At 44.7% G+C, this 144,179-nt stretch overlaps 1 protein-coding gene across 4 annotated transcripts; it reads left to right on the top strand.

Moving 5' to 3' along the window:
• Window positions 1-29,061: 29,061 nt before the first annotated feature.
• On the top strand, window positions 29,062-140,183 carry AGPAT5 (1-acylglycerol-3-phosphate O-acyltransferase 5). 4 transcript variants are annotated; one of them, XM_074988904.1, is made up of 8 exons: window positions 29,064-29,743; window positions 54,772-54,841; window positions 57,107-57,222; window positions 76,568-76,639; window positions 94,318-94,408; window positions 112,924-113,085; window positions 135,221-135,344; window positions 137,597-140,183. In XM_074988904.1, exons 1-8 carry the CDS (start codon window positions 29,525-29,527, stop codon window positions 137,820-137,822), a joined length of 1,080 nt encoding a protein of 359 aa, XP_074845005.1. In that variant the 5' UTR covers window positions 29,064-29,524; the 3' UTR covers window positions 137,823-140,183. The 4 variants fall into 4 exon arrangements, with proteins under 4 accessions (XP_074845007.1, XP_074845005.1, XP_074845006.1 ...); XM_074988903.1 differs by having other exon boundaries at window positions 29,068-29,743; window positions 76,568-76,657; XM_074988906.1 differs by lacking the exon at window positions 112,924-113,085 and having other exon boundaries at window positions 29,062-29,743; window positions 76,568-76,657.
• The last annotated feature ends 3,996 nt before the right edge of the window (window positions 140,184-144,179 follow it).

The following is a 144,179-nucleotide window of genomic DNA, read 5'->3' as shown; positions in this document are numbered from 1 at the left end:
AATATTTTTTCTCAAAATGTGACAGCACACCAAATGCCATTTCACTGCACACCAGTTGCAGAGCACTGCTTAGAACACAGGACTATTTAACCCCATTCAAGCCTGTTTTGAATTTCTTTTGTTGTGAAGTTGTTGGGAGACATGCAGATAAGTTAAGAAAATTATTCTATACACTGAGATATCTTGATAGAGAGAAAAATATGTTTGCAATATATGTTTTTTTCTCTCAAAGATATTTGTAAAAAGAGATATTTATAGATGAACTAATTCTTGTCCTTTTTAAATGTAGAGGAGACTGAAGTTGGAACCATTTACTTACCCTCACTTCTGGGGCAATAAGGAGTGAGACAAGAGATAGATGCAATGGGACATGGACCTGAACCATGCTGACTTTGCAGAACAAAAAACCTGAGTAATGAGGTTTTGCCAAAGCCTAACCCACAACAAGCAGTGGCCACGTTGCTTTGAAATAGAGATCAACCAAACCATCTTTTACTGAATCTATTTCTTAGTTTGGATAAAAAGGAACCAGTATCCAAGCAAGCACAGGTTGGGCTTTGATTATGCAACACTAAAATTAATTTATACTTCAGTATTATTAGTGTGACGATTGAGGGTGATTTAATAGCACCCTTCAACTTCCAGAAGAGGAGTTCTAAAGAGGATGGAGAGCAACTGTTCTCGGTGATGATAGATGGCAGAACAAAGAGCAATGGTCTGAAGTTACAGAAGGAGAGGTGCAGGTTGGATATTAGGAAAAACTACTTCACCAGGAGGGTGGTGAAGCACTGGAATACATTGCCTAGAGAGATGGTAGAACCTCCATCACTAGAGGTAAAAACCTCTAGTGAGAGGGTGTACCACCGGCAGCAGGACCCTGAGAGTTCAAGGGAGGTCTACCCTAGTGGTTCCTCCTTGTCCTCCCCCGACAAGGCTATGGCCTCCAGGGATGTTGCCCCCCCCGGACGACCTCAAACAGTTTCAGGAGCTGTTTAAAAGGGTGGCTTTCACGCAAGGCATCCAAACAGCAGAGGTGCAGGAGAAGCACCACAAGCTCCTCAAAAACCTGAGGCCTCCGGCCTCGTCCAAAATCGCTATCCCGCTCGACGAAGCAATCATGCAGTCTGCTACTACCATATGGCAGACCCTGGCTTCCGCTCCACCTATAAACAAGAGGGCGGATAAGAAATACTTCGTCCCGGCGAAGGGCATGGAGTTTCTGTTTAGTCACCCACAACCAAATTCTCTGGTGGTAGAATCGTCTCAGCAGAGATCGAAGACTTCACAGTACAAAGCGGGGGGAACGGACAGAGATGCCAAGAAGCTAGACCTATTTGGCAGAAAGGTATACTCCTCCTCCACCCTGCTGCTGAGAATGGCTAATTATGCAGCACATCTAGCGAACCACAATTTCGACAATTACTCCAGGCTTACTTCTCTCATGGATTCGCTTCCAGAAGATAAGAAGCCGGTGCTGAAGGCCATCGTGCAAGAGGGCTATGCAGCTTCAAGGACGGGAGTCCAGATCGCCCTGGATGTAGCGGACACGGCAGCACACTCAACGGCTACGGCAGTGGTCATGCACAGGGAATCCTGGCTCCAGACATCGGGTATCCCGAGGGATCTGCAGCCAAAAATTGTCGATCTCCCTTTCGACACGCAGAAGTTGTTTGCAGAGTCAACTGATTCGGTCCTTCATTCCAGTAAAGACTCAAGAGCCACACTCAGAACACTGGGTATTTATACCCCTCCATACAGAAAGAAAAAGTATTACCCTCAACAACGGCAATACCCGTACCAACCTCAGCGTGCTCAGTACCAACGGGGCTACGACCAAGGGCGGCATCAATAGCAACAACAGTATAGAACTCCCAGGCGATGTTCCCAACAAGGCCGTGCATCCTCGGGGCAGGCCCAAAGGCAACAAGTTTGACGGACAGGTCGAGGGCTGCACTATTACTACCATCACGCAATGTCATCCACAATTAATGTTCCATCATCGCCTCCGACCGTTCCACTCACAATGGCAAAAGATCACCACAGACAAGTGGGTACTTGAGATCATAGCCACGGGTTACGTGATCCCCTTTCAGTCGCTCCCACTGCCAAGACCTCCGCCCAGGCCTCATCTCAGGGATGCCTCCCACGAGGCGAAACTCAAGCACGAGGTGGACCACCTGATGCTTATAGGGGCGGTCGAAAGAGTGCCGGAGTGACTTCAAGGGAAAGGGTTTTATTCACGATACTTCCTCACAGAGAAGAAAACAGGAGGCTGGAGGCCCATCTTAGATCTTCGAGGCCTCAACCGGTACTTGCGCAAACAACGCTTTCCGATGATCACAGTCGCCTCTATACTCACGGCACTGGACGATGGAGATTGGTTTGCAGCCCTCGACTTAGAAGATGCGTATTTTCATATAACGATCCACCCGGCTCACAGACATTTTCTCTGGTTTATGGTCGGCAAAGAACATTTCCAATACAAGGTTCTGCCGTTCGGCCTCTCCTCGGCCCCCAGAGTCTTTACCAAGACCCTGGCAGTGGTGTCAGCCTACCTGCACAGACAGGGGGTATTTATATTCCTATATCTGGACGACTGCCTACTGAAAGGGGCCTCGAAAGCGGAGGTACTACGCATGATACGCGTAACAGCAAACACGTTTTCTTCGCTGGGCCTGGTCATCAACCTTGCGAAGTCAAAGATCAACCCCACACAGGACATAGAGTTCATAGGGGCGCGCATAAATTCTATCACAGCAAGGGTTTATCTACCCGACGCTTGCTTTCGCGCCATCGGTTCCCTGGTACAAGTCATTACATACAGCCCCACAGTGCCGGTTTTAACGTGCTTGCAGCTGCTCGGCCACATGGCAGCAGCAACGTTCGTGGTACAGAACGCCAGATTGCATATGCACAACCTACAACATTGGCTGGCGAGCATTTACAAGCCGGCATCCCATACTGTCCGCAGGGTGGTGTCACCCACAACAGAGGTGCGCAGATCCCTGCAATGGTGGGTAAACCCCAAGAACATGCTAACAGGGGTACCCTTTCACCAACCACAAATCTCTATTTTTCTCACCACCGACGCCTCCCACATAGGGTGGGGAGCACATATTGGCGAAAAGGTGACGCAAGGACTGTGGTCCCCTACGGAACAGTCACTGCATATAAATATTCTGGAGCTCAGAGCGGTGTTCAACGCCTGCAAACACTTTCAAGACCACATACAAGGCAAGGTAGTCGGGATCAATACAGACAATATCTCCACCATGTTTTATATAAACCGACAAGGCGGAGCTCGATCCCGTGCCTTATGTGTGGAAGCAGTCCGGCTGCGGAACTGGTGCATTGCCAACAATATAACGTTGAAAGCCTCGTACTTACCAGGTGCTCACAACGTGAAGGCAGACCAGCTGAGCAGACACTTCGCACTCACACACGAGTGGCAGATTTGCTCCGATCTGCTACGACTGATTTTTCAGGCATGGGGGTTTCCCCAGATAGACCTGTTTGCCACTCAGCACAACAAGAAATGCCCCCAATACTGCTCAAGGGCAGGACTGGGGCAGGGGTCCCTGGGGGACGCGTTCGCGATTTCATGGAAGGGCCCACTGCTTTACGTGTTCTCCCCCCACGATGCTCATCCACAAGGTCCTGCAGAAAGCCAGGAGGGAGAGAGCCCGCATGATCCTAGTGGTCCCCACATGGGATCGACAGCAATGGTTCCCCTTGCTTCTCCACATCGGATCGTCCACCGCTTCCCCTTCCGGTAGCGCCGGACCTGCTCACGCAGGCCCAGGGGTCCATAGTGCATCCTCACCCCCGAGGCCTGCTCCTACAAGCATGGTTAATCCATGGCTCAGCTCCCTAGAAATTACATGTACGGAGGGAGTGCAACAAGTCCTGGAAAGTAGCCGAAGGATCTCCACCAGGAAGACCTACAAACAGAAATGGACTCGATTCAGTGCATGGTGTTCCACCAAGCAGTTAGCTCCCCTTGAAGGGCCTATACCTGTCATACTAGAATACTTACTGGACCTCAAGAGAGGCGGGCTCTCCCTCTCCTCGTTAAAGGTCCATCTCGCCGCTATATCGGCTTTTCGGCATGAAGACGAAGGGCCCACGGTGTTGGCCCATCCTATTGTTACCAGGTTCCTGAAGGGGCTGGTAAAGCTGTACCCCCCTCGGAAACTGCTTCCACCATCGTGGAGCTTGGACCTGGTGCTCAGCGCGCTAACGGGACCACCCTTTGAACCCTTAGCCACGGTTTCCCTCCGTCTCCTTATGATAAAGACAACCTTCCTTCTTGCAATCATGTCAGCTCGCAGGGTCAGTGAGCTCGCAGCAGTTATGGCAACGCCGCCCTGCACGGTACTCTCAAAGGAGGCGGTAACCTTACGGCTGCACCCAGCCTTTGTTCTGATAGTTTCTTCAGAGTTCCATCTTAACGAACCTATAGTTTTACCCTCGTTTTACCCGAAGCCTCATAGCTCCAACAAGGAGACACGCCTGCACCTCCTGGACGTGAGGAGGGCATTGGCCTTCTACATAGACAGAACTAAGTCCTTCCGGAAAACGGACAGACTCTTAGTCTCTCTCGCTCCCAGGTCAAAAGGAGAGGGTCTCTCTTCACAGAGAATCTCGAAGCACATTGTGTCCTGCATAAAGATGTGCTACGAACTTCGAAAGACTCCTTTACTGGCCCCACCTAAGGCTCATTCCACCCAGGCGGTGGCGGCATCAACAGCCTTTTTCAAGGGCATCGCGCTAAAAGACATCTGCAGAGCGGCAACCTGGTCATCCTATGACACCTTTGCCAAGCATTATGCCCTACACCGGGTATTCCAAGAGGATACCCGCCTCTCGACAGCGGTCCTTTCTGGGGCAAGCTGCACATAACCCGATTACCCACCTCCTTTCTTGGGTTACTGCTGGGTAGTCACCTATCGTGGAGCACCCATGGGGACACTCGAGGAAGAAAGAGAAGTTACTCACCGTAGTAGCGATGGTTCTTCGAGATGTGTCCCCGTGGGTGCTCCACCACCCGCCCATCCTCCCCGCTTCGGATCTCTGTTTGGTGTTTTTCAGGAGCATCCGAGGCGGTTGGTCAAGGAACTGGCGGGGACCGGATCGCGCACGTGGCCGGGAGCACGCAGGGGAGTGGTGCGCGCCGGTGCATGCACGGTCCGGCAGAAACTGCTGGAAAGATCCAATCTGCGGCACCGGGGCGAGCCCGACGCCTATCGTGGAGCACCCACGGGGACACATCTCGAAGAACTATCGTTACTACGGTGAGTAACTTCTCTTTTTTGTCCATGCACACTGAAATATTTTATAAAAGCCTTTTTTGACACAACCCTTAAAAACAGAAAATAACACAAAAGGAAAATGTCGTGTTTTATGTAGAGGTGAGTTCAAATTTGATCCAATCCACCTCACCCAAACTTTGGAACAGTACGGATCTCCACGAAACTTTGCATCTCACACTTAGCTCTAAAATAGGCCAAACTGAACGCCTCATTCTAATGTTATCCCCAAACATGGGGACAGTTTGTCTTCATATCCAAATATCACTGATTGCAAAATCTCTAGTTTTAAATTTGAGATATTTGAAATCTACCTCCCAAGAATGAAAGATCCTGATTTAAGACTCCTACTTGCTGACCGTTTTATTTCCCATGTTGGGTATGTATTAGAGGTAAACATTATTGCAATACTTTGCCTACAAATGGGCTCTAATTGCAAGCTCAACTGTAAAAAAAAATGTTTTTAAAATGTCACAGTGACCTATAATAACAAATTTTGATGGGAAAGGGAGAAATGGACTGACTTGTTCTTTTAAAAAAATGGCCTACTGCTTGTGGTATAGGTCAAGGATTGTTGAAAGCATGCTCCAGAAAAAAAAGATGTGGAAGTGGACATTAATGAATCAAATGGATGTGTTTTAGGACTAGCTGTGGATAAAATTAAAGAATATAATGATAGGGAAGAGAGGGAAGAACAGATTGAGGTCACTGCAATGAGCTTCGCTGTCATGGCTGCCAATGCGACCATCCGCTTGGAACCCTTCTTCATGATAATACTGCGGGATGTCCTGACCAGACTGGGCCAAAGAGAGAGACCCAGATGGCATTGCCACCCCACCAACTCCAGCTGAACCCCACTGGAGATAAAATGGGGTCTGACTTTAACAACAGCAGTTCCAGCTTATCTCAACTAACTTGTTCTCTTTTTCTCAGAAGGAAAGTTACTACCATCTTTAAAACCATTGTGCAGGATCACAGCCTGCAGAATACTATAGTGACCTTAGGGAGGGCAAGTATGTGAGCAGTTGGGTCAGTGCCTTTATGTGTCCCCGGGAATGAGACTTGTCAAGGATCAGGCTGCAGCAGCAGGCTAATCCAGCACCTGGGGCTAATCCAGCACCTGCAGCCAATTAAGGCCTGTAGAACCTTTTTACCAGACTTCCCCTAAGGTAAGGAGGTGGGAGAAGAAAGGGGACAGACCAGGAAGGAGGAAAGAATGGCAGAGGAGAGCCTGCAAGAGGGAAGGGTAGCAGCCAGTAGCAGGTACTGGGGAAGTGGCCCATGTAGGAAGCTGGTGCACTTTGGGCTGTGGGAGACAGCTCCTCCAGCAACAGCTACTTAGGGTCCCTGGGCCAGAACCTGGATTGAGTGGGAGAGGACCAGGTTTCCCCCCACAGACCACCCCACGCCCTCTGGGGAAGCTCGGAAGGGGCAGGAGGAGACCCAACATCCATGAGGGACCTCCCCCCCCCCATTTATGATTGTGCCAATGATGAGAGGGGCCCAATAGGCTGTGCCCTGCCCTGCCCCTGGGAAAACTGGTAGGTAGAGCAAAAGGGAGACAGTGAGGCTCTGAGGCACCTCTTCAACTGCCACAAAGCACAGGACCCACAAAGTGTAGCTCAGGACTTTGTCACACTGGTGTCAGGGGTGGGATTTGTTTGGTTAGTGCAGCAGTGAGAGGCACAAAAAAAAACCCACCACATGAGAGGAAAAATAAACCCTGGGTGTAAGTGGTTTGGGTGGGTTAGTATGTACTGTCTTCCACCCCCCGGCCTTAGGTAAGGAGTTAAAAGGGCACCCAGGAGCACCAAGATGGAAGATGTGGTAAATGCATTGGTACAGGCCACGGCCGCCCAACAGGAAGCCATGTAGCACAGAGGGTAGCCTTACAAGAGGTGACCCGGCTCCAGCAGGAGACAAATGAATCATTAATAAGGCAGGCCACCTCAGAATGGACTCTCCTCCAGGACATCGTCGAACAGGTGAAGGTACTTGTGGCTCAGGCCCCTGTAGCTGGAGCACCTCCCACATTAAGGGTCATGGGCTGCCTCCCTAAAATGATGCCAGCCGATGATGATGATGCCTACCTCCTGGTCTTTGAGTGAGAAGCTTAGCCTGTAGGGCAATGGGCCAGCATCCTTGCCCCATTTTTATGTGTGGAGGCCCAGAAGGCCTACTATGACCTGTCCCTTGAGGAGGCCTCAAACTACCCCGACTCAAGGAGGAAATCCTGGCCTGGTCAGGACTGACCACAGCCATCCGGGCCCATAGGTATCACTGGTAGAGATAGCAAAAGCGGAAGTCCCCATGGGCCCAGATGGCCAAGTTGGCCCACCCAGCCCAGAGATGGCTGCGATGAGAAGCTCGCAACCCTTAGGAAATTCTGGAGGTTCTGGTCATTGACCAATTCACAAGGAAACTGCCACTGGACTCCAAGCCTGGGTGAGCCAGCAAGAACCCACCACCTATGATGAAGCCATGGCACTGGCTGAAAGGCGCAGACTTACAAGGGAATATGTGTAAGGGGAGGGGGCCCATTGGGAGCAGACCACCTACATTGCCCCCAAGGGGTTCAGCACCCAAAGGCCTGCAGAGCCCTGGAAGATGGGAGAAGCATGTGGGAAACCTCCAAAGGGCATGGAAGGAGGATAGGGACCCATGCATGGATAACCCCAATGCCATGCCTTTGTTGCCTCCCCAGAGTCAGAGAAAGGACTATCAGTGCTACGGGTGTGGAGAGCTGGGGCACATCACAGCCCAGTGCCCCAATAGCAAGAAGCCCATGCAATGTGACCTTGGGAGTTAGGGCAACTCGTGCACCCTGCTCAGCCTAGTAGGGGTGGCAGTCACCCCACACAACTTTACTAGACCAGTCCGAGTAGCAGGGAAAGGGACCACAGCGTTGGTAGACTCTGGAAGTGCAGTGACGTCTCAAGGAAACTGGTGAAACTGAACCAGTTTAACAACAGCGGCCCATGTTGGGGTCACCTATGTTCATGGAATGGTGATTTGCTACCCTAGAGCATGGGTGGAGGTGCTACGTTCAGGGGACTCAAACTAGGGTACGAGCCAGAGTGGTCCCCCGCCTACCCTATCTCATCCTCCTGGAAAGAGCTTGCTCAGGTTTGCAGGACTTGCTTCCCTCTACACAGCAGGATGAAGGGGAACATCCCAATCCGAAGAGCAATGATGCCAGGGACCCTCCTACCCCTATGTTTGCCAAGAAGGCCCAAGAACTGTTCTCCAACCCCGGGAGGTAGAGGAAATCAAAGAAACAGAGGAGGTAGGCCAAGGCCCTCCACACCCAGAGCCTGTGGTGGGCGTGGCAGGCTGCAGGTGTCAATAAAAGCCCTCCAGCTTCCCAAGGGCAGGGCTCAGAATCAGGAGGGGAAAACACTAAGGCCGAGGGAAAGCCAGAAACGAGTACCCACTACAACCCAGAAGAGTCAATGCAGGGAGTGGAAGATGACTGCACAGGATTTGGATTAGCTAACCCGGGGAGGGCAACTTTTGGCTGGGGCCAGGACAAGGATCCTCAATATGAGAATGCCTGCAGGGAGGTGACAATGACAGACGGGGTGCTCGTAGATGGGCAGGCCTGAGGTTGAGGACCCTATTTTTATCCTTAAGAGTGACCTCCTGTACTGGATTGTACAGATAGAGGTACAAGAGGTGCGTCAGCTCTTGGCCCCACGGAAGCACCAATGGGCCATATTAGAACCAGCCCACAGTCATTTGTTTGGGTTGCATCTCGGGGCAGAGAAAACCTTGGCGCAAATCCTTCGCCAGTTGTATTAGCCAGGGGTACACAAAGGTGTATGCCTCGTACTACGCATCTTGCCCAGCATGCCAGATGCACTGTCTCACGTCCCAAGTTGTCCAACCCCCGCCCAGTGTTGAGCAGGGGGGAGGATGTGTGGGGGATCAGCGCCTGCAGCATACTATAGTGACCTTAAGGAGGGCAAGTATGTGGGCAGTTGGGTCAGTGCTTTTATGCTTCCCCGGGGACTGAGGGTTGTCAAGGATCAGCCTGCAGCAGCAGGCTAGTCCAGCACCTGGGGCTAATCAAGGCCAGTTAAGGGAGGAAGCTGGTGCACTTTGGGCTGAAGGAGACAGCCCCTCCAGCAGCAGCTACATGGTGTCACTGGGCCAGAACCTGGATTGAGTGCAAGAGGACCAGGTTCCCCCCAGACTGCCCCACACCCTCTGGAAAGGACAGGTGGAGACCCAACATCCACGAGGGACCTCCCCATATTTATGATTGTGCCAATGATGAGAGGGGCTCAATAGGTTGTGCGCCGCCACTGGGAAAGCTGGGAGTTAGAGCAAAAAGGGAAACAGCGACACTCTTTAACTGCCACAAAGCACCAGGCCCAGAAAGAGTAGCTCAGGACTTTGTCACACCATCCAAGACTTTAAAACAAGGGTGTGGGGAGGTTCCTTCTGAAAACGCAACAGAAAGCAAACAAGGAATACTGCTAAAATGAAAGCTTTACTTAATGCTTACATTTAAATGTTTTAACTATTTTTCCTCCATCTTTAATACAAGGTTTACATTTTGTTAATTCTATGCTTGTCATGGTGGTTTCAAGCAAGCTCAGGTCTCAGTCTACCAAACTCCGACTTTTTGCTGAAACACTGTTTAATGATAGTGATAGGGTTATGTTTACCCTTTTACCCAATTATTACATTTAAACTAATATGAAACTAATAGACGGATGTTGTGAAGGAGCATGGTAAAGCGTTGGCTGAAGAAAGGAGAAGGAGGCTATATTTTTGAGCATTATACCTCAGCAGTAGGGAATTAACGAAAGGCACACATTTTTCATAGTATGATGTAGGTGGCTTTTTAGATGTAACTGATTTGAAACTATAATGCAATCATACACAGGTTTGCTTAGAATGCTTGCAGGCATCTATTATTAAGTGTTACAATATTATGCATGGTTAATGTAGAAGAAATTTGCATAAATATCTGAATAATACAATGTTGCTATACAGTAGACCCCCGAGATTCGTGCACTCGAGTGGTGTGTGGCTCGGGTTAACGCCACTCAGAGGAACAGGGAAACTGACCGGTGCTGCAAAATTTTGAGGAGTAAAGGCACTTAGAAGTATTGTGGGCCCTTCAAAGTGCCCGTGGCTATGCAACATACCAGCACTTCAAATTTGACATTTCAAAGTTGCCACGGGGGAGAATTAGCCTAATGAAGTTCCACATATACATCGCAGCACTCCATTAGTAATCTCCCCTCAGCCTGATTACCACGCCCCCTTCAAAGTTCGGGGCAAGTGTACACAAAGCCTATGTGGATTTTCTGTAACATTCAGGATCAGAAATCATTAAGCAAAAAGCCCCCCATCAATTAAAATATCTAATTTGCAGTTACTATGAAGAACTGAAAACACATAGGCCCTGGTCCTTCAAGTTGCTAATCAGCCTCAGCTCTTAGTGAAATCCACAGGATGACCAGCTCTTGAGAGGACAGGGCCCTCCAGAAATATGGAAAAAAATACTACTTTCCAAATGTAAAGTGTATATTTGCTCTGCTAAACACCACGTGCTGTATTTTTCTTGGTTTTTGTGTTTTTATTAGCACTGTTGCAAATGGCTCTCTTCCCCTTTCCCTCCCTCCTCCTTTCCTCCTAACTTCTCCCCACCCCCAAACTTATTTGTTTAACTTTTGGATAAAAGCATACATAAATTTTTTCAATAAAATTTCTGGGCTTTACCCTCTTAACCCAAAGAATCTCTATAAATAGAAGATAATGTCTGGGATTTCCACAGCCTAAGTGCTACTATAAATAGTTCTAAACATTTTCCCACTTCATGCTTTTGAAAAGAACATTCTTTACTTCCTTTCTTGGAGAACCCCTGGGAATAATGCTAGATCACAGGTCAGAAAATATGTATATTAGGAGAGATTAAAAAAACAGAGCTAACAAACTTGCTAACAGCAGCTCTCAAATTAATTTCACACAGACGAAGGGGTCAGATATATTCCATACCAAGTTCACATTCATAGTTCACACCAAAATGTCCAAGCTAATCATTTGAAACGTAAGCTGTACTAGTGTATATACTATCAAAACAAAAAAGCAGTCAACTAGCACTTTAAAGACGTGTCTATTCAATTAGTCCACAGCTAGCTTTTCTGTTTTGTTTTGTTTTACTAAAGCATTAGTTTTTTTTCTATCCTCACAATAGTAGAATTTGCATTTACTTGATATGTGTGTGTGTATTTGACATTCTGTAGATCTAATTCTAAAGCAAAACACATCCTTTCATATTTTTAAATGTAAACTGGGTAGCCTTCTAGAGACATCTGTTTGACTTCAACATTAAAATCAAAATCTGTTCAAACTTTATGTAAAGTTTCTATGCCAAATCTCCATTTTCTTAAGCTTTTCCCATGAGAGAAGAATCCCTAGCTTCAGTCTAAGTGCTTTGTGAAACTGCCTAAATCTCTAGAGAAAGGTGCAAACTGCCTAAGCTGCAGCACCCCCTGCAGGAAGCTGAGCCATGTAGAAAAAGAAAGCTTTGAGTGTAGAAGAAAATGGTCGCAGCTGCCCTTCTGAAGTGTGACAGGCAATGTCAGGACAGAACAGTATCAAAATTTTTTTGTAACTACTTATAATCATGAAAAACAGAGACTCTTCTTAATATAACACTAGTGTCACAAAAAGAACAGGGGCACTCGCTACTTGTGCAAATTAAGATAGTTTTAAAAAGAGCTTGAAAATCTGAAGCCCCAGCGGAAATAAAATTCTAAAGGAAAAACTGTATAGCTGTTGTGTGGTAAATGTGACAAATAAAGCTCCCTGCCACTCTGCCCTTTGCTCTTTTAGAATGTCCCCTTATCTGATAACTGCTACAGTCCTTCGAATTAGACACGCTCCAAGTATATGTGCCAATCTTGACTTGCAATTGTTTGAAGCAACTACAGTTGATGATCTGACAAGAAACTTACTGCTGGGCTACATCTACATGAGAAGCATGTGTTGACAGAAGTGACTGTCGGGATTTCCTGGCAAAACTTCTGTCAGCAGACTGAATCCAGGCATAAAAGTGGATTGAAAGAGCAAGATGCTCTGTTGACAGAGACCAGTCGGGCTGCCCAGCCCTCTCTCAAGACAGAATGGCAGACTGGAAGCTCTGCAGAGAGGGCTGCCGGGTGAACCAGAAGCCTTGTCTGTTGACAAAAGAGGCCCCAGAGCGTCTACACAACTGTTTTCTCAACAACACTGTCGAGAGAGGTGTTATACCTGAACAGGGAGAGGTATAACACTGCTGGTGGATGTGTGGTTTTTCAAAGCCTCTTGTGTACATGTAGCCTCACAGAATAAGAAATTATTTGTCTAAGAAAAGAAATCAGATAGTCTCGCCCAATGGACAGTCCCTTATAGCATTCAACTATACAGAACAGCTTCCAGCTGAAAAATGTAGCAAATGCAGCCTGATAGAGCAGAGCACTTCAATCCTAGTGACCCTGAATGCTCAAAAATGCAGATATGAAAACAAAAACTTCCAAATGCTTTTGAACCACTGCAAAATTTAGAGCTATTTACTGGAACTGTTTCATGCAACGGCTTCCATGTACGCGGCTTCCATGTATGCAACGATGAAGATGAACATTTTAAAAAAAGCTCAGATTCAAAACACATTTTAAACCAGAACCTAAAAATCTGCAGCAATATGAAGTTTCTAATTTTGACTGGCAGTAACTTCTGTAGTCAAGGAGCATGAAAGCTAGCCCAACAGGATCTCCATTAGGACGGCCTCTGCTCTGTAAAGTTCAAAAAGTCCCATCCCAAAGATTAACCAGACAAAATTATATACAGGATGCACACCCACTTTGAAATGCCTTGCAAGTCACGGACAAGTCAACAAGGGATGCCTCATGAATCTGGGTTTGCTTTGTTTTGTTCTGTGAGCTATTAAGAATACTGAATTACACTCAAGTAATGTTCCAGAAGGTTATATATGTCACTTAATATAATGGCCACAGCTTGAGAGAAATAGCAAAAAATCAATTTCTTAAAGAAAGGCATGGTTATCTTTATATCTTTCATATATCAAGAACCACGGTTCTTTTTTTCAGGTTCTTAATAACAAAGATTTGACTTTGTGTGAGCAGAGGGAGAGCTCTGATTCTTTAGACTGGTGACCTCTCAGAACTGTGCTCTAAAGTGCTCATACTATGGTAAGAGGAAGGAAAACTTCTAGATGTGATTGCAGACACCGGGACACAAACACTGTATATTATAGCTGATAGACTTCAGAACAATGCAACAGCTAACTGCACTCTAGTTCCCTTCCAAAATACTTCATCTGTCACAAGTTAACTATACACTAAGGTGCTGTGAGGAGGGTATAAAAGAATAACCTCTAAGAACTACAGTACTGATGGACAATGACAGCTGATGGTCACGATGTCTTACCACCTCATTGAGAGTGACCCAAAGGCTGAACATTATTCTTGCTCAGTATTCTGCAACAAGATTGGGTCTACTGGTTTACACTGGCAGACCAATACTATAGGTCTGCCATTTTGATGGTAACAAGATAATCCAAAAAACAGAATTGGTGATGTAATCAAGGCGGTGCTAACAATCATTGCTTCCTTTAATGTCCATGCCTACCCTGAAAATAGAATACAGAATACCCAGGTGATGTGTTGTACCAGAAACTACCGGGGATCGTGTTATGGTTGCCCTAGAAACTGAATAGGGTCAAATAAAAAATACAGTAGCACCTCAATTATAAACTGACCAGTCAAACACACACACGTCATTTGGAACTGGAAAAACACAATCAGGCAACAGCAGACACCCAAAAAAAAACACCCAACAACAAAAAAACAAATACAGAAGTGTTGTGTTACATGTAACTGACAAAAACATGGAAAGCAGCATTCTTCTGCACAGTAAAGTTTCAAACCTAACTCTATGGTCAGTTATGGATTTTCTTTCAAAAATTTATAACATTTTATTCAGATACAACCATTTCAGAATTATGATTAATCTCTATTCCCAACGTGTTAGCAACTCAGAGGCTCTACTACTGTGTGCCACAACTTAATTTTAATCATCTCCAAATAATTTATAGTAAGGCTCTCATACCACCCTTTTGCCTCTCTCCAAATCTGATTTTTCGGTTAGAATCTTTTACCATCAATCACTGTTTTCACATTCACAGTATTAATTTATAGCCATATCTTTTCCATGACATAGCAATCTCGGGCTGCATCTATACTATGAGCTAAAATCACTTTTATTAAAACTAATTTATTAATGCTGTGTTTTTTCAATTTGATTTTGAGCATCCTCATATTCCCACATGCTCCCCACAAAATCCATTTATTGCTGCCACACACAAGTAGCTTAAATCGACTGCTGCAGCAGTGTATTGTGGAAACCTATCCCACAGTTCCCTGAGCCCCATAGCATTCTGGCTATTTTCACTGGTGCAGCATGGGGAAAAAAATGCCCTGCAAGTGGATGTGGGTATCTGATGATATATTCAAACATTTCATTTCCTACATTTCATTTCCCTCATTCCCCTGCTTCATTTCCCTCATTCCCTCATCCCTTTTCCCAGGCGAGATCTGGCTTGCCTGTAGATGAGACGTGCTTTTGATAACTGAGGGGATGGAAGGGGTAATAAAGAGCTTAGGAATGGTTTGAAAAAAGATTTTGGGTTTCCCAACTGACAGGTTTTCAAAACAGGATGCAAAAGTACTGGATCTTTGCAGGCTTGGATCTCGATTCAGACCTCCTGGCAAAGAAGATTCTCGGATCAATCATTTTGTCTCAAAGGCCCAAGAGTCAGCCTCGGGCATCAAGAAACGGGTCCCTCCTGGACTAGGCAAAAGGTGCAGACCCTCCTGGGCTCCAAGATGAAGCGCCATAATGCCCAAGCCTACGCCAGATGTCCACCACCCTCGTGGAACAAGGCAACTCCCCCTGCTGCAACATGGAGGAAGTCCTGGTGAAGGTGAAGGATGCCCAGCAGTGCTACATCCATGCCCAGCATGCTGGCCAACACTCTGGGGCAGGAATCACCAACTACATTTGGATTAAGACCTCCTGGCAAAGAAGACCCATTTGTTTAAGTAGACACGAGTGCTACAGTTAAACTACAATGAATCATTGAAACAGTTACAGCTCGGGGCGACCAAAAAATCACCAATTATAGCCAGCCCTGAAAATCGTGCCTGCCAAGGGAGACTTCCCCCTGGCAGCTGAAAGACCCCCCCGGTTATAGCAGTGTGTTGGATAAAGTCCATATAAAAATTTATCCTGAGAGGACAGCCGTGTTAGCGACAAAGTATTTTCTTCTGTTGCCCAAAAATGGTGACTGACCAGGGAGACTTCCCCTGGCCAGCCACAAGACCCTCACTACACACAAACTGCCTGGCACCTTGCACAGCACATCCTTTTATTGGTTTGGGATCAAGCCACATGATGCAGCTGGGTGCAGGAAAGTTCTAGACTGCGTGACGCCTCCAGCAGGAGGGAAGGTAGGGTGTGTGGGGGTCCAGACAAAATGTAAGCAGTTGAAAAGAAGTTTCTCATTCAAGCACAACCCCCACCCACAGACTAGCTCCCACATGATACAGGTGAGGGAAAGTTCCAGAATACGTAGCGCCTCTCGGGGAGGGTAGGGAGGGGATGTGGGGGGGCAGAACAACATGTAAATGGCTGACAAAATGCTTCTCATCCTATCATGCAAGCACGACCTCCACCCACAGCACATGATGCTGGGGGGCAGTGGCTGGTGCCAGGAAGCACAGGAAAAAAAGGCACCTAGCAGAGGTATACACAGAACCACAGACCCCACAGCCAAGCTACTAGCAAACAAAAAGAGAGAAGATTTTTCAGCTTCTCATGACCCTACAGCCACAGGTTTCCAGGTGCCAAACTGAAATGGTCTTCCTGTTGCCCAATTCCTCCACACCTAAAAGCAGTAGAGATGGAAGAGGCTAGAGCAGAGAACTGTTGAGCATTATGGAGCACATAGTGGCCATTTCTGGAGGCTAATAAATTCAAATTAAGATATGTGCTTCTTCACTAGCCTTCATTTGGAATTTTAAATTCTAAACGTTACATCTGTTGGATTACTACAATATTATGATATCTATATTATGTCGATTTTAGTGCACCATAAATCAAGCTAATGGAATTTATAGTGAAGACAGGCCTTGGTAAAACTGAGCTAAATGCCTTAAAAATTGATATTATCTTGTAGTGTAGACATAGCCTCATTCTTTTTTTTCATCCATGCCATATTTGTCTATAGAGCCCTTATTACTGTAGTATCTGATGGCTTTAAACACTTTAACATTTTTAGCCTCAAAAAGCTACTTTAATACCACATGTAGCAAGGACATTTGAACTACTGAGACAAACTCATGATTTCAAAACAAAAGTATGGTGCTAAGATGGCTTAGACCCACAAGAAGTTATGTTGCTGAACCCTAAGTAAACTATAGCAGACAGTTGGACTTAGTAGGAAGGCAGCAAACAAGGAGCTACAATGATCAAGTGAAATTATTAAAAATCATGAATTAAAAGATCCAGACTGGCTATTGAGAAGAAACAGGCATAGTTTGGCAGTCTTTCGAAGATGGTAAATGGCATATTTAGAGAGACAGAAACCTATATCTAAATAGGACACAAAAATCAGAGACATGAAGCAAGGAAAATAATTTTGGTTTATGACAAACTACAGAAAAACAGCTAAAAATAATTTCCCCAAATACAAGAAGACTCAATAAATCTTAGTGTGACTGCTGTCACTGAGCTTACTTCATAAAACAGTAGGGGTGAAAAAAGAGTTACTGGCCACTCAAAGGGGTATATTTTTAAAATGTCTGTTTTAACTTGAAATCTGCATCTTACTATCCTCCATATTCCATACATACAGGAACAGCACATCACCCATTAGTAGGTGTCCATAAATCTCCAATGAGTAGAGACTGATGAGCACAGGAGCCCCATGTGCCTCTTCCAAAGAAAACTACCAGCCTGAGAATAAACACCTCCAGTGGTCTCAATGTTAGGGCTGAAAGCAAAAAAAAAGCCTAGGGAGAACAATGAAAGGGTCATTGGCACAAGTCATCAAACTGGCATATTCAGTGCCGAGTTTCCCCACTCCCCCTTTGCACAGATATCTATTTGTCCTCTGCCCTTACCTTGAGTAGGTGGAGAAAGGTAATTCCTTTTTGCAGAGGATTTTGGTATGTTGTAATCTGATTTCATTCCAGTTAGGAATGGTAACCAAAAATGTAGACATTCTCCACAAAAGTAAATAAAGTCTGGCTCCAGAGGAGTTTGCATGATGGACTGCCTCAGAACTGCACAGCGTGCAAGTGAAAGCTATCCTGTAGCACTCCTGTAAGGCACCTACAGCAAGTTTCCAGCAGAATTTTGGTGAAACTGAAGCCATCTCTGAGAAAAGTTTAGATTTCACCAAATTAGCAAATTCTAACAAAACAGTGTGTTTCTGACCAGCTCTACTACCACTTCTAAACTGTCTCCTTTGATGTGACTGTCAGGAGGGAAGCAATCACTGGACATTAATAAATTTCTCCTACTCCTCTCTTCCATAGCCCAGCTCCTCTCACATCTAATACAGGGAAGCTAGCATGGTTCTGTAGCATCAGGAATGTTCCAATTCACTGAAAACCAAAAAAGTTATGTTAAGGAATTCCTATTTACCTTAAAAACAAGCTATAAGAACAAATCCCAGAAAAATTTAGTGATCCATTTAGCTCAGTAAAATGCCGCTAACAGTGACCAGTGCTACATACTTCAGAGAAAAGCACAAAACTCCACAACATATAAAACTGAGCAAACCAAGATCAAGTCTAAACTACCTAATTCAGTTTATAGGCCCAGTAATTTTATCTTAGATAATGTAATTTCACAGGCTATTTAACAATTTCCTGTGGGAAGAAAAATGGCACGAGTTTTCAGAACACACAAATTACACAGGCTAAAGAACTCTTCCCAAGAAGTTTTACCGTTAAGTTAAAAAATAAAAGTAACAAATTAATAGGATACTACTGAAAATTTATTCACCGAGTAAAATATGGGGATAGTAAAATCTACAGTTATTTAATATTTCGACTTACATTGTAGTTTTGTAGTTTTAGGAGGAAAAATTAACTTTGTGTGTGTGACGTAAATCAGGTGGGGTATCATCAGTGAGAGAAGGAGGATGATATGGCAATGGTTGTTTATTAACTGTTCGTATCCAGATTTTCTAGTTTTGGATTTTTAAACAGATGTTTAGTTTTTACTAAAGAAGAGTAACACTGTGGGGGTTTTAGGCTGCATGGGAAATGTCTTACTTTTAATGAGTTGCCAACGTAATGACCTGTGGGATTTCAAATTTCCTTTTGGATTTAAAGGAAATGATTAATGTATGTGTCTTTAAATATGATGCCATTATTGTGAAATAGGAATTCCATTCATTCTTTTTGTTTCTAATTCAAATGGGCTACATCAGTGGAACTTAGACTATATTCTCTTAAAAACCTTGCCTTTACAAGTGATGCACAGGACTTTTCAAACTGTATAACATTGAAAATTATTATACAGTTCTTTATTTACTCAGAGTATTTGCCAATATTGAAAACCATATAGTTTCTATATTTTGTTAGTAATTAGGAAAGTAATTTGGTCTTCTTGATCATCTGACAGTTTATGTAAATGGAACTGACTAAAAGTCCTATTGGAACTTTATTTTGAGTCTGGGTGACCAAAATGCATCACCTGTTTATGCTGCATCAGTTGGACCAGAAAAGTTCCTTTCATAACAGTTGTACAACAGCCTCATTTTCGTGTTGGGTCTCAGGCAAGGTGCAACCAGGAATTTTGCCCATCCCACTGCTATAAAACAAATATCTTTCATGCATTTCATGGTTTTATAGAAATAAACAACTTGATTAACCAGTTCTTTCATCCTGATGCCCAGACTCTGATCCTGCAAAAGAGTTTCATGTGGAAGCAGGCCTAAACCTTCACAGGTCCCCAATGACTTCAGTGGAGTGTTGTGCAGGCGCCAGCGTCTACCTACACCAAGTTTGTTGAAGGATCACGGCTCAAAATTGAAATTCCAAAATAAACACATTTTTTTCAGTTACAGTGAACTGAGAGATTTTGCCTCACCTGTTTTGAAATACCTTACAGCACTTTAAATGGAGTCTTACAGAAAAGTCTTGGAAGGGGTACAATCAGAAAAATTCTCTTAATTGGATATAAAAAGGGTGGTGATAGTATCAGGACTCTTTGGAATGCACAAAACAGTCAATAGTTTTAAGATTAAAGCTTTAACTAAATAGAAATAAAGAGTAGTTGAGATTTAGAAGACCCAACATAGCTGATAAAAATGGCAGATAATGGAAGATCTGACCTGAAATCTTAATTCAGTCACCTTGCGTGTATGCATTATGATAAAAACCTTTAATAACATGATGGTGGGTTTTTTCAGCTGACCTTTAGATGATACTTTCTGTCTAGAAGTCCCACTGATTTTTGTAGGCTACAAAGTATTCCTCGGGGATTTTGCTGAATCATTCTCCCAGGAAGCGATGCAATCCCATTTCATTTCTATGGCTCCCATGCATTCCTGTGGGATTTCCCACTGTATTACATGATCTTATAGTCACTACTTCTGACTATTCTATTTTAAATTATGCTTAATTTGTATTTAGACTGTTAACCTTAGAATTGACTATGTTCTTAGCATGTCAAAGTCATGCCATTATCGCCACTCCTTCTCATTCAATTAAGCAAGTTACAGTTTTGACAAAATTTAAACTGAGGTTTTTACTGAAAACTTCCAATTCACAATTTAGTTGGCTATTTTGGGCAACTGATTAAACAAATCTCTCATTACATACCAGTATTTCCCTCTCATCACAGAAAGGGTGGGTGTCAGAGGAATTCATGAACTGTAATGGATATATAGCCATGCTTACAGCTTCCTGGAGGAGCCAACAATTACTGCTTGGGGCCACACATGGTGGGGTGTACTCTTCCTCCCCCTCACACTGACCAGGAGAAGGATGAGACCACCCTTGTATTCACCAGAAATGAAGGTGGGGGGTGGGACAGAGGAAAGGCAGCACAAGGGCAGGGAGGAAAGAGTCTTGGGGTGAAGGAAGGATGTAGGAGGTACATAGCCAATGTCTCCCCTGGTGCCCCCGCTTTCACCAGTTGCCACTAATACCACAGGTGGGCCACTAGAAGGTGTCTGCCCATTGTGATTCTGGGAAAACAGCAGGCCTACAACCAACCATAACTGGAAGTCCTCCACTTAGCCAAGTTTGGAGGGGGTGGGAAATGGTGGAACTGGGACATAACTGAATGTTGGAGATAACAAGTGAAAAAACAGGGACAAAAGGGAAGTTCATATGGAAAAAAATCTAGAACCCAGACGGAGATACTGAGCAGAGACTCCCAAAAGCATCTATTTCTCCTTAAAGGCATCCAACCAGTCAACGGGCAACACCCTGAAGAACTCTGCCCAGAGACATGATCACACAATGGATTAGAAGTTGGTCTCCTAGGCTACATTTACAGGGCAGCTATATTCTGAAAAAAGATATTCTGAAATGGCTATTTAAAAATAAGATATTTCAAAATAACACAGCCACACACAAAATGCATTTCAAAATAGCACCTAGCTATTTTCAAACAGCATATCTGGGTCCGTAGCACTATTTCAAAATAGGGCCATTGGAGACCATTATGGCTTATTGCAAAATAGCACTATTCTGTGTCTTAATAGCACATATTTTGAAATAGCGATTTCATGCCTCGTGGAATGAGGTTTACCAGAATTGGAATAAGACAGCTGCTATTTAAACTTTATTTCGAAAGAGCGTGTGCTTCATTTGGATGCTGCCAAAGTTATTTCAAAATAACTGCTATTATTTTGAGATAACTTGGCCATGTGGTCACGCCCAAAGTGGCAGAACATCAACCTATTTAGCTTCCTCCTCTTCTTGTAATGGATGGCCACCTTCACCATCCCCACAAGAAGGGTGACAAGGAGCTCTCACAACTTAATAGGAACACAGAAAGGACGTATGTAAATCACATGCAGGGGGAAATGCCACTAGAACCACAGTAAAAGATTCCCAAGCTGCTGAAAGAGGGCTTATAGCCTAACAGATCCTTTGTACATCTGTGTGGGCTGTCCCTCCTCCCTGCCACAAAAAGGACAGATGTGAGAGTTGAAGAACCATGTCAGGTATATGCCAGTGATTGTAGCTGCATACAGGAGCTGGTAACTAACATCCTGAGTGGGCTGCTGGAAGGTGTGTGGTGACTCAGGCAGATAAATGAACAGAAAGGATAGACTCATGGTTAAGGAAATTGAAATGCTCCCATGAATACTTGGATTCTAGCCCGGTCTCTGCCACAGAGTTCCCACATGATGCTGAACAAGTCACTTAAACCAAAAGTTCTCCAGATGGGTACTAGACAGATGTTCCTCATTCCTGGGAGCTGGTTAATGTGCTATCACCACAGGAGCACTGACCCATGTCACAGTTTGGCACTGCAAGGACTCTCTTTCTAGCATCCCTCTAAGTTCTGGTTCCACAACGCTTCTGTGGTAAGGTGACCATATTTCCCTAGGCCAAGTACAGGACACAGGGGGTGGGTGGGGCTCCCCGAATGCGGCAGCCAAGCAGGTGCAGCTCCCTGGCTGCCTCATGCCATGGGGTATCAGAATGGGGCTCCTGCCCCATGGGGGAGCGCCCCAGTTGCATGGGCGGTTGCCTTGCAAAAAGGTGGGTGGCATTTTGCCAGATGACCCATGCTGTTAGGAACATGGCTATAGCCCTGCTGAGGCTCCTGGCTTCTCCCCACGCCAAGGATAGCCAAAACAGGGCTGCAGCCCCACCAGTGAGGCTCTCGGCTTCTGCCCAATCTGCAGGGAGCCAGTACAGAGCTGCAGCCCCACCAGTGAGGCTCACAGCTTCTCCCCAAGCTGCGGGGAGCCAGAACTGGGCTGCAGCCCTGCCCTAGTACAGCTGGGCGGGGTGGAGAGGTCTTCCTGTCTGGAGGGGCGGCTGCCTGGGGCACCAGGTCCCATTAAAATCTTTAAAAGGACTGGGGCACACATACTACTCCCCCACCTCCAATATACCATGCCTTACGAACCTATGGCATGGCCCTTGGTGGCTCTGTCTCCTGCTGCTGCCTATACACGTGGCCACTGAGTATGTGCTCCACTTGCTCTCCAGCCAGCAGCTGCGGGTGAGCTGAGCTGACCTGGAGGAAGGGCAGCTCAGCAGGGAGCATAAATACAGGACAATTAGCCCCTTTGTTAAAATTAGTCAGGATGCCTTACTGGTGCCTGAAATATGGGACTGTCCTGACCAAAATGGGACAAATGGTCACTTTATTCTGTGGTCAAGCTGCTGGCCAGCACCTTCTGTAGTTAACAGAAAAAAAATTATTAACTCAAATTAAACATGATGTAAATACTAGTTTTTCATAGAGCTCATAGGCCAATGCAGTCCAGACTAAGCCCCTGGCTAGACCAGGTTACATGGGTCAAGGCAGGAATAGCCTTCCTTCCCCATCATTGCTTCACCTCGTATGAACTCCTAAAAACAGCCTGCCCTTTTTATCTATCCTGCTAGGCACTGTTTATCCTCAGCCTACTTCTACTCCCTGTAAATTCTGAATAGCCGGTACTTGTTGGTTCTGCTGCAGTTCATTGGAGGATTCTCTAGGCAACTCCTATAGATCTAACTTTGCTGCTCTTTCCTACCACCAGGTCATCTTAGTGCTGTTAGTGTCTAAGTGGTGGGGTCACTGAACAGATGTAGAAAATACCTGGTACATCCTGCCACAGTGGTCAGCTTGATACCCTGAAGTCTGACACAGGGCAGTGATGAGCTATGGAAGCTGTGATTTAAATGTAAAATGTTCTATCTAATGGTAAGTACACTGAAAAAACAAGTCCCCATAATTTCCAAATACTTCCAACCTTGTTCTCTCTGTATTTCAAATCCTTATGTGTAAAACAGGAACACTCATTTTCACAAAACAAAAATAAAGCAGTCCTGTAGCACTTTAAAGACTAACTATTATTTATTTGCTTTCCTGGGACAGACCCACTTCTTTAGATCCGGTCTGTCCCAAGAAAGCTCATCACCTAATAAATAATATTGTTAGTCTTTAAGGTGCTACAGGACTGCTTTTTTTTGTTTTGTGAGGAAACAGACTAACACAGCGACCACTCCGAGAATGTTCATTTTCACAAGACAGGTAGTAAAGCATTATTACACAAAAGTGACACACACCACAGAAACGCCATGAGAAAATATATAAATCTGTCTTGAGAACAGGGTTCAAATATGATGCCATAAATTACATATGGAGGGACACACTGAACAATGAGGACAAAACACAAAATTTAAAATCTGCCAGGTGGAAGTCTTGTAAATCATGTTATGTGATCATGTAAGTAGAGACTTTATCACAATGCATATGCATACAGGGGCCAACATAAATTTGCAAACTTAAGTTTGCTTCAGAATTCCATCTTTCCACATGCAGAAATAATTTCTAGCTCTGACAGAGCACAAGGTATCAAACCAAAAGATCATACTGTTCCAATTACCATTTTGCTTTTTTCCCCATCTCCATTTGAGTTCTGACATGATCTCATTGGCTTCTACCTCAAACGTATATCTACACATGTATGGAATACCAGTTTTGAACTACTATAAAATATTAATTTCCTCCTCTAGCAATTCAGAAGATGTTGGCTGCAAAAATCATATCAAAACTGAAGGGGAGAAATAAGATGGTAATCAGAATAACATTATTTTATAGACTGTTATGTGAATTGTAGAGGATTCTTGGCAGGGCAAACTATTTCCAAATATTGATCCTAGACCAGTGTTGAGAAACAAAATAACATGATCTCAGAAGAAGTAAATTGAAATACTGTCATCTGTGCAATATGATCATGTTAATATTGCTGTGAGAACTTTGACTTTCCAATCTTGGGAGTTTAAATGTTCATACTCAAGGTGGTACTCACATAGGCCATGGCTACACTAGCACCCCACTTTCAAAAAGGGGATGCCAATGAGCCACTTTGGCAGATGCTAATAAGGTGCTGCCATGCACATGCAGTGCCTCATTAGCATAATGGCTGCTGCGTGCGTTTTGAAAGTGCTGCTTTCGAAACGTACACCGCGGGTGTAGACAGGGGCCTTTCGAAAGCCCCTTCTTCCCAAAACCAAATGGTAAGAAGGGGCTTTTGAAGTCCAGGGGTCCTTTCGAAAGGCCCCCAGCTACACCTGCGGTGTGCGTTTTGAAAGCAGCACTTTTGAAACGCATGCGGCTGCTATTATGTTAATGAGGAGTTGCACATGCATGGCGGCGCCTCATTAGCATCTGCTGAAGAGGCTCATTATCATCCCTCTCTCAAAAGGGGGGAGCCACGGCCCTAGTCTTTCACATTTATGTATTTGATTTTATGATCTGGCTTCATCCATTCTAATTAATATTTATTGGTTGTAGGTTATGAAATTCGCCAAAACTTTCATATAATTAATGTTATAAGGAATACAGTTTTTAAGGTGTTGCCTCTAGGGTTCCTTCAGGAGGAAAAGAATGGACTGGGCAAAATGGCATTGGGGTATGAAGTCTTTAGTTTGATTTGGTGGGGTGATGGGAATTTACAGGTGGAAGCCCTAAACAGACAAATGAATATGCACACATCTGTGAACCAAACAAATCTCATTAGCAAGCCTGGAAGGTCTAACCAAGTTTCTTGCACCAACAGCCAAAGTACAAGAACTTTAGGCATATCATATTGTTACCTCACCTTAAAACAAAACAAAACACTATTTGTCAAACATGGTGTTTCATCTAAGCTAAAATACTTCACTTTCAACAAAATTTTCAGCATTAAGGGGGAAGAGAGAGGGAGTGTATGGCTGTAGCCTGGTAGACACACACACAAACTTCCTGAATTGAAAAATTCAATCAAAAATAAATTGTTGCAATTTTATTTTCACAAAAATGTTAAAAAGGTTTGGATTTAATTCCAGGTTTTCAAAAGCTGTCACAAAAAAAGAACTATCTTCTGGCCATCACTAATACTTAGCATCTGAAGGCTTATCCACATGGGGAAATTTACCCACATAATTAAATTCCCATATGGACATTTCCACTCCAGATTAAGCACTTCTGCAAGTGGAAGTAAACCTGTATGGCTGTAGTGGTATAATTTTATTGGTAAGTTTTCCCTCCTATAGACAAGAGACAAGCCCTAAACTTCAGTACAAGAGTTGTACCCTTTACAGGACCCTGAAGACTATGGCCATGTCTACACTAGCCCAAATCTTCGAAATTGCCATGCAAATGGCCATTTTGAAGATTACTAATGAGGCGCTGAATTGCATATTCAGCGCCTCATTAGCATGCCACTGGCCACGGCTCTTCAAAATTGCCGCTTTTTGCTGCCGCGTGGCTCATCCAGACGGAGGCCCTTTTCAAAAGGACCCTGGGAACTTTAAAATCCCCTTATTCCTATATGTTGATAGGAATAAGGAGATTTCAAAGTTGGTGGGGTCCTTTTGAAAAGGACCTCTGTCTGGACGAGCCGTGCGGAAGCAAAAAGTGGCAATTTTGAAGAGCCGTGGCTGGTGGCATGCTAATGAGGTGCTGAATATGCATTTCAGTGCCTTATTAGTAATAATTGAAATGGCCATTTGCATGGCAATTTCGAAGATTTGGGCTTGTGTAGACATAGCCTATACGGAAAAAACTAAACCATTTTGTTTGAAATAAACCAATCAACTCCAAAGCAACTAGAACGTAAAATTTCAGGCTGAACATTTATGCTATGATAAAGTCATAAACAAATGAAAACATTTTTGGAATTAGATGTGTTAAGCACCTTAACAATAGGTAGTATAGCCATCCTGTCCATTAAAATGAGCAGCCTAGATTTCCAGAAAAGAATTTTTATAGGTATAAACAATTCACTGACATGGCTTAGTTTGCCAGTCATAACGTTAAGTATTCTCAATATGGTGCCTTGCACCTTTCTCTGAAACAGTTGGTCATTATTAATTACAGCATGTTTTTATTTATTTGTTTTGCAGCAATGATTTTGACCCCTACAGTTCCAGACCAGCGGTTCTCAAACTCTTTGGCCCATGGTTCACTCCACTCAATGCAAACCTATTCGCAGAGCCCACCAGCCAACTACCCATGATGACAAAATGCATTTTTTTATCTCTAAATACTAAATTATTCATATTAGTCTAGTGGAGGACAAAACATAGATATGTAGCTGTAGCATGGGGCAGAGGAAGGATTGGAGAGCCAGCATGCGCTCCCTGGTGTGTGTGTGGCTGTCTCAGTCCATGGCCCATCTGTGAGATGGTTGCAGACCACATGTTGAGAACCACTGTTCTAGATACAGTACAAATGTGGGTCCAATAGTTAGTCCCTGTCCCCAGGAGTCTGCAGTCTACTGTCCAGCATAACAACTACAAGGCAACAGTGACAGAGAAGGATCACCAGCACCCACTGAAAAATGCCCCACCAACATTTTGGTAAAACAACCGCTCAGCAAATCTAAGCTGGAAGAACCCTCACCAAGTCTGCTCCCTGGGAACTGAAAAGTGTAAATGACCCTGTGCACTATCTGGCTTGAAGGGTTCTCAGCTGGTGCTGGTGGGCACTCAGAACAAGGGGCTGTGAGACCTGCAACAGGAAAGGGGTGATGGGTGCCTGGCCTGGGGGGCTGTGAGAACTGGAGGGTGGAGGATAGATGCAGCAAATAGGGGCTAAGGTTCAAGGAGGGCAGGAGGAGCAAGGTGACCATAATAATGAGACAAACTTTACAACAGGAGGTAGGTGTCTGAAATAGGGCTGTGGGGGGAGGGCCAATGGGTTCCTGGATTGGGCTAGAGGAGGGGAGAAAGGAGGCAGGTAACAGGACAGATTGGGGCTTAGGGGCTGGGTGCTTGGGATGGGGCTGTGTGAGGGTGGGCGCCTAGGACAGGGGTGAGGGATAGCAGATGCCCAGCAAGAAGAGGTAGCTGAGCCGTTAGCTCTCATTTTTGGAAAGTCATGGGACACAGGAGAGATTCCAGAAGACTGGAAGAGGGCAAATATAGTGCCCATCTACAAAAAGGGGAATAAGAACAACCCAGGAAATTACAGGCCAGTAAGCTTAACTTCTGTGCCAGGAAAGATAATGGAGCAGGTAGTTAAGGAAGTCATCTGCAAGCACTTGGAAGGTAGTAAAGTGATAGGGAACAGCCAGCATGGTTTGGTAAAAAACAAATCATGTCAAACCAACCTGATAGCTTTTTTTGACACGATAACGAGACTCGTAGATAAGGGAGAAGCAGTGGATGTGGTATACCTAGACTTTAGTAAAGCATTTGATATGGTCTCGCATAATATTCTTATCGACAAACTAGGCAAGTCCAACTTAAATCGCGCTGCAATAAGGTGGGTACATAACTGGCTGGCTAATCGCACCCAGAGAGTAGTTGTTAATGGTGCTCAATCCAGCTAGAAAAGCATAACAAGTGGGGTTCCGCAGGGGTCTGTTTTGGGACCAGTTCTGTTCAATATCTTCATTAATGATTTGGATATTGGCATAGAAAGTACGCTTATTAAGTTTGCAGATGATACCAAGCTGGGAGGGGTTGCAACTATCTTGGAGGATAGGGTCATAATTCAGAATGATCTAGATAAATTAGAGAAATGGTCTGAAGTAAACAGGATGAAGTTTAATAAAGATAAATGTAAGGTGCTGCACTTAGGAAGGAATAATCTGTTTCACACATACAGAATGGGAAAAGACTATCTAGGAAGGAGTACAGCAGAAAGGGACCTGGGGTTCTAGTAGATCACAAGTTATATATGAGTCAACAGTGTGATGCTGTTGCAAAAAAAGCAAACATGATTCTGGGATGCATTAGCAGGTGTGTTGTCAACAAGACACGAGAAATCATTCTACCGGTCTACTCTGCGCTGGTTAGACCTCAGCTGGAATATTGTGTCCAGTTCTGGGCACCCCAATTCAAGAAAGATGTAGAGAAATTAGAGAAGGTCCAGAGAAGAGCAACTAGAATGATAAAAGGTCTGGAGAACATGACTTATGAAGAAAGGCTGAAAGAATTGGGCTTGTTTAACTTGGAAAAAAGAAGATTGAGGGGGGACATGATAGCGGTTTTCAGATATCTTAAAGGGTGTCATAAGGAGGAGGGAGAAAACTTGTTCTTCTTGGCCTCTGAGGAGAGAACAAGAGGCAATGGACTTAAACTGCAGCAAGGGAACTTTAGGTTGGACATTAGGAAAAAGTTCCTAACTGTCAGGGTGGTCACGTACTGGAATAAGTTGCCAAGGGAGGTTGTGGAATCTCCCTCGCTGGAGATATTTAAGAACAGATTAGATAGATGTCTATCAGGGATGGTGTAGATAGTGGTCGGTCCTGCCCTCGGGGCAGGGGACTGGACTCTATGGCCTCTCGAGGCCCCTTCCGGTCCTAGTGTTCTATGATTCTACGAGGGGTGTGGCTAGGTGCACGTGTCCAGAAAAGGGGTTGAAGGAGGAAGGTGCTCTGGTTGGGGCTGGGGGGGTAGCGGCTGACTAGGACACGGCTGCGGGGGGAGGGGGAAGTAAGGCCCAACACGGAGGCGAAGACCAGCGAGTGCCGGGGACAGCGGCGGCGGTGAACGGGGGGTACAGGCAGAGGCCAAAGACTCGGGGGACTGGCAGGGCCGGGGACAGCGGGAGCTGCCCGGCCCTGTCCCAAGAAGACACCTCAGGCCGCGCAGCCTTCCGTTCGCGGGGCGGGCGGAGGGGGACGGCGGCCTCCAGTCCCTGCCCGCCCCCGGAAGTCTCCCCGCAGCCACTGAGGAGCCACCTTGTTGCGGGCCGCGCTGCAGCTGCTGCCGGGCGAGCTCCTGGTGGCTGAGGGGAGTGCGGAGCCCGGAGCCCGGCCCAGCCCCCAACTCCCGCCGCGCTCGCCCTCCGCCGGGCTCCGCCCCTGCCCGTGCCCGCCGCGCGGGCCATGCGGCTGCGGGCCGCAGGCGGCTGGAGGCAGGCCGGGCGCGCTCTCAGCCCAGCCGGGCGCGGCGCACGTGGGCGCTGAGGGGTGGCGAGGCCGGGCCGGACTGGACCGGGAAGGGAAGATGCTGTTGTCCCTGGTGCTCCACACCTACTCCATGCGCTATGTCCTGCCCGCCGCCGTGATGATGGGCACGGCGCCCACCTACGTGCTGGCCTGGGGCGCCTGGCGCTTGCTCTCCGCCCTGCTGCCCGCCCGCGTCTACCGGGAGCTGGATGACCGATTCTACAGCATCTACCAGAGCATGGTGCTCTTCTTCTTCGAGCACTACACCGGCGTGCAGGTGAACCCCCGCGCCTGGCCCCGGGAGTGGGCAGCGAGCAGAGCCGGGGCCGAGGGGCACCCGGGGGCAGCATTCGGGGTCCCGGCCAGCCAGCTCCGAGGCGGAGGGCCCGGGATCCGTGCTGCGAGCAGCGCCTCCACCCACTGCCGTGCCGTTTGGGTGCGAACAGTGGTACTGCACCTAAACTGCCGGCCTCTTCACTGGGCGTGAGCGAGGCGCGTGTTAGCTTTGCTCGCCTGAGCGGTCTCCCTGAGAACAGAGTGGCATAAGGGCAAAGAAAATAGGTGACCGCCCGCCTCACCCTCTGTTTGCACCACCTCTCCCTTCCGCCTCTTAGTCACTCCTTTCTGGTCTTGTCTGGGGTTTGTAGCCAAGCAAACGGCCTTTGATTGCTGCCACTGACCTTGAAGCCCTTGAGCTGCACCCTTGGAAATCAGTCGAGAAACTCCTCCTGACTTGTGTGTGGGCTTTGGCCTTTCCATTTTAAGCTCTTGGGTGGTTTTGACCCTCTTATTTTGTAAAGAATCATCACAGTAAATTTTCATCTGGCACTTTTTGTTCACAGCTCTAAAAGTGCTTTACAAGGGAAGCTGAGTATTGTTACGCTCATTTTACAGTTTGGAAACTGAGGGGGAAGAGACGTGCACATGATAACACTAGGGATTCCAGCCCCTACTTAATGCTTTTACCAACTGAACCATGCTATCTTTTTTGCATAGTCATGTTACTAGCTAATAAAATAGTATGTGAGAAAGGCAAGTAGGATTAATGAAACTACTACATGTTGCTGTTGCTACCCAAAGAAAAATTTGAGTGGCCTTCCTTCAGTTCTTTGCAAATAATGGATCCAAATATATTTGTAGTGCAGTACATTATGAATATATCTTGGATTATAGCAGTTCATGTCTGACTCGGGTTTCAGGTTAGCCTTTTTTAGTATCCACTAATTTAAAGTAGAGGGAGTGTAAAAGGGATACATTTGAATTAGAACAGTTGGAAAATGAAATTATTAATATAGAGTAAACCTGCAAAATGCGTGATTTCAAGTTGCACTTAACTCAGAATCCTTCTCCCTCTAGCCCTGGCTCAAACCCCTTCCCCCTCAGCCCTGCAGCCCCAGTTCAAACCCCCCCGTAGCCCAGCTCGCCCCCCATCCCCTGCGCATGGCTCCAGTTCAACTCCACCCCACAGCCCCCTGCAGCCCAAACTCACCTCCAGGCTCACCAACCGCCCCCACACAACCGCAGGACTTACCTTTCAAATGGAGCTTCAGGTACTCCTGCTGCTTCCCCGGCTGCAGAATGTGAGTTCAGCGGGGGAAAAAGTCGCCCCCATATGAGAATGCAACCCTCACATAACTTGAGGGACTATGGCATTGCTAATAACAGTTTAAATTATTACAACTAGTTAAAGTGAACATAACTTCTCACTGTTTGTTCATTTGCCTATGTTTTGGGCCCACTGAAGTTAATAGGAGCTGTGATTGCTCAGTAACTCTGAATTCAGTTTCAAGATCTTAGATTGAGAACCCAGAATTGGATGCCTCTTGTAAGTTTCATCCCACCCTTGCCTCTGTCAATATGCTTCTGTGTGCAAATGATTATACTTCATATTTATAGAGCACCTTGTCTTAAAGAATCTCAAAACACTTCACAGTAGCATTAAGAGACTTTTCATCAATATCTGTAAAGGGGTTACTGCTCCATTTAGATTAGGCAAAACTGAAGTATAGAGATGTTAAGGCTTACATTTTCAAGCATGTCTTAGTTATGGATCCTCATTATGAGTCATCTATTCTCTGATTTTTCAGAGTAACTGAGCATGCTTTGTTGGTCCAGTTGTAGTCCATAGGTGCTGCGGGTGCTCAACATCTACAAGTGTGAACTGTAAGTGTCTGAAGATGGATAACCAAAAAATTGATGCTTTTCAAAATGGAGGACTTAACCGTTTGGCCAGGTTCACACAGGAAGTTTGTTACAGAACTGGAAAAGGAGATCAGGTCTTTTGACTCCAGTCCTGTGACAAGGAATCCTGTTGAAGTGGGTCTTACCCACAAAAGCTCATGACCTAATTTGTTAGTCTCTAAGGTGCTACAGGACTGCTTGTTTGTGAAGCTACAGACTAACACGCCTATCCATCTGAGATTATCCTTTACCAAGATTATTTGACCTAGCATGAGCATTCTTGAAGACTTCAGGAGCCATATTTTTGTTTACAGACTTGTTTTTGCATTTCAACACTGAACTTAGATTTCTCCTCTGTGGAGCTTAAATGCATTAAGAGCACCCATTTGCTTGATCTGTGGTATAAACGAGAACAGGGAGGAAGGCTGGTGCTGTTTTTAAGGCACAGGACTGGGATCTGGGAGTTCTGTTCCCTGCTGTGCCCCAAAGCGTGTAACTGTGGCCAGCAAGTAACTGTTTCCACATTTGAATAGGAACAGAGAGAAAGCCATGTAATCTATAAACTATCAAAACAAAAAAGCAGTCCAGTAGCACTTTAAAGACTAACAAACTAATTTATTAGGGGATGAGCTTTCGTGACCTGAAGAAGTGGGTCTGTCCCACGAAAGCTCATCCCCTAATAAATTAGTTTGTTAGTCTTTAAAGTGCTACTGGACTGCTTTTTTGTTTTGTTTCCACATTTGTACAGTCAGAAAAATGATACTTCCCTATCTCACAGGGTGGTGGTAATGCCTTACTCTTTGTACACAGCTTTATATTCATACACCAGCTTCCATCCAAAAGATCTCAGTAGATTATTACTAAACAGAAGTGATCTGCCAAAAGCCAAAGGCTGGCTGGATAATCTTAAGGATAAAACTCAAAATCAAGAATATGTACGATATTAACCATTACAGACTCACGGGGTAGCCTTGTTAGTGTGTAGCTTCACAAATAATGAGCAGTCCTGTAGCATCTTAAAGACTGATATCTATTTATTAGATCCTGAGCTTTCATGAGTAAGATATAGTTCCTTTGGTTTGGAGTAGACCATACAGAGTGGTTTGAGCTTTGGCCTGCTAAACCCAGGGTTGTGAGTTCAATCGTTGAGGGGGCCATTTAGGAATCTGGGGCAAATAGATTTTTTGGGGAAAAAAAAAGGGATGGTGCGTGGTCTTGCCAAGAGGGCAGGGGACTGGACTCAATGACCTCTTGAGGTCCCTTCCAGTTCCAGGAGATGTGTATCTCCATATGTTAACAAGTATGTAATTAAATTTCCTGTTACGAAGGTACATGGGTAAATATTAAGAACAAGAAACTTACAGTTGAAAAGTGGCTGCTGTATTGAACTTCTGACCCTAAGGCTACGTCTACGTTAGCCCCAAACTTCGAAATGGCCACGCAAATGGCCATTTCGAAGTTTACTAGTGAAGTGCTGAAATGCACATTCAGCGCTTCATTAGCATGCGGGCGGCCGCGGCACTTCGAAATTGACACGGCTCGCCGCTGCGCAGATCGTCCCGACAGGGCTCCTTTTCGAAAGGATCCTGCCTACTTCGAAGTCTCCTTATTCCCCACCTGATGGGAATAAGGGGACTTTGAAGTAGGCGGGGTCCTTTCGAAAAGGAGCCCCATCGGGACGATCTGCGCAGCGGCGAGCCGTGTCAATTTCGAAGTGCCGCGGCCGCCCGCATGCTAATGAAGCGCTGAATGTGCATTTCAGCACTTCACTAGTAAACTTCGAAATGGCCATTTGCGTGGCCATTTCGAAGTTTGGGGCTAGTGTAGACATGGCCAAAGACAGAATTGAAAATATCAAGGTAATCACTGGCTATGCCTATGCTGTCCTTTTTTTCTTGATTTCCCAGCATTACTTTAATGCAAGTCCATCAGTAAGGCAATAAGACCATCAGCTGCTATTTTTATCATAGGATCAAGTAACTCTGCTAAGAGTTGCAACAGTGGATATGATCTTGGGGAAAAGTGCAGTACACACAAGACTAAAAAGAGCAAATAGAAAGGAAACAAAAGCTAACAAACAGGAGAGTACCCAAAAGTGATGCTTAATATCAGGAGATAACAAAATAATGGGAGGGAAAATGGAAGCAGAGTAAAAATTAGTCAAAGAAATGCCAAGTACTTGGAATCTCACCATTTACAGGTATAGGAAAGAAAATCCCTGCAATTAAGTTTATGTATATATTTTACTGCTCTTTGTTGCATTTTGCTATAAAATATTTCCCAGCTGTGCTGCCCACCATTCCTCTTCCCATGCCTTCAGGGCACTGGAGACCTGGGTTGCTCCAGCCCAGCTGGAGCTTTCCTCCCTGTGGGGCTGCCATGGGCAAGGGGATCACTCCAGTGCGGCCCTGGCAGCCGTGACCGCCAGGGTCATTGCAGCCCAACTGGAGCAGCCCCTGGGCTGGGGTAGCCTGTCCAGCTGCCTTTCTGCCCAGTCCCTTGGCCTACTGGTTAACCAGGTAACCATTCACATTCCTACAGGGGACACACATGCCCTCCCTGAGAGCATGCTGCCAGGTAAGCTTCCTTCCCACTTGCACTTGGACCCTCCCCCCGCCCCGCACGCTCCTGGCCAGGCAAAATCTTTAATCCATCATACCCTGTTTCCAAGGGTTGCAGATTAAATAGGTTCAAGTGTTTATCAGTTTCCATTTAAAAATGGATAGGTAAGGTTATCTGAATAACTGATAACCTATAGGACTTGGTACTAGAATTTAAATTTAAATATATAATTTTTATCAGAGTGGTCTAACACTGTAAGAACCACTGCTTCAGCATTTTTGTTTTAGTATGTGGTTCTGGTCATTGAAGTGCATATGTAGAAACAGTATCTTGTTACTCAACTGTCTGTTCTCCCCTCATCTCAAAAAAGATATATTGGCATTAGAAGAGGGCAGCTGAAATGATTAGGGGATTGGAACAGGTCCCATATGAAGAGAGATTAAAGAGATTAGGACTTTTCAGATTAGAAAAGAGGAAACTAACGGAGGATTTGATAGAGGTATGTAAAATCATGAGTGGTGTGGAGAAAGTGAACAAGGAAAAGTTATTTATTTTGTTCTCATCAGAACTAGAGGACACTCACTGAAATTAATGGGCAGCAGGTTTAAAGTAAATAAAAAGATGTTCTTCACACAGCACACAGTCAACCTGTGGAACTCCTCGCCAGAGGAGGCTGTGAAGACTAGGACTATAAGAGGGTTTAAAAAAGAGCAAGATAAAATTCATGGAAGTTAGGTCCATTAATGGCTATTAGCCAGGATGGGTAAGGAATAGTGTCCCTAGCCTCTGCTTGTCAGAGGCTGGAGATGGATGGCAGGAGAGAGATTTTTTGATCGATACCTGTTCAGCCTGTTCCTTCTAGGCATCTGGCAATGGCCACTGTCAGCAGACCGGATACTGGGCTGGATGGACCTTTGATCTGACCCACTATGGCCGTTCTTATGTATTTTCTGAGTCATACCTGCCTGCCAAAAATATGTTTTGTACTCATTAGCTTTGCAAATCTCATACAGCAATGAAAAAGACAACAAGATTATGTTGTGGCTTTCACATAGTCAACAAAACTGTTAATGAATTTTCAATACATTCTTATTATTGGTGGTAATGTGTGGCTTGTCTTTCAGAACCCAAAGTGAATTTACAGAGCTTTTTTGAGGGGGGAAGCTTTTTAACCTGCAAATTATGTCAGTTTAGACAGACATATTGTGGCTGTAAATGTGGAATCCCATGACACCACTTAACATTTTTGAGTGTATAACTGTATTTTAACTCATTCATGCATTTTATTGTGAATCACATGGTATAAATACATACGAAAATAAATCGGTGTGGCTACATTATGACTATGCCCAGGAACACTAGCTTGGGTTACAGACATATAATAAGGAAATATTAAATGCAATCCACTGAAAATTGGGACATGCTCATTTTCGTCTCACGCTTCTATCTTGTTGCAAGATCATTGTGTTCTTAAGATACATTTCTATTTTTCTTTGACTTGGCTTTTGACTCCCCTTTGCTCCTCTATGAGCTATAGTAGAATTACAGTATATTTTTCTAACTAGAGCATATACAAGGTATTTAAACCCTTTTTAAATTTAGTAAAGCGAGTGGAAGTTCAACAGCAGAAGATGTTAATTTAATGATTTGATGGGTCACAACTGCACTGACACAAACAGATGCAACTCTGAGTCATTGGACTAGCATTTAGTATGCAAATTGTGGATTTGTCTCCAAGTTTCTAAATCGTCAAACAATATGTGGGCTGTTCGCAGTTGTTGGCTTAGTTTATCAACTGTAGTGTGTTTGTTGTTGTAGTTTTATTCACCTTTATGTTCTGATGGGGTTTTGTACCCCTTCCTACACTTCAGGATGCCCTCAGTTTGTACGTTCTTATTTCAAGTCAAGACTGCGAAAAAAACAGTTATTAAAAATATTTCTCTGATTGGAGTGCTTGAGTGGCCAAAAGGGTTGGGAATTCGATATGATAAAGCCTTTCACCTCTCATTAATCATGAAGGCTATGGCCACACAGCAAAGCTTTTTTCAAGATAACAGCCCTTCTTTCAAAATATCTTTGCTAGCGTCTATACTGCGCACAAAATAATGGATGTGTTATTTAAAATTTCATAAGTCTCATTGCAAGAGGAATAATGCCTGTTTTGAAATAGCTATTTGAAGTAGGTGCTGTTGAAACATGGAATAGCGCTATTTCAAAATAAGCCATCATGGGCACCCAGTGATGCTATTTTGAAAGAGGAACTATGTGTCCAGTTGTGCTGTTTTGAAATTACTGGGGGCTGTTTCAAAATGCATTCCCTTGTGTGGCTGTTATTTCAAAATAAGCTCTTTTGGAATAGCTAGTGCAGAATAGATTATTTGGAAATAATGCTGCTGTGTGGATGTTGCCTTAGATTCCTATAACAATTAGGCTGTGGCCACACTTGGCCAAAACTTTGAAATGGCCATGCAAATGGCCATTTTGAAGATTACTAATGAGGTGCTGAATTGAATATTCAGTGCCTCATTAGCATTAGGACGCTCCTGGCCATGGCGCTTCAGCGCCTCATTAGTAATCTTCGAAATGGCCATTTGCATGGCCATTTCAAAGTTTTGGCCAAGTGTGGCCACAGCCTTACTACTGGGGAGACTAAATTAATTCCTGTTGTGTTTGTGCATGTTTCAGTATTGATGAGGGATAAGTACCCTTGATTTTAGTATTTTTTAATGGATTTGATATTTGTGTTGACTGGCAACATAGAAATATTAAAGAAGACACCTGAGTGATTTCTTTAAGATAATTATGTTCAAGTTTCAGGAGTTTGGCAATGATGTAAAATCCATGCCTGATTTATTTTGGATGTTTGTTTTTTTCCCTTGTTCAGGATGCACACCTTTCTAAATCCATCTCTTTGGAGCAAGAAATGTTAGAGGAGATGCTTTCAGCAAAAAGCATTTTGAAATTCTAATTTTAATTGCCTGTGTAGCGCTCAGTTTACTAGGAGATTTAGATATGTTTAATTGGTTATTCTTTCATGATTATAGTCAGCAAACTTAGTTGTTCCTAACATCCATTACAGAGTATGTGCTACATGTAAATCAGGCATGTATTCAGTTGACAAATAGTTTTTAACACTTTGGGCTTGTCTGTCCTGGGAAAATAGCTTGGTGTTAGAAAATGTGCTAACATGTTAAAACCAACTTGGCACATAGCTACACAAGGACATCTGTGTTAGCTGCTGATGGCCAATAATGCCTTGTCTGTCCTAGAGGATTCACTGATACTGTAACTGGTGAAATTTTAGTTGCAGTCCTGAGACATGTTAGGGGGGCAAAAGTCCAGTATGGTCATAGCCTAGTATTTCTGTCTCATGCCAGAAACTCTCATTGAGGACCACCTGGCCCATAGTTTTAAAATTATAACCCATTTGTTTGGGTCTGACTTTAGAAAAGATCCCTCTTTTTCACAGTTGCCATTTGCCAGCAGTACTCTCCGACACAAAAGTGATATCTTTTACTAGACCAGTTTAGGAATAGTTAGGAAGAGAATTCTGATAAGGAATATATGCTTTATATAGAACAATATTTTTCTGTATATTATTGTACAGGCATTAAACTACGCTGCTTATTCACAATGAATAAAGATTCCAAATGTAGATACCTAACTTTAGACAACTAAATCTACAAGTAGGTCTAGGTAACTAAACCTGGGGACTTGAGTGAAACTTTGGCCATACTCTATGCCTGCGTCTACTCTAGCAGGTTCTTTCAAAAGATTTTTTGAAAGAAGGTGCTCTTTCGAAAGATACCACAGAGTGTCTACACAGAAAAATTGTTCTTTTGAAAGGAAACTGAAAGAATTCAGTGCTCCTTTTGAAATCACTCTCCCTTTCCTGTTTCAGGAAGAGCACCTCTTTTCAAAAGCTTCTTTTGAAAGAAAACATGTAGATGCTCTGCAGGGCCCTTCTTTTGAAAGAGCTGTCCTCATAGGGCCTGATTTTTTGATCCATGGCCCATTATTTCGAAAGAGTTGGGGCTGTCTCAGCACTGTCTTTCGAAAGAGCAGGTCACTCTTTTGATCAGCTTTTTTGAGCATGGATGCACTCTTTAGAAAGAAGGTCTTCTGGAAGGGCTTCTTTCAAAAGATCTCTGTAGTGTAGACGCAGCCTATATATCTCAAACATATTTTTGAAAATTCAGAAAATCACACAAAGTGGGTGCATGTGTGCATGCAAGAGAGATGAAAAGTATCTGTGCTTAATTCCATTCTTACTGGCTCTGACTATCACGCTGAGTGTGAAAGTGATGTCTCGTTTAAACAGACAGATGGTGTTCACTCTTCAGTGGGATGCCAAGTGGAAGTTTGGTATGTTGCACCTGTGACTGTATGGTAGAGGTCAGCACTGTCAGATTCAGCTAAACTGTCTAGGGCTTGACTTTCAGAGGTGTTGTGTACTTGTTGCTCCCACTGCGTTTGAATAAAGTTTAAAATAAGGTTTCTAGTGTTCAAACCAAAAGTAACCTAAGATTTCAGGCAGTTGGCAAACTAGTAAACACTTGGGCTATGTCTACACTACAAAATAACTTTGAAGTACAACTTCAAAGTTGAGCCTCTATACATACTGTACTTTGAAGTTAAACTTCAAAGTAGGGCACTACTCCATTCCTGGGAATGGAGTGAGGACTTCAAAGAAAGGGAAAACGTGCGTAGAGACTCTGGTGGCCACTTCAAAGTAGTGCGTAACTTTAAAGTTAATTTTGAAATTAGTTTCTAGTGTAGACGCACCCTTGCTTGGATAAACATGTAAATGGCACTCTTTTTAACCTCCAAGTTATAAGCCTGTATATGAATCTTTCAGTGATCTCAGTTATCTAGGTTGTATCCGTGTCTAGTATCAACATATGGAATTGTCAGTAAATATAAAGTTATGCATCTAGCGAAATCCTAGGAAGTCAAAAATATACTGGTTAGCACTACAGAGAAAAGAACTCCTGTGAGAGATCAAAATAAAAATGTGTTTCTTCTTGAAAGCAGGCTTAGCTACAAGAACAGGAGGATGAACTAAAAGGATTTGCTTTACTAAACAATCATTTAAACAATCCTGTTTGTCGAGAAAGATCCTATTTGTGTTTGAGAGTCAGGAGATTTGACTTAATAATCCTGTTTGTGATTAAGTCAAATCTCATGGCTTCCAATCGAGTGCTCTGTCTTCTCAGTCTCCATATAAGGGTAGCTTTTTCCCTCAGTTGCATTTTACCCTAGGGGTGGTAGAGCAACTATCCCCTTCTCAGAGGGTGACCAATGTGTAGGTACTGCCTTTTTTAGTATAGGGAAACACCTGTACCCCTGCCCCCAATTAAGTATGGTTTGTAGGTTTTCTTGCCTTGATTGACCTCATAACTCTTCAGGAATTGGGTGAACTACATTTCCTCTTTTTGGAATCAGTTACTGACTGCTGGCAAATGGATTTTGGAAATATCCACAACTTTATGTTTAATATAACCAAATAATTCATGTGAATTTGACTGTTAATAGAAAGTTGAGTCCTTTATATTTGATACAGTGCCCCTCCTAACTCTCCTATTGCAACTCTAACATTCTTAAAAAAAAAAAAAGGGAAGAAGAAGTTAATCTGGATTGACCATAAATTACTTCAGACTCAAAGTAATGTAGCAGACAGAGTAGGTTTTATCCGAAGGGTCCCTTTATAGTGTTGGATTTGAAAGTAGACTTGGCTGAAAGATCTTGATACTGCAGATATAAATTAGTGTTCTGTTGGCAGAGGAAGGTCACCTTTTTGGCTTCCCCTATCCATTTTGGATTATTTTCTAAAGAATTTTATATAGCTTTAAAAAAAATAAATAAAGACAAAAACTTCTTTCCCTTCCTTTGCTTCTGTCACTCAATGGCTACGTCTACACTAGCCCCAAACTTCGAAATGGCCACGCAAATGGCCATTTCGAAGTTTACTAATGAAGCGCTGAAATGCATATTCAGCGCTTCATTAGCATGCGGGCAGCCGCGGCACTTCAGAATTCCCATCAGCTGATGGGAATAAGGGGACTTCAAAGTAGGCGGGGTCCTTTCAAAAAGGAGCCCCGTTGGGACGAGCTGTGCGGCGGCGAGGCGCGTCAATTTTGAAGTGCCGTGGCCGCCCGCATGCTAATGAAGCGCTGAATATGCATTTCAGCGCTTCATTAGTAAACTTCGAAATGGCCATTTGCATGGCCATTTCGAAGTTTGGGGCTAGTGTAGACACGGCCAATATGTGCAACGCAATCCCAGTATAACAGGGAGCTGGTTGTTCACACGTATAATTTGTTTTGAGTTATTTTGATTTACATTTAAAATTAGTCATTCATACACTGGCAAATTCTGTTTATTTGAACATCTACCAATATACTAAAAAATTAGTTCCCTTAGAAATTTCAGACAGCTTTATGTTTGTAAAATGAATATCCTTTACAAATTCACATATTTTGCTAAGCCACAAAAGTTTTGGAGAAGCAAGGTATTTTTGAAAAATTTTAAGTCACATTTTCAGAAATAAATCTGGAACCTAAATTCCACTGAAAGTCAATATTATTTAGATGTCAGAACCACTTTTGAAAACAGAACGTGGTGCTGTGGATATTCTCACCCTGAGTCACAAATGAAGAAACTATAGTACTTTAATTATTTTCCTTTACCATCTCTCATGAATCATTGATAGATACACCCCAGTGTAAGAGTTTAGGGCATACTGTTGTACAAATATTTGTACACAGTATTACAGATAACATTTAACCAGTGCCCTGCTCAGGTCCTTTACAAGAGGTAAACTGTAAAGTCCTGTGCAAGAATGTTTCCCTAGCTAGAACCCCTAAAGGTAATGTCTCTCAAAATGTCCCTCATTTTTCCTGTACAGGACAAAATAAGGATAACATTTGCAAAAAGTAAGTAATTTAGGCTCATAGGTGCCATGTTGCTTTTGAGTCTCAAACGCGTCCTGGGTCGTGGCATAGCTTCCTTCATTGTTCATGCCAGTGGCCTGTGACTTACACCTCTTGGAGATATCGTTTGTGTGCGGCCAGTGTCATGTTCATGCAGTTCTTTGTAAAAGTGGCAGGTCTGTGGATTGACTGTTGGCTTTCCTGGCGTTTTGGTATGTCTGACACAGTCCTTTCACTTTCATCTGGCTCTGCTCATGATCTCTTCTGTATGCCTTCTCCTACATCTCCCATACAATCTGCTTGAAGTCTTTCCCCTTTTCTATGGCTGGTCAGATGGTGTGTTTGTATGCACTCTTCTCCCCACACAGGCCCAGGAAATCTAAAATCTCTTGTCTATTCCAGTCCCAAGTACATTTGGAGCATGAAACTAGCATGATCAGCTGGGCAGTTGTGCTTGCCAAGCTGGTCTATGAAGCTAGCATGATCGGTTGGGCGGTTGTGCTTGCCAAGCTAGACAATCAGGAAAAAGCATTTCAAAAATTCAGTGTTTTAAAAGGCTTCTGGACTTGGTTACCCCTAGGGAGTGAAGCTCACTATTGTAACCAGAGCAGTCAGTGTTAGGCTTTGTGGGACAGCTGCTAGAGATCTGTCAGGGTTTACATGGGTAACACAGCATCTACATTTGCATTGTGTCAACCTCAGTAAACTCTTTTATATCCAGCATTCTCTCATCTGGAACTCTCATATAACTGTCCTTTTATCCACAAGGAAATTTTTGTTCCCTTTTCCATGAGTACAGAATAGTGAAAGTAAATACAAATAAATACAGCAAATACAGTATAAGTTTACAGTGTACAAAACTACTGTTGTTGATAAAGTACTCTGCATACATTAGTGTTTTTTTCTTAATAGCTAATCTTGTTTTTCTTTAGTGTTATGCATTGCTAGGTATACCTCTCTATCCTCCACAATATTTGAATATCTAGCAACCTCCCAGTCCTGGGTCTGCCAGATATGAAAGAGTTTACTATATATTGATCATAGCACAGCACTGTAGTGACCAGAAGTCCCAGTTACGTGAACAGCCTCAAAATCTGGGCCTTTCTGTCACATAGTGGTCTCTTATATGCTACTTCCATCCTGATTTTTTACAAATGCTGTTTGGTCAGCCTATTCAGCAGTGCTGGGAAGTAGTGTCAGGAGGTGTAGGCATAATGGAATGCTTATATCAGTGAGAGACAGACATAAGTGTATACATGTACAGCTTCATCAGTGCTAGGCATCTTACATTGAACTAACTTTTTACTACAATATACCCTCGAGTTATGCTGGGGTTGCCTTCCAACTCAATAACTCAAGTTTTAATGCAAGTCCAGGGGAGACAGGAAGCAGGCTACCACCTGGTTTCCGAGTCCCCTGGGCTTGCAGGAGCTGGGAAACTGACCAGGCCGCTAGGGCTGGTCAGTTTCGGGCTGGTCAGTTTCCTGAGTCTTCCAGTGGCGGGGAGCTGGAACCAGGGAGCATCTTGGTTCCAGTTTCCCTGTGGCTTTCAGGACTAGGAAATGGACCAGCTCATGGCTGGTCAATTTTCTGGGCCCTGCAATCAGAAGAGACGGAAACCATGTGGCAGCATCATCTGGGGCTGCTGCTGGGGACTGGGCTAGGAGTCCAGCTGCTTCCTGACTGTGGGTCTCCCTGCCCCAGACCAGGGACTCCTCAGCTGGCTCTGTGGGTGGCCAGGTGAGCTGGATCCGGGCAATGGGAGGGTGTTGAACCAGAGCTGTGCACAGGATTTGAACTGGAGCCACAGTTGGTGGGGTGGAAGCAGAGCCACGTGTGAGGGGGGTTGAACCAAGGTAGAGGTTTGAGCCAGAGCTGGGCCACAGGGCGGGGCGGGGTGTTGAACCAGGGTGGAGGTTTGAGCTGAATCCACACATGCGAATGGTGAGCCAGGTGGGGGCAGGGGTTTGATCAAGGGCCACAGGGGAGCGGGATTTTGAGTAGAAATTGCACATTTTTGAGGGTTTATTGTATAGTATCAGGGGGTAACCATGTTAGTTTGTATCCACAGAAACCAGAAGTCCTGTGGCACCTTACGGGCTCACAGATATTTTGGAGCATAAGCTTGCATGGGCAAAAACCCACTTCGTCACTACATGCATCTGACGAAGTGGGTCTTTGCCCATGAGAGCTTATACTCCAAAAAATCTGTTAGTCTATAAGGTGCCACAGGATGGAGTCCTCATTGTTTTGTAATATAGATTAAGGCTCATTTTCTGTTGGACTGTATTCTCAACTCTGTCACAGACTTTCTGAATGATGTGGGATAGAACACTTGCTTTTATTTGTCAAAGTGTTTACTAATTGAAAGTACTGAAGATATTTGGCGTGTTGTTTGGTTGGTCAATATCTTCAAAAAAAATTCCCTCAATCCAGTACCCAAAATTAGTGGCTATCTCTAAAATTTGATTAGTTTTACCATCTCTAAAGTTCCATCAGTAAAGCACTTTCAGACTATTTGGGGAAAAAATTTTAATAAAAGAAACTCGGGGCTACAATTTATATTGTTCTTCAGCTGCTGTAGCTAGGCACAGTGAGTAAACGCTTCTGTTGTAGCTTTCCTCCATTGAACTTAGATAACTGAAATTAGTGAATTAATATTTGTAAAATAAGTCTTTGCTGTTGTTATCACCTGTCTCGTTTATTCAGTTAGTTGACAATAGTGACCTTTTTATTTTACTTTAATTTTTCGTTTCCAGTGGGTTATCTGCTATGTATATATCTTTTAAACTATTTTAATAGAGGCTTTATTATTCTAGATGGGTAGACTATTACAGTTGTTAGAGCCTGGATACTTCAAAGTTCCCATTTTTAGGGTAAAATACTAAAAATATGTGTAGGCAGAGAAATATGAGCCGAAGGAAGGACTCCAAAATGACATTTTTCCTGCCATTTATGATTAAAAAAATGGTATGTTTTCTTTGGCTGACAAAGTAAACCCATTTCCTTTTAAAATGTCAGTTGTTCCTTTTAGTCGAGGTGGGGTATAGCTCAGTGGTATGAGCATTGACCTGCTAAACTAAGGGTTGTGCGTTTAATCCTTGTGGAGGCTATTTAGGAATTGGGGCAAGTAGATGTCAGGGATGGTGCTTGTCCTGCCAAGAGGGCAGGGGCCTGGACTAGATGACCTCCCAAGGTCCCTTCCAGTTCTAGGAGATGTGTATCTCCACTTATTATTATTATTATTTTTTAGTTCAGAATAGCAGCTGCTGGCAAAGCTAGGTCAGATCCTTTGCAGTTCAAACTCAAAACTCATTCAAGACTTTGTGAGATATTCCTGTTTAATTCAGGGCGGAGGGAGCTAGAATAGTGAGGGGGAATTGGGGAGCATTTCTTAATTTTTAAGTACCAAAATCCATGATCCTAAAAAGTAGTTTCACTTTCAGAGTGAATACTCAGGTGTGTAAGTGTTTTCTGAATTAATATGTAAGAATAAAAGTCACAGCAAACAGTTAAGGTCCAGGTTAGTACTATACATCAAGGGTGTGTCTACACTTGCATTCCTCTTTTGAAAGTGGCATGCAAATGAGGTAAATTGAAAATGCAATTGCGGTATAAATTTGCATATTCAACACCTCATTTGCATATTCTAATTTCAAAAGAGCTGCTTTCAAAAGAAGAAAGCCAGTGTAGACGCTGCTTTTTTGAAAGTAACCCCATCTTTGAAAGAATCCTTCTTCCCATTAAATAAAGGGAAGAAGGATTCTTTTGAACATGGGTTTACTTTCGAAAAAGCAGCGTCTACACTGGCTTTCTTCTTTCTAAGAAGAAGCTTTCTAGCTCTAAAGCTTTCTAGCTCTAAGTATCATGTCTAGACAGAGGAAATAAAATAAATCAAAATATCTTCATTAAATCCTCTGCCTCCCAGTACAGCACAAGCAAAGGATTTTTCAAACATAAATTATGCATAGAACTCCCTACAAGGTAACTGTGATGTTCAGTCTCTGGGGTTTGGCTACAGTTTCCTTTTCTGAATGCTAACAGAACACACGAGTTGTAATATACTTCTGAGTGAACTACCTGATCTAATAATCTGGTTTGGATGAGGTTTTCAAGTCAGGAAATTGCACAGTGTGACTATGAAGTCTATTCTCTTACTGTACTTCATTAAGCAGTTGTATAATGCATATGAATGTAAAATATAAAAGATTTTTAAGGAAAAGTATGATTTAAAGCCAAGAAGTTTGAAGATGCTCTTTACTCAAATTACTTCACTAAAAAAACTGAAAGACTCTTTCCTTCCCTCTCCTTTCCTCTCTCCTGTCGGATGGTAAGTGTGAGCAGTCTGAATGGGGATTAACAGTGCTTTACCAAAAAAAAAACAAAAAAAAAACAACCAGAAATGTAGAGAGAGCATTTTGTTGCCCTTGAAGCACTGTTTCAGGTAAAGGTATTAGCCAGGAGACTGGGAGACCTAAATTAAAATCCCTGTTCTGCCCCAGATGTCCTTTGTAGCAAGTTGTTCAGTCTCTCTGTGCCTCAGTTACTTGTGTGTTTGGTGGGAGGGGGGAGTAATGCTTCCCTGTCTCACGGGAATGTTGTGAGGATAACTACAAGGAAAAGATTGTGAGGTATTCCAGTATTATGGTATGGGAGGCTCTGCAAGTACCTGAGATCGAGAGAGTTCAGTGTTCCAATGAATTTGAGAGCATTCTCTCTCATGCCCCATTTCTGTCAAGTGAAGGCACAGGCCCAGTGGTTTGAACGACTTCTCCTGAAAAGCCTGGTATGAGCTGTTCTTCTCATCAACTAAGAAAGAAAGCAGGGAGGTAAAAATTTGAACAACCTCAACCATTATGGTCCTGATTTAATAGTAAATAAAACAGACATCAGAATAGTTATAAATAGCAATTTGTTTGCCAGTAAATACTTTTATAAGAAAAGAAACATCACAGGCTTTCAGTATACACTGTGTATGTTGGTTTTTGAATGCAAAATTTACAGCATTTTTGTGGGTGAGACCCCACTGCATACTCCTGCAAAAATATCTCCGTACTAACCTGCTGCCGTTTAAACCAAAGGAAGAAACAAATGAGGTAATGCCCTACAAACTCACTGTATAGGGGTCCTGCATTGGTAGGTGCTATATTAAACTGAAGCTCGCAGCCAAAAAATACAGTATCATGAAAAGCTATAGTTACTTGGACTATTACTGTACAGTACTAATGTACTTTTTGAGATTGAAGCTAGGGCTAATAATTATTTTAAAATCACAATAATGGAGTTAAAAAAGTTGTAATTAATCTAATTGAAAATACTTATTATTTTTACAATATAAATCTTTGTAATCAGAAATATCAAGTGAGCACCATATACTTCATGTTTTGCATCACAATTCAAATCAATATATTTTAAATTGTAGAAAAACACCCAAAATAATTGTAAATTGGTATTTAATTATTGTTTAACAATGCAACTAGAAATGCAATAATCAAGACTATTTTTAAGCTAGTTAATTTGTTTTGCATTTACTTTGTGCATTAACTGTGATTAGTTGACAATTGTAGTTGAATCCTTACCCTTAAATAGATCTGTTTAGTTTAAAAGGACCTGATCCAACTTCCATGGAAGTAAATGGGAACATTTCCAGTGATTTCAGTGAAAAGTGAATTGGTACAAGACTCTACAGAAACATCACAATCACTATTTATAAACAAATGGGAGATCAGGCAGCACTTGAAACCCACTACATATACCGTGCAGGAAGAGAAAATGATGTGTGCATTGCATGGGCAGATGGCTTTCTCTCTTTGGTTTGTTCTCTTTCTTTAGCTCACTACTCTAACATTGTTTTCTTATTCTCTTTAACCTTCTCCACATAATTATGTTTCAGTGTCGCTTTGTTAGCCAGATAACAAAGTAGTGCTGGTGCCTGAGAACTTACAATCTTAAGTTAGTAACACAGGAAAAGGAGATGACAACACAGGCCTGTGAGCTGAGAGGAGTGGAAAATGAAAAACAATAGGATCCTGTGATGTGAAGGAGAAATGCTGATAGCTCTAGTGTGTATTTCTATGAACTCTTTTTAACACTTTACTGTTTCTATTTTTTTTCCAGCTGTGGAGAGGAGGGAGAGTAATCCTGCAGATATTTTTATACTTCATTTTCCCTTCCTTTCTGACTGCAATTCCCCATGTGTGCGAAACCTCCTCTAACTTTCTGATTAAACTGACCACTCTTTTCTTCTGTAAAAGGAGTGTGATGCAAAACACCTAGCTTGGTGCTGGAATAGCAGCATAGAGGAGAAAACTGTTACTTTGTGTGGATTTCAGAATGCAGCTTCTGAGCTAACAGTAGTAGAAACCATTAGTAGGAGATTAATACAACAAAAAGATCATAATGATGTTACATACATTTATGGTGTACCCATAGTTTGAATACTGCTTGTGGTTCTTGTCACCCCAAAAAGGTATATTTGACTTGTAAAAAAAATACAGAGGACTACAAAAGTGATAATAGGTATGGAACAGTTTCTATATGAGTAGAGATTTAAAAGCCTGGGACTGTACCACTTAGAAAAGAGGTGACTGGTGTGAGGAAAGTGAATATGGAAGTGTTATTTACCAGGTCATATAACCCAAACACCAGGAATCACTTAATTAACAATCACTTAAATTAACAAGCAGCAGGTTTAAAACTAACAAAAGGAAGTACTTCACAAACCACAGTCAACCTGTGGAACTCACTGCCGGGGGAATTTTGAGAAGGCCAGCAGTATAACAGGGTTCAAAAATGAATTAGATAAATTCATGAAGAATAGGTGCATCAGTGGCTATTATCCAAGGTAAACAGGGATGCAGCCCCCTAGTTTGGGTGTATCTGAAGGTCTGGCTTCTAGAAGCTGGGACTGGGTGAACATGCATGGATCACTTGATAAATTGCCTTGTTCTGTTCATTTCCTCTGCATTCGACATTGTCATAAAACACAATACTAGGCTGACCCAGTATGTTTTTACTTTCGTCTTTATGATTTTTAGGCGTCAGTGGGGAGATGAACTCTACTAATTAGTAGCAGACCTTTGGAGAGGACTGGGTTAAACGCAGCAGTCAGTGGCATTTTACATTCTGTAAGCAGTACACCCGTAAGCTGAATTTGATGAGGCTAGATTAAAAATCCATAAGGAAAAATTTGAAAATGCCAAGACAAATGCCAGCTGTGCATGAGACTCACCTTCTGCTATGTCCTGTGAGGTGGATTTTGAGAAGAATGCTTGCTTATTCTGCAATAAGCTGGAAGCCTAAAGGTATGCATTAACAGTTTTAGCATGCGAGACAGGTGAAGAACTGTATGAAGATGATGTTCATAACAAGAACATTTCTTGGGAAATAGATAGTGACAGATGATGCAGGAAAAGCTGAAGTACTCAATGCTTTTTTTGCCTTAGTCTTCACAGACAAAGTCAACTTCCCAATGATGGTCCTAGATGATGCAGTACAGGAAGGTGGAGGGCAGCCATCTGTGGGGAAGGAACAAGTTCTGAGCTATCTAGAAAAACTAGATGTGCACAAGTCCATGGGTCTGGATTTAATGCACCCCAGGGTACTGAGGGAATTGGCAGAGGTCATTGCTGAACCTTTGGCCATTATCCTTGAAGACTCCTGGAAATCGGGGGAGATACCGGATGACTGGAAGAAGGCAGACATAGTGCCCATCTTTAAAAAAGGAAAGAAGGATGATCCAGGGAACTATAGACCCGTCAGCCTTACCTCAATCCCTGGGAAAATAATGGAGGGAATCCTCAAGGAATCCATTTTGAAGCACTTGGAAGAGGGGAAGGTGATCAAAAGTAGCCAACATGGATTCACCAGGGGCAAGTCCTGCCTGACCAATCTGATCAGCTTCTATGACAACGTAACAAGCTCTGTGGACATGAGGAAGTCAGTGATGTGATATACCTTGACTTCAGCAAGGCTTTTGATATGGTCTCCCATAACATTCTTGTCCATAAGTTAAGGAAATATGGATTGGATCCTTGGACTATAAGATAGATAGAAAGCTGGCTTGATGGTCGGGCCCAAAGGGTAGTGGTCAGTGGCTCAATATCTGGATGGCAGTCTGTTTCAAGCGGAGTGCCGCAAGGCTCGGTTCTGTGGCAGGTGTTATTCAACATCTTTATTAATGACCTGGATGAGGGACTGGGTTGCACCCTCAGCAAGTTTGCAGATGACACAAAACTAGGGGGAGAGGTAGATACATTGGAGGGTAGAGAGGGAATCCAGAGGGACCTGGATAAATTGGAGGACTGGGCCAAAATAAATCTGATGCTGTTCAATAAGGAGAAGTGTAGAGTCCTGCACCTGGGGTGGAAGAATCCCAAACATTGTTACAGGCTGGGGACCGACTGGCTCAGCAGCAGCAGCAGCAGCAGTACGATGGAAAGGGACCTAGGGGTTATGGTGGATGAAAGGCTGGATATGAGTAAACAGTGTGCCCTTGTAGCCAAGAAAGCTAACGGCATACTGGGGTGCATTAGGAGGAGCATTTCGAGCAGATCTAGGGAAGTAGTTATTCCTCTTTATTTGGCACTGGTGAGGCCACATCTGGAATATTGTGTCCAGTTTTGGGCCCCCCAGTATAAAAATGATGTGGATTTGCTGAAGCAGGTTCAGCGAAGGGCAACAAAAATGATTAAGGGTCTGGAGCACAAGACCTATGAGGATAGGCTGAGGGATTTGGGCTTGTTTAGTTTACAGAAGAGAAGACTTAGAGGTGATTTAATAGCAGCCTTCAACTTCCTGAAGGGGAGCTCTAAAGAGGAGGGTGAGAAATTGTTCTCAGTGGTGTCAGATGGCAGAACAAGGAGTAATGGTCAGAAGTTGAAGAGGGAAAGGTGTAGGTTAGATATTAGGAAAAACTTCTTCACCAGGCGGGTGGTGAAGCATTGGAATGCGTTGCCTAGAGAGGTGGTGGATTTTCCATCCCTGGAGGTTTTTAAATCCCGGCTGGGCAAGGTCCTGGCTGGGATGACTTAGTAGGGGTTGATCCTGCTTGAAGTAGGGGGCTGGACTAGATGACCTCCTGAGGTCCGTTCCAGCCCTATGATTCTGTGATAGATAGGGGCAATGACTCAAAAGACGTGCACACATGTAACATTACATATCGCATCATGTGGTACACTAAGAATAAATGTAATATGTTGCACCAGAAGGAAAAAGCAAGTGAAATAAGTAGTGATTTTTATTACTGTAAACTGTGCAACTCATCTGGAGTTAATAAATTGCTTCGGAGAGGCTCTAATAGAGGGAAAAGTGGTGTTGATGGCCAGTACAGAGGCTAAGTACAGAGAAGTGTGTGCTTTGTATGAGATTGAAAAGCAACAAATGCTTAGTATAGAGGCTCATAAAGCACTTACTGAAGATGAACAATGGAATATGGATGTAGATTTCAGTAACCCTATATGCAGAAATGAATCACAGTGCATATCTTCAAAAACTCTAACGTGGGTGATCTTATTAAAGCAGAATAAAGTGCTGATGTCAACAGCAATAATGAAGACTGTTCGTGTCTGCTAAATTTTTAAGGAGAGATGTTCTGTCCTGTAGGATATGGGCATTTCAGAGATTCAGAATGGACTGAAAACCTGGATCATATCACCTGGTCTCTACTACCTGAAGTTTTTGTAATAGTGTCACAGTCAAGTGAGACAGTAAGCAATTGGAGCACAAGGATGCCATTTAATGCAAGTCGTCTTATGTGAATGAGTGAGAAACAGGTTTCCAACACATACATAACAACTGTGTATGGTATTTGTGTAATCTACCACTACAGAAGGCTTTTGGTTTAACAGTTCACACCAAAACCCACAGCAAATGTCTTGTGCAGTTTATCCATAGGATTACCACCTCCACTGACTATAACAGAGTAGTCCCCATGGCGACTGCAATTGTAAGTGAGGTTCTTCACTGCCTGAGAGCTGAGCAAGGGTGGGTTTAGATTTTTGTACTGCTATAAGTTGAATTTCTTGGAAGATATAGCAAGTGGCAAAGGTACCCTTCAGGCTACTGTGATTATCTGCTGTCAGCAACATATTAAGAAGAACACACCCCAGCCTCAAGTCCTGACTGGATCAGCACCAACTATTCCATGAAGAGGCTTCCTGTCTTCATGGCTTGTTTACTTTTTTCCCAATGTCCAAAAATTCTGAAGCCAAGAAATCCAGTTTTCAATGAAGTGGCGGATGAAATGGCTATTGTAGAGCTTTCAGCATCCACTAATCTTGACTTCACTTGGTCATTGTGCAAACGTCGGCTATACTCCTGGGTAAAAGACCATTGAGTACACTAAAGAGACAGAAGACATATCCTCAAATGATCCAGATTCACAGCATATAGAGTATCACACCATTTCAGGAGAAAACTAATTTCAAAATGGTCAGACTTTAACTTGGCACTATGTAAAGTGCAAGCTTGAATGACCTGCATATGAATCCTGCTAATCATTATTGTTAGCCCCAGGGTTGCTCTTTGAATTCAACAGAATAATGTGTATGTACCTAGAGAAAAGCAAATTAATGCACATCGTGCATGGTCTTCCTAAGCCAGCACCTACTGACAGTATGGTCAGCAGAGGTCTCATCAATTACAGGTGGTATGTCTGACGTACAAGCTTTTGACCATCCAGAAAAAACAAACACTCTATGAGGTTCTTCATTATGAGACTACCAAGAAAATGCTGGGCTAAAGTTCACATGGTGTTTGACATATTTACAAAGAAATCAATTAAATATATCACCAGAAAGAAAATGCTCCAAGATACTGCACAAAACATTTGTCCGGTACAAAATCACTGACTCCACAAATACCTCCAGTGTCACAACGACGAAGCTACTGTCTCATAGGAATGAGGACATAATTGCATATCTTGCAGGAAAAATGCTGCAGCATGCAAAGAATTTTGTTAGTGCAAGGCATAATGAGGTTGCTGCCTTACACTGTTCCATGAAGTTTCTTTATAGAGCCCATGACTAGGCTGACACTATATTTATCTTGCATTCCATCAATATCACAGAGAGAAGTACTATTAAATTCTGGATTTTGCACAAGACGTAAGTATTCCTGTGCTCTGTATTAAATGCTACCAAAGAATTTTTCAGGATCCTCATTTTTGTGATTGCTGCTACAGAACAGAATTACTGGATATCCCTGAGTGATTTGTTCCTATCACTTGAACCATTAAGGCATCCACACTGCCAGGTTTCCACTTCCTTTCAGGATGTGACACTACTGGAGCATTGGCTAAATAGACCAGATTATCTTTTGTGGAAAGCATTTGATTCAACCTGTGAAGACTCTCTTCTTTCTCAGAAGATCCTCAGAATAGCTGAGAGAATCGCTGGATGATGATCAGCAAGCCAGCCAGCCTAACAGTGGTTCCCTAGAATAAGACAACATTAAAGGTGAATAGTGATATTAAAATTTCCATCAACTAGAGAAGCTGAAGTTTGGTGATCTAGGGACAGTAAGTCCTACCCATCAGTCTGCAGAGGGTGATACCATTGAAATTATGATTCTGTAGATTTTCACTAATGAAATGACACACGCCTTGACTTTGACACAAAATTGCTCATGGAATAAGATTTTACTACATTAAGTTCCCCCACTAAAAAGACTAAATTTAGTTTCAGAAACTAGATGTTTATGATTTCAGTGGTATTCCTGTAAATTATAGGGTCAGACCCCTGAACGTATTTTGTTCCAAACAACATATAGTATCTACGGTCAGTGTTAAAACTTCTTATAATTTCCAGTGTAATGCAGTGGTCAAAAGAGCTAAAGTTGTCCAGTGATGGCATAAACAGGGGAATAGCAAATAAAGGGAGCTTATCTCCTCTTTGTATTTGTACTGGTGCAACTGTTGCTGGAGTGCAGTTTCCTGTTTTGATATCTACAGATCAAGACTAATGTTGATAAAGAGCCACGAGAAATGAAAGAAATGAAATGTCGTGGTGAGAAACTGTTTAGTTTAACAAAAGAAGGCTAAACGATGAGTTTGTCACAATTCATGAGGAACCAAAATTTCATAATGGACTTTCGTTGTAGCAGACCCAGTATGCTGGGATCCCAAGGCTGTAAGGTGATGATAGGCACATTCATACTAGAAATGAGGTACAGATATTTATCAATTAAGGCAGTTAATGACTGGAATAGGTTACAAAGGTTTCTGGGGAATTTTCCATCAATTTTTAACATCAGACGTGGATGTTTTTCTAAAATGTGTTCTCTAGATAAAAATCAAGGAAGTCTTGCTGTTTGTAGTTATGTGGGACATCAGACTAGATGATCACAGTTTGTGTCACACAACTTTCTGATTTAAAAAATTAGCACTGTACAAGATCATTAAACTCTGGCCAGTGGGTCTCACAAATCTGTCATTAGGGAAACATCATTTAGTGGGTTGTTTCTAGTTGGATTCCGTAGTTAGTTAGTTCCAGGCCTGATACTTTATGTTTAACATTTTCACTGATGTTCTGGAAGTAAGTACTGTATAAAATCTTAGTAGCTAGCAGATGATGCAAAAATTGGCAGGCGAGGTACCATGATGAAGGTAAGGCATTTATACAGAGCAATTTGTACCACTTGGTAAACTGGACCCATTCAAATATAATGTCTTAGTACAACTAAATGCAAAATTTAACATCTAGGAATATGACAAGCAGGCCATGCCTATGGATTGAAGGATTTTATCTTGGACAACAGTGAGTCTGAAAAAGATCTGTGTCCCCCAGGTGGACAAACAAATCAACATAAGTCCCCAGTGTAATGTTATGGAAGAAGTGGCTACATGTGGTTGGGCCTAGGTCTGATGTCCACATTTTAAAAAGAATATTGAGAAATTAGACCAGATTCACTAAAGAACCACAAAGATGATTTGAGAGCTAGAGAATATTCCTTGCAGCAAGAGCTTAAAAATCTAAATCCATTTAGTTTATCAGAAAGGTTAAGATTTGATTTGAGTAAGTACCTTCACAGTGAGAAAATGCCAGGTACTAACATGCTCCTTTAGTAGGAAAAAGGCATAAAAAGACCAAATGTCTGGAAGCTGAAACCAAACAAATTCAAACTGGAAATAAATCACAATTTTTTAATATTAGGATACACTACTAAGGGAAACAGTAGATTCTCCATCACTGGATGCATTCAAGTCAAGACTAGATGCTTTTGTGGATGATATGCATTAGTCAAGTGCGGGCTTTTGGGTTCACATAGGGGTGCTTGGTTGCAATTTTGTGTCCCTTGTAGTACAGGAGGTCAGACTAAGTGATCTAATGATCCTTCTTGCCTGAAATGCTATGAATTTATGAATCATGTGGGCATAAGGATCTGTCTGCAAGGATCCAGTTGCAGGATTGAAACTCAGAAAAGGAAATGTCTTTCTTAATTCAGCAGCAGTGAGTAAACATTGCTCATTGTTTGGAAGTCTTTTGTCGTGATAAGATCTCATTAAGAGTTATTTTAATTAACAATGGTAACTGGCTGAGAAGTTCTATTGCTTATTAGTAAGATAGTTCATTAAGTTTCTTATTAAAGTAATGAATGTAAATAATGAAGTAATGTTTTATTTCTTTTTTAGATTATAATCTATGGGGATTTGCCAAAAAATAAAGAAAATGTAGTATATTTATCAAATCATCAGTGTACAGGTTTGTATTTCATTTGCACTTTCTTATTGCAAGGTAGACAAATAATCTGATAGCTGTTGAGCATTGTATTTAAAGAGGAATATTTCAGATTTGCATCAGTATAATTGTGATCGTAAGTATAGATAGTACGTATGTTTTAGCTAAATCACTATAATATTTGTATGATCTGTATTTTTTAACAACCTTGGTAACAAATTACCTGGAAAATTGTCTGAGAAGTACAGTTGGCCATAGTTAGAGATACCAGAATTTAGTACTACTTTCATACACATATTTTGATTCTGATTAAGGTAATTAGGAGGCTGTGTTTTGTTTTCTTTGTTTTTGTTTTTGTTTTTTGGTAACGAAGTCATAAACTGATCTTGGAAATGAGTATTACAGCCACTTGTTTTTTTAAAAGAAGGGTGTCACAGATTGTTAACACAGATTATTAGCTAATATGAGTCCAGACAATTATAATCTTCATATCAGAAACTGTGCTTGAAAAGTCTGTTGGTGTTTCTGGATCTCAACTTGCAAAATGTCTTTGCATATGATCCCACTCATCACTCGGTGCAGTTAATGAGAGCACTTGGTGCCTGGCAAGGTTCGGCCCTATCTGAGTTACCCACAAAATGCAAATCATAACATTTAAACTCTAAACTAAGATTCTTCCCTCTTTGTATGGTGCAGCTAAATTCAGCAGGAATATTATTTCCTCTCTCGAGCACTCTTCAACATGAGGCCCTGAGTACCTTAATTTTCGGTGACTTCATCTCAGCACCTTGGAAGAATGTCTTTTAGTCTAGTCTGCTATGCATTCTAAGATAACTTGGTTCAGCTCTGCTCACCCAATTTTCTTTGTCTGGACTTCACTACAGGGTAGACTGACACAACCTGTAACTCAAGGATCAAGGTTCAGTTAGGACCAGGTTTCAGTTATCTCCCTGCTAAACATGTCATTGGATCTGTGCACCTTATCAAACAAGACTTGTTGGAGTAAGAAATCCCACAGAAAACTACAGCTAAGAATTCCTACCCAGAAACTTGTCTGCTCTAGGACCCATTTATTTAGCAGATTTTTGTTTTAGGACTTCAGATGTACAGGAGGTTGATATCTAGGCATCTTGGATTCTAATACATGCAGTGCGGATGGGCACAGCAGCAAGCTGACAGTACTGTGGTTTGTTTTTGTAACTTTAAAAGACTGAGTCAGGGTGCTGGAACAATTTCTGTAGCGGTGGTTCTGCGAGCCATTGAACCAATCTGTAAACCCTGTGTATAATGGAAACCACTTCAAGCCAGCAGGTGCTGCAGCACTCCCTGCATTCCTTGTCCCAGCCCATATGGACTGGGTGCTCAGAACTTGTGTGAGAGAACTTTTTATTTATTCTAAATCAACTGAAAAGACATGTATTTGTATAATGGTCCAAGACAAGGTGTGTGGGCAATGATCAAGAGAAGTGATTCTGTACCTAACTTGTTGATAATTCTTAGCACTGCAAAAATCTTACATATTATTTAAGTTCTGTAGCTCCCTCTTAAGTGCATTCCATTAGGCCAAAGCCCAGGTGAAAAAAGTCTTGTACTGTGTGCTGGCTTTGGGAACTTAGCCCTGGGACTTCTGCCCTCACTGTGTAAGAATCCTTCACTGTAGTGATGTCACTGTATTTTTTGATTGATTTGTCAAACTCTGTTCTTGATTTAGGTGTTTTACTCTGTTCACCGTTGGCTTTTTTCAGCTGATCTAAAGAACAATATTGAAGGACTCCAAAGGAGAAATACCTGGTGTCCTCAGATGTAGGGGTCATAAAGAAGAAAAGTGTAAATGTGAAGGAAATCAGGGAATCTCTGAAGCTTGAGTAGGGACAGACAAACTAGGGCTTGGAGAAAGGGAAGATATATATATGGCAGAGAAAACCAGCAACATACAAAGAAAATTTCTTGGTAAATGCACCGGATGGCTCTTTGTGCTAGCAAACTTGAGAGTCAGACGCCTGAATGCCACAATTGGACTCACATTTGGTCAATGAAACTGGAAAACAAGCAAGGCCCCTTTAAAATAAGATTTCCTAGTATTGCCATTAAAAAGATCAGTTGCCTTGAGTGTTTACTTCATGCTTGTTTCCTCTCTTGAGATTTGTTATGAACACCAGAAGCATAATTACTGTTTCAGAAGTAGTTTAGTGCTATCCCTGTGTGCAAAATGTATTTTGTTTCCTCTGGAATATTTGAAGCCTAGTTTGACTGAAGTGTTTGGTTTGGTTTTGTTTTTTGTCTTTGCAGTTGACTGGATTGTTGCAGACATGTTGGCAGTCAGACAAAATGCTCTTGGGCATGTCCGATATGTTTTGAAAGATGGGTTAAAATGGCTTCCCTTGTATGGGTGGTATTTTTCTCAGGTAACTCCCATTTGTTTGTTTTTATCCGTACTGTTTGCACATGTAGTGTAAAAATTATGATCTTCTTTATGATATATTTCTAATACTTACTATTCAAAAGGAATCATAGTCAATTTTTTCTTGGCTTACCTATATTTTAACAAGAAATTCACTTGCTCTTATTCAGAAGCGTGTGAATTTGAATATTTAATATTTAAATAAAAGACAGCTGTTTATCAGAGGACTGAGTATTATACAGTAAGGTCTCAGAGTACATGAGGGTTCCGTTCCACACACCCTTGCGTAAAACTGGATTTCATGCAAGTTGCGGTCTGGCTTTTTCCCCGGCAGAACACGTTTTGCAGCTGGGGAAGCAGCAGAAAGGTAAGCCCTGGGGTAGGGGGTGGGCAGTTGGGGAGGGTTAAGCTTGGCGGTGGGTTGGGGTTGTGGGAGGTGAGTGGGCTAAGTCTGTCATGGGTTAGGGCTGCAGGGGGGTGAGGGGTGGAGTTGAGCGCAGGTGGTGAGCTGGGCTGTTGGGGGGGCGGAGAGTTGAGGTGGAACCAGAGCCGTGCCTGGGTGGTAAGCTGGCAGGGCGGTTGCCCTAGAGCTGCGCGGGATGGGGGAGTGGGTGGCTTATGAGCTGGCATGGGGATCGCACCGGAGCTGAAGGGCGGGCGGGTGGGCGGGCAGGCCACTAGCTTGTGAGCTGGTGGGGAGGTCATGCTGGGCGGGGCGGGGCGGGGTGGGGCGGCAGCGGCAGCTTGTGAGCCGGTGGCGGGGGTCACGCTGGAGCTGCATGGGGTGGGGGTGGCTTGACCCAGAGCCGCTTGCTGGTGGTTTAAACCGGGCTAGGGGGTGGGTTCAGGGTCGGATACATAAGAGTGGGGTCGCACACTCTGAGTTTGCGTACTTTGAGACCTCACTGTAGCTAATATTTCTGAGCTAATCTTCTAATGAACAAAGTATTGTGCTTTAGAGTAACATCAGATGGGGCACAAGTTATAGATGATGTCTAAGCTGGGCTCCTAGCTTGTTCTCCATTTCAGATATTTACATATGTGTGTTTATCAGTGTGTAAGAGACTGCTTCTTCTTTCATGAGTTGAACACAGTAGAATAATACGATGTAAAACCAATTATCTGGAAGGATAATCTCTCATTAATTTTGAGAAGGAATGTTGAGGTTTGCTTTCATGCTGTTGCTGCTACGGATTGGTCAGCTCTCATCAAACAGTAACAGAGTAGTGCTCCTGCACAATTATCGAGGTCAACCTCTGACTTATGGCAGTATGACTCCTTTAGTACTACAGAACGTCTGAGTTACAAACATCTTGGAAATGCAGATTGTTTATGACTCTGAAATGTTTGTAATGCTGAACGAAACCTGATGGCTATTCTTGCAAAACTTTACAACTGAACACGTCCCTTCTCTGTTGAATCCACTATAACAAGGGGTCCAAAATTATTTTGTAATTTTCCAAAATTTTACCTTATTTTCAACTTCCTGACTACTATACAGACTGCTAATAGACGGTGTCTCTGGAAAGTAGTATGAATGCAGGCTAGACTTCTATAAAGGCCAGAGTTACTACCTTAAACTTCTGTAGTTTTGTGTGCCCCACAGCACTTATCATACTATTAAAGATATTAAATAGAGGTGGATATATTGCTAATCCAGGGGCACAAATGGAAGACTGTTTACAAACATTAGTGTTGTGTGTATTATTTAGTGAAAATGTGTTTAAATTGCTGAAAAGGGATACACCAGGACTGTAGTGCAAGCTAATGGGTATTTTTATTGTCTTTATCACACCAAACACTTCAAAAACATAAAACACTTCCTACTCTTCCTGTTGATGCTCTGTCAGTGATGTCACTCACACTCCACTAAAACTTTCCAGTGATATGAACTTACAGAATACCCATGGAATTTATATTCCCTACCTCAGGTAAACATCCTGTTTGGAATATACGCATATTTTGGATACCTAGTTGTGCACCATTCAGGCACTAAGGAAACATATTTGTAAACATAGTTCATTGTGGAGCAGCAAACAGGTTTTAAAGTACAGAGGGGAAAAATAGAAATATAGAAAATGTATTTACAGACTTCCAGAAATCTGCTTTGAGACATACACATAAATTTTGATATAACTCAAAAGCAAATACGGTAGAAAATTAGGTACAAATTAGGGAACCATGTATAGAGGTGGCTGCATAGCTAATAAATCCCTTTTTTGGAAATGTATTTTTAATGATAACAGAAAAAAAAAGAAGCTCCATAAATTCATTTGTTAAAACGATTGTCAATGATATAAAACAGCATTGTTCTATTAGCTAGAAATATGGCTATATATTGAAAGCTGGCCTTTATATTTTTGCATGGATCTGCAGAATAGTTTCTGCTTAGGCCTCCACCAAAATACCGTCATGCTGGATAAAAGATCAGCAGAGAATTTGGGGAAGAATTAGCCAATAAATCTTACATCTGGAACCCTGAAAAACATGACAATTTTAGAATGGTAAAAGTTGACAATGTGGACAGATGATCCCATCTGATAGCCTCAATGTAATGTATTCCTGAGTACCTCCTCCAGCTCAAAATAGCATATCTATCATTCATCAATTTGTGGTTCATTTGTTAGCCTTATCTACTCCCCATTTTGCCATTGATAATAAACTGGTGTTTGCGCATGAGACAGTATTTTGCCATCCTATTTAAAATCCAGCATTATCTTGAGACCTTAATTTAATGAAACACATGTAGTTAAGTCTATAACAGAATGTTCTTTACTGCTGTGTCTACACGTAAGCACCCTTTCAAAAGGGCGAAAATCAAAGTTCAGCTTTCAAAAAAGTGGCCATCAAAAGAGAGCACCCGCTGCCATTTTTCAGATTGGCGTTTCGATCTTCTTTTTCGAAGTGCTGTCGAGGTCTTTCAGAAGCGTGTCCACATGGCTCCACGCCCTCTTTCGAAAGAAGGCAGGCAGGAAACGCTGCGGATGGGGTCCTATGGCTGACAAGCCCTTCCGGGGCCGCAGCCAGCTGCCTCCTTTAAAGGGCCCCTCCCCTCCACATGAGCCGAGTGCTTCCCAGCCTGGCAGAGCCCACTCATGCCCACCATGGAGGCCCAGCGACAGCTCCTGCAGGAGGACGCACTCATCATGGACGCCCTGCTGGCAGTGCTGTGCACCCTCGCCACAGCTGCACCTAAGCTCATTGGGTGGCTGCAAGGTCCCCCTGGGGCCACAGGGCTCCCCCCACTGTGGCATCGCTGGGCACCCCCCTGGGTGCCCTAACGGCTCTGGACCCACCCCAGCAGCACTGACTGGTGGGAGCACGTGGTGCTAGAGGAGTGGGACAAGGAAGGGTGGCTGCAGAACTTCCGCATGTCGAGGCAGACGTTTGACAAGATCTGCCACTGGCTCGCCCCCACACTCCGGCACCACGACACTTGCATGCAGCCAGCCCTCACCCTGGAGAAATGCGTTGCGATTGCTATCTGGAAGCCGGCCACCCCTGACTCCTATCGCTCCGTGGGACAGCAGTTTGGGGTGGGCAAGGCCACCGCCAGGGCTGTACTTATGGAGGTAAGGTGGGGCCAGGTGGGTGGGGGGGGGGCTGAGGCAAGGGGAACCTTCCCCTGCAAGGGGCCGGATGGGGCGGGGATTGCACGGGCCAGGGGCCGGACGGGAGGGGGGCAGAATGAGCCCAAGGCAGGGGCAACGATTGCCACACCTGCACTAGAGCACATGTCCCTCTTCCCCCTCTGCAGGTGATCAGGGCCATCAATGCGATGCTGCTCCATAGGGTCATCCGCCTGGCTTCCCAAACTGCATCAGCGCTTTGGATGGCGCACACATCCCCATCTGCACCTTGCCACACAGCGCTGCCCAGTACGTGAATGGGAAGGGCTACCATTCGGTGGTGCTGCAGGCCCTGGTGGATGCGAGAGGCAGGTTCACCGACCTGTACGTGGGCTGGGCTGGCCGCACCCATGATGCCCGGGTCTTCTGGAACTCCAGCCTCTGTCACCACATGGGGGTTGGCACCTTCGTCCCCCAGAGGGAGATCCCCGTGGCGGAGGACATCACCATGCCGCACTGCATGGTGGCAGATGCGGCGTACCCCCTGCAGCCATGGCTCATGAGGCCCTACACGGGACACCTCGACCCCACCCGGGAGGCATTCAGTGAGCACCTCAACCATGCCTGCAACGTGCTGGAGCAGGCCTTCGGGCATCTAAAGGGGCAGTGGAGGTGTCTCCTCACATGGCTGGAGGTCGGGGTCCCTAGCGTGCCCCAGGTGGTGGGCACTTCTTGTATCCTCCACAACATTGTGGAGGGAAAGGGAGACGCCTATGTCCCTGGTGGGGACCCTCCAACTGGCGCTGTCTATGAGCAGCCGGGCGCCACCCCCATCCGCCAGGCCCACCGGGACAGCCCCCGCATTCAGGAGGCCCTCAGGCAGGCCTTTGCCGATGGCCACGTCTGACCCTCATGCACGCCCACATCCCATGCACATCCATCACCCACCATCCCTCCCACCCCCACCAGCACCGCACCCGCATATCCACCACCCACCAGTCACTGAGGAGCACAGCACAGAGTGGTGAATAATGAAACGCTTATATAACTTGGGTGTTTGTACTGATATGTACAGGGGGGAACCTAACTTGGAGGGGTAACCTAACTCAGAGAGGGGCAGGGGGAACCTAACTCGAAGGGGGGTGAGATGCTCATTCCAGGGCAGGGGTGGTGGGCCACAAACCCCGTCAGCCCCTGGAGGCCCTGTCCCCCCCAGGTGTGGGGTCCCCGGTCGGGGGGGGCGGTGCCAGTAGCACCGGCATATATTGCCAGCAGGTGGGCCTGGTGGGGGCAGAGGGGGCAGTCTCTGTGGGGGCAGAGGAGGCAGGGCCAGCAGGGGGAGATGCCAGGGGGGCCAGGAGGCGGGCCACAGTGGCCGTATTCTCCTGCACAGTGTGGCTGATGCCCTCAAGGGTGTCCAGCAGTCTATAGGCCACCCTCTGCCACTCCATGTTGGCCCAGGTGAGCTGGAGGTGCTCCTTGTCCTGGTGCTGGGTGGCTGGGTCTTCCTCGGCCCTCTGAGGAGCCCTCCGGTCACAGCCCTGATGGCGAGCTGCCTGGGGTGGAGTTTGGACACCTCCGATGGCTGCGGGTGGGCTGTCTTGGACCGTGGATGGTGCGGCTGTGTGGAGAGGAGGAGAGCATGTCAATAGTGTGCCCCGGATGGAGGGGACCCAGCTGTGGCCTACCAGCCTGAGCCCACCCCATGGGGCCCCTGCCGCCACACGGGACACTGACCCCTCCAGGGAGCACCGCCCCCCCCGGGACCGGGCCTCCCAGCCTGGGTGTGGTTCTAGGGGTCTGTCCCGCAGGTCGCCCTTCCCGGCCTGCAGTGCGCGGGTCCTGGGCACCGTCCAGCACCGACCGGCCGCCACCGCTGTGTGGCTTACGGCGCTGTCCATTGGAGTGGGTGCTGGGCCTCACTGGTGTGGCACCACGGGGTGCCACATCCCATGTGGGGGCTGGCCTGGCTGATGCCCAGGACCACTGGTTCTGTGTGCGGGCACCTAGCCATTGTATCGCCCCCACCCTGTCGAGTAGGTGTGCGCCCCTCCCTGGACATACCGGAGGGTCCCTCAGCGACATACGGAGTTCTTCTTCGAGTGTCCCCGTGGGTGCTCCACAATAGGTGTCGGGCTCACCCGGCGCCGCAGATCGGATCTTCCAACCAGTTTCTGCCGGACCGCGCATGCGCCGGCGCGCGCCGCTCCCTTGCGCGCTCCTGGCCATGTGCGCGATCCGGTCCCCGCCAGTTCCTCTTAACCGCCGTCGGCTGCAGACGGAATCCGAACTAGGCTAAGGCCAAGTAGCGTATTCAATGACTTTAACTGTTTTTCTTTAAAGTTTTTCAAGTACTTAGGCTACTGCAAGTTAGCCGGTTGTTATTTTTCCAAAAAAACAAAAGCAACAAACAAACTACAAGTGGGACAGCTTCAATCCAGTCCCAGTAACAAGCGCCGGAGGCCAGGAGCATAGGGCCATCAGCCCTCCTGCTGCGGCAGGCCATCGGAAGGGGAAAACAGCACAGAGAAGGTGCTAAGTACCCGATTAACAACTGAAAGACTCACCAACAATGTCCTCTTCAGGATTTAAAAAAAATGTGAGTCCTGCTGAGAGGCGATGCCAGCGTCCGATGGGCACAGTCTATGCATAAGGTGCCTTGGGGAGTCCTATGTTGCACAGAAATGCTCCTTCTGTGCTAAATTAACAGCCAGAGCAAGGAGAGACAGGGAGATGCGGCTTAAAATGCTGCTTTTTGATAAGGCCCTCCAGCCAGACGTGCCGGAGCGGCCGCAGCAGGAGGGACCCTCCGGGGCCCATAAAAGGAAAGCTGCCTCCCTCACCCCATCAGCGCAAGAATGGAGGAAAGCCTCCCCAGCCCGATCCCTGCCGGCAGCAACAGCGAGCGGGACGGGAGGAGCGAGCAGCCCCCAGCCGCAGCAACAGCTGATCGGCGGCGGCACGGAGAGCCACTTGGAAGCGGCTCAGTCTCCGATAATCAGCCAGCCGCCCTGCACCGCAGGCAGGGCGGCGGCTAAACAAGCGCCGGTACCGGCGGCACCGCAGGCAGTGGCACCGACCCCCGGGGAACCGGCGGTGCAGAGCGCGCAGGCACGCAGCCTGCAGGCACCGAAGGACACCGCATGTGCGGCACCGCCTTCGAGCGTGCCTAGCACGGTGCGGACGGGGCCGGGATCCCCTGTGCGTCAGGGGGCGGAGTTACCTCCTCCCGGGAGGGGGAAGGCTGCACACAAGAGGAGGCATTGCAGCCCCTCTCCGGACAGGGCTGTAGAGTTGCTTTCTCACAGCCCTCCGCTTATGTTGCAGACTCCAACCAGAAGGCAGGGGTCCCCCCAGCCTACCCGGAGCCCCCTTCTCCATTTTTGCAACCAGCCTCACCCTGGCTGGGACCACCTTCGCCCTTCCTGGGGTTTGAACCGCTGGACTATTATGCAAAATCGCTCTCTCCAGTGTCTCGACGATCTCCCTCCCCCAGACGCAGAGGGTATGCACCAAGGGAGTGGTCTAGGTCACCTTCCCAAGAACAGTGCCTATACTGCCATGGTCGCCCCTACCACGCGGGGCATAGACACCATTGGCAATCTACTAGGGGAAGATCCCCACAGACGATCTCGTACCCCCCGAGGGCAATTGCGACCGGGGACAGACTCAAGCGTCTCAGGGGGGACTGGTTATGGAACCCCGAGATTTTCCCTCGCAAACCTCTAGCAAGAAGGTGTACCATCACTAGCAGGAACCGGAAGGGTCCAGAGAGACGTACCCCAGCGGTTCCTCGCTCTCCTCCCTGGATGAGGCTACGGCCCCGGGGGACGTCCATCCTCCGGACGATCTCAAACAGTTTCAAGAGCTGTTTAAGAGGGTGGCCTTCACACAAGGCATCCGGACAGCATAGGTGCAAGAGAAACACCATAAGCTCCTCAAAAATTTGAGACCTCCGGCCTCCTCCAGACTAGCAATACCGCTTAATGAAGCGATCTTAGAGTCCGCCACTACGATATGGCAGACCCCTGCGACTATTCCGCCTGTCCACAAGAGAGCGGATAAGAAATACTTCGTGCCGGCGAAGGGCATGGAGTTCCTGTTCAGCCACCCACAGCCAAATTCCTTGGTGGTGGAGTCGTTGCAACAAAGATCAAAGACATCTCAATTCAGGACAGGGGGAACAGACAAAGATGCCAAGAAGCTAGAGCTGTTCGGCAGAAAGGTCTACTCCTCCTCCACCCTACTGTTGCGAATGGCAAATTACGCAGCGCACTTAGCGAACCATAATTTCGACAACTATTCCAGGTTAACCTCCCTAATGGACTCGCTTCCAGAGGACAAAAAGCCGGTGCTCAAGGCCATAGTGCAAGAAGGCTACGCGGCCTCGGGGACGGGAGTTCAGATCGCCCTGGACGTTGCGGACACAGCAGCACGTTCCACAGCAACGGCAGTGGTGATGCGAAGGGAGTCCTGGCTCCAGACTTCGGGTATACCTAGGGATGTGCAGGCGAAGATAGTTGACCTTCCCTTCGACTCGCAGAAGCTGTTTGCTGAATCAACTAACTCGGTCCTTCATTCCAGTAAAAATTCAAGAGCCACACTCAGGACCCTGGGGATTTACACCCCTCCATACACAAAGAAAAGGTACTACCCTCAACAAAGACGGTACCAGTACCAGCAACAGTGCCCCCAGTACCACAGGGGTTACGAGCGAGGGCGACATCAACAGCACCAGCAGTACAGAACTCCCAGGTGACGTTCACAACAGAGCCGTGCGTCCTCGGGGCGGGGCCAAAGGCCACAAGTTTGACCACAATCGCCTCCATCCTTACAGCACTGGACGATGGAGATTGGTTCGCAGCCCTCGATTTACAAGACGCGTACTTCCACATAACTATCCATCCGACTCACCGGCGATTCCTCCGGTTCATGGTAGGCAACGAACACTTCCAATACAAGGTCCTACCGTTTGGCCTCTCCTCGGCCCCCAGAGTCTTCACCAAGACCTTGGCAGTGGTGTCAGCCTACCTGCACAGACAGGGGGTATTTATTTTCCCGTATCTGGACGACTGCCTGCTCAAAGGGGCCTCGAAGGGGGAGGTTCTGCGCATGATACGCGTCACAGCAAACACGTTCTCTTCACTCGGCCTGGTTATCAATCTGGCAAAATCAAAAATAGACCCCACACAGGACATAGAGTTCATAGGGGCTCGCATAAACTCTGTTACAGCGAGAGTATACCTACCAGAGGCTCGCTTTCGGGCCATCGGTTCCCTCGTGCAGGTCATCACCTTCAGCCCTACGGTTCCGGTCTTGACGTGCTTGCAGCTGCTGGGCCACATGGCAGCGGCGACGTTCGTAGTACAGAACGCCAGGTTACACATGCGCAGCATGCTGCACTGGCTGGCGAGTGTATACAAACCGGCAGTACACACCGTTCACAGGGTGGTGTCGCCCACAGCCGGGGTGCGCAAATCCCTACAATGGTGGGTAAACCCCAGGAACCTGCTAACAGGGGTACCCTTCCACCAGCCGCAAATATCGGTTTTTCTCACTACAGATGCCTCACTCATAGGGTGGGGAGCGCACATGGGCGAAGAGGTGACTCAAGGACTGTGGTCACCCACGGAACAGTCACTACACATAAATATACTGGAGCTCAGAGCAGTGTTCAACGCCTGCAGACACTTTCGAGACCACATACAAGGCAAAGTCGTCGGGATCAGTACAGACAATACCTCCACCATGTTTTATATAAACAGGCAAGGAGGAGCTCGATCCCGTGCCTTATGCGCGGAAGCAATCCGCTTATGGAACTGGTGCATCGCCAACGATATAATCTTGAAAGCCTCATACTTGCCGGGTACGCACAATGTGAAGGCAGACCAGCTGAGCAGGCGTTTTGCACTCACACACGAGTGGCAGATCCGACCCGATCTGCTACGGCTGATTTTCCACGCATGGGGTTTTTCCCCAAATAGACCTGTTTGCCACTCAGCACAACAAGAAGTGCCCACGATTCTGCTCCAGGGCAGGACTGGGATGGGGGTCCCTGGGGGACGCGTTCGCAATCCCGTGGAGGGGCCCCCTGCTTTATGCGTTTCCTCCCACAGTGCTGATCCACAAAGTCTTGCAGAAAGCCAGGAGGGAAAGGGCCCGAATGATCCTGATAGTCCCAACGTGGGATCGACAACAATGGTTCCCCCTACTCCTGCGCATGTCGGACCGTCCACCGATGCCTCTTCCGGTGGCGCCGGATCTGCTCACGCTAGCCCAGGGGTCCATAGTGCAGCCGCACCCCCAAAGCCTGCAACTGCAAGCGTGGTTAATCCATGGCTCAGCTCCCTAGAGAGCACATGCACAGTGGAAGTACAGCAAGTCCTAGAAAGTAGCAGGAGGACTTCCACCAGGAAGACCTACAAGCGGAAATGGACTCGCTTCACGGCTTGGTGTTCTACCAAACAGCTGGCCCCCCTTTTGGTGCCTATACCTACAATACTAGAGTATTTACTGGACCTCAAGAGAGGAGGACTCTCGCTATCCTCGTTGAAGGTCCACCTTGCTGCCATCTCGGCGTTCAGACATGAGGAGGAAGGGCACACGGTGTTCGCCCACCCTATGGTTACCAGGTTCCTCAAAGGGTTGGTAAACCTATACCCCCCTCGGAAACCGATTCCACCTTCGTGGAACTTGGACCTGGTGCTTACCACGCTGATGGGACCACCGTTCGAGCCCTTGGCCATGGTTCCCCTCCGCCTCCTTACAATAAAGACGACCTTTCTTCTTGCAATTACGTCAGCTCGTAGGGTGAGCGAGCTCGCGGCAGTCATGGCAACGCCACCCTGCACTGTTTTTTCCAAGGAGGCGGTAACCATACGGCTGCATCCAGCTTTTGTTCCCAAAGTTTCTTCCAAGTTTCACGTTAACGAACCTATTGTTCTACCCTCGTTTTATCCAAAGCCTCATAACTCCAACGAAGAGGCGCGCCTACACCTCCTGGACGTGAGGAGGGCGCTAGCCTTCTACGTAGACAGGACCAAGTCCTTCCGGAAAACGGATAGACTCCTAGTCTCCCTCACACCCAAATCGAAAGGAGAAGGTCTCTCCTCGCAGAGAATCTCAAAGCACATTGTATCCTGCATAAAAATGTGCTACGAGCTCAAAAAGACTCCTTTATCGGCCACTCCCAGGGCTCATTCCACTAGGGCGGTGGCGGCATCAACAGCCTTTTTCAAGGGCGTTGCGTTAAAAGACATTTGCAGAGCGGCGACCTGGTCATCCTACGGCACCTTCGCCAAACATTACGCCCTTCACAGGGTATTCCAAGAGGATACCCGTCTCTGCAGCGGTCCTCTCGGGGACAAGCTGCGCATAATCTGATTACCCACCTCCTATCTTGGGTTACTGCTGGGTAGTCACCTATTGTGGAGCACCCACGGGGACACTCGAAGAAGAAAGAAAAGTTACTCACCGTAGTAACGGTGGTTCTTCGTGATGTGTCCCCGTGGGTGCTCCACTGCCCGCCCATCCTCCCCACTTCGGATCTCTGTTAGTGTTTTGCAGGGGCACCCGAGGCGGTTGGTCGAGGAACTGGCGGGGACCGGATCGTGCACATGGCCAGGAGCGCGCAAAGGAGCGGTGCGCGCCGGCGCATGCGCTGTCTGGCAGAAACTGCTTGGAAGATCCGATCTGCGGCGCCGGGCGAGCCCGACACCTATTGTGGAGCACCCACGGGGACACATCTCAAAGAACCACCGTTACTACGGTGAGTAACTTTTCTATGTCCAGCCCTCGGTCGCCCAGCTGGAGGAGCAGGAGGGGATGAGGATGGTCAGCTCCCCCTCCTTGCTCAACCAATCCATGGTCCCCTTGCGCTTCTGGGTCCCTGATCCGGGCTGCTGCTGCTGCTCCTCTAGCTGTAGCTCCTCCTCACGGGGGGTGAACTCTCCTGGGGCCCCAGGATGCTCCGTAACTCCGTGTAGAAGGGGCATGTCACTGGTCCTGCCCCAGAGCGTCCGGCTTGGTCCCTGGCCTGGGCATATCCCTGGCACAGTTCTTTACTTGGGAGCATACCTGCTCCGTGCTACACTCCTGGTGGCCCCTGGTGTGGAGGCCCTGTACCAGGCGGCCAAAGGCTGTGGCATTGCGCCGCTTTATGCCCAGGTGGCGCAGCACCTCCTCGTCCTGCCATAGGCCGAGGAGGTCCCATAGCTCCCACTCCGTCCAGGAGGGAGCCCTTTTCTTTTTCCCTCCCCCTGGGAGCCTTGCGGGGGCTCAGAGGGGGGACCGGCTGCTGGCCATGAGGGTGCTTGAGCGTCAGGCTGGAGCATGTGTGCAGGCTGCTCCTAGCACGCTCTCAGCTTCCTGCCACGGGTTTCCTGCATGCGTGCAGCTTTAAGGCAGCCAAACGCAGGGACCATAGAGCCCAGCTGGTGCTGTGCTCCAGCTGATTGACACCATGACGGACCTGTATTTCAAAAGAGCGAACTGTGGAGTGTCTACGCATGTACCCTTTCGATTTATTATTTCGAAAGGGAGCAATCTTCCTGATATGCGATCGGGATTCATATTTCGAAGTGTGCGCCCCGTTCTTTTGATTTGCTTTCGAAAGACAGGTTTACACGTGGGGACGTGCCTCCCGCTCTTTCGAAAAAGAGCCATTTATTTTGAAGGTTTTGCATGTATAGATACAGCTTACTTGTGTGTTTAAGTCTCTTGAAGATTTTTATTGAAAAGTAAATCGATGCACATAGTCCCGTAAAGTACTTAGAAAAAGCAAGAAATGTTCAATAATGATGAAAAGATGGTTTGGTAAGGTAACAGATTTTAATTTTGAACCTGCAAAAAGATAAGTTATGACAATGAGGAGTTATTTTTCAGAGGCAATTTCATGTTTATATCATATCTTTTATCTTTTTTCCTTAGTTATTGTGTTTCTCTCTTTTGAAACCTAATAGTGCACAGTTGCTCAATTTAAAAATCTGTCAGGGACAAGTTATAAAACAAGTATTTCCAGGGAATAGCTTAGTTTTGCATAAGTTTCCAGGAATTATTGTAAAGAATTTGCTGCCTTCTCAAACAGGTATATTTTTAATTTGAGTATCTTCAGTAGTTAACTTTCTCTTTGCAATTTCCAGACTTTCTTTTATTTCTGAAAGTATAGGATAGTGTGGCATGATCAGTGATGCTGGTTACTACAAATGCAGATACGTACGTAAATGTATTTACAATATGATACCCATTACATGTGTCTTTGGCATTTGCCCTGTGTTACTATTTACAACAAGACATCCAGATTTGAATTTCTCAGCTGCAAAAACTTGTGCAGATGAATTCACTCATGTGAGGAATTCCACTAATATCAGTGGTACTACTTGCATGAGTAAAGATACTTCTTCTTCGAGTGTCCCCATGGGTGCTCCACAATAGGTGTCGGGCTCGCCCAGCGCCGCAGATCGGATCTTCCAAGCAGTTTCTGCCGGACCGCGCATGCGCCGGCGCGCGCCGCTCCCTTGCGCGCTCCTGGCCACGTGCGCAATCCGGTCCCCGCCAGTTCCTCTTAACCACCGTCGGCTGCAGACGGAATCCGAACTAGGCTAAGGCCAAGTTAGCGTATTCAATGGTTTTAACTGTTTTTTCTTTAAAGTTTTCAAGTTTTTAGGCAACTGCAAGTTAGCCAGTTGTTATTTTTCAAAAAAAAAACAAAAAACAAAAAAACCAACAAGTGGGACGGCATTCAGTCCAGTCCCAGTAACAAGCAGAACACCGGAGGCCAGGAGCCTAGGGCCCTCAGCCCTCCTGCCGTGGCAGGCCATCGGAGAAGGGGAAAAACAGCACAGAGAAGGTGCTAAGTACCCGTTAACAACTGAAAGACTCACCACAATGTCCTCTTCAGGATTTAAGAAATGTGAGTCCCGCTGAGAGGCAATGCCAGCGTCTGATGGGCACAGTCTATGCATAAGGTGCCTGGGGGAGTCCCATGTCACGCAGAAATGCTCCTTCTGTGCAAAACTAACAGCCAGAGCAAGGAAGGACAGGGAGATGCGGCTTAAAATGCTGCTCTTCGACAAGGCCCTCCAGCCAGACGTGCCGGAGCGGCCGCAGCAGGAGGGACCCTCCGGGGCCCATAAAAGGAAAGCCGCCTCCCTCACCCCATCAGCGCAAAAACGGAGGAAAGCCTCCCCAGCCCGATCCCTGCCGGCAGCAACAGCGAGCGGGACGGGAGGAGCACACAGCCCCAGCCGCAGCAACAGCTGATTGGCGGCGGCACGGAGAGCCACGTGGAAGCGGCTCAGCCTCCGATAATCAAACAGCCGCCCTGCACCGCAGGCAGGGCGGCGGCTAAACAAGCGCCAGTACTGGCGGCACCGCAAGCAGCGGCGCTGACCCCCGGGGAACCGACGGTGCAGAGCGCGCAGACACGCAGCCTGCAGGCACCGGAGGACACCGCCCGTGCAGCACCGCCCATGAGCGGGCTGAGCACGGCACGGGCGGGGCAGAGATCCCCTACACGCCAGGGGGTGGAGTTACCTCCTCAAGGGAGGAGGAAGGCTGCACACAAAACGAGGCACCGCAGCCCCTCTCCAGACAGGGCTGCGGAGTTGCTTTCTTTCAGCCCTCCGCTTATGCTGCAGACTCCAACCAGAAGGCAGGGGTCCCCCCTAGCCTACCCGGAGCCCCCGTCTCCATTTTTACAACCAGCCTCGCCCTGGCTGGGACCACCTTCACCCTTCCTGGGGTTTGAGCCGCTGGAATACTATCCAGAATCGCTCTCTCCAGTGTCCCAGATCTCTCGACGATCTCGCTCCCCCAGACGCAGAGGGTATGCACCAAGGGAGTGGTCTAGGTCACCTTCCCAAGAACAGTGCCTATACTACCATGGTCGCCCCTATCACGCGGGGCATAGACACCACCGGCAATCTACCAGGGAAAGATCCCCACAGACGATCTCGTATCCCCAAGGGCAATCGCGAACGGGGACAGAGACTCAAGTATCTCAGGGGGGACTGGTTATGGAACCCCGAGATTTTCCCTCGCAAGCCTCTAGCGAGAGGGTGTACCATCACCAACAGGAACCGGAAGGGTCCAGAGAGGCGTACCCCAGTGGTTCCTCACTCTCCTCCCCGGACGAGGCTACGGCCCCTGGGGACGTCCATCCTCCGGACGATCTCAAACAGTTTCAAGAGCTGTTTAAGAGGGTGGCCTTCACGCAAGGCATCCAGACAGCAGAGGTGCAAGAGAAACACCATAAGCTCCTCAAAAATCTGAGACCTCAGGCCTCCTCCAAAATAGCAATACCGCTTGATGAAGCAATCTTGGAGTCCGCCACTATGATATGGCAGACCCCTGCGACTATTCCGCCTGTCCACAAGAGAGCGGATAAGAAATACTTCGTGCCGGCGAAGGGCATGGAGTTCCTGTTCAGCCACCCACAACCAAATTCCTTGGTGGTGGAGTCGTCGCAACAAAGATCAAAGACATCTCAGTTCAGGACAGGGGGAACAGACAAAGATGCCAAGAAGCTAGAGCTGTTCGGCAGAAAGGTCTACTCCTCCTCCACTCTACTGTTGCGAATGGCAAATTACGCAGCGCATTTAGCGAACCATAATTTCGACAACTACACTAGGTTAACCTCCCTCATGGACTCGCTTCCAGAGGACAAGAAACCGGTGCTCAAGGCCATTGTGCAAGAAGGCTACACGGCCTCGAGGACGGGAGTTCAGATCGCCCTGGACGTTGCGGACACAGCAGCACGTTCCACAGCAACGGCAGTGGTGATGCGAAGGGAGTCCTGGCTCCAGACTTCGGGTATACCGAGGGATCTGCAGGCAAAGATAGTCGATCTTCCCTTCGAGTCGCAGAAGCTGTTTGCTGAATCAACTGACTCGGTCCGTCATTCCAGTAAAGATTCAAGAGCCACACTTAGAACCCTGGGGATTTACACTCCTCCATACAGAAAGAAAAAGTACTACCCTCAACAAAGACGGTACCGGTACCAGCAACAGCGTCCCCAGTACCACAGGGGTTACGAGCAAGGGCGACATCAACAGCACCAGCAGAACAGAACTGCCAGGCGACGTTCACAACAGAGCCGTACGTCCTCGGGACAGGGCCAAAGGCCACAAGTTTGACACACAGATCCAGGGCTGCGCCATCACTACCATCGCACAAGGTCATCCGAAGCGGCTATTCCACCATCGCCTCCGACCATTCTATGACCAGTGACAAAGGATCACCACAGACAAATGGGTGCTGGAGATCATAGCCACGGGCTACGCCATCCCCTTCCAGTCGTTCCCACCGCCACGACCTCCACCCAGGCCCCACCTCCAGGAGGCCTCCCATGTAGTGAGGCTCAAGTAGGAGGTAGACCATCTTATGCTCATAGGGGCAGTGGAAAGAGTGCCGGAGCAACTGCAAGGAAAAGGGTTCTACTCGAGGTACTTCCTCACGGAGAAAAAGACAGGAGGCTGGAGGCCCATCTTAGATCTTCGAGGCCTCAACCGGTACCTGCGCAAGCAACGCTTTCGGATGATCACAATCGCCTCCATCCTTACGGCTCTGGACGATCGAGATTGGTTCGCAGCCCTCGATTTACAAGACATGTATTTTCACATAACTATCCATCCGGCTCACCGGCGATTCCTCCGGTTCATGGTAGGCAAAGAACATTTTCAATACAAGGTCCTACCGTTTGGCCTCTCCTCGGCCCCCAGAGTCTTCACCAAGACCTTGGCAGTGGTGTCAGCCTACCTGCACAGACAGGGGGTATTCATATTCCCGTATCTGGACGACTGCCTACTCAAAGGGGCCTCGAAGGAGGAGGTACTACGCATGATACGCGTCACAGCAGGCACGTTCTCTTCGCTCGGCCTGGTTATCAATCTGGCAAAATCAAAGATAGACCCCACACAGGACATAGAGTTCATAGGGGCACGCATAAATTCTGTTACAGCGAGAGTATATCTACCAGAGACTCGCTTTCGGGCCATCGGCTCCTTCGTGCAGGTCATCACCTTCAGCCCTACGGTGCCAGTCCTGACGTGCTTACAGCTGCTGGGCCACATGGCAGCGGCGACGTTCGTAGTACAGAACGCCAGGTTACACATGCGCAGCATGAACACTGGCTGGCGAGCGTATACAAACCGGCAGCACACACCGTTCACAGGGTGGTGTCGCCCACAGCAGAGGTGCGCAAATCCCTGCAATGGTGGGTAAACCCCAAGAACTTGCTAACGGGTACCCTTCCACTAACCACAAATATCGGTTTTTCTTACTACAGATGCCTCCCTCATAGGGTGGGGAGCACACATGGGCGAAAAGGTGACTCAAGGGCTGTGGTCCTCCACGGAGCAGTCACTGCACATAAATATACTGGAGCTCAGAGCAGTGTTCAACGCCTGCAGACACTTTCGAGACCATATACAAGGCAAAGTCGTCGGGATCAGTACAGACAATACCTCCACCATGTTTTATATAAACCAGCAAGGAGGAGCTCGGTCCCATGCCTTATGTGTGGAAGCAGTCCGGTTATGGAACTGGTGCATCCCCAACAGTATAATCTTGAAAGCCTCGTACTTACCAGGCGCTCACAATGTGAAGGCAGACCAGCTGAGCAGGCGTTTTGCACTCACGCACAAGTGGCAGATCCGTCCCGATCTGCTACGACTGATTTTTCACACAAGGGGCTTTCCCCAGATAGACCTGTTTGCCACTCAACACAACAAGAAGTGCCCACGATTCTGCTCCAGGGCAGGACTGGGATGGGGGTCCCTGGGGGTCGCGTTCGCGATCTCGTGGAGGGGCCCCCTGCTTTACGCTTTTCCTCCCACAGTGCTGATCCACAAAGTCTTGCAGAAAGCCAGGAGGGAAGGAGCCCGAATGATCCTGATAGTCCCAACGTGGGATCGACAGCAATGGTTCCCCCTACTCCTGCGCATGTCGGACCGTCCACCGATGCCTCTTCCGGTGGCGCCAGATCTTCTCACGCAAGCCCAGGGGTTCATAGTGCATCCGCACCCCCAAGGCCTGTGACTACAAGCGTGGTTAATCCATGGCTCAGCTCCCTAGAGAGCACATGCACAGAGGAAGTGCAGCAAGTCCTAGAAAGTAGCAGGAGGACTTCCACCAGGAAGACTTACAAGCGGAAATGGACTCGCTTCACTGCTTGGTGTTCTACCAAACAGCTGGCCCCCCTTTCGGTGCCTATACCTGTAATATTAGAGTATTTACTGGACCTCAAGAGAGGAGGACTCTCACTATCCTCGTTAAAGGTCCACCTTTCTGCCATTTCGGCGTTCAGACACGAGGAGGAAGGGCACACGGTGTTCGCCCATCCCATGGTTACCAGGTTCCTCAAAGGGTTGGTAAACCTCTACCCCCCTCGGAAACCGCTTCCACCTTCGTGGAACTTGGACCTGGTGGTTAACGCGCTAACGGGACCACCGTTCGAGCCCTTGGCAACGGTTTCCCTCCGCCTCCTTACGATAAAGACGACCTTTCTTCTCGCAATTACGTCAGCTCGCAGGGTGAGCGAGCTTGTGGCAGTTATGGCAACGCCACCCTGCACTGTTTTTGACAAGGAGGCGGTAACCATACGGCTGCATCCAGCCTGTGTTCCCAAGGTTTCTTCTGAGTTTCACATTAACGAACCTATTGTTTTACCCTCGTTTTATGCAAAGCCTCATAACTCTAACAAAGAGGCGCGCCTACACCTCCTGGATGTGAGGAGGGCGCTAGCCTTCTATATAAACAGGACCAAGTCCTTCCGGAAAACGGATAGACTCCTAGTCTCTCTCGCTCCCATATCGAAAGGAGAAGGCCTCTCTTCGCAGAGAATCTCGAAGCACATCGTATCCTGCATAAAAATGTGCTACGAACTCATAAAGACTCCTTTATTGGCCATTCCCAGGGCTCATTCCACTAGGGCGGTGGCAGCATCAACAGCCTTTTTCAAGGGCGTTGCGCTAAAAGACATTTGCAGAGCGGCGACCTGGTCATCCTATGACACCTTCGCCAAACATTACGCCCTTCACAGGGTATTCCAAGAGGATACCCGTCTCTCGACAGCGGTCCTGTCCGGGGATAAGCTGCACATAATCCGATTACCCACCTCCTATCTTGGGTTACTGCTGGGTAGTCACCTATTGTGGAGCACCCACGGGGACACTCGAAGAAGAAAGACAGGTTACTCACCGTAGTAACGGTGGTTCTTCGAGATGTGTCCCCGTGGGTGCTCCACTACCCGCCTATCCTCCCCGCTTCGGATCTCGCACGTGGCCAGGAGCGTGCAAGGGAGCGGCGCGCGCCGGCGCATGCGCGGTCCGGCAGGAACTGCTTGGAAGATCTGCGGCGCCGGGCAAGCCTGACACCTATTGTGGAGCACCCACGGGGACACTTATATTTGTAGGATTACACACTTTTGTGTCAGTTCCAATGTTGTTTTCTGATTCAGTAAACATTACTGAATAAGACAAGTCATTATCATTCTAATTCATTGTGTGGACAGTGTGATCTGCATATATAACAGTTCTCTTATATATACATTTTAAAAGCATATATATTGCTTATGCAAATATAAAATAATATGTCTTTCATTCTGAGAGAGGATGTTCTTTCCTGTGCAGGCTGCTAATTTTATCTCAGTAGATGCTTCTAATGACCTGTCATCATAATATCTAAAATTGTTTGTTTTTAGAGTCAAACATTTATTCTTTCATCAAATGTAGTATGTGGTAAATACTAAATAGTTTTGATTTTTAAATTTTTATGTGCTAGCATGGAGGAATCTATGTAAAACGAAGTGCCAAATTTAATGAAAAGGAGATGAACAACAAGCTGCAGGCCCAGGTGAAAGCTGAGACTCCAGTAAGATTACATGTTCTTTTTATTTTATTATTATTTTAAAATTCTTAATCTTTGCAGCTGGAAATGAGTGCACCAGAGGAAATAGAAATAAACAGTATCTCTAATGACACAACAAGCAACTTTATGCATCTTATATTTATGTATTTACTTGATTATTCTTGATAAAATTTTTAGTCAGTTATACATTTTGGCCAACTAATCAAAAGTCTACATTATGAAGGAAAAATTGAATATATTAAACTTCTCCAGTAAACCTTAAAGTTACAATTACATCAGCTACAGAGAGATAGCTATGTTAGTCTGTATCTTCACAAAACAAAAGACCAGTCCTGTAGCACTTTAAAGACTAACAAAATAATTTATTAGGTGATGAGCTTTCATGGGATAGACCCACTTCTTCAGATCTGGAAAGTTCTCATTACAGCAGCTGGTTATCTTTCCTGAAACAAGCAATTTCAGTGTTCCCTAAATATTAAAACATCTTGCCTTCTGTAGTAATGCCTGAGAGGCTTGTGTTTTTTATTGTATATCAAATTAGTTTAGTCTTTTGAAAGTCAGGAAGCAGTCTTACAAAATATTAATTGATCAGCGATCAGGATTATTAATCATTTTTGCTGTAACTGACATTTTAAACCTGAATAAGTTTGCTCCAGGGAAAATCTCTTAACAATTTTCTGCTTGAAGAACAACCATTGCTTCCAAATGATTTTTCTCATGACCCCCTCTATGGTCCATGTTTCAGTTGTTTGGAATCAGTATGCTTTCATTTGTATTAGTTACTGCGCATAACTATGTTTTATTTTCCCCTATTTGGCTTGCTGCATTATAATCCATTTTAATCCATTATAACTTTGTTAAAATTTGAGATATCTCAGTTGCTCAGCTGTGCTTTACATTACATTGCAATGGCTGCTACTACATTTGCCCACCAAACCCCAGGACTTAGCTTTCAAAAGGCTCTCCAGGTGCTCCTGATGGTTCCCTGGCTGCAGAACATGTGTTCCATGGGGAAAAAAGCTGCTCCCCAACTTACGCAAAATTTGAGTTATGCAAGGGTGCCTTACAATGCAATACTCTTGTAACTCGAGGGGCTACTGTATTTTTATTACAAATATTTGCACTGTAAAAACAACACGAAGAAAGAGTATGTTTCAATTTACATCATACATGTACTGTAGTGCAATCTCTTCACTGTGAAAGTGCAACTTACAAAAGCAGATTTTTTTTCTAATATAACTTCACTCAAAACCAAAATAATTTAAATCTTCACTTTCTATATGTTCACTGATCAGTCACCCAAAAAATGTGTTACATTTATGGGAGACAGTGCTGCCTGCTTCTTATTTACAATGTCACCTGAAAGAGAAAACGGGTGTGTGTGGCACATTTGTAGCTGATTACAAGTCATTTATATGCCAGGTTCACTAAACATTTGGATACACTTCCATGCTTCGTCCTCCCTTCCAGAGGATGTTCCCGACATATGTTGGGAAACTAACACATCGAGGCACAGACTATCCAGAAAGTTCTTGGACTGCATGAATGACAATTTTTTATTTAAGAAGGTGGAAAAAGCTACTAGTGGGAAGCAGTTCTAGATTTGAGTTTAACGAATAGGGAGGAACTCACTGATGATTGGAAAGTGGAAGGTAGTTTGGAAGAAAGTGACCATGAAATCATAGAGTTCATGATTCTAAGAAATTGTGAAAGGGGCAACAGCAAAGTAGAGACAACGGATTTCAGGAAAGCAAATTTTGGTAAACTCAGAGAGCTGGTAGATAAGGTCCCATGGGAAGCAAAACTAAGAGAAAAAACACATGAAGAGATTTGGAAGTTTTTCAAAGGGACATTATTAAGGGCCCAAAAGCAAGCTATGCTGCTGCTTAGGAAGGATAGAAAGTATACTAAAAGACCGCCTCGTCTTAACCAGAAGATCTGGCAGGATCTCAAAATTAAAAAGAAGTCTCATAAAAAGTGGAGATTAGGAGAAATTATGAAAGATGAATATGAGCAAATACTACATGTAGGCAGGGGCAGGATTAGAAAGGCCAAGGCACAAAACGAGCTTAAACTAGCTAGACATGTAAAGGGCAACAAAAAGTAATCCTATATATACATTAAAAGCAAGAGGAAGGCTAAGGACAGGGTAGGCCCACTATTCAGTGAGGAGGGAGAAACAATATCAGGAAATTTGGAAATGGCTGAGGTGCTTAAAGATTTATTTGTTTCAGTCTTCACCAAGAAGGCCAATACAGAAATGTCTGACATAATGCATGCTGGTGGAAATGGGGTAGGTTTTAGAGGATAAAATTTAAATTAAAAAAAAAAAAAAAAGGTTAAAAATTGCTTAGAAAAATGAGATGTCTGCACGTCACCAGGGCCTGATGAAATGCATCCTAGAATATTTAAGGAGCTGATAGAGATTTCTGAGCCTTTAGCTATTATCTTTCAAAAGTCATGGAAGTCAGGAGAGATTCCGGAAGACAGGAGGGCAAATATAGTGCCCATCTATAAAAAAAGAAAAAAGAACAACCCAGGAAACTACGGGCCCGTCAAGTTTAATTGCTGTGCCAGGAAACCTGCTGGAACAAATAATTAAGCAACTCATCGGCAAACATCTGGAAGAAAATAAGGTGATAGGTAACACCCAGCATGGATTTATAAAGAACAAATCATGCCAGACCAATCTGATTGCTTTTTTTGACAGGATAACAAGTCTTGTGGATAAGGTTGGTGGATGTGGTATACCCAGACTTTAGTAAGGTATTTGACATGGTCTTGCATGATCTTCTTATCAATAAAGTAAGCAAATACAACTTAGATGGGGCCACTCACTATAAGGTGGGTGCATAACTGGCTGGATAACTGTTCTCAGAGAGTAGTTATTAACAGGTCACAGTCGTGCTGGCAGGGCATAACAAGTGGGTTCTGCAGGGATCTGTTTTGGGACCAGTTCTATTCATTATCTTCATCAACAATTTAGACACTGGAATAGAGAGCACGTTTATTAAGTTTGCAGACGATACCAAGCTGGGAGGGATTGCAACTGCTTTGAAGGATTGGGTCATAATTCAAAATGAAATGGACAAACTGGAGAAATGGTCTGAAGTAAACTGGATAAAGTTTAATAAGGACAAATGCAAAGTACTCCACTTATGAAGGAACTGTCAGTTCATACATATAGAATGGGAAACGACTGTCTAGGAAGGAGTACTGCGGAGAGGGATTTAGGTGTCATAGTGGACCACAAGCTAAATGAGAGCCAACAGTATGATGCTTTTGCAAAAAAGCAAACACGATTCTGGGATGCATTAACAGGAGTGTAGTGAGCAAGACACGGGAGGTCATTCTTCCACTCTATTCTGCTGATTAGGCCTCAGTTGGACTACTGCGTCCAGTTCTGGGCACCCCATATGAAGAAAGATGTGGAGAAATTGGAGAAAGTCCAAAGAGAGCAAAAAGAATGATTAAAGGTCTAGAGAACATGAGCTATGACAGAAGACTGAATGAATTGGACTTGTTTAGTTTAGAAAAGAGGGGACATGATAGCAGTTTTCAAGTACAGTAGGGACGCAACATTTGCGAGGGTTCGGTGTTTGGAACCCTCACAAATATTGATTTTCAAAAATACGTGAGGGGCTTAGAGCCCCAGGAAGTAGCAGCTGCCGGTGCTCCCTGCCTGGGAGCCCCACAAAGCAGCTGTTCGCGAATAAATGAATTCACAAACCTTCAGTTCACGAATGTGGGGAGCTTGCTATACCTTAAAGAAGATTACAAGAAGGGAGAAAGATTGTTCTCCTTGGCCTCTGACGCTAGAACAAGAAGCAGTGGGCTTAACCTGCATCAAGGGAGGTTTAGGTTGGACATGAGGAAAAACTTTGTAACTGTCAGAGTGGTTTAACACTGGAATAAATTATCTAGGGAGGTTGTGGAATCTCCATCACTGGAGGTTTTCAGGAGCAGGTTTGTTTGATAGATAGATATCTATCAGGGATGGTCTAGATCAGTAGTTCCCGAACTTTTTGGCATCATGGCCCCCTTTTGATTTTTTGAGAGACCCTCACACTCGCCCAAGTCCCTCGCCGCCGGGGTCAGCCACCTACTCACCCACCAGCTGCCCGGGACAGCCACCAGCTGCCTGAGCTGCCTGCTGCCAGGACCAGCTGCCCACCTGCCAGCCTGAGCTGCCCGAGCCCCATGCTGCCTGGGCCAGCAACCAACCCAAGCCACCTGACCCCTGCGATGCTGGGGCCAGTTGCCCAAGGACTGTGAGTCCAACAAACCAGCCGGCTGCCTGAGCCCCACAAGCCGCCCACCCGCTCCCATCCCACAAAACCAGGCACCCCCAGCCCCCTGCTCTTACCCCATCCCTCTCACCTGAGCCAGGCAGCCCCAGCTCCCCATCTAACCCTATTCTCCTCCCTGGCACAACCCACACTCACTCATCTTTGCAGAAGGCAGCTAGCTCCATGTGGGTCTTCACCAGCTGCCTGCTTTTTATCTAGGCTGCACCAGGTCACTCATAAAATGGCAGGGGCTGAGAGCCAGAAGCAAAGGCTTCTCTCTTCAGGTGGGGGGAATGATTGTGGCTGGGTCACCTCATGCCCCCCTCCAGAATTCCTTCACGCCCCCAAGGGGGGCACAACCCCCAGTTTGGGAAATCATGGTCTAGACGGTGCTTGGTCCTGCTGAGAGGGCAGGGAACTGGACTCGTTGACCTCTTGAGGTTCCTTCCAGTTATAGTGTTCTATGATTCAATGATAATGATGGTCATTTCAAACAAAATGTGCTACTTATGTTTGTGACTGAACTCCTTTGGGGAGCATATTTCAGGTTATATCAGACTCTGATGATGGCCCAGCAGACATTTGTCTTCAGAACACTTCCAGTACAGATTTGACAAAACACAGACAGTACCAATGTTCTCTCTTTTCTTCGTGGTCACTCTATAATGAGTAGGATGTCTTCATGTCACTCTCCTATTGGTCAGTTCATTGATGGTTGATCACCTCAATTCCTGAGCCTCGGGTCTTATCACAGAAGGGCGGGTGTTGGTAGCTATTGGAGGGAGAAGGGGCAGTTTTCGCCGCTCTTTTCTTCTTCTCTACCTCTCCTTGTCTGTACTGTGGCAGGACCTCTCAAATGGTGCCACCCTCATGGATTACTGCTCTCCACTGGGGACAGTCCTGGGCAATGTTCTCCTAAGTGTCAACACCGATGCTGCACTTTTTTCATGTGTGCCTTCAGCACGTGCTTATATCACTTTTGCTTGTCCCCATCACTCCTCTATCCTTCCTCTAACTTGGAAAACAGAATCTGTTTTGTGAGTCACTGATCAGACATCTGAAACATGTGACCAGTCCAATGAAGTTGCTGATGAATGATAATAGCTTCAGTGCTGGTCATGTTCAGCTCTTCCAGGATGCTAGTGTTCGTTCACCTATAATCCTCAGAGATATTTAGGGTTCTTCTGAGGCAATGTTGGTATTGTTCAAGTGCCTTCAAATGATACTTGTATGGTGTCCAGGTTTCACATGCACAGTAGCATTAGAATAACCACTGTGTGGTATATAAGGATCTTTGTCTTAGCATAGATGTCCCGGTTTTCAAAGATGCCCCCTTTGTCCCAAGTGGGCAAAAACAGACCTTGCACAGCTCAGGAGACTGGATTTCTTCCTCAGCATTGACTTTAGTGGAAAGATGACTTCCAGGTTATGGGAAATGCTCATTTTCCAGCAGTTCTCTATTGACTTCAATAGAAGGTGCATTAGATTGTCGCACATTCCAGTACCAATATAAGAGTGGTAAAAATAGCTACAACATTTGACCCAGTGTTTTAAGAATCTGACGTGGCTTCCAAAATCTTAAAGGAGTTCATAGAATCATAGGGCTGGAAGGGACCTCAGGAGGTCATCTAGTTCAGCCCCCTGCTTCAAGCAGGATCAGAGCGAAGCGGACAGGGAGCTGCAGACAGGGGAGTTTAAGAGAGAGAGCAAGTGATCCTGCCACTGCAGAAGCTACCAGGTGAGAGCGCTGGCTTTTGGGGTGAGTGAGTGTGCTTAACTGTTTGAATCTGTTTGAATTTGAACTGCCATTTTGATTTCAGGTGGGTCTCAGTTTCAGTTTCTGTGGCAGCTGGGACTGCCTGCCTGACCTTTGTTCCCTTGATTGGCCTTCCACTGTGTGACTCGCAGGGGGAGGGTCTGACCCAGGCCAGGAGGCTTTAAAAGCCACAGGCAAGGGTGACCAGGGGAGAGAAGCAGACAGGGAGCTGCAGACAGGGGAGTTTAAGAGGGAGTTTGACAAAGGGAGGCCTGCGATGGTTAGGAAGACCCACAACACCTCTGCCACCACTACTGCTGTCTCCTCCACCTGTGCCTGTAGCCAGACAGACTGCCTGACCATGGATGCCTCTACCTAGATCCTGGTGTGGCTTTGCAGGGACTGTAGCCTACAATTACGACTCACTGATATCCAGGCTGGGGGGGACCATCCAGTGTGAAAGGTGCCTGCTGGTGGAATCTCTCAGGCGACAGGCGGAGGAGCTACAGGAGGAGGTGGCCAGGTTGAGGAGTATCTGACTCCACGAGCAGTTCCTGGATAGTATTCATGTGGAGACAGCTGAGGTAACTGTCCCAGTATACGGGACAGCTGATAAACCACTGGTGGAGGAGGAGATAGATCAGGGTGGACACTGGCAGCTTGTTACTTCTGGCAGTAGGCAGTGTTCCACCCCTGCTCAGAACCCTCCCACCGTGGTACTAGGAAACGGTTACACTGTACTTGATACAGGAGACAAAGAATCACCCCATACGGCAGAGGAGAAGCCTCGTACCCCCAAGGCTGGGAAGTCTGCTGCCATCACTGCGAGGAGGAAACATAGAGTAGTGGTGGTCAGGGACTCTCTTCTGAGGGGGGCAGAGGCGCCCATCTGTCGCCCTGACATTTCATCTCAGGAGGTATGCTGCCTGCCTGGGGCCCGTATCCGAGATGTTACGGAGGCATTGTCGAGGATTGTCAGGCCCTCTGACTACTATCCCATGCTTCTCATCCATGTGGGCACTAATGATACTGTGAGGTATGATGCTGAGCAGGTCAAGAGTGACTTCAGGGCTCTGGGGGCACGGGTGAAGGAGTTTGGGGCGCAGGTGGTATTCTCCTCAATCCTGCCTGTCAGTTGTAGTGGTCCAGTCAGAAACAGGTGCATCCTAGAGGTGAATGCCTGGCTTCGAAGATGGTGTCGCCAGGAAGGCTTTGGCTTCCTTGACCACGGAATGCTATTCCAGGAAGGACTGCTGGGCAGAGATGGTGTTCACCTTTCGAGGAGGGGAAAGACCGTATTTGGACACAGACTTGGTAACCTAGTGAGGAGGGCTTTAAACTAGGTTCAACAGGGGCAGGGGAGCCAAGCCCACAGGTAAGTGGAGAACATGGAAACCTGGGTGATGGGTCAGAAATGGGAGGCAGCATGGGCAACAATGTCAGAGTAAAAAGAGGGTCAGGGCAAAACAGGGAGGCAAGATCAAATCAATATCTTAGATGCCTCTATACAAATGCAAGAAGTATGGGTAATAAGCAGGAAGAACTGGAAGTGCTAATAAATATAACTATGACATCGTTGGCATCACAGAAACTTGGTGGGATAATACACATGATTGGAATGTTGGTATTGAAGGGTGCAGCCTGCTTAGGGAGGAAACACAGGGAAGAAAGGGGGGAGGTGTTGCCTTACATATTAAAAATGTACACACTTGGACTGAGGTGGAGATGGACGTGTTGAGAGTCTCTGGGTTAGACTAAGAGGGGAAAAAACAAGGGTGATGTCCTGCTAGGCATCTACTGCAGGCCACCTAGCCAGGTGGAAGAGGTGGATGAGGCTTTTTTTAAACAACTGACAAAGTCAAACAGGGCTTCAGATTTGGTGGTGATGGGGAACTTCAACTATCCAGATATATGTTGGGAAACTAATACAGCGAGGCACAGACTATCCAGTAAGTTCTTGGATTGTATTGGAGACAATTTTTTATTCCAAAAGGTTGAAAAAGTTACCGGGGGGAAGCTGTTTTAGATTTGATGTTAACAAATAGGGAGGAATTGGTAGAGAACTTGAAGGTGGAAGGCAGCTTGGCTGAAAGTGATCATGAAATCATCGAGTTCACAATCCTAAGGGAGGCTAGAACAGAAAACAGCAAAATAGAGATAATGTATTTCAGGAGGGCAGATTTTGGTAAACTCAGCTGGTAGGTAGGTAAGGTCCCATGGGAAGCAAAACTGAGAGAAAAAACAGCTGAGGAGAGTTGGCAGTTTTTTCAGAGGGACATTATTAAGGGCCCAAAAGCAAGCTATCCCACTGTGTAGGAAAGATAGAAAATATGGAAAAAGACCGCCTTGGCTTAATCAGGAGATCTTGCACGATATCAAAATAAAAAAGGAATTGTATAAAAAATGGAAACAAGGAAAAATTACAAAGGATGAATATAGGCAAACAACACAACAATGCAGGAGAAAGATTGGAAAGGCTAAGGCACAAAATGAGCTCAAACTAGCTACAGGCATAAAGGGAAACAAGAAGGCTTTTTATAAATATATTACAAACAAGAGGAAGACCAGGGACAGGGTAGGGCCATTGCTCAGTGAGGAGGGAGAAATGGTAACAGGGAACTTGGAAATGGCAGAGGTGCTTAATGACTTCTTTGTTTCGGTCTTCACTGAGAAGTCTGATGAAAGAGTGCCCAGCATAGTGAATGCTAGTGGGAAAGGGGTAGGGTTAGAAGTTGAAATAAAAAAAGAACAAGTTAAAAATCACTTATGAAAATTAGATGTCTGCAAGTCACCAGGGCCTGATGAAATGCACTCTAGAATACTCAAGCAGCAACGAAGGGTCCTGTGGCACCTTATAGACTAACAGAAAAGTTTACAGCATGAGCTTTCGTGAGTTAACTCACTTCTTCAGATGCTGGTCCTGGAAATCTGTAAGGCCAGGTGTAAATAGGTCAGAGCAAGGCTGGGGATAACGAGGTTAGCTCAGTCAGGCAGGCTGAGTTGTATTGTCATCAGTAGATCTGGAGGTGTGAACTCCAAGAGAGGGGAAGCTGCTTTTGTATTTAGCCAGCCATTCACAGTCTTTGTTTAATCCTGAGCTGAGGGTATTGAATTTGCAGATGAATTGTAGCTCAGCAATTTCTCTTTGGAGTCTGTTCTTGAAATTTCTTTGTTGCAGGATAGCTACTTTTAAATCTGCTACTGTGTGTCCTGGGAGATTGAAGTGCTCTCCTATGGGTTTTTGTATATTGCCATTTCTGATGTCTGATTTGTGTGCATTTATTCTTTTACGTAGAGACTGTCCAGTTTGTCCGATGTATATGGCAGAGGGGCATTGCTGGCACATGATGGCATAAATTACATTGGTAGATGTGCAGCTGAATGAGCCCACGATGGTGTGGCTGATCCCGGTTAGGTCCTGTAATGATGTTGCTGGTGTGTATATGTGGGCAGAGCTGGCAACGAGGTTTGTTGCATGGATGGGTCCCTGAGATAGAGTGACTGTGGTGCGGTGTATAGTTGCTTGTTAGGATTTGTTTTAGGTTGGCAGGTTGTCTGTGAGCAATGATAGGTCTGCCTCCCAAGGCCTGTGAAAGTGTGGGATCATTGTCCAGGATGGGTTGTAGATCCTACCTGATGATCAGGGATCTACAACCCAGAAGACTGGAAAAGGGCAAATATAGTGCCCATCTATAAAAAGAGGAATAAGAATAACCCAGGAAACTAAAGTCCAGTCAGCTTAACTTCAGTGCCAGGAAAGATAATGGAGCAGGTAATTAAAGAAATCATCTGTAAGCACTTGGAAGGTGGTAAGGTAATAGGGAACAGGCAGCATGGGTTTGTAAAGAATAAATCTTGTCAAACTAATCTGATAGCTTTCTTTGATAGGATAACGAGCCTTGTGGATAGGGGAGAAGCAGTAGATGTGGTCTACCTAGACTTTAGTAAAGCATTTGATATGGTCTCTTGTGACATTCTTATCAAAAAACTAGGCAAATACAATTTAGATGAGGCTACTATAAGGTGGGTGCATAACTGGCTGGATAACTGTACCCAGAGAGTAGTTCTTCATGGTTCTCAATCCTGCTGGAAAAGTATAACAAGTGGGATTCCGCAGGGGTCTGTGTTAGGACCGGTTCTGTTCAATGTCTTCATCAATGATTTAGATAATTGGCATAGAAAGTATGCTTATTAAGTTTGCAGATGATACCAAGTTGGGAGGGGTTGCGAGCACTTTGGAGGATAGGCTCATAATTCAAAATGTTCTGGATAAATTGGAGAAATGGTCTGAGGTAAACAGGATGAAGCTTAATAAGGACAAATGCAAAGTGCTCCACTTGGGAAGGAACAATCAGTTTCACACATCCAGAATGGGGAGAGACTGCCTAGGAATGACTACAGCAGGAAGGGATGTAGGGATTATAGTGGACCACAAGCTAAATATGAGTCAACAGTGTGATGCTGTTGCAAAAAAAGCAAACATGATTGTGGGATGCATTAACAGGTGTGATGTGAACAAGACACGAGAAGTCATTCTTCCGCTCTACTTTGCGCTGGTTAGGCCTCAGCTGGAGTATTGCATCCAGTTCTGGGCACCGCAGTTCAAAAAAGATGTGGAGAAACTAGAGTGGGTCCAGAAAAGAGCGACAAGAATGATTAAAGGTCTAGAGAATGTGACCTATGAAAAAAGGTTGAAAGAATTGGGCTTATTTAGTTTGGAAAAGAGAAGATTGAGGGGAGACATGATAGCAGTTTTCAGGTATCTAAAAAGGAGTCATAAGGAGGAAGGAGAGAACTTGTTCTTCTTGGCCTCTAAGGGTAGAACAAGAGGCAACGGGCTTAAACTGCAGCAAGGGAGGTTTAGGTTGGACATTAGGAAGAAGTTCCTAACTGTCAGGGCAGTCAAACAGTGGAATAAATTGCCAAGGGAGGTTGTGGAATCTCCATCGGTGGAGTCATTTAAGAACAGGTTAGATAGATGTCTATCAGGGATGGTTTAGATAGTGCTTGGTCCTGTCATTGGGGCAGGAGGCTGGACTTGATGGCCTCCTGAGGTCCCTTCCAGTCCTAGTGTTCTATGATTCTGTGAACCCCGACTAAGTCATCCCAGCCAGGAACTTGTCAAGCTGGGACTTAAAAACCTCCAGGGATGGAGAATCCACCACCTCACTACGCAATGCATTCCAATTCTTCACCACCCTCCTGGTGAAGTAGTTTGTTCTAATATCTAACCTACACCTCTCCCTCTTTAACTTCAGGCCATTACTCCTTGTTTTGCCGTCTGACAGCGCTGAGAACAGCTTCTCACCTTCCTCTTTAGAGCTCCCCTTCAAGAAGTTGAAGGCTGCTGTTAAATCACCCCTAAGTCTCCTCTTCTGTAAACTAAACAAGCCAAAATCCCTCAGCCTATCCTCATAGGTCTTGTGCTCCAGACCCTTAATCATTTTTGTTGCCCTTCGCTGAACCTGCTTCAGCACATCCACATCCTTTTCATCCTGGGGGGCCCAAAACTGGACACAGTATTCCAGCTGTGGCCTCACCAGTGCCAAATAGAGGGGAACAACCACTTCTCTAGATCTGCTCGAAATGCTCCTCCTAATGCACCCTAGTATGCCGTTAGCCTTCTTCGCTATAAGGAACATAAGAACATAAGAACATAAGAATGGCCATACTGGGTCAGACCAAAGGTCCATCAAGCCCAGCATCCCATCTGCCGACGGTGGCCAATGCCAGGTGCCCCAGAGAAGGAGAACAGAAGACAAGTGATTTATCTCCTGCCATCCATCTCCTGCCCTTGTTATGAAGGCTAGGGCACCATACTTTATCCCTGGCTAATAGCCATTTATGGACCTGACCTGCAAAAATTTATCAAGCTCTTTTTTAAACCCTAATAGAGTCCTGGCCTTCACAGCCTCCTCGGGCAAGGAGTTCCACAGGTTGACTGTGCGCTGTGTGAAGAAAAATTTCCTTTTATTAGTTTTGAACCTACTACCCATCAATTTCATTTGGTGTCCCCTAGTTCTTGTATTATGGGAAAAGGTAAATAATTTTTCTATATTCACTTTCTCCACACCATTCATGATTTTATATACCTCTATCATATCGCCCCTCAATCGCCTCTTTTCCAAACTGAAAAGTCCCAGTCTCTCTAGCCTCTCCCCATATGGGACCCTTTCCAAGCCCCTAATCATCTTAGTCGCCCTTTTCTGAACCTTTTCTAATGCCAATATATCTTTTTTGAGGTGAGGAGACCACATCTGCACGCAGTACTCGAGATGTGGGCGTACCATAGTTTTATATAGGGGAAGTATGATATCTTTTGTCTTATTATCGATCCCTTTTTTAATAATTCCTAACATCCTATTTGCCTTACTAACTGCCGCTGCACACTGCGTGGATGTCTTCAGAGAACTATCCACTATAACTCCAAGATCCCTTTCCTGATCTGTCGTAGCTAAATTTGACCCCATCATGTAGTACGTGTAATTTGGGTTATTTTTTCCAACATGCATTACCTTACACTTACCCACATTAAATTTCATTTGCCATTTTGCTGCCCAATCACTCAGTTTGCTGAGATCTCCTTGTAGTTCTTCACAATCCCTTTTGCTTTTGACTGTCCTGAACAACTTGGTGTCATCTGCAAACTTTGCCACCTCACTGCTTACCTCATTTTCTAGATCATTGATGAACAAGTTGAACAGGATCGGTCCCAGGACTGAGCCCTGGGGAACACCACTAGTTACCCCCCTCCATTGTGAAAATTTACCATTTATTCCAACCCTTTGTTTTCTGTCTTTTAACCAATTTCCGATCCATGAAAGGACCTTTCCTCCTATCCCATGACCACCTAATTTACATAAAAGCCTTTGGTGTGGGACCGTGTCAAAGGCTTTCTGGAAATCTAGGTATATTATGTCCACTGGGTGCCCCTTGTCCGCATGTTTATTAACCCCTTCAAAGAATTCTAATAGATTAGACAGACACGACTTCCCTCTGCAGAAACCATGCTGACTTTTGCCCAACAATTCGTGCTCTTCTATGTGCCTTGCACACTGTTTACTCATATCCAGCCTTTCATCCACCATAACCCCTAGGTCTCTTTCCATCCTACTGCTGCTGAGCCAGTTGGATCCCAGTCTATAACCATGCTTGGGATGCTTCTGTCCCAGGTGCAAGACTCTGCACTTCTCCTTATTGAACCTCATCAGATTTCTTTTGGCCCAGTCCTCCAATTTATCCAGGTCAGTCTGGATTCTCTCTCTACCCTCCAGCATATCTACCTCTCCCTCCTAGTTTTGTGTCGTCGGCAGACTTGCTGAGGGTACAATCCAATCCCTCATCCAGGTCATTAATAAAGATGTTGAACAACACTGGCCCCAGAACTGAGCCTTGCGGCACTCTGCTTGAAACTGATCGCCATCCTGATATTGAGCCATTGACCACTACCCATTGGGTCCGACCGTCAAGCCAGCTTTCTATCCATCTTATAGTCCAGGGATCCAATATATATTTCCTTCACTTATGGGCAAGACTGTTATGGAAGACTGTGTCAAAAGCCTTGCTGACGTCAAGGTATATCACATCCACTGACTTCCCCATGTCCACAGAGCCTGTTACTCATCATAGGTCAGGCAGGACTTGCCCCTGGTGAATCCATGTTGGCTACTTTTGATCACTTCCTCTTTTCCAATTTTCCCAGGGATTAAGGTAAGGCTGACCTGTTTATAGTTCCCTAGATTGTCCTCCTTTCATTTTTTTAAAGATGGGCGCTACGTTTGCCTTTTTCCAGTCATCTGATATCTCTCCCAATCTCCAAGAGTCTTCAAAGATAGTGGCCAAAGGTTCAGCAATGACATCTCCCAATTCTCTTGGTACCCTTTGGTGCATTAAATTCAGACCCATGGATTTGTGTACATCTAGTTTTTGTAGATAGCTCCAAACTTGTTCCTTCCCCACAGATAGCTGCCCTCCACCTTCCCATACTGCGTTGTCTAGGACCATCGTATGGGAGTTGACTTTGTCCATGAAGACTGAGGCAAAAAAAGCATTGAGTACTTCAGCTTTTCCTACATCATCTGTCACTAGGTTACCTCTCTCATTCAGTAACAGCCCCACACCTTCTCTGATAACCCGTTTATTGTTAACATGCCTGTAGAAACCCTTCTTGTTACTCTTCACAGCCATTGCCGGCTGCAGTTCCAGTTGTGCTTTCACTTTCCTGATTACTCCCCGGCATTCTCCAGCCATATGTTTATACTTCTCCTTAGGCAGCTGTCCACGTTTCCATTTCTTGTATGCATTCTTTTTGAGTTTAAGCTGACTAAGGATTTCCCTGTTAAGTCAAGCTGGTTGCCTACCATGTTTGCATTTCTTACTATGCAGCGGGATGGTTTGTTCCTGTGCCTTCAGTAAGACTTCTTTAAAATGCTGCCAGTTCTCTTGAACTCTTTCCCCCTTCATCTTCAGTTCCCGAGAGATCCTGCTCATCAGTTCTCTCAGGGAGTCAAAGTCTGCTCTTTTGAAATCAAGGCTCTGTGTGTTACTGCTCACCCTTCTTCCTTGTGTCTGGATCCTGAAATCTACGATCTCATGGCTGCTGCAGCCCTGGTTTCCACCCACTTCTGTTTCTCCTACTAGTTCTTCCCTGCGTGTGAGCAGCAGGTCAAGTTGCACATGACCCCTGGTTGGTTCCTTCAGCACTTGTACCAAGAAGTTATCCCCAACATTCTCCAAAAACCTCCTGGATTGTCTGTGTGCTGATGTATCGGTCTCCCAACAAATGTCCAGATGATTAAAGTCTCCCATGAGAACCAGGGCCTGTGATTTGGAAGCTTCACTTAGCTGACTGAAGAAATCCTCACCTACTTCATCTCCCTGGTCTGGTGGTCTATAGCAGACATCAACTACAACATCACCTTTGTTACTTCCGCTTCTAAGCTTAACCCAAAGACACTCAGCTGTATTTTCTTCCTGTTTATATTGGAGCTCTGAGCAATCATATTGCTCCCTCACATAGAGCGCAACTCTTCCTCCTTTTCTCCCCGTCTGTCCTTCCTAAACAGCTCACAACCTTCAATGACCATGCTCCAGTTACATGAATCGTCCCACCAAGTCTCCATTTTTCCAGCCACCTCATACTACTTTGACTGTGCCAGGGCCTCTGATTCTTCCTGTTTGTTCCCTAGGCTTCTGACGTGTGTAGAAGCATCTTAAAAGAAGTGACTGATTGGCCCACTTTCTCCTCTTCACCCAGGAAACCTGTTTGTTTGTTCCCTCCTTCCCCACTTACCTCAGGGCTTGTGTCACCATCCCCCAATGAACCTAGTTTAAAGAGTTGTGGAGCACTTTTTCAGATGTCTCAAAAGATCAACACTCCAGTGTGGAAACTACAAAAACAAAACCACCAAAAAAGAAAAGCAACCTTCTGCTGATGGTATCTGATTCAGATAACAAAAATGAACATTCATTGGATGGCATTGCTTTGAACAAGTATAGAGCAGAACTCATCATCAGCATGGATGTACGTCCTTTGGAATAGGGGTAGAAGCATGAAGTGACATATGAATCCTTAGCACATCTGTAGATATCTTGCAGTGCTGGCTACCACACAAATGCCTGTTCTCACTTTCAGGTGACATTGTCAACAAGAAGCATGCAGCAAGATTGCACTACAGTACTTTTATGAGGTGAATTGAAAAGTACTGTTTCTTTTGTTTATCATTTTTTCAGTGCATGTATTTGTAACCAAAATGTATAAATTGAGTCCTGCACATTTTGTGTTCTGTGTTGTAATTGAAGTCATTGTGTTTGAAAATGTAAAACATCATCCAAAAATGATGAATTTTAATATATATTCTGTTTTTAACAATGTGATTTAAACAATTAATCAACAGCTCTCTGAACTATGTAAAAGATTGTTATAAAATGGAGGAGGTGTATATTGTTCTCCTTAACCACTGAGGGCAGGACAAGAAGTAGGGGGCATAAGTTGCAATAAAGGAGATTTAATGTAGGCATTTGGAACAATATCCTGATTGTAAGGGACAGTTAAACATTGTAACAGGTAACCCACCACCTCTGTGGGTAATCTAAAATTTGCTTGTTTTTAAGAACGGGTTAAACAAGCAACTCTCAGGCATGGTATGATATTTAGTCCTACTTCCGTGTATGGGACTGAACTAGATTTTGGTGGTTCTTCCAGTCCTATGAATTTGATACTGACCACTGTACTCTCTGTCATCCGGTCTGATCTCATCGTTCACTCCTCCATCTCTTTTAGTTTGCACATCCAAGCTCAATTCAAGTCCTGTCAGTTTTTAATCTATAACCTTTAAATTCCATCCTGTTTTTTTTTCCTCTGTTCACATGCCTGAAGCTTTTCTGCTTAAGTCTTTCTCACAGCAATCAATATGTTGCTTCTTTATCCACTGTACACCTTTGTGAACCACCCATGTTGCACCCTCTAGTTACATTAAAATACAGCTGCTAAGATTCTTGCACGTTGCCCTGGCCATATCACTTCCAGCTGCTCACTAAGTTCCACTGCATAAATCTTAAGCTTCTTTTCCTACGCTATAGGACTCTTCGTTACTTTGATCTTCGACAGTGGTCCATTCCTGTCTCTTAGCATCCCTTCTCCCGCCAAAGACTTCAGACCACGGTACCAGTCTTGTCTCAGATGTCAGCTTCTCAGCCAAACGTCTCTGTAACTACTTCTCTATTGCCCTTGGGCATGGATCACTTTCCTTTGACTATCTGCGTAATCACTATCTTTTCTTCCTACTAAGACTTTCCCACAATACCCACCTTTGTTATAAAATCAGCTATTAAGATTAATAACAATTGACTGAGATGATTTTATACTGAGTGCTAAATCAAATCATATTTAATTTCATTCAAGTTGACATTTGTTATAGGATGGCATTTTCCAGCACATGCTATGTATATTTTTATGCAAATCCAATGAAAGGTATGGAACATTGTCATCTAATATTGTGAAATTTATATTGGATCAGCTCATAAAACTTCTGGTGATTATGAGGTCTGAAATGAACTTTAAAAGTGAAAAGAGTTAAGAATAACATCTGTGGTAAAGGAGAAAATCCAGTTTAGATCCCGTGTAATATGTCAGTGGAATATAATAAACATTTTATATTTAAAATTGATTCCACTATTTTATTTAGAGTTGAACACTGTCTACATTACTAAATTATTACATCAGAACAAGAATGCTGTTCTTAACTCAGCTGCTCTTGCTGCTTATTTCCTCAACTACTTCCTAATCTTCCTTCTGGTATGCGGGTTTTTTAGCTTTCCCCTTAAAATGTGTTAAATCACCTAATGGGCTTTATTATAGACGTAGAAAACACTGAAAACTGAGTTAATGATTGAAAACAGTTTTAAATCCCAAACTGCAGCATTGCAAATAAACCAGCTATATGTGCAAGCCTCCTAAAGCTTTGTAAAGTGTGTGCATTTTCTTCTAGTACTTGCAGCTGTATCTGTCATGTGATGTTACTCTTGTGTATGAGGTCCAAACTGTATTAATGTTTTCAAAAAATTATCTGCTATATGTGGTGTTAAAAGTATGTGCATATATATTTTTTATCCCACAGATGTATCTTGTGATTTTTCCAGAGGGAACTCGTTATAATCCAGAGATGCCAAAAGTCATTGCAGATAGTCAGTTATTTGCTGATAGAGAAGGTAAGCAAAACTTCAAGAACTTTTGTGAATGAAGAGGGAGTGAACATTATTCTGTTAAAACATCTCATGTATGTATTTGTGTGTATGAGTGAAGTAGTGAACAAAAGGGATTATTTTATAATATATAAAACATTACTTCAGATCTCCACCCCATAAATCACTCTTAACAAAATCAGCTATCGTTTTTATCTTATAATCTATGATTTACTGATGTTTTTAAATTAACTAGTTTATTCATTGAAGGTGTATGTTTTCGCATTGTGCAAGCCCATTTCCATTTTCAGAAACAAGTTTGTCCCCTTGATTTTTATCTGTAATATCTTTACTTAAGGGGAATTACTTTAGCAGAGCTTTTGGGAATGCAGTCAGCCTATTGGTCTTATCAAGTTCAGCATCCTTTCTCAGATGATAGCTCATACTACATGTGTTCTGAACCCTTCATGTAGAATGATATGCCCAAGGAAAAAGTTTATTCCCGACATTCATTCCTAGGAGCCCTAGTCATGAATCAGGATTCATCCTCCTTGTCCTCCTTTGATTTTTGTGTCTGGCATGACATTCATCTGGTAGCCACGCACCTTCTTGGAACAAAGAACATCTTTGCAGATTACCCTTGCAGGAGCTTCTCATTTCACCACAAGCAGTCACTCCACCACGAGGTGGTCAGCATAATCTTTCAGAGATGGGGGACTCCATAGGGGGACCTGTTTTCATTCAGACAGAATAGAAAATTCTGTGTGTTCTGTTCGATGCCAGGGACGGACAGGGGCTCCCTTTCAGAAACACTTTTCACCCTAGGGTCAGAGGCTGTGATGTATGCCTTCCCGGCACTGTCACTGGTTCACAGCGTCCTTGAGAAGATCACACAGGACAGGACAAAGATTATCCTAATAGCCTCCAAGCCTGAACGTGGCAGCACTGCATACAGTACCATAGTTACTGAATGGCTAAACATGGACAAATGGAAGTAGCATTAAACCCTCCACCAGAGTGACTTAAATGGCCAAATGGAAAAAATTCATATGCTGGGCCCTAGAATGGTGTACCTAGGCTGAACAGGCCTCGCTGCAGGAGATCTTGGATTATGTGCTGCACCTCAAACTTCAAGGTTTTTCCCTATCATCGATCAACATCCACCTGGTTGCTATCTCAGCTTTCCACCCCCTGTTCCAAAGCAGGTTAGTCGTCACTTTTGATACAACTCTCCAGTTTTTAAAAGTCTGAAGCATGTCTATTGGCAAGTCCATGATCCAGTCCCTCCCTCGGACCTGAATCTCATGCTGTTGAGGCTCATGGGGCCTCCCTTTGACCTTTGGCTTCCTGCTCTCTCGTGCTCTTTCCTGGACTGTTTCATGCCTGTTTGCAATGTTGTTGGACAACAGGGTGTCCGAGATAAGGATGCTTGCTTCCCTAACAGCCCTGTTCCTTGTTCTGTGAGGATAAGGATTATTTGCGACCACACACAGCACTTGAGCTCTAGATATTTCCCAGTTTCATATTTATTTATGAAATAAATTTATGAAATAAATATGAAACTGGGAAATATCTAGAGCTCAAGTGCTGTGTGTGGTCGCAAATAATCCTTATCCTCACAGAACAAGGAACAGGGCTGTTAGGGAAGCAAGCATCCTTATCTCGGACACCCTGTTGTCCAACAACATTGCAAACAGGCATGAAACAGTGAACGTCTTCCACTTGCGCTGCCTCAGGCGCATCCTTGGAATATCATGGAAGGACAGAGTGACCAACACCGCCGTCCTCGAGCAAGCTGGAATCCCAACCATGCACACCCTCCTCAGGCAGTGTCGACTCCACTGTCTTGGCCACATCCACAGGATGAATGATGGAAGGATTCCAAAAGACATCCTGTATGGTCAGCTAGCCTCTGGCAAAAGACCTCCTGGACGCCCCCAGTTGCGCTACAAAGATGTCTGCAAGAGAGACCTCAGAGAGGTAGACATCGAGTTGGACAACTGGGAAGAACTAGCAGATGACCGCAGCAGATGGAGGCAGGGGTTACACAAGGGCCTTCAGAAGGGCGAGATGAAGATCAGACAGCTAGCAGAGGAGAAGCGAGCGCACAAAAAGCACAATAAGGACTTGCCAGACACCCACTACATCTGCAAGAGATGCAGCAAGGACTGTCACTCTCGTGTGGGTCTTCATAGTCACAATAGACGCTGTAAATGAAGTCCTCAATTGAAACTTTAAAGGGCGCGATCCATAGTCTATGCAGACTGAAGGATGCCTACTACTACTACTACTACTACTTTTCTTAAGGTATCCTTACTTGTCTTCTTTCCAAAACTTCATACAGGAGCACAGGTTACGTACCATTGATGTTTGGAGGGTTCAGGCCTGCATAGGTAAAACAAAGCCATTCCATAAGTCACCATGGATTTTCATTGTGGAGGCAGACAGAATTAAATATGGAAGCAGACAGTGTCTTTATCTGAAGATACCGGAAGCCGAAGACATGAATTTGCCACGGAGCAGCTAACTCACGTGCCGTGGAAACAGACATAATATTTTTTGTAACCTCACTCCTGATCAGTTCTCTGGCATAGCATTGTTGACATAGTTCTTTACAGTCTATTCCAGTACAGGAAGAGTATGCAACCCTAGTAAAATAAGAGGCTCCCACCCGCACATCCTAGGTTAGGAAGGGCTGTTTCTTCCTTATGTAACTTAGAACTGTCTTTCCTTGTTTAACTTTTAAAAACAAAGCTGTTAACCATGTGGATAGAACAAAATTATAGGACTAAAAAGTTTTATTACCACATGGATAAAGCATATCTAGCTTGTCAGTGGAGTTTATTGCTTACTAATAAGATGTAACCGTATCGTAGAACTCTGATTTTATGAGCACTAGTCTTCTCAACAGTTATGAACTATTTTTCTGCAATCTACATCATGTCTCTGCTTCTGAACATGTTTTCAATACTTCCTCCAATGTTCAAGCAATTGTACACGCTTAAAAAACTGAGAGTTGATTGCAAGGGATTTAGTTCTCTTGAAGAAAAATTGGTTATTGTATATGTATGTTACTGTTCTTTATGTACACTATGCACTGAACTTAATGTAATTTTGAGATGTTCAGAGCTGTGAACTTTTATATTTTATGGCTTGTTCAATTCCCAATTAGTTCAAAAACATAGACAGTACTGTACATAAATCCAGTCAACTGGATACTAATCTTACTGAACCTATTAAGTAGTATTGGAAAAGAGCTAAACTGAATGATTCTCTCTCCATTTTTTATCCATAGAAAGTTTTAAAATTAACAATGCCAGATCTGGCATTTTATTCCATAACCTTCCGATTGGATGAAAGCTAGTCTGTTAACCAGGGTGATGGGGATTGGGGTGGGACAGGATACTTTGAAAGTGTTCATAAATACTGTTTGAGTGTAATGAGTGTGTTCCATAGATCCTTCTTACTGTTTGGCTTGTTGGTTGGGTGGAGTTTCCCTTAAGTAAATTGCAGAATTTCAGTGTCCATAATTTTTTAGTAATCAGTGTAGTGATTTCTTCTTGCCTTGCAAACAGACTCTTCATTTCTCTGTGGAGGAGGAAGATTGGGGGGACGAGGGGTGATTGCATTTCTTATGTTCATACCTCACAATATACTTTACATTTGGGTTTGTTTTGAGTTCAGAGACTGTGAGAGAACCCTAATGTGGAAATTTTGGAAAAGGAGAATTTGAACTACTGAGAGACTGTGTCTAGACTAGCCCCTAATTTCGAAGGGGGCATGGCAGTTAGGGTGTTGGGAGATTACTAATGAAGTGCTGTGGTGCATATGCAGCACTTCATTAGGGTAAATCTCCCCTGCAGCAACTTTGGAGTGTGAAACTTCAAAGTAGCATGGGCACTTCAGAGTACCTGTGGCTGACCCATGGCTACATATAAACCTGCACTTCCAAGTCCCTTCACTCCTCAAAATTTTACAAGAAGTAAAGGGACTTGGAAGTAGCATGCGCATTGCAAAGTACCTGTGGCTACATGCAAGCCAGTACTTCGAAGTTGCCATGCGGGATATTTCGTCTAATGAAGTGCTGCATATGCACCACAGCACTTCATTAGTAATCTCCCAACACCCCAATTACCATGCCCCCTTCAAAGTTGGGGGCTAGTCTAGACACAGCCAGAGACTTTGTGAAAATGTTTGTTTTATAAGGTAACAAGTGTTATGAATTTAGTTGCCATGTTAGACAGTGTGTCAGTCAGTTCTTCTGGAAAGACTGTAGTGTTGGATTTTAAGATGAGACAATCTTCTGGTTAGTCCTCCTGGACTCTCAGTTACTCAGCATGGAAAGAAATAATATCATGGCTCCTTTCCTCCGGATATGTTCTTTCTTGATCTGGGATAACTACTGTATTGGAGGGATGGGGCATATTAAAAAAGAGGGGAACCAGTTGACCTAACATTAATCCAGGAGAATCAGTTCATCAGATTTCTTGCCCAGTGATTTGTCTGCAATAAAATTATGACTGATAAAAGGTGTGTTAGACACCATTTTTTGTAGTTCAAACAGACTGTGAAGTCTAGGTTTCAGTTTGTTTTGGGTTCTGATGACACAGGCATTTCCTGGTATTACCGGATTCATCATAACTATCCTTTGATCTCTCTGTGCTCTGCATGTCATTTTCTCTGTTCGCTTCCTTCAAATGCAACTTTTATCAAGGAGGAGTACAAGTGAACAGGCAAACATTTATGTATCTGTTTTTAATTAAAAGGTTAATTTCTGAAGATGGTGATGGCATGGGCCTTCATGTGTGCTGAGTCCTTTTTTTCTGGGTGAAATAGGTTTGTCTTTTACTAGAATCAGTTCATTAGAATGATACTTGAAGCATTATTGTACTCTTGAATTTCTTTAGATTTTCTAACCATTTTAATAGAGGTCACTCCTTTTTTGGGTTTTAATGACCTGCACAGATTGACTATAAGATGTATTTTTATAATGGTTTTATTACGTTGGTAAATTTTTAAAAATTAGCTTTTCCTCTAAATATTAGCAATGAGAATAGCATTACAAGGTAAAGTATAACATTAGATATTTAGCTTGTTTTCTTTGGCTTTTAAAGTAAAATCTCATGACCTCAAATACTTTAACATAGAGTCCTATCTTTGCATTGCCCAATATTAAAAACAGTTTAAGCATATTGTGTTTTGTGAATTGGATGCAGGCAGGTTGCCAAAATAATTTTAACTAGTTAGTTTTAAATTATGGCATGTTGACATTTTGGCAAAGATTATCAAATGATTGCAAGAATATCTGACATTTTTATAAACCAGACATTATTAAAGAATGTGTTGTATTCCCCACACTTTAATTTGTTTACAATATACTAAGCTAGGCATCTTGAATAACACATTACAACTTTTAGTTGTTAAGATAATTTTGGATCATCTTCATTATTAACCAGATGGGAGGCCCAGAATTAGAGTTTACTTGGTGTCTAGGCATTCAGAGCACACCAGTAACACCTGGAATGGGAAGGAACTTCATTCTACTTTCACAGTTAACACCTTCCAGTGACCACCCAAACCTCCACAACTGGATAATATTTTCAAAATTTCATATTCTTTGAGTACTTGATCATGTTCATTGCATATTAGCTGTGTATGTACCACATGCACTGTTGCTTGAAATTTTTCCTTCCATGATTCCATCATCCAAACAGTAGCAAGCCCATTATCTTGAAAACTGTTTCAAGACAATGGGTGCTTTACATAAACACAGGCAGCTATTTTGGGATACCTTATGTATTCTGAAATAGCACCCACCGTGTAGACATAGCTGCTCTTGAATAAACTCCCATAGACAAATAATAGAAGGTGAAAACACCTTGTTAATTGTGGGTGAAAACTTTTTACAAAGCAGTTGCTCTGTAGCTGATTTCTGAGTCCTGGTCCTTGGAGGATGAGCCTGGGAGCTTAAATTCATAATTCTGCTTAATTTTAAAAATTGTGGACTTAATAGAGACATCGGATGCATGGCTTATAACAACAATCTGTAACCCATTTAACCTTCCATGACTGGAAGAGGGTTAATGGAGCTACTTCACCTTGAATGATCCCTTGAAATATATTAACTAGTTATACAAAGCAGTCTGTTCCACCTGTATTTAGCTGTGACACTCTGGATATGTCTATGCTGCAGTTTAAAATGCATGGTTGGCCCTTGGCCGCTGGCTTGGACTTGTAGAGCTGAGCCTTGCAGGGCTGTTTAATTGCAGTGTAGATGTTTGGTCTTGAGCTGCCCTGTGTGATGGGGGGTTCCCACCACTCAGACTGCAGCCCTATCAAATAGCACATTAGCCTGAGTCTTGCAAGCCTGAGTCAGCTGGTATGGGCCAGCCATGGGCATCCAGTTGCATGAGTATCTTTCCAAGAGCAGAAGAGCTCTGTGTAAATTTGGAAGCTTCTCTTTTGCACCAACAGAAGTTAGTCCAATAAAACATATTATGTCACACACCTTTTCTTTCTCTCATCCTGGCACCAACATTGTGTACACCTAAAGAAGCAAAATAAGGACAGTGAATGTTATAGATCCTTTCAACTTTAAGGATTTCAGTGGATGTAAGAAGCGGGAATTTTTAATAGCATTCAGCAGTCCTAGAAGGCAATTTCACAGTTTTAGGTCAGGAAGTGAAGAAAATCCCAGAGTTTCTCCCAAAAATACTTCAAGATGTCTCAGACTTTGTCATAGCATTCTTGTAGCCTTCTGCATTTTAAAGATTTATTTTAAGCATTCAGGGGAGGAATAGCTCAGTGGTTTGAGCATTGGCCTGCTAAACCCAGGGTTGTGAGCTCAATCCTTGAGGAGGTCATTGAGGGATTGGGAAAATAGATGTCAGGGATGGTGCTGGGTCCTGCCAAGAGGGCAGACGACTGGACTAGATGACCTCCCAAGGTCCCTTCCAGTTCTAGGAGATGTGTGTATCTACCTTTTAATGTTGCAGTGACTTTTATTAGTCCTAAGCAAAAAGAAACTGTTAATATCTCTAACTCTAATAACTCTAAAAATTCAAAAAATTCCTTAAACAGTACTGCAGTATTTAATATGCTTAGTCTCTGCTTTGGAAACGCTGGGATTAAGTTAGAAAACAACCTGTGGCAAGTGCAATTTAAAGAACGTTTTTCAGATACAACAAACAAAAGATAGAATATCTCCTTATAACAGTTGAGGCTAAAAGTGCATAACCTCCAAAGCCGCCTTATATTTTACTTGAAGAAAAAGATTTGTTAACAGCAAGAGACTTGAGTTTTTCACTTCACATGTGGTCCATTTTAAAGAAATATTTTCAAAAAAAAAAAAAAAAAACACTGACTTTAGGTCATCTATTTCTGAAATTCAGTGCATATTGGAACTTTGTAGAACTACACCATAGTTACATTGTCAAACATAAATAAAAATACCTTTATTCTGGTCATGCTCAAAAGTAGGTTTTCATATATAAAAATAGGAATGGTCAGCTCAAGCAATCAAGGATTTTAAACATTTTGGTTTAAACTTTTATGATGCTATGAAACGATATACTTGCTTTGTGTCCAGTCACATAAATTTTATTCAAACTGAAGCAGGGTTCAAATCAGTGGGAACCTTGATGTTTCTCAGGAAAACTCTGAAGGTTTGGCTGTTCAGGAAGAATAGACCTCTTGATATTCATTCACAGCTGTTTTCTTAATTCCAAACTTCGCTAATACTACACTTTGCCACATCTGCTCAAACTCTCTCCTTTTATATTCTTGGCAGTCACTCAACTAGTAGGATGTCTTCATGTCAACCTCCTATTTTTGAGTCCGTTGATGGCTGATCAGCCCAATTCTGGAGCCGCAGATCTTATCACAGAACAGGCAGGTGTTAGTAGCTGTTGGAAGGGTGTGGGGCAGTTTTTGATGCTCTTTTCTTCTTCTGTGCCTCTCCTTGTCTGTACTGCAGTGGGACCTCTCAAATTGCACCATCCCCTCACGAATTACCGTTCTCCACTGGTGACAGTCTTAGGCAGGGTTCTCCCAAGTGTTGATACCAATGCTGCACTTCTTCATGTGTGCCTTCAGCATGTCCTTATATCGCTTCTGCTGGCCCCCAACATGCCTCTGTCCTTCCTCTAATTCAGAAAATTGAATCTGTTTTGGGAGGCGCTGATCAGACCTCCAAACCATTTGACCAGTCCAGTGAAGTTGTTGATGAATGATAATGGCTTCAATGCTGGTGATGTTCGACTCTTCTGGGATGCTAGTGTTTGTGCACCTATCCTCCCATGAGATATTTAAGAGTCTCTTGAGGTAGCATTGATAAGTGCCTTCAGATGCTGCTTGTATGTTGTCCAGGTTTCATCTGCATATAGTAGTATTGGAACAACCACTGCACAGTATACAAGGAGCTTTGTCTTGAGATAGATGTCCTGGTCCTCAAAGACCCTTTGTCTCAGGTGGACAAAAGCAGAGCTTGCACGGCTCAGGCGATGCTGGATTTCCGCATCAGTGTTGCAGAAGGATGACTTCTGAGGTATGGGAAGTGCTCAACATTTTCTAGCCGTTCTCCCTTGACTTCAGTGGAAGGTGCATGAGATTGTCCCGTCAGTGAAGGTTGGTGGAGCTCCTTGGTCTTTTTGATGCTCAGTGTGAGGCCGAGCTTCTTGTATGCTTCAGCGAAGGCACTTAAGATGGTCTGAAGGGCTGTGGGAGAAAGAGCAACAGCTATATTGTCATCTGCCTACTGGAGCTCCATGATTGAGGTTGTGGAGATCTTGCTTGTAGCCGTCATTCTCCTGAAACTTGCTATCAATGAGGTGAGGGGTCATGGCAATGAAGATGCAGAACAGTGATGGGGCAATGACACAGCCTTGCTTGACTCCTGTTTTGACCTCAAAGGGGTCATTTTGGGATCCGTTGCTGCTCAATACTATGGCAGTCGTGTTGTCATGAAGCTGCCTTAAAATGCTAATGAATTTTTTGGGGCAGCAGAGCTTTGAGAGGGTGGTCCACAGGGCACTATGATTGACTCAGTCGAATGCTTTGGTCAGGTCAGTGAAACTCGAGTATAAGGCTTGGTTGTGTTCACGACATTTTTCTTGAAGTTGCCAGGCAATGAATATCATGTCCGCTGTTCCTCGGAATGGTCAGAAGCCACACTGGGATTCTGGGAGAATTTCTTCTGGGAGTGGCAGGAGTTGGTTTGTGCGGATTCGAGCTAAGATTTTCCCTGCTGTTGCCAGGAGGGAGATTGCACAGTAGTTTCCACAGTCTGACTTGTTGCCCTTCTTGAAAAGACTGACAGCCAGTGTGTCTGTGAAATCTTCTGGCATCTGCTCCTTATCCTAGATCTTGAGAATCAGAAAATGGAGCTGTTTGTGGATCTCTGGCCCACTTTAAAGACTTCAGTGGGATTCCATCTAGTCTGGTTTCCTTGTTGTACTTCATTACTTTGATGGCACCTTGGACCTCACTCAGGGTGGTAAGTGTTGCAACATTGTCTCTAGACAGTTGCTGAGGGATTTGGTCAAGGGATTCTGGGACCACGGTGGAGGGGTGGTTCAAGACCTCATTATAGTGCTCTTTCCAGCAAGAAGCAATGGCTTCATTGTCTTACAAGAGCTGGGTACCATCCTTTTGTCTCGGGATTGATTCCGTAATTTCTCAGTCCATAAACAGCTTTGAGTAGCACCTTCTCAGTCCACCACTAGTTTTTCAGAGTCCTTGTTTTACGTTGTACTTCTGCCTGGGCTTTGGCATGCACTTCTCTCCTCACTGTACAATTGATGTCCCTTTGCCAGGCCGTAAAGGCTTTCCTTTTTGCCTCAGTCAAGCATTCAGTTTCCATATTGTTCTCATCAAACCAGTCCTGATGCTTTCCGGTCTGGTAGCCAGTGGTTTCTCCACAAGCTCCAATGATGCTGGTGGCATTTTTCAAGTGACACCAGCGTTCTTCCAAATCTTCAGAATGTACTGTCGGCAGCTTCCTTTGGAAGTCAGTTCATCTAATGGGGTCATTCAAGCCTTGTACATAGATCTTTTATCCGATCTGTTTCTTCTGACTTCTCTGTCTGGTGACAATTGTAATCGCCATTATGGATCAAATGAGGCAGTATTCAGTCCAGTAGTCATCAGCGCTAGTCATTGCATGCCCGAGGAGGACATCATGCCAATCCAGAGAGCAGACGATGACATAGTCTGTGAGGTGCCAGTGCTTCAATCGAGGATGTTGCCGTGAGATCTTAAATTTGTTTTTCTGGTGGAACAGGCTGTTCATGATAACTTGCTCATGTTCTGCACATTTTGTAAGGGGGCTCACTCTGTTGGATTTTCTGTTGCCAACTCCTTTTTTTCCCAGTGGTAGTCTGCGAGAGATCTGCCCCCTTCCTATCCTGGCATTGAAATCCCCCAAGAGAATAATCTTTGTTTTCTTTGGGTATGTCTTTCAGGACTGTGTCCAGTTGGGTGTAGAATGTCTCCTTCACATCATCTTCGGCATCTAGAGTCGGTGCATAGGCACTGATGACACTTGCCTGTTGATTTTTGGCAAGCTTCACGTGGGGAGTCATGAGACGCTTATTGATGCAACAGGGATTTCAGATAGGACCTTTGTCAGTTCATTTTTGATGGCAAATCGTACTCCATGAATTTGTTTTTCTTCTTTTGGGGTTCCTCTCCAGAAAAATGCGTATTCTCTGCTTTCTTCTCTTTAGATGTCCTTCTTATGGTCTGTGTGTTTCTGCCAGAGCAGTGATATCAATGTTGAATTGTCACAGCTTATGTGCAATAATTGCTGTGCATCTTTCGGGTCACTCACTGTCTGAGTTGTCCATTAGAGTCTGAATGTTCCATGTTCCAAAGTTTACGGTTTGATTTTTGACCACATGGAGGTGAACCCCCTGGATGTGGTTATCCAGTCAGGGGGACTGAGGTGGACTATGTTTAAGGTACCTTTTCTAGTGCCCTCCCCACGTGGGGTGAGCAGAGCGGATCCCCTGCTCTGTTGTGGATGCAGCAGCCGGACTATTCTACCACCTCAGTACTTGAAGTGGAACAACTGGTACATGCACCCACCGCTTGCATGCTGGCTCATAATTAAAAGCTTCCAGATTTCACAATCCTGCTCCGGTCGCCATTCACCAGTCACTGTAGGGCTTAAGTTTAGGAGAGTAGTACACAAAGGAAGATGCCTGTGCGTAACTTCTTTTAACGTGGGGGGGACTGTTGCACTGCAGCCACCACCTGGTTCTTGACAGATAGAAGACTCAGATCCAATGGCATGGAATCCACAACAACTTTGAGTCTCCTGTCCACTGCAGCCTTCTTCCACCTTCGCAGCTGTTGTAGCATCACCTTTGCTGTTTTCTGCCTGTTCACCCATTGACGACTTTTAAGACTGTTCTTTGTCTGGATCCTCCCTCTTGATCTTGCTGCCATGTGTGACCCTGCTGGGAGTATGAGACTGCATGCAGCATCGCATTTGGGTTCACTGGAACACACAAGCCCACTCCCTACAATAAGGTGACGATCTGGAGAATAGGTCCTTTTATGTACCTGTCACTGGAAGTAATGTTTTTTATAGTTTTTGTCTATGCAGTTCCTAAAGCCCCAGTTCAGTGCGTGACTTTATGTAGGACATAATCCCATTAAGCAATAGTCAGTGCAATTATATATTTAAAGTTAGACAAGTGCTTGAGTATCTTGTTGAATTAGATCTTCAGCTGCATCTGCACTACGAGATAAAACTGAATTCATTTATATCCATTTTCTAATACTGCAGTTTATAAGTTCGATTTTGACCATTCTCGCTTCCACCATGCTCCCTACAAAATCAAGTCATTGCTGCCACACACACATTGGCTAACATCAACTGTTGCAGTAGCACATTGTGGGAAGCTATCCCATAGTTCCGTCACCCTGTGGCATTCTAGGTATGCTTGCTGGTCTTGATGTCATTTTCCCCCCATTACATTTTCATCATTCCCTTCCCAATCCCTGAAAATTTGTTGATCCCTGGAAATAATACAGAGACCCTCAAAATTAAAAGAAATAAGTTTTGGTTTCCCCACACATTACATTGCCAACACAGGGGCAGCGACTGTATTCTCAACTGGGCATCCACTGAGTATCCCACCTCCCATGATTGCATGCATGTGATCCCTGAAAATAATGGACACACCTGGAATTTTTCTTACATTGAGAAGAATGTAGGAGGAAAGAATTTTTGGTTTCCCCGTACGCTGTATTGGTGTTGGAGAGAGTCATAATGTGGGGTCCCGGACTGTTTTTTAAAGTTAGAAGAAAGAGGATAGAAAAGTTCAGGAAAAAAAGAATTTTTGGCTTCCCCCCAGCAGCAGCAAGCCCCTAGGTGCCAGCGGAGACCTCTTCCCCTGCAGCAGGAAGCCCTGGTATGGGCGAAGGCAGGCTGCAGTCGGGGGTGGGGGGGCAGTTGAAGTGGCCCTTCCCTGGTGGCAGCAGGCCCCTTAGCCACTGGGCAGACCTTTTCCCTGGCAGCAACAGGAAGCCCCTTAGCCACTGGGGAGGGGGCTTTCCCCGGTGGCAGCAAGCCACGGTTTGGGCCAAGTGGGGGGGTGAGGTTCGGTGGAGAACCAGTTGAGGTGTTCCTTCCCTAACGTCAGCAAGCCCCTTAGCCACTGGGGGAAACTTCTCCCTGGTGGCAGCAAGGCCTGGTATTGGTGAAGTGGGGTGGTTAGTAGTTGCGGGGGGTGGGGAGTTGAAGTGGTCATTCCTCATGGCAACTGCAAAGCCCCCAGTATCTTAACCACCAGGGGAGACATTACTACGATGGCAGCAAAGCCCAGAACGTCTTTACTGTCCTTGGAGCCCTAAACGCACGACTGGCAGCATTGTCAGCACTGAACGGCAGGCACATCCTTTTATTGGGTTGCGTTGGGGGCTACCACATGATGTGGCTGAGCACAGGAAAGACCCAGACTGCGTGGTGCCTGTCAGGGAGGGAAGGGGGTTCGCATACAAATGTAAACTGCTGAGAAGTTTCTTGGCATGTTATACAAGCACGAACCCCCAGCACAGACTTGTTGACACATGGTAGGGCGGGTCGGGCTGGTGCCAAGCAGCACAGAAAAAAACAGCAAGTGTACAGACAGCTGCAAATTCCCTGCGGGTGCTATTGAATGGCTAGATGCGCTAACAGCGTAGAAAGAAAAAAGCCATTTCTCAGGCTGTCATACTAACATGAGTCCACAGCTAAAGACTCGCTGCTCCTGCTTGGAAATTCTCTCTCTTCCTGTTACTGGAGAGCAGTGGCTAGAGCGGAGCACAGAGAGGGCATTAGGGGTTACATATGGGACAGCACTGGAGGCTAATAAGTTTGCTTTTAAGATGTAGCGCTTCCACTCTTGCCTTTAATCAAACTTCTGAATTCGAGCTTGACACTATACCCGTCAGGTAACTGTGATTTTGTAATCTCGAGATTAGTGCACCCAAAATCAAGCTAATGGTCTTTATAGTGAAGAGAGTCACATCGTAAAATTGAGCTAACTGATTTAAATTCAATTTTTTCTCGTAGCGTAGTTGCAGCCTTCATCTGCTCATCTTTACTGTTTGTGAAAAATAATGGGCATTCCAGCACTCCCATGAGGAGTGAGAATGGATTTAAAAATAAGTTACCTTTGAAAACTGTTTTCCCATGAATGATTGGACTAGTCTTAAGCCATATTTGCAAATAGGAAGGTATTTGTTTGCCTGGGGAATCTAGTCTTCCCAGAGATCACATAAAATGTTGCTAAGTTTAATGGGAGTTATAATTGATTGATGGAAGGCTATTGGTCCTCTTTAGCAGTTGCTGGCAAATACCATTAATTCATATCTTGACTTCTTTTTAACCAATTTTCCTCCTCCATGGTGTGCAGAGTATTCTTTTCCAGTTGTATACCAAGAAAGATATAGAGTAAACTCATTATTCAAGGTTAATGAGCGCTTCACTTAGCATGAAGAAATGTTTTCCAAGGGAAACTTTTGAAAGGACTCAGTTTTTAAAGTAAAACAAAAGCACACATGGGGAGTAAAATTCACAAAAATAAAACTTCACTTTCCGGTGGCTAAAAATCTGGCAGGTCAGAAGTGCAAAGGCTTAATTTTTAATGCTTGAAATGCAGTGTTTTTAAACAAATATCTTGTCAGTTGCATTGTCAAAAATTATACCTCAGATGCTGTGCTGAGCCAATCATAACACACTGCTACGTTAACTACTGTCATAAGGATAGTTATACACTAGGCATAATTAGTAAAAATGGAACAGAAATAAGGCAAGACTGATTTAGCTTGAATTGAAGGACTAATCTAATGTTAGACTCTTTGTCACTTGAGAGATGCAGCCAATCTAGCAAGTGAAGTTGTGAAAGCCTCACTCATGAGTCCATTTAAAATTTGAGCACTCAAGTATATTTTATCGGGAACAATTATCCACACAGATATCTGAACAAAACAACCATGTCTGTTTTCAGTCTCTGGTTTCTGTGATGCTCCGTGATTTCACATCATTCTCAAAATATTATTTCTGTAGAATAAATGAACAATGATATTGTGATACTCATTTCACACCTTGGCTATGTCTACACTAGCACTCCCCTTGTGAAAGGGGGATGCTAATGACACACATTGGGATATGCTAATGAGGCACTGCAATGAATATGCAGTGCCTCATTAGCATAACGGCAGCCACAGCACTTCAAAAGAGCCACTTCCCATCACACGTGGCTTGTCTACACGGGGTCCTTTTCGAAAGGACCCCGCACACTTCAAAATCCCCTTATTCCTATTTGGTTTTGAAAGGGGGGTGCTAGTGTAGACATAGCTGTTACGTATTACCACTTTATCTATCCTGTGTCACCATACCTTCTGTTTTCTGTTACAGAACTGATTTTATAAAACGGTGGAAGCAGGATTAATCAAATATCTCTATGTGAGGCTGGAGAATGTGCATATTTGTTCTGTCTTTCCTTGCTTTTTCAAAATTCTTTACTAGCAGAAGCCCATTTGTAGGGCTTTACCAAATTCACAGTCCACTCTGATCACTTACACAGCCAGAGGGTTTTCAAACTGGTTAGTTTCATCTTTTCAAATGTTGAAAATAAGAATCTCCATACTGGGTCAGACCAAAGGTCCATGCAGCCCAATATCCTGTCTGCTAACAGTGGCTAGTGCCAGGTGCCCCAGAGAGAGTGAACCGAACAGGCAACGATCAGCAATCTCTCTCCTGCCATCCATTTCCAGCGATTGAGAAACAAGAGGCTAGGGACACCATTCCTTACCCATCCTGGCTAATAACCATTAATGGACATCAGTGTTTATATCTGACATTTCATGGTAGACTAAGAGATGGGGTCCTGACCTGAAATGGGGTCACTGGGGTAGAGTTTGCAAGGTTGTGGTGAGGATGCCAGGAATGCCACAGTCACCTCATGTTGTCTTCAGGGCTAGGCTAGAGGAAATTCCAAGAGATGGAATATTCAGTTTGTAGACCCCTGTGAAAAATGAGTGCCCCAGCCCCTAAAAAGCCCCAGATGCTGAACCCCTTCTTGGTCACCCCACATCCTTGTAGGGGCCATGGGAGAAGAAGCCTCTTGTCCCAGCTGGAGACACAAGGTGGAAACCTCAAACCTGAGTTACCCCAAACACCAGCTGCAGCAGGAGCTGCTGGGAGAAGAAGCCCTGAGCTCTGCCTTTGGAACATCAGAGGATTTGCGTCAGGAGCCCAGATCCCAGGCTCCCCCAGCTGCAGCTGCCAGGAATAGTAGCTCCCAGCTGTGGTAGGAGCTACTTGGGGAGGAAGTTCTGGTCTCCACACCCCAGTATGAGGCAGGAGCTCCTGGGATGAGCAGAAACCCAGAATCTGGGTTACCCCAGCGGCACCTGACGTGAGCAGAGGCCCCCAGGCCTGGCTGGAGCTGCTGGGGAAGGAACTCAAGAGAAGAGCTGTGGTGGACCCCGAAGCCCCAGTGCTCAGAGTAGCCACTAGGGAAGCCCTGAGCCGTGGCAGGAGCTGAGGAATGAGGGAGGGCCTAAGTTATGAGCCCAGCTCTCAGATTGCTCCAGTGCAGCAGTGAGGGTGTACCATTCTCACTTCTCTACCGCCTCTGGAGGTGGGTTTGATCTCCTCACAAAGAGTGGCCATGCATGGGAAGAATAACTCCTGTTCCTCCGCAGCTCAGCATGAGGAAAGTTCAGGAACAGATGTTGCAAAGATGTATGCACACACGGGTGCAGGGGGGAGCTTCACTGTCAGAATAGCAGCAGCATTTTAGTTAACAACAGAATTAGGTTCTAGGTAGGAGAAAAGACCTTTGATTGCTATTAGGCAGCACCCCCCCCCCCCCCCCCACCGAAGGCAAACTGAAAAGCTGGAGTTGAAGGGCTATCAGTAACCACATTTGTCACTGCCAGGAAAGATAATGGAGCAGGTAATTAAAGAAATCATCTGTAAGCACTTGGAAGGTGGTAAGGTAATAGGGAACAGGCAGCATGGGTTTGTAAAGAATAAATCTTGTCAAACTAATCTGATAGCTTTCTTTGATAGGATAACGAGCCTTGTGGATAGGGCAGAAGCGGTAGATGTGGTCTACCTAGACTTTAGTAAAGCATTTGATACGGTCTCTCATGATATTCTTATCATAAAACTAGGCAAATACAATTTAGATGAGGCTACTATAAGGTGGGTGCATAACTGGCTGGATAACTGTACCCAGAGAGTAGTTCTTCATGGTTCTCAATCCTGCTGGAAAAGTGTAACAAGTGGGATTCCGCAGGGGTCTGTGTTAGGACCGGTTCTGTTCAATGTCTTCATCAGTGATTTAGATATTGGCATAGAAAGTACACTTATTAAGTTTGCAGATGATACCAAGTTGGGAGGGGTTGCGAGTACTTGGGAGGATAGGCTCATAATTCAAAATGATCTGGATAAATTGGAGAAATGGTCTGAGGTAAACAGGATGAAGTTTAATAAGGACAAATGCAAAGTGCTCCACTTGGGAAGGAACAATCAGTTTCCCACATACAGAATGGGGAGAGACTGCCGAGGAATGACTACAGCAGGAAGGGATGTAGGGATTATAGTGGACCACAAGCTAAATATGAGTCAACAGTGTGATGCTGTTGCAAAAAAAGGAAACATGATTGTGGGATGCATTAACAGGTGTGTTGTGAACAAGACACGAGAAGTCATTCTTCCGCTCTACTCTGCGCTGGTTAGGCCTCAGCTGGAGTATTGCGTCCAGTTCTGGGCACCGCAGTTCAAAAAAGATGTGGAGAAACTAGAGGGGGTCCAGGAAAGAATGACAAGAATGATTAAAGGTCTAGAGAATGTGACCTATGAAAAAAGGTTGAAAGAATTGGGCTTGTTTAGTTCAGAAAAGAGAAGATTGAGGGGAGACATGATAGCGGTTTTCAGATATCTAAAAGGGAGTCATAAGGAGGAAGGAGAGAACTTGTTCTTCTTGGCCTCTGAGGATAGAACAAGAGGCAACAGGCTTAAACTGCAGCAAGGGAGGTTTAGGTTGGACATTAGGAAAAAGTTCCCAACTGTCAGGGCAGTCAAACAGTGGAATAAATTGCCAAGGGAGGTTGTGGAATCTCCATCACTGGAGATATTTAAGAACAGGTTAGACAGACATCTATCAGGGATGGTTTAGATAGTACTTGGTCCTGTCATTGGGGCAGGGGGCTGGACTCGATGGCCTCTCAAGGTCCCTTCCAGTCCTAGTGTTCTATGATTCTCTGGCAGTTGCAGTTATACAGTGCCTTGTGAAGGATGGGGAATCAGTATTTTGGGAGGAGAAACCATGTAAGTATGTTGAAAAGACTGCATACACTTGGCCAGTAGTGCCAAGAATAGTATGTTGTCTAATCACGCACAGATAGAATAGATTTCGATGTCACTGATATGAATGGGTAATGGAACTCAATATTTAGTGGAGAGAAATTGGTTTGGAGCAGGGAGTAAGATGTTGGGTGGATATTAAACGTGTTTGATTTTACCTGTCTTCATGTTTTACCTTTTTGAATTGGTTCCAGGATACAAAATTTCAGAAAATAAATCTTTTGTCTTAATGTTTCTCCACAGTTTCAACTCACTGTATATCCTAGTCAGACAGAAAGAAGGGACATTTTTCACACTCTTTGCTTGTAGTATTTCAATATTGTTCATTACCGTGGCAGGTGTACCCAATCCTTTTCAAAGAGTGAACCATATCTTTAATACAGAAATTTTTTACAGACCAGCCTCACTTTTCAGTAACAGTCACAGAATATCTCTATTGCAGCTACAGCAGTCGTGTAGGAAAAAATATGTTAAATATGTTCTGTCTTTTTAATGCAGTTTAGCAAATGGGCACCAGTAGGGAAAACCAGCCATATGTAGCCAGGCGCTCTATACAGATCATAGTTTGGGAACCTCTGAACAAGCAGCTTTTGAAAATGGCTTTTGCTTGTATGTTTTCAGTACTTAGTCTAATTAATTTATCCTTCCACTGAGTGTTTTTGTTCTTTCCTAGGGCTTACAGTATTAAAACATGTGCTGACACCACGTGTAAAGGCAACTCATGTTGCCATTGATTCAATGAAGGGCTACTTAGATGCAGTTTATGATGTTACAGTAGCATATGAAGGTACTGTGGATCACAGAGGGCAAAGGAAAGTGGCGCCGTCCATGACTGGTGAGTTGACATTATTAATTCATACACACACTGATAGAAATACGGGGCCAGATTCCTTGTGGAGCTTGCGCTGGTTTGCACTGCTCAGATGGTTAACAGCAGTAGTAAAGCTTGATAGATCCAACCCACTGAGACCTTTGCACTGGGGATCCATGGATGATGAGCATATATTGTATAATCAAAATAAAAAGCAGTCAAGTAGCACTTTAAAGACTAGCAAAATGGTTTATTAGGTGAGCTTTCGTGGGACAGACCCACTTCTTCAGACCATAGCCAGACCAGAACAGACTCAATATTTAAGGCACAGAGAACCAAAAACAGTAAGCAAGGAGGACAAATCAGAAAAAGATAATCAAGGTGAGCAAATCAGAGAATGGAGGGGTGGGGGGGAAGGTCAAGAATTAGATTGAGCCGAGTATGCAGACAAGCCCCTATAGTGACTCAGAAAGTTCCCATCACGATTTAAACCATGTGTTAATGTGCCGAATTTGAATATAAGAGCCAGCTCAGATGTTTCTCTTTCCAAAACGGTGCGATAATTCCTTTTCTGTAACACACATACCTTTAGGTCATTGACAAAATGCCCCATTCCATTAAAATGTTGACTAACTGGTTTGTGGATCTGGAGTGTTTTGATGTCTGCTTGTCTGCATACTTGGCTCAATCTAATTCTTGACCTTCCCCCCCACCCCTCCACTCTCTGATTTGCTCACCTTGATTATCTTTTTCTGATTTGTCCTCCTTGCTTACTGTTTTTGGTTCTCTGTGCCTTAAATATTGAGTCTGTTCTGGTCTGGCTATGGTCTGAAGAAGTGGATCTGTCCCACGAAAGCTCACCTAATAAACCATTTTGCTAGTCTTTAAAGTGCTACATGACTGCTTTTTGTTTTGATAGTGTATAGACTAGCATGGCTTCGTCTTTGTTACTGTTCAATATATTATATAATGACTCTTAAATATTTTGGTAGGAGGTTCCCAAACTGTAGGCTTCTAAACCCGGTCAACTCTTCTGGTCCTCATCATCATCTGGCCAAGTCATGTATACATCCTGATGCTCCAAAATGATTAGGATGAATTCTTGTGTCCATTGGCAGACAGGATACAATAACTTTTAGGGTTGTGCTGACTTTGGGTTTGTGAGATTATAAAAATAGCTTAAAGTGTCCCTCTCTGCCCTTCCTATTTTTGTTATGCCTTTGGTTTTCTGTGGAATGCCTTGGAATATTACTGCTAACATTTGTCAGGGAAAGTATAAGCTTAATAAAATTACGCTATCCTCTTGATCTTGTAGACCCCAATTTAGCGGATTTTGGGAACACAGATCCCGTTGTTCCCAAAGTCACTTAACCAGGGCATGTAACATCCTAAATATCCACCTCCCCTGCCTGTATTTACAGCTGCAGAACCTCTGCGGCCTGGAGGAGCCTCCGCCTCATCCCCCGGAGTAACCATGCGCTCTTCCCACCAAGGGTAGTGTGTGTACATGGGCAGACAGCACTCATGTACACGCCCCACCCCTGGTTGGAGGAGCGTGTGGAAGCTCCAGCAGTGGTGCCCCCAACCACGACAGGGCCCTTGCTGCCATACACGTGGACGCTTGCTGCTATGGCCGGGCCCTCAGCAGCAGCGGAGTCTCCACCATGGCAGGGCCCCCAGAAACAGCAGTGGGCTCCAGCAGCTCCTCCTGTGGTGGTGAGTAGCAGGCTTTTGCAGGGGGTGGGGGAAGCCTGGGGTCGCAGTAAACCCTCTGATTTAACGGATATCCCTCCTTCATTAGTCTGTTAAATCGAGAGTTCACTGTATTTGAAAAAATTCTAAATAAAATCTAAAATTTTACAGAAAATATAGCATGCAGGTTACTTTCAATTATCATGTGCTATTTATAATAATGCAGTAGGGGGATAGGATGAATTAATGGAGATTTTTAACTAAATTAGTGGTTTGTTAAAGACTTAAAACAGGAGAAAGGATTTTTTTATTTTATTTTTTACTGTAACAAGTTTCCTCACAACCATATTGAGTTGACAGATGTTTGCCTTTTGCCAGCTTCAATTTGTGAATTATTGTCACTTATGGGTGTAGCTACCTGGGGCTACGTCTACACGTGCACCCAACTTCGAAATAGCTTATTTCGATGTTGCGACATCGAAATAGGCTATTTCGATGAATAACGTCTACACGTCCTCCAGGGCTGGCAACGTCGATGTTCAACTTCGACGTTGCTCAGCCCAACATCGAAATAGGCACAGCGAGGGAACGTCTACACGCCAAAGTAGCACACATCGAAATACGGGAGCCAGGCACAGCTGCAGACAGGGTCACGGGGCGGACTCAACAGCAAGCCGCTCCCTTAAAGGGCCCCTCCCAGACACACTTTCATTAAACAGTGCAAGATACACAGAGCCAACAACTAGTTGCAGACCCTGTATATGCAGCACGGACCCCCAGCTGCAGCAGCAGCAGCAGCAGCCAGAAGCCCTGGGCTAAGGGCTGCTGCCCACGGTGACCACAGAGCCCCGCAAGGGCTGGAGAGAGAGTATCTCTCAACCCCCCAGCTGATGGCCGCCATGGAGGACCCCGCTATTTCGATGTTGCGGGACGCGGATCGTCTACATGTCCCTACTTCGATGTTGAACGTCGAAGTAGGGCGCTATTCCCATCCGCTCATGGGGTTAGCGACTTCGACGTCTCGCCGCCTAACGTCGATTTCAACTTCGAAATAGTGCCCAACACGTGTAGACGTGACGGGCGCTATTTCGAAGTTACTGCCGCTACTTCGAAGTAGCGTGCACGTGTAGACGCAGCCTGGATGTGTTAAATTGCTTCTGTCAGTAATGAAGGCCAAAGGGTCCATTGTGAAACCTGATCTTTAATTGTCATTTGTCTTTCCAGTACTTGGAAATCTGACTTAACATACCACTAACTGACCTGGCCTTTTTGACTTCAGTCTGCTTTAGTGAAGTTTTATTTTGTTGTGGTTTTTTTTCAGTTGGAACATGGGTAAAAGGATTACATGAGCATTCTTACCCTATTATTTGAAAGAACTGTATGTAATGTAAAGTATCCGTTTGATTTTTGGGTTACTTTTCTGTGCTAGAATGAAGGAGGAACCTGGATCTTTGTCTAACCATCAGGGGTGAGCAAGTGGGGGATGGGCTCTCTAATGAGGGCATGATGTTTCGTAAGGGGGCACAGCACGATTTGCTGCTGGGTATCAGGCTTATCACATCCTTAAGTGTTGAAATGTGCTGCTGTTTGTTATGTGTGTGTGTTCACATTTATATACCAATTAATAAAGTTTTTACATTCTACACACTTATTTTCTCATACATGCCAAAACCTTTTTGTTTTGTTTTTTGTTTTTCCACATGCACATAATCATAATTTCTGTTGGTTTGGATAATGTTAGATAGGTTGTGGTGGGCCCTACTAATTGCAGGGATGGAAAGTGGGACCCAACGTAAAAAGTTTGCTCACCCCAGTCTAATTAATATGACCATTTTTGTCACAGTTTAATGGTGGTTGGGTTTGTTGTATGAATCTTAAGTGTGACCCACCTTTTTTCAAAATAATTATTCAACACACATTCTTTCATTGCAAAATATTGTGTTTATAAAAATTTGTGCTTTTAAATTCTGTCAGAGACCTTCCGATATCCTTTTGGATAGATATTCTTTGTTCTTCTTCTATCTAAAAATAACGCTTAGCTGGTAAAGCATAATTGAAACTGGTATGATTTGTACTTTTTTCCCTATTTAAAAAATATTTTCAGTGGTCTTCTGAACTCCAAAAATATTTTGTCTCCTAGGCCCAACCCTCATCCTGTGGACACAAATCCAATAAAACTTTAAATTGTCAGTCATAAATGAACACCTTTTATTGCACTGTCACGGAATTCTCAACTGGCCATCCACTGAATGTCCATCCCCCCCATTTTGTGATTAAATTCAATTGCTGAAAATAATATAGGGACCCTGAAAAGCTTGAAGAAAGAGAAAATAGGAAAGTTTTTGAAAAAAGAGTTGCTGAAGAGAGGGTCTTTGGCTTTCTGATGCACTATATGGCTTCTGTGCACAGGCTGTGTTCTCAGCTGGCCATCCACTGAGTGTCACCCCTCCCATAGTAGCATCCAAGGGCAGAATACAGGGACACTGACTATATTCTCAAAGTAGGAAGAAAGAGGATAGAAAAGTCTAGGAAAAATTATTTTTGACTTCCCTCTTCACTACACAGACGTTACCAACACGGGTGATGGTAGTGAAATATCATATGTTGAATTTACAACAGAAGCAGGAATCTCATCTAGCTTTCCATTGTGTTTTTGGGGCAGGGTCAAAGCATGAAGACAAGAAATTTTAAGAAAAAGGTTTTATAACAGAAATATCAACCCAGCAGGTGTCTGCAATGGACAGCAAGCGCCCAGAAATATTTTTGGCAGGGGGCAGCAAGTGCTGTAGTCTGCAGCTGCAGAGCCGGTTGGAATACTGAAGTAGTTCCTCCCCTCCCCACCCCCCCGACTATCTTAGCCATCAGGGGAGACTTCCCTCCAGTGGCAGCAAGACTCTGAGTATCTTAGCTGCTGGGGGGCACTTCTCCCCCACCCCCACCCGGTGGCAGCAGGCTCCCAAATATCTTAGCCACTGGGACATTGGAGGGCCAGTTGTAGTGGTCCCCCCAACTATCTTAGCTAACATGTTAGTTATGTTAGCTAAGATAGTTAGTCATGTAACCGGATGCTCTATTACATCCTAGTCTCTATCAAGTTTCTTGTGGACATCACATCACTGCTTGGTGCAGTCATTGCAGATAAGTAATAGTTACATAATTCTATCTTCTCCCACACCTTTAAAGTAGGTATCTCCTGATGGGACAGTTGGCGGGACAGTGTGGGGAAGTTTGCCCTGCTAGTTACTTGTTTATTTTCAGTAATCTCTGTTAGGCCACGTCTACACGTGCCGGCTACTTCGAAGTAGTGGTGCCAACTTCGAAATAGCGCCCGTCACGGCTACACGTGTTGGGCGCTATTTTGAAGTTAACATCGACGTTAGGCGGTGAGACGTCGAAGTCGCTAACCCCATGAGGGGATGGGAATAGCGCCTGACTTCGATGTTGAGTGTCGAAGTAGGGAACGTGTAGTCATTGCGCGTCCCGCAACATCGAAAAAGCGGGGTCCTCCATGGCGGCCATCAGCTGAGGGGTTGAGAGACGCTCTGCCCGGCCCCTGAGCTCAATGGTGGCCGCGTGCAGCAGCCCCTTAAAGCTCCCCGCCCCCTGCTTTCCTGTGCAGGAAGCTGAGAGAGTGTGCAGGCAGCAGCATTGCCAAGCGGCTAGCCTGCACGCTCCTCCGTGCCCACACACCCCCACCTGCTGCGATGGCCGCCCCCCAAGGGGAGCCAGGGCTCCCAGCCCAGCAGCCAGGTGGGGAAGCAGCAGCGGGGCCCCTTCTGGACGGAGGCCGAGCTTCGGGACCTGCTGGGGCTCTAGAGTGAGGAGGAGGTGCTCCAGGTAATGGGGAGCAAGAGGCGGAACGCGGATGCGTTCGCTGGGCTGGCTGAGGGCCTGGCCGCCCGGGTCACCCTGCCCGCACTCCGGATCATGTCCGGAGTAAAGTGAAGGAGCTGCGGCAGGGTTACGCCCGGGCCCGGGACACGGCCAGCCGATCTGGGGCCGCCCCTGTCACTTGCCCCTTTTACAGGGAGCTCAGGGACATCCTTGGCCCCCGGCACACCACCTCCCCTCCAGCCACGCTCGATACCTCGGCTGACGAGCCCCAGCAGGCCCCGGAGCTGGACTCCGCACGGGAGGCAAACCCCTTACCCTGGGGGCCCCCCCAGGAGCCCACCCCCGGGGCACCGGAGGAGGAGGGGGAGTCCTCCTCCAGCGACGCTGGCCTGCGGATCGCCATCCCATCGCAGAGCTCCAGCCAGGTGTCTGCCCACCGGGTGTCCACCGACCGTGGGAGTGGACCATCAGGTATGTACCCCCCCGGTGCACACCCCGGGGTTGAGGGGCGGGGGTAACAGACATGACCAGGGCCCTCCACATGCCCAGATGACCATGGCCCCAATGACAGCAGTGGTATGTCCCTCAGAAGACTGCATCAGCCCCTGCCCCCCAGCACAACAGTGCCATGCCCCATCCCCGAGGCTGGGGGGAGCAGAACCTCTAGGGTCTCCCGGGGGGAGGAGGTGGGACACCCATCAGCAGCAGCATCTCCCGGGGACGGGGATGGGGAACCAGCAGCAGAGGGGTGGGGGGACAAGGGCCATGGCTCGGGGCCCACACTAACGGCTGTCTCCACTCTTCTTCCCCCCCTCCTGTGTTCCGCAGCTGCACCATCAGAAGGACCGGAGAGCGCTGGCGAGGTGTCAGTGGTCCCGGACAGCCCACCGGGGCCATCACTCCAGGCCAGCCCCTCGGCGGAGGACCGACCAGCCCCACGGCGGGGAAGACGGCGGACCCAGCACCACCACCCGACGGTGACGGACCCCCAGCTGCTGGCCATCCACCGTCAGCAGCTGGAGGTCGCCGAGCAGTGGCTGCAGGTGGAGGAGCGCTGCCTCCAGCTGCAGGAGCGGGCGCTGGCCTGGCGCCAGGAGGCATGGGGGGCCTTCATGCGGACCTTCAATCGTATCGCTGACTACCTGGCCCCCCATGCCATGCCATGCCGGCCGCCGCTGCACCCGCCCTGCCTGCTCCACCCGCTGCGCCGGCTGCCGTCGCACCGCCACCCGCCACCGAGGGCCCTTCCGCCGAGGGGGACCTGGGGCCAGCTGACACCCGCCAGCCATATCTACCAGTGCCCCTGGCCCCCAGCTAGCCCCGGCCAGGGCTGAGGCCGAGGCGTGGGTCGCGGCCGCCCACCCACAGCGCTGGACGTTAGGGGGTGTGGGGCCCAGGACGTGGCCCCCCTCCTCCTTTGTATATATTCCCCCCAGTTTAATGTTATTTTGTAAATAGTTTTTATATTAGACCCCTGTTGCTATGCTGATTCTTCCCCCCCATGTACATAGTTCTCCCCTTCCTTGTCTTCCCCTTTCATCTTATCCTTATTTATAATACATATATATATGTTTGATTTTGCCTGTAAATAGTTAGTCTTGATGATAATAATAATAAGAGTTCTACAGATATTTGATTTGACGAACAAATGTCTGCTTTTATTTACAAGAAAAGTCGGGGGGTGTGCTCTTGGGTGCTCTGTGGTGTGGGCGTAGGGGCAGGGAGTGTTGTGGAGGATGGGGGGGTACATTGGGGGGCCTGCCAGCGTTCACCCCGCGGCCTCATCGAACTGGGCCCGCAGGGGCTCCCGGACCCGGGTCCCTTTGGGGTCCACCTGGCGACTGGGGCAGCGGGTGGCTGCACATCGGCCCTGCCGGCCTCCACAGCCCAGCCCTGAAAGGAGGCCTCCCCCTTGCTCTCAACGAGGTTGTGGAGGGCGCTGCACACGCCCACAATCTGGGGGATGTTGGTGGGGCCCGCATCAAGCCGGGTAAGGAGACACCTCCAGCGCCCTTTGAGGCAGCCAAATGTGCGCTCTACCACCTGGCACGCATGGTTCAGGCACAGGTTGAAGCGCTCCTGGCTGGCTGACAGATGGCCCGTGTAAGGGTGCATAAGCCAGGGCCGGAGGGGTATGCCACATCTGCGATGACGCAGAGGGGCATGGTGGTGTCCCCCACAGGGATCTCCCGCTGGGGGATGTAGGTCCCCGCCTCCAGCCGGCAGCACCGGCCCAAGTTCCGGAATACGCGGGCATCGTGAGTGCTGCCAGGCCAGCCCACATAAATGTCCAGGAAACGGCCCCGGCTGTCCACCAAGGCCTGGAGGACCACTGAGTGGTAGTCCTTCCTGTTTAAGTAGCGTCCTCCACTGTGCTCCAGGGCGCGCATGGGCATGTGGGTCCCATCCAGAGCCCCAAAGCAATTGGGGAAACCCAGGGTGGCAAAGCCCACGATGGCAGCATCCGGGTCCCGAAGCCTCACGAGCCTGTGGAGGAGCAGGGCGTTGATGGCGCGGACGACCTGCAGGGGAAGCACATGGGAGAGCACCAATGAGGGGTGTGCAGGGTGTGTGTGGCTCTCCCCTGCCAGGGCCCTCCTCCCTTCCCCTGCCAGGGCTGCCTCCCCCTCCCCCCGTGGGTCCTCTTACCTCCATGAGGACAGCCCCGATGGTGGCCTTGCCGATGCCAAATTGCTGCCCCACGGATTGGTAGCTGTCTGGAGTGGCCAGCTTCCAGACAGCGATGCTGACCCGTTTCTCGACGCTGGGGGCACACCGCATGAAGGTGTCCTGGTGCCTCAGTGCGGGGGTGAGCCACTGGCATAGCTCCAGAAATGTCTGCCAGCTCATGCAAAAGTTCTGGAGCCAGCGGTCGTTGTCCCACTCTCCGAGCACCAGCCGCTCCCACCAGTTGGTGCTGGTGGGGTAGCTCCACAGCCGGCAGCATATGAGGCGGGGGGCGGGGTGCTGCAGGGTTGGGGGTTGCGTCCTCCTGCCCTGTGGGCAGCTCCTCCTCTGTGGTAAGGAGGTGCTCAGCTGCCTCCTGCATGGCATGGAGCAGGGCGAGCACTGCTCCTACAGGGGCGGCTGGGTGGACCTCTGGCGGCGGCGGCTGCTGCTGGGGGTCCATGCCTGCATCGCTCGAGGTGTGCGTGCCTATGGCTCTGCAGACCGCGTGTTGTGCAGGCTGCATGTGTCTGGGAGGGGCCCTTTAAGGGAGCGGCTAGCTGTTGCCCTGGAAGCGGTAGTCCGCCCTGTGACCCTGTCTGCAGCTGTTCCTGGCACCCTTATTTCAATGTGTGCTACTTTGGCATGTAGACGTTCCCTCGCAGCGCCTATTTCGATGTGGTGCTGCCCAACGTCAACGTTGAATGTCGACGTTGCCAGCCCTGGAGGACATGTAGACATTATTCATCGAAATAACCTATTTCGATGTAGCGTGCACGTGTAGACGTAGCCTTAGACTCCAGTGTTGTTACTCCTGTTTCAGCAAACACCAATTTCACATTTGCAAACTTATATACTCTGCCTGAAGTTTTTAACACAAGCAGATGGTATTTATATGGAGATTAACTGAAGTGTGAAGTGTAGTGTCTGGCAATGATAAACATTGAATAAAAATAGCAAGTGATATAAAGATAAACTCTGTGTTACAGGACCCAAATGAAATCCTGTGAATACTGACAGCCTTATCACAGTTCCAGATAACATGGCCTGAAAGTTTTGTTTTGTTTTATGGTTTACTACAGCATTTTGATCAATATAACCAGGTAGGGTCAAATCAGTTTGACTTTCTTGAGGGACAACAATGGCCTTTTGTAGCAGGAGGTTCCCAGGTTCCTAGGTCCCAGGTCCCTGTTCTGTCCACAGCTACATGGAGACCACTCCAGTTGCAGGCACCTATATTTTTATAAAGTGTAACAAGTCCCACCACCTTCTGTGTTACAGTTCTTGGCCCCTGTAACCCCTCTGGTTACTCAGTCTCGCTTCTCCTCCTTTTCCCACTCTGGGGCTGCCAGCCCCTACAACCAAACCCTCCAGCTACAGGGAAGCAGAGCCTTCCACTTCCCGGCTCCTCCCATTCCTCTTAACCAGCTGCCTTATGTAACCCTTTGCTCAGGGAGCTTGCAGCAGCCCACCATCAGGCCTGGGCTTGCTTAGCCATCTCCCATTTCCATTTTTTTTTTCTTTTTTTGGGATGGGGGGAAGGTGGCTACAACCAAGCTCTAGCTCTGGCTCTCTGGCCAGTAGCCTGTCACACTTTCTGATTGCTTAAATTTTTGGTACAGTACAATAAAATGGTAGGTAAGTAACTGACTAAGTAACTTCCTGGATTTTTTACAAGCATTTAGATTAGATCACTCAGAAGGTGATCAGTCAAGATTTGAATTTCTGGAGGTTTATGGTAAATTTCTTGTTAATTAAAAGTTCATTACCAGATAGGAAATAGTCATAGTGAGTGGTTGCTACTTGATGTAGTGAGGACGTAATAGTTGATTAGCCAGAGTGCAGTGATAATAAAAAGAAATCTGAGAAATAGGATAATTCTCATCAGGAGCATTGTTCATGTTTTATTTCACCTTTTATGTCTTTATTGCCAAAGGAAGGTAATAATAAAGACAGCTAGAGATGTGATGTAAGAATCTGAAACTAGAAATATTAACCTGTTCAAAAGTGGTGGGTGAGGGAGCTTGAATAGCTAATTGGAATGGTGAAGTTCATTGTGAAAAATTATCTAGTCACATCACTTCAATGTCCCCCTTTCATATAAGAGCAAAAGGACAATTAGCAAAATTTGAAGAACAGTGAATTTAGAGCAGGGGAAGAAAAAAACAGTTGTTCTTGGTACTGCAGATGCTTCTTGGTATATGGAATTCAGTGCTGCAGGAAGTAATTAACCACTGTTTCTCGCTGGCTTGTAGAGGGCTAAATAACGGGATTCCATGAACAACCTCTGGATATGTACAATCTACAATAAGAATAATACTCATATTTTCGAGTGTAACCTTTCCACTGGAAAGGAGGATTTTTCTTTGATATTTTTAGCTTGAATACCAGTTTTGCTATTTTTTACAATCATATGGTGTTTTAAAAACAAAAATCATGGTTTTATTCTGAGAAAGGTATTGGAGAATTTTTTTAAATGAACAGAGCTTTGTTCCCTTACCAGTCTCTCTGGCCGTTTCTACACAGGCCACTTCCTTTGGAAGTGGCATGCTAATACAGGGAGCGAAAGATGCCAATGAGGCGTGGATGCAAATTCCCCACACCTCATTAGCATAATGTCATGTGATTTGGAGTATGGAAGACCGTTCTTCTGTACTCCAAAATGCCGTGTAGAAGTGTGGCCGCTGGGGGGTGCTTCTGGAAGGAAGTCCTTCTTCCAGAGGTCCCTTCTTCCCAAAAGTTTTTGGGAAGAAGGGGCCTCCAGAAGGACGACTTCCTTCCGGAACCGTCCCACCCCCCCAGGCCGCACTTCTACATGGCATTTTGGAGTCCGGAAGAATGGTCTTCCGGACTCCAAATCACATGACATTATGCTAATGCAGTGCAGGGAGTTTGCGTCTGTGCCTCATTAGCATCTTTCTCTCCCTGTGTTAGCATGCCATTTCTAAAGGAAGTGGCCTGTGTAGAAATGGCCTCTGAGCACACTGAGCCTAGACGTGGAGCCTCATGCTTTTGCCGGTCTCAGGTAGAATTTAGCAATTATCACACTCTTAGGCTATGTCTTCGCTACGAGATAAATTTAAATTCATTAAAATCAATTTTGTAACTCTTTGTTTTATGAGTTTGAATTTGAGTAACCTCACCTCCCCACAGTCTCCCCACAAAGTCAACTTATTTCTGCCACACTCAATTAGCAAACATCAACTGCTGCAGCAGTGCATTATGGGACCCTATCCCACAGTTCCCTCAGCCCTGTAACATTCTGGGTATTTTTGCTGGTGCAGCATGGGGAAAAAGTGCCCTGCAAGTGGTTGTTGGTATGTGATGTCATCTTCCCACATTGCATTGCCCTCAATCCCCTCTGATGGAAAGCAAACGGCCATTTTTCCCGGAGGAAGGAAGAAAAGGTATGGCGTCAACAAACATCACTAAGTTAACTAAAATCTCTTGCTTCTATAACTGAATTGCTTTTTATAACTGTAGCTGTAACTGAATTACCAAAGATTTTTAAAAAAGCAGCAGGTGTCTGAGTCTTCTTAGCTGGCCCTCCAGCCGCTGTCCCCACTCTCTTGATTACATACGAGCCCAGAAAATAATATAGGAACAATGCAAAGCTTGAAGCAAGAGTAGAATAGTAAATGTTTGGCAAACAGAGATTTTGTGAGGCAGGGTTTTTGGCTTCCCAATCCACTACACAGCTTTCGGTCCTCGGATCACCCAGCAGTCTGCATCTTCTCAACTGGCCCTCCACTCAGTCTTCCCTATGTTCAAGGGGCCAAAGCTTGAAGAAAGAGGATAGAAAAGGTTAGTAAAAGATTAGTTGTCCAACACAGGGGGATGGGGCTTGCCAAGTTTCAAGAAGCAATGGTGGTCAGTTTGGGGTACCAGCACCAGTTGACTGTGAGGGTGCCAGAGCCCTTCATCCCGTGAGACAGAGGGTTGGGTGCATCGGAATATGGATGGGCTAGTTGACATGGTCCCTGAAAATCTTTTTGGGTTGGGGTGGGGGACCATGACTTCAGAGCCAGTTGAAATGGCCTCCACGGTGGCTGCAAGCCCCCGAAAATATTTTTCAGCAGAGGGATGTGGGGTCTGTGGCTGCAAACCAGTGGAAATGGTCCCCTGTGTGGCAGCAAGCCCTCAAAAATCTTTGCCACGGGGAGAGATGTTCCCCCAGCAGCAGCAAGCCCCCGAAAATCTTAGCCGCCAGGGACACTTCCTCCAGGTGACAACCAACATCCAAAAATCTTTCCCACCCTTGGAGCCCTCATCACGCGCAAGCCAGGACATGAAGCTGCCTGGCAACGTGGTCCTCATTGAACAGCAGATATAAGAACATAAGAATGGCCATACTGGGTCAGACCAAAGGTCCATCAAGCCCAGCATCCCATCTGCCGACGGTGGCCAATGCCAGGTGCCCCAGAGAAGGAGAACAGAAGACAAGTGATTTATCTCCTGCCATCCATCTCCTGCCCTTGTTATGAAGGCTAGGGCACCATACTTTATCCCTGGCTAATAGCCATTTATGGACCTGACCTGCAAAAATTTATCAAGCTCTTTTTTAAACCCTAATAGAGTCCTGGCCTTCACAGCCTCCTCGGGCAAGGAGTTCCACAGGTTGACTGTGCGCTGTGTGAAGAAAAATTTCCTTTTATTAGTTTTGAACCTACTACCCATCAATTTCATTTATATATCCTTTTATTGAGTCAGGGGCTAGCCAAATGATGTGGCTGGGCACTGGAAAGACCCTGACTGCATGGTGCTTGTGGGGGAGGAGGGATAGGCTTGCATAAATGTAAGTTGCAGAAAGCAAGTTTCTTGGCCTTATTCATACCTGCCATCCTCCCTCCCCACCTCAGTAGCCTAGCTGCCATATAGCATGGCAGGGCAGGCACTGGTGCCAGCACAGAAAAAAACCCAAGTGCTCAGGTTGCAGAGGTAGAGGCAGAACCATGAACTCTGTGTTGGGACTGTTTTGAAGGGCTAGATGCACTCACTGCGCTGGCAGCAAAGAAAGAAAGAAGTTCCTCAGCCTCTAATACTAGTATGAGCCCACAGCCACAGGCTTCCTGGTGCTGAATTCAAATTTGCGGGCTTACTGTTCCTAATTCCTGAACATCTGGAGAGCAGCAGAGATGGAAGTGGCTAGAGCAGAGCACTGTGGGGCATTGTGGGATACATACGGGACACCTCTGGAGGCTAATAAATTCAATGTTAAGACATGGTGTTTCCACACTGGCCTTAATTTGGACTTTCAAATTCAAACCTGATGCTACACCCAGATGGTTTCGACGATATGATGTCGACATTAGTGCTCCCTAAATTGAGTTAATGGTATTTACAATGAAGTTGGTGATATTTTAATATTGAGCTAACTGCCTTAAATTCTAGTTTATCTCATAGTGTAAACGTAGCCTTAGACTAGGATCTGGGCTAAGGTGTACTGTTGCATCATCCATTGTTATGCTACAGGTCTGACTGAGATTTGACACCTGTGGTTCTTTCCTTTGATATTCTGTGGTGTGTGGTATACAAACAGCCTTGATTTTTGTTTTGCACTAGCAGCCACGCGTTTTTGCTTTAAAGTACTTTTTTCTGAAGTCTACATACATCTCTCTTACCTTACTCATCATCTTCTCATAGTAATCGAAGCAGGTCTGACTTCTTTAGGCACCTGTAATATGGGGCTGGGGGGTTCCTATGCATAGCTGAGAGAGCCAAACCTGGGCAGATTGCTTAAAAACAGGCTATTTGCACCCCAACACTGAGGTCCTTCACTTTAATGCAAACCAAGCCAGTCACAAAGAGTACCTCTCTGGCTACCCAGAAGTTACACAAGCAAGTCCTTCAGGCATTCCAGCTTCGCTTGTGCCACCATTAGTATTCTTCATTGCACAGGTGAGAGGTTAAGAAAATCAGTCTCACCAAATCCACACAGATTCTCCCACTCCCAAAGGGCCATCTGCAACCCCAGGTCAATATATACTTAGATCTTACCCACAACAGCATGCTGTGTCAGTCTTACAGAATTGAAAGTCTAAAGGTTTGTTAATAAAAAGAAAAGAGTGAGAGTAAGATTTTTAAAGTGGTCAAATTGCATACTTCAATCAAAGTACTTGATATAGGCTGCAGAAGATGGAACAGGTTGCTATCCTAAAAGTTTCTGGATGCATCCTTTGGCAGAATGGATCAGCAGTTCTTCCAGGTTCAGTTCATAGTGGATTTGTTCCTGAAGTGATGAGCTGTACTTAAGATGGAAGATTGAAGATAAAATGGAGGAATCTCAGGGTCCTCTTCTAGAATCACAGAACAGTAGAACTGGAAGGAACCTCACGAGGTCATTGAGTCCAGTTCTCTGCCCTCTTGGCAGGACCAAACACCATCTAGATCATCCCTGAGAGGTGTCTGTCTAGCCTGCTCTTAAATATCTCCAGTGATGGAGATTCCACAACCTCCCTAGGTAACTTATTCCTGTGTTTAATCACCCTCACAGTTAGGAAGTTTTTCTTTGTCTAATCTAAACCTCCCTTGCTGCAATTTAAGCCCATTTCTCCTTGTCTTAACCTCAGAGGCCCAGGAGAACAATTTTTCTCCTTCTTCCTTGTAACCCTCTTTGAGGTACTTGAAAACTGTTATCAGGTCCCCTCTAAGTCTTCTCTTTTGTAAACTAAACAGGCCCAGTTCTTTCACTCTTCCCTCATAGCTCATGTTCTGTAGACTTTTAATCATTCTTGTTGCTTTTCTCTGGACCTTCTCCAGTTTCTCCACATTTTTCTTGAAATGTGGTGCCCAGAACTAGACACAGTACTCCAACTGAGGCCTAATGAGCACTGAGTAGACCGGAAGAATAACTTCTTGTGTCTTGTTCACAATATTCCTCATAATACATCCCAGAATCATATTTGCTTTTTTGGCGACAGCATCACGCTGTTGACTCATATTTAGCTTGTTATCCACTATGACCCCTAAGTCCCTTTCCTCAGAACTCCTTCCTAGACAGTGGCTTCCCATTCTATATGTATGAAGCTCACTGTTTCATCCTAAGTGAAGTACTTTGTATTTGTCCTTATTAAACTTCATCTTGTTTACCTCAGACCACTTCTCCAGTTTCTCCAGATCATTCTGAATTGTGAGCCTGTCCTTCAAAGCAGTTGCAATCCCTCTCAACTTGATATCATCTGCAGACTTATTAAACATACTCTCTACGCCAATATCTAAATCCTTGATTGAGATATTGAATAGAACTGGTCCCAAAACAGATCCCTGCGGAGCCTCACTTGTTATGCCCTTTCAGTGTGACTGCGAACCATTAATAACTACACTTTGAGAACAATTATCCAGCCAGTTATGCACCCACCTTATAGTGGCCCCATCTAAGTTGTATTTGCTTAGTTTATTGGTAAGAAGATCATGCGAGACTGTGTCAAATGCCTTACTGCAGTCTAGGTATACCACATCCACCACCTCTACCTTATCCTCAAGACTAAGCTATCAGATTGGTTTGGCATGATTTGTTCTTTACAAGTCCATGCTGGGTGTTACCTATCACATTAGTTTTCATCCAGATGTTTGCAGATGAATTCCTTAGTTATTTGTTCCATTATCTTTCCCGGCACAGAAGTTAAACTGACTGATCTGTAGTTTCCTGGGTTGTTCTCTTTCCTTTTTTATAGATGGGCACTATATTTGCACGTTTCCAGTCTTCTAGACTCTCTCCTGACTTCCAGGACTTTACAAAGATTATAGCTCCATAATTCCTGAAGAAACGCTCTACTTCAGACATTTCTAATTACCTGTTTTCTTTGGTCTTAAGAGATTAAAATTTTTATCATAGATTTATATAGTAATTGTTCCCTGCATTGTCAGACAACATGAATATCACCATTTGCCGTTAGAACCAGCAGTGAAAGAATTTTCTGGCACCTGAATTCAAGGTGGTTATAGATGTGAATCTGAAAAATACTGGATCACTCAGAATTAATGTTTGATTTATTGATTGGTTGCTAATTTTGGACATAAACCAGTAAATAGCAGCGAGGTAATTTGTTTTAATTTAAAGATCAAATACAGTAATAACAGAGTCTAAAGATTTAGTCTAGATTAAGGATCGTATGAAGCACAAAATGAAAATCATTGTAAACTAAAGGATGACACTTCTACTGCGGACAAGAGCTTTACTGACATGAGGTGCCATTTATGTACCTCTTGCCAAAACATAGCATAATATATATACGCCACTACTTCCAATATTCTGTTACTGAAAAGAATACATTTTCTGATACATTTTGAATTCCATATCTGTTAGCAAAATCTGCTTCTGCTCAGATTTCAGCCTCTTGGGATGTCATTTTCAGTGTGTCCCAAACATTGCCAAAGTCCTCCTTTATTAATAAAATAAAGAATGATTGTTAAGTAAAACTGGGAAATTCACAACCGATATTGCTATATATTATAGTTTATAAGTAGGAACTAGTTTTTCTGCTTTAAATAATTGTAAGCCCTCTGGTGACCCTCCCTTCTTTTATTCCAGAAGTCATTATAGCCTTGTCTGAGCAGCAGTGAACGTAGGAAACTAAAGTCATTTTTACATAGTTAATAAATACAAATATATGGAATGCCAGCTGTGCTAGTGTGGTTTTCCAGGATGTTAACATGATGAAAGCAAGGAATCAAAAGTTAACACTGAGGATATGATTATTTCCATCCAGATGTGCAGGTTAAGTGAAGCAAATGAAACACCTTTGTAGTGCCAATGCAGAAAAAGAATGGCCATCTCCTAATCTGTGAGGTTTCAAGGTTACCATAACCCAGTATTGCATTCAAACAAGCATCTTTCACCTAGACTAGAGACTGTTTGCTTCAGTAACTGATGGGAAGTATTTCTCCAAGATCAGCCTAATCCAAGCTTATCTAAAAATGGGGAATCAGATACAGTGCCAGGAAGTACCTGAAAATTAATGCACAGAAGATCTTATTTCAGTATAAGAGGGTTATGCCTGGAATAGAGTCAGCACCCACTTTTTAGTAGCAAGACCTAGCTTAGAAATTAAGAGCACTCCAAGTATTTGTTATTTGGATGAATAACTGAGCACAGGATCTAGTGATGAACAGTACTTTGAGAACCTCGCAAGAGTATCAGTAAGACTGGCTGAATAGGCTTTAAGCAGCTAAGAGAAATGGGGGGGCCAACAAACTTGCCGGCCAGCTGGACAATGCGGAGGAGTGGCTCTGTGTTCCTGGAAGAGGCAGGGCCTTGGGCAGAAGGTACGGGGGGCGCCAGGGCAGTCGGCCCTCAGCACCACACAGAGCATGCAACACAGTAGCCCTCCTGCTTTCTGTGCTGTCCAGAGCACACCACTCAAGGCAGCACTCCAGTGGCGATCTAAAGGGACCACAGCTCCAGCTGCCACCAGTGGCACAGCAGCAGCTGCTTGGATCCTGGGTCCCTTTGAATTTCCAGGCCCCAGACTTTCAGGGTACTTGCCCCCTTTGCTGCCCCCCATTGGGAGGCTGAAGAGAGAATATGAATTTTTGAAAAATTCAGTAGCATATAGTATTCACATCATTAACAAAGATGTTTCTGTAAATTCTAAGAAAAAGCTGAGTCTATCCTTATGGCACCTGTAATGCAAAATGTATCAGTTACGCTCCTTTCTGAAGATGGTCAATTATTACCATATGTTCTTACGTCACGTAGCAAAAGCGTTGCATTCCCTGGATGAATTGTGACCCAAAGGACAGAAATAGAGCTGGTCCCTGCAGGATAACAATTTTTTTCATGAAGCTGAGACTAATATAATTTGAAATGGTTCCTACACACTTAGACATCTTTTTCTTTAAAGCCAGCTTGTGACGCTTCCTTGTGTAGAGTAGGAGCAGTATTTCATACATAAGGGACAATCATACTGAAAAGCCTATTGTCTTTGCCTCTAGCTCTCTCACCCCAGCAGAATGAAACATTGCTCAAATTGATAGAGAAGGGCTACATTTAATCTGGGGAGTTAAAAAGTTTCATCAGTATCTCTATAGGAAACAATTTACTTTTGTTACAGATCATCAACTGTTAGCTTCGGTTTGTAGAAAATGTGTACTGACAATGACTGCAGCACTGTCGCAAAAATGGGCAACATTCCTGATTGATCACTGTTACAATACTGCATTGAGGGTACCACCCGGGATGTTGGTACAAATTGCTTAACACATCTGCCATTGGAATAGGCAGGAGAGGCTAATGAAGTGGAGGCAGAGACAGTAAATGTGTTCTGTATGGCACAGATCGAACCGTTGCCAGTAACAAATGCTGTGGTACAATATGAAATTTAAAATGATCCAGTGCTGGCAAAAGTTTATTACATCACAGGCCAGTCCCCTGTCTCAGCGGGTAGAAATAGCACCAAACGTAGTGGAAGACACAAATCATTTTTGAGCATGGGGTCAGCAGGATGTTCTATACCAGTGATGCCTATTAAAAATACTACAGCTACAGATGGTGACTTGATAGTGCCAGTGAGCTTCATATCTGTTTCTTGTGCAAGTGAACCTATCACGAGGTGGCAGGAAGATGCTGATACAGTTCTGCCAGAAAGTGCAGATGTTTTCAGGAACTGTTCCCATACCTATGAGATGTTACCTAGAAAAAAAGTCTTTGACCCTCTCTGACTTAATTTGTAGCATGTGTATTTTCAGTAGTAGTTTATGTAGTAATACATTTATAATAACTTGTATGTCCTTTCATGATAAAGGAGGAAAAGCTGTATAGGGTGTACGAATGGGGTAATATTTCTTTAGTTTGGGAGATCTGTAAAGGGTCGATGTATCTTCTATTGCAGCAGCCACCACAAATCTGTCACAGCAGCCATGTACATAGAGTAGCAAGTTTGTGTTTATTTGTACATAATCAGTAGAAGACTATTTGGAATCCATCTGTGATAACATGATCCCAGAAAAAAATTCTGGAAGGAAAAGAGTTTGTCTTTTAATCTTTAAGTGGAAGTTTTATATTTATATAGTGGTTTGATGTTTGAAGGAATGTTTGGCTTTTGCTTTGCAGTTCAACCTATATGAACTTGTCTGTGACTTCCTTGATATAGAAGACTTAAACTGTTGTTTAATATGTTTTGAAAATATGGTATTAATGTCTAAAAAGTGGTGGAATTCTACTGAAATGCATTTGGGATTTTGTTATCCCTTGGAGACTATCAGTGACATTTTTAAGGATGCAAATAATACATTCTGTTTTTCTCTGCTGTATTATAAGGAATTCTTTCTTGTGTGCTGGTCTTGGAATTTCACCATATGCTAATGAATTTAACATTCTTTCTCTTAAAACACTGTACGTTACTATACTTTCTTTCCTCTTCTTTGGTTGTCACTAGTATCATTATAAAAGTTATATGCTCTTAGATCTTAGTTGCTGTTAAGTTACTTTATAAAAACTGAAAACTTTATTAGCAAATTATGACAGTCATACCATTTTGGTCCTATGTTAATTATTAGTGCTTATTTAACATATTACACTTGGTTCTTGATTAATGATAAGAGCTAAAGTTGTCCCTAAACAAAAGTTTGATACAATGAATTATTCTCAGTAGTGCTGTATATTTTGCAGAAACGTTCAGATTTGTTTGTTACTCCTGTTTATTATAACAAATTCTGGTGAGTTCTGAGCTTTGCAAAACCTGTCAAATGTTGGCTTCTGGGGCCAGCAACCCTAACATTGAATTTAATTTGTGCACAATAAATTGCTGTAATAAGGTTTCTTAGGTTAATTGGAAGTCTTTTGGGAGGTAAACTGGTGTAAAATTAAGGGTCATGGGACTACCACAAACTTCTGGAGGTTATAGTGATAAAATCCATCTGTTCCTTCTCAAAAGTGGCAGCTCAATAAATTGTCCTTATCCACTGATATACTTAAGTTGTTTGCAGTGACATTGTGTGTCTCAGAAATAAAAAAAATGGATTAGTCACATTAAACCCTAAAATGAATTTCATAATAAAAACAGCATAAGGGGCTGGCATGATTGTGCTGTCCAGGATACCGATATAAAATGTCCTAATGCAAGCAGTTTGAAAATGGCCCTGGGCTGAGAGCAAGAGGTTTGGACCGGCGAAAGTAAAGGAGCTTTTTAACACTTTTTAACAGAAAAAAGCACAGCAGCCTCGGATCCAGGGTGAGTTTGGTGGATATCTGAGAAATGGTATTGGATGTGAATAGTGGGGAAACCTGGATGAGTGGGAAGGTATAAGACTTTGATTTAGGTGAGTTAAGCTTAAGCTTTGCTGAAACGCTAGAGGAGGAGTTAAGGAGTCACATGCATTGGCATTTGCTGGGGAGAGGCAGCATCAGTGCTCAGATACATGGAATTTCTTTCCCATGAAAGAACAGTTTCTTTTTAGGTTTGATTAAAATATCACATTGTTTTTGAGTAGCAAACCATGAGGAATTAAATCATCCTTTGTTTAGCTGTATTGAAAGAACTCCAAACTCTTTAGAGCATTTTTTTTCCTGTTTGCTTCTATTGATCTATGTATGTTTCACTCTATTTGTTAGTAATACTTAAATGGGCTCCTGAAGTTCTTTGCTATTTTACAGTGACCTGGGTATCTAATCAGTATTCTTCTGTACAGTTGGATAATCATTTGGCTATTAACAATAGTTTGGAAATATTATTTTAGACTGGTTGGGTTTTTTGTTTGTTTTTATTTAATTGTTTACAAATACATGTCAGGGAAGAGCTATTTGTTCCCTTATCTAATGAAATCAAAAAATAAAACTGAAAATGATTAATATACACTGTAAAAATTCCACCATGCTCTAGGACAATATTTTAAATACCTTTTAAGTCTAATTTGCAGTTTGATACGTTTTGCTGTAGGTTTTCTTTAATGGTAAGTAAAAATATTTGTACAGATGCTAAAATACTGCCTAACTTATTTTTAGTCTTAACACAACGAACAGTCTTAGACCTCCTGTATGTGTCTGTGCACCAGATCACCTGCTGTGCTAAGAGCCCCATTGTAAGCATATGCCGGAAGGAAACTCTTTTAAGTTTCTCTTCCACAATTTGCGTTAGTTTGTTCTATTTGGATGCAAGTAGAAAAAAATATTTAATGTGATAGCTTCCAACCTTTTGTTTCCTATAATCCATTTTTGCATTTTTCAGAAAGTTCCAAGTTCAGGCTTCTAGCCCCAACCTAAAGGCTGAGTTGTGCCCTAATGAAAGTTAGTTATAAGCATTTATTAAGACACACGTAATTCTCCTTTGGTTTTAAAATATGAATTGTTCGTTCTTAGGGATCATCAACCTATTATTTTCAGGATTAGACCCTACGGTATGGATCTCTCACTTGTTAAAGTATTTCAGAATCTTAAATATGTGAAAAATTGAAATACTTAAAAACTGGTTTCCTCTAAAAAGACAACCTGTGCAACGTTCTGAAGTTTATGTCCCACCTCTTCCCACACCAGAATGTCATGTCATCCCCTCATCCCTACCTTCCAAAATAAAAAAGCCATGGAATATTTAAGATCTGGCGGGTATAGCTTTTGCAACATGGACCACATCACAGATATCAGTATGGGCACACAAGAATCAGGATGATTTTGAGCTTTAATAGGCCATGATGTGGAGCATATTTTTCTGACTCTGCTCAGATTTTGCCTATCCTCAACATACTCCATATTTTGAATAGCTGCAGTGTTGGTAAGTAAAATTACATCCACTTATCAAAACAAAACAGCAGTCAAGTAGCACTTTAAAGACTAACAAAATAATTTATTAGGTGAGCTTTTGTGAGACAGACCCACTTCTTCAGACCAACATCCACTTGTGGGCATCTGTTTTCCATCTGTTGCCTGTCTATAATATATTTATTATTTAGAATTTATTTGGAGGGTTTTGCCCCCACATGTAAAAAATACTTACAAGACTGAATTGTGTTGTTTTTTTTTTGTTTGTTTGTTTAGAGTTTCTGTGTAAGGAATGCCCAAAAGTTCATGTTTACTTTGATCGAATTGAATTGAAAGATATTCCAGAAGAACAGATGTATATGAGAAGATGGCTTCATGAACGCTTTGACATAAAGGATAAGTGAGTAGTGGTAGTCATGTCACATCTGAGACTTAAGATTTCGTATTCTTCAAAGTAACTTATTTTTAGTCTTAACACAACGAACAGTCTTAGACCTCCTGTATGTGTCTGTGCACCAGATCACCTGCTGTGCTAACAACCCCATTGTAAGCATATGCCGGAAGGAAACTCTTAAGTTTTCTCTTCCACAATTTGCTTTAGTTTGTTCCATTGGATGGGATTAGATGCTGTTTCCCACATTGAAATGTCCTGTTGGGCAACACACTCACAGTGGAGCCACATGAGGGTCTGGCATATTTAAAGGCATCTGTGCCTCCACATCACTTCATAATCCCCTCCAAGTTTCTCTTGTTTCCATGCAGTATGGTACAGCAGAAATTGGCCTGACAGAGTTTCCTTAGTTGGTAGCTACTGCTAGACATAAGTAGGTGGTTACTAATTCATGTGGTTCCAAACCCTTTTACATACCTTCATACGTTCTGTAAGTGAACGGCTGCCATTTGTGATTCAACTGGTTTTGTAGGGATATATGCCGTTTCAAACTCGCAAGGCTATTATTGTCCCCGGTGTAACTTCATTGAGGTCAATGAATATATTCATTTAATCATTTATTATTTAAAATATTTTTACCCCGCGTCTCTATTTAAGATATTTGAGGCAGCTTACAATTTTTAAAAATAAATAAATAAACCTATATAAAAAGATTTAAAAACTACAGAACCATAAGGGACATAAAACCTACTGAAACTTCTCAAAAGAAGGAGCGCACGCGCGCACCCCCAGTAAAAGCATGAGTAAAAAGGTGGCTTTAGCCGGGTGCCAAAGTAATACTCATGTTGGCACCGTGCGAGTATCCTGGGGAAGAGAATTCCACAGCCTGGGAGCAAAGGCTGAGAAGGCCCTGCTCTATGTAGATGTTAATCTTAACTCCCTAAGTGGGGGAACACTGAGCAGAGCCTCCTCAGCTGACCTCAGTCCCCAGGCAGGTTCATATGGGAGAAGATGGTCCTTTACATATTATGGACCCAACCCATTTAGGGCTTTATAAGTCATAACCACGTGTCTAGGGGAAACGCACAAAATTGACCTGTCAGGAGTTGGCAGTTGACCCCCACACTCCTCAATATCACAAGGAGTAAGAGTGGTCAATGGGAGAAGTCTCCCATCAACATTCCTTAGTGAGGACGGCCAGATAAGTTGATTCTAGCAATGCAATTGCCATATCTAGAATTGCGTATCTGCAGTTGACTTTTCTACCTCGTGTAGACCAAGCCTGAAGTAACTTGTGCAGAGTTACACAGGAAATATGAGGAGCTCAGTGGAGGTCTCTAGTCCATGTTCAGTGCCCTGCTCGCTAAATTAGCCTTCCTGCCTAGATCTATGGCTGCTTGGCATGTAATTTTAGAGATATGAAACACGCAGTGGGTGTGTCTACACTAGGAACTAACTTCGAAGTCAGGCACTACATCGAAGTAGCCAGCAGAGTGTACACACATTTTCCCTTATTTCAAAGTTAACTTGGAAGTAGGGAGCCCAACTTCAAAGTCCTTACTCCATTCTGGGGAATGGAGTAGTGCCCTACTTCAAAGTTTTACTTCAAAGTAAGGTGTGTGTAGACACTCAACTTCGAAGTTGCTTACTTTGAAGTTGTACTTCAAAGGAAACAACTTAAAAGTTATTTTTATAGTGTAGCCACAGTATTTTCGGAATTTAGTTGCATGTTAAACTATTACTCTCCAAAAATCATAGAAGGAAACTTTTGTTGCTGAGCCAATAAAGCAATATCCATGGTAGACAATAAAATGTCTGTATTTATTTCCAAAACCATCGAGTCTCTTGAGACTTCATTATCTTACCTGTTTTGTTACATGCAGACACTTTTCCTTTTGTTCCCAGCATTGCTTTGTTATGAAATATAGATAAAATATTATTTTAAAATATTTATTTTACAGGATTGGGGGCTTGTTTTGCTAGATGCTGAGTAAATATAGAAGTAGACACAATAATACATAGTGAAAATACTTGATGACGGGAAAAATCTCTTGTGTTGTTTTAAGGGATTAAATTTGAGCACCCAAATACAGAGTATTACTTAAATTGATGAATAATATGCTATAGTATCTTGTCTATTATTACAAAACTGTTGCTATATGCTCTGCTAAATAAATATTTGATAAATAATGTAGGATAAGATATTAAAAGAAAGAAAATGGCTTTAAACCTTATCTAACACATGAATTTGTGTCTCACAGGTTACTAATAGAGTTTTATGATGCAAAGGATTCTACAAGAAGAAACAAGTTCCCAGGGAAATGTGTTAATTCCAGACTAAGCCTCAAGAAAACTTTACCATCCTTGCTGTTTCTAGGTGGCCTGACTGCTAGTATGCTTTTGACAGAATCTGGACGAAAGCTTTATGTAAAAACTTGGATATATGGGACTTTAATTGGTTACCTATGGGTTAGTATTAAAGCTTAAGTACCTTCTGGTCTCCAATGAGCGAAATGTGTTCTCTTGCAGATTGCACCAAACTTTTTCCTGAATTTACAGAGAAATGCAAATAAAGCCTTATTGATTGAACATTGGCTAAATTAGAATTTGTGATATGCACCTCTGTGTGGGTTGATCTGGGGAAAATTTGCTTGTTCAAATTTGCTGCTGATTTTGCTGTAAAAATTACAGCTAAAGTATGTTATATCATACATTGCTTTCTCCATGAATGGACATTCATCTGTATTTGCTGAAGATCAGTGGAAGTATATCTTTGTAGATATGTAACTTAAGTGGACCAGTGAATGTATATACTAATATTAATTTAGGGGCTACATACATATATTCTTCTACTATTATTCATGTTTTCTTTTTGTTACTTTTAGTTCATTGCAACAATTCAGTTATATTTATCCTAACTGCATTTAGCTATCGACAAAGCTAATGGTTTTTTTCAGTATCTTGCTTTTCAGTTTTTGTTTATGTTCCTCAGACTCTCATCAAGTAAATCATGAAATATTATGCAAGACAGAGGACAAAGTTGCTAAGAACTGTTGTTCATTGGGAAGAAGAATCATTTTTCTAGTGCATGATCTTCTCATTGCATTGCATTATTAGCTGATTTAATTATTTTACTTATGCAAAACTTTTAATTATAATTAATATTATTGAATCAACAGCTCATTTGGTGCACCTGTGTTTGTGCAGAAGAGAATAAGTGCAGTATAAAGAGATGTTAAGTTTAATTGTGGCTTAACCAGACTGTAGCCTACCATATGTCGAAGTCGTCAGTAGTTTAAGATTCAGCTAATAGAAGTGTAGAGTGTATGTGCCATAAGCAGTGTGAACATGAAGAAATTTCCTGTTACCTCATAATGATCTCAAAGCAAATTGATGTAGTCTATATTATAATGTATATTATCAGTATAATGATATGACTTCAGCAGGAGTGTACATTATGGTAACAAGGAACTTTCAGCTGTTCCTGCTACACTTAAAGCATGTGCCTTTTGTCTATTAATCTATGATTTAGCCTCATATTCATTGTCAAAAAATCATTTAACGTAATAATATTACATTAGACTTACACAGTGTCCTAGCTGATGGACACTTCAGATGGATTGAAGATTTGGGTGGTGATGCAGATGGTTTGCACTGTGGAAGGTTTGCACTGTAGAATAATTGTGAAATAAATGTGTATCTATCCAGTATTTCACCTCCTTGAAAATCTACATTTTAAAACCCCTTGTCAGCAGGCTTATGGTTCGAGTGACTATTGTATCTGTGTGTGTTGTGTGGGGAAATTGCCTTTCCTTTTGTACATGGAATAGGCTAGCTGCACTAGGGTCCAGATAGAGAAAAGTATTATCTTCTTCCTTCAAGAAATCAGACTTCCAGTATCAACACTCAAGATCTAGCGTATCCTTTTATCTCACTTCTCCACAGTTTAAATGTGCACCTCCCATTAGTTTTAATGGCGTTTGCATTGCAAAACTAGGTATGCATTAAAATAATATACATCTTGAAATTATCATTGTTCTCAAATTCCATCACAGAATAATTGAACAAGTGCTTGTTTTTAATACATGTTTTTCTTAAAATTTGATAGAGGAATATTTACAAGTCCACCTTAAAAAATTTTCCAGTGCAATTTTCAGCTTGCAATTTGCACCCTGCCATAATGGATTTGGTCACTGGCCATATTGATATCATTCATTTATGCAGGAGGTGTTGATGAACCATCTTAGTGACAGGGAACAACATTTAGAACAGTGTTGTTGTAAGGCTTTGAACCGATGGGAAAATAAGCCATCTTATGTGATAGGCAAATGTGCTTCCCACATGCGTCATACAGCTTGTGCTGTTCTTAACAGAATGGCCCCAATGGATACCATGAGAACACGGTGTTCTTCTGCTAATCTGACTTCCATGTATGAAATGTAAATTTACAATGAATCCCCTCTGTGTTTCGATTTTATGTAACAATCCAAAAGTTAAGAATAACACAACTGTACAACACAAATAAATGCAAACCGCTTAACTCACTTGTAGCAGACTTTCTGCTCTTTTGGAGGTCCTGAGGACCCATGTTTAAACTATCTACTGTATAATTGACTCACGGAAACAAAGCAATTCTCCTGTTTATTTTGAATGTCATTCTCCTGGGTACTCTTATACTTTTTTTTCTTCTCCTCACAATTTGATTTTTGAAAGTTATGATTTGCTCATGCATTGGGTGTTCAGAGCATTGTATGCAATTTCTTAATATGCACTGATGTCAACTTGAAATATTTCTTTATTAAAAAAAAAAAAAAAGCCAGATGCTCGTTCAACTTTTTTGGTTTTCCTACTCTTGTTTGAAGTAATTTTTTATGCTTTTATGTTTGTAAGAGTTTATGGCTGGGTTATTCTTTACAAAAATAGCCAGCCTGCTAATAGTCTTCGGTAAAAAAGGTTTGTGTGAACAAAAGTCAAATAAAACAGCCTTCGTCTCCCCCCTCCCAGTACTAAAAAGTTTCAGAAACATGGATTGTTTTGTAAGGGCCTATGTATTAGTTCCAAGGAAGTGATACGGTAGCTTTGCAACTGAGAATTTATGCAAGTTTTCTCTGTTGTTACTAATATTGTTGATTCCGGAAGTGCCTGAGGACCAGTGAAGAGTGTATTTTATAGATAGAGTAGTTGACAGTCCCTGCCCTGAAAGTCTTGCCATTTAAATAAGCCAGGCAGACAGAGAGTTGGAAGGGAGGAATAACGTGTAAGCGATATGATGTCGTAAAACATCACTCCAGTGCCATGATTTTTTTGTGAGGGGAGTTAGTTTGGAGGGGATAAGCTGAAGGAAAGGGAAGATGAGTGAGTATGACAGGGCAGGAGAGGGAGCAGTTGGGGAGTGAAGCTGAGATAGGGAGTGGGAAGGTTGCAGCCAACAGTCAATCAGAACAGAGCAGAGGAAGTCCAGTCAAAGCTATAGAAAGTTCTCTGTGTTCATAAGCCCCTGTTTTTGCTGCTTCTGCAACTGCTTGGACATACACGTGTCATAGAACTGGAAGGGACCTTGGGAGGTCATCAAGTCCAGTCCCCAGCCCTCTTGGTAGGACCAAGCACTATCCCTTTTTTTAAACCTATCTGCCCCAGATCCCTAAATATCCCTTTCTAAATGAGTGTCTGGCTGGCTCCACTGCAGTTCCTTTTCACCAAGGCCTCAGTGGTTGTGGGAAGGCAGAGGAGGGAGGCACTGTCTGGGTCCTTGTGTCCCCAGAGTTGGGGAGGAGTCTTTTCTGCAACCTTCTTCAGCTCTGCATAGCTCAAAAGATATGATTGCTCTCTGTAAATGTATCAAAGTGCTGAATCCCAGGGAGAGTGAGGAGCTGTTTAAGTCAAGCATCAGTGTGGATACAGGAACAAATAGATATACATTGCTCATGGACAAGTTTAGGCTTGAAATTGGACAAATATTTCAAACAATCAGAGAATGAACATCTGGAATAATCTTTCAGAGAGAGCAGTGGGGACAAAAAACGGAGGGGCTTAAAGACTGAGCTGGATGCATTTCTGAAGGGGTGGTAGGATGATACTGCCTGCACTGACATGAATCCAGTCTGCAATGCTAGTTGGCAAATATCCCCAACAGGCTGGTGAAGAATGCTAGATTACTGCAGAGCATTCTTTCCCAGGAGTCTGACTGATGCACCTTGCCAGAATGATTATGCTCCAATGTTTAGAGTCCAGAGGAAATTCCCACCCTGTCCCACCACTGCTCCCAGGTTAGATGAGCACAGACCCTGAGGATTTTTTCCCCTTCCTCTGCATTGTGAGGCATGCATCACTTGCCAATTGAAATTAGAGTAAATGGTGCATTCTGCATAATTTGACATCTTTAAATCATTATTTGACAACTTCAGTGACTCAGCCAGAGGTTACAGTTCTATTACAGGAGTGGATGGATGAAGTTCCCTGTTCTGCAACGTACAGGTCAGACTAGATAATCATTATTGTCACTTTTGGTCTAAAAGTCTATGGAAGCTCATCTCACAAACAGAAGTTGGTCCAATAAAAAGATACTACTTTACCTACCTGATCTTTTAGTTTGATTTGTTTATTACTGCTAGATTTTGTGTGTGGTCATATATTTTAGGTATCTGTGTGCCAAGAGTAAGAAATGGAAATGGAAGTTTTGTCTTTATTTTGGTGAAAAAGAAACAGAGGAAAGCATTTTAATCTTCGCTTTTTATTTGACTTTTTTCCTCACTTAGAGAAGGAATCTGCCAGTTTGAGATGTGTAGGATCAACCATGCCCACAAGAATGATAGCAACAGTTAATAGGCTATACAGATCTTACACAGCCTTCTCCCTTATCAGCCTGGGAATTACAGAACAGCCTTTGTCTGCTGTGGCCATGCTGTAGTGAACAGAGATCTACTCCAAATACAGGAATTTAAGTGAAGGTGCTGGTGGTTTTGCGAGCTCACCCATTTCAATATTTTTTCCCTTTTGTTCATCTGGCCTGTCTCACTGATGTGGAACCCTGTGGTCCCACAGAGTTGGAGCTTAGAATGTTTCACAACTTTCTGAACATGAAATAAACAGGAATACTATTGATATGTTTGCACAATTCTGGTTCTTGATGAAATGCAAGCAACAAAATAAAGAAAGTGAAAACCAGTGAAAAAATCAGCTCATTTCATTAAATTAAAATATCCACTGTACTGGAGGGTAATAGAGTTCCTTCTTTTATAGTCCATGTAGCCTTGTTTTCTGAGAAATGGTTTGGCTTTGTATACTTTCTGTTTTACGAGCTGCATCCCACTTTTGAAGAGATTGTGATCCATACTAATAAAATGGATTTTGCTTCTCTAAGTGTGGAAACTAAATATTTATGCCAGGTCTATGTTAACCAGACATTCCACTAGCCATGAGGGTGTGAAGAGAATAATATCAAAGGAACATAATGACTGATCCTGAATGTACACAATGGTAAGTAAATATTGAAATTGGAAGCAACCTTTCTAAATGGCCACTTGTACGTGGTTCTTGGTTATACAGTGAAAACATACCCTTATTAGTTATTCTTGTATAAACTGAGCATTTCTCAGCTGATCTTTTTTTTATCTTTTACAGAATTGTCTCCAGTAGAAACAACTTGCTCTTTTGATATATTCTCAGCATAACTACCAAACTGATGTAGGATTTTCAATCAAAGCTGAATCATCCTAACCTACATACCTAGTTTTAGTATTATTTTCTGATTTTATGGCAGCCATGGCCAAAGGAGTCCCCAGTAATGGCCACTGGGCATAACTACTACAGAACCTCTGTGCAGAGGATCCTGGCCAGCTGTTGATGTCCTGTGAGCCGTGTGGGTGGATGGAAGCCAGCTCTGCTTTTGTGTTCTGTTGAATTCAGGGGACTTTGTATCAGAGTGACAGAGGAAAGTCGGTGAAGTATCCAGCTGATCCCTGGAGGCAGTCAGATTGGGCAGATATCCTTGCATTTTCTCACCAACACAGCCCTGCGCAGATACAAATTTCTCTCTGCGGATGCAGATGTCCATGGAAAGAAATCAGTGTTCACTGAACCGCAGGGCTGTGAACTTCAGCGACAGAAGAAGAATATGATGTCGCTGCTCCTAGGAGCCAGTGCCCTGCACCAGCAGCTCCTCAAAGCCATGTAACTGTAATACCCCCAGTTTCCTGTCTGAGATGAGGGCAGGGCTATGGCCCTACAGAGAGGAGGAGCTGCCAGCATGTGTCACTGGCTCTCGGGAGTGGTAGGACCACGTTCTTCTACTTTTCTGCTGATAGAAATTTGTATCTGCATGGGGCATCCACCAGCACATTTTCAATATGGTGCACCAAGTCTTGGGCTACGTCTACGCTAGCCAAAAACTTCGAAATGGCCATGCAAATGGCCATTGACGTGGTTCGCTGCCACACGGCTTGTCCAGACAGGGCTTCTTTTCAAAAGGACCCCGGCTACTTTGAAGTCCCCTTATTCCTATGAGCAGATGGGAATAAGGGGACTTTGAAGTAGCCGGGGTCCTTTCGAAAAGGAGCCCCGTCTGAACGAGCCGCGCAGCAGCGAACCGTATCAATTTCGAAGTGCTGTGGCCGCCCGCATGCTAATGAGGCGCTGAATATGTATTTCAGTGCTTCATTAGTAAACTTCAAAATGGCCATTTGTATGGCCATTTCGAAGTTTTTGGCTAGTGTAGACAAGGCCTTGATGTTATAAGCACTAACCTTTTTTTAAACCTTTAAGCCTAGATGTTGCTGGGCATGAGTAAGATTGCATATAGCCTGATTTGAGTGCAAGGTTAAACAAGGGGTGACAGGCTGTGTGCAA

Source organism: Carettochelys insculpta, chromosome 3 (assembly GCF_033958435.1).
Source record: "Carettochelys insculpta isolate YL-2023 chromosome 3, ASM3395843v1, whole genome shotgun sequence".
NCBI classification, from domain to species: Eukaryota; Metazoa; Chordata; order Testudines; family Carettochelyidae; genus Carettochelys; species Carettochelys insculpta.
This window is presented reverse-complemented; position numbering and strand designations above follow the sequence as displayed.

Bases quoted from the DNA above. Each gene is read 5' to 3' on its own strand.
- AGPAT5 (XM_074988903.1), top strand. From the start codon at position 29,525: ATGCTGTTGTCCCTGGTGCTCCACACCTACTCCATGCGCTATGTCCTG. The intron at 57,223-76,567 runs GTAACTCCCATT...TTTATGTGCTAG, and splicing joins ATGGGTGGTATTTTTCTCAG to CATGGAGGAATCTATGTAAA. The intron at 76,658-94,317 runs GTAAGATTACAT...TTTATCCCACAG, and splicing joins AGGTGAAAGCTGAGACTCCA to ATGTATCTTGTGATTTTTCC.